At 33.4% G+C, this 117007-nt stretch overlaps 15 protein-coding genes across 34 annotated transcripts; 8 read left to right on the forward strand and 7 right to left on the reverse strand.

Annotated features, from left to right (window-relative positions):
• Positions 1-203: 203 nt before the first annotated feature.
• On the forward strand, positions 204-8290 carry LOC111311866 (P-loop containing nucleoside triphosphate hydrolases superfamily protein). Of its 2 annotated transcripts, none has more exons than XM_022911658.2 (12): positions 204-411; positions 511-628; positions 727-857; positions 942-1033; positions 1230-1326; positions 1496-1576; positions 1651-1883; positions 6313-6507; positions 6587-6677; positions 7152-7274; positions 7565-7715; positions 7836-8290. In XM_022911658.2, exons 1-12 carry the CDS (start codon positions 331-333, stop codon positions 8042-8044), a joined length of 1602 nt encoding a protein of 533 aa, XP_022767393.2. In that variant the 5' UTR covers positions 204-330; the 3' UTR covers positions 8045-8290. The 2 variants fall into 2 exon arrangements, with proteins under 2 accessions (XP_022767393.2, XP_022767394.2); XM_022911659.2 differs by having other exon boundaries at positions 6635-6677.
• A 1761-nt stretch (positions 8291-10051) lies between these two features.
• LOC111311867 (elongation factor 1-alpha-like) lies at positions 10052-12679 on the forward strand. Its single transcript, XM_022911660.2, has 3 exons — positions 10052-10149; positions 10917-11398; positions 11518-12679. The coding sequence occupies exons 2-3, from the start codon at positions 10937-10939 to the stop codon at positions 12397-12399; spliced, it is 1344 nt and encodes a 447-aa protein (XP_022767395.1). The 5' UTR covers positions 10052-10149; positions 10917-10936; the 3' UTR covers positions 12400-12679.
• A 1419-nt stretch (positions 12680-14098) lies between these two features.
• Positions 14099-16573, forward strand: LOC111311868 (beta-1,4-xylosyltransferase IRX9-like). Its single transcript, XM_022911661.2, has 3 exons — positions 14099-14907; positions 15204-15453; positions 16158-16573. Exons 1-3 carry the CDS (start codon positions 14234-14236, stop codon positions 16329-16331), a joined length of 1098 nt encoding a protein of 365 aa, XP_022767396.1. The 5' UTR covers positions 14099-14233; the 3' UTR covers positions 16332-16573.
• Positions 16574-18578: 2005 nt separating this feature from the next.
• Positions 18579-23143, forward strand: LOC111311869 (protein IQ-DOMAIN 2-like). The gene is made up of 6 exons (XM_022911662.2): positions 18579-19161; positions 19611-19714; positions 19801-20121; positions 20758-20979; positions 21399-21518; positions 22050-23143. The coding sequence occupies exons 2-6, from the start codon at positions 19640-19642 to the stop codon at positions 22647-22649; spliced, it is 1338 nt and encodes a 445-aa protein (XP_022767397.2). The 5' UTR covers positions 18579-19161; positions 19611-19639; the 3' UTR covers positions 22650-23143.
• Positions 23144-25398: 2255 nt separating this feature from the next.
• LOC111311871 (mitochondrial import inner membrane translocase subunit TIM14-2) lies at positions 25399-26785 on the forward strand. The gene is made up of 3 exons (XM_022911665.2): positions 25399-25555; positions 25675-25853; positions 26421-26785. Exons 1-3 carry the CDS (start codon positions 25517-25519, stop codon positions 26578-26580), a joined length of 378 nt encoding a protein of 125 aa, XP_022767400.2. The 5' UTR covers positions 25399-25516; the 3' UTR covers positions 26581-26785.
• Positions 26786-27681: 896 nt separating this feature from the next.
• LOC111311870 (uncharacterized) lies at positions 27682-31665 on the reverse strand. Its single transcript, XM_022911664.2, has 8 exons — positions 31468-31665; positions 31330-31396; positions 30607-31102; positions 30216-30404; positions 29901-30140; positions 29453-29670; positions 28807-29061; positions 27682-28189 (listed from the first exon to the last, which is right to left on the reverse strand). The coding sequence occupies exons 3-8, from the start codon at positions 31022-31024 to the stop codon at positions 27932-27934; spliced, it is 1578 nt and encodes a 525-aa protein (XP_022767399.2). The 5' UTR covers positions 31025-31102; positions 31330-31396; positions 31468-31665; the 3' UTR covers positions 27682-27931.
• Positions 31666-33982: 2317 nt separating this feature from the next.
• On the forward strand, positions 33983-38277 carry LOC111311872 (ribonuclease MRP protein subunit POP4). 3 transcript variants are annotated; one of them, XM_022911666.2, is made up of 9 exons: positions 33983-34155; positions 34418-34637; positions 34726-34761; positions 34849-34925; positions 35001-35266; positions 35778-35846; positions 35974-36032; positions 36665-36766; positions 37592-37984. In XM_022911666.2, the coding sequence occupies exons 2-9, from the start codon at positions 34427-34429 to the stop codon at positions 37687-37689; spliced, it is 918 nt and encodes a 305-aa protein (XP_022767401.2). In that variant the 5' UTR covers positions 33983-34155; positions 34418-34426; the 3' UTR covers positions 37690-37984. The 3 variants fall into 3 exon arrangements, with proteins under 3 accessions (XP_022767401.2, XP_089617010.1, XP_022767402.2); XM_089760884.1 differs by lacking the exon at positions 37592-37984 and adding an exon at positions 38138-38277 and having other exon boundaries at positions 33987-34324; XM_022911667.2 differs by having other exon boundaries at positions 33987-34324.
• Positions 38278-42854: 4577 nt separating this feature from the next.
• Positions 42855-47868, forward strand: LOC111311046 (interactor of constitutive active ROPs 2, chloroplastic-like). Of its 5 annotated transcripts, none has more exons than XM_089760917.1 (5): positions 42871-43085; positions 44164-44232; positions 44536-44658; positions 45584-45764; positions 45990-47868. In XM_089760917.1, the coding sequence occupies exons 3-5, from the start codon at positions 44639-44641 to the stop codon at positions 47646-47648; spliced, it is 1860 nt and encodes a 619-aa protein (XP_089617043.1). In that variant the 5' UTR covers positions 42871-43085; positions 44164-44232; positions 44536-44638; the 3' UTR covers positions 47649-47868. The 5 variants fall into 5 exon arrangements, with proteins under 5 accessions (XP_089617017.1, XP_089617043.1, XP_089617037.1 ...); XM_089760911.1 differs by having other exon boundaries at positions 42938-43085; positions 44153-44232; XM_089760891.1 differs by lacking the exon at positions 44164-44232 and having other exon boundaries at positions 42855-43085.
• A 623-nt stretch (positions 47869-48491) lies between these two features.
• On the forward strand, positions 48492-49907 carry LOC111311047 (small ribosomal subunit protein uS12). The gene is made up of 4 exons (XM_022910426.2): positions 48492-48586; positions 49124-49279; positions 49373-49499; positions 49597-49907. Exons 1-4 carry the CDS (start codon positions 48582-48584, stop codon positions 49735-49737), a joined length of 429 nt encoding a protein of 142 aa, XP_022766161.1. The 5' UTR covers positions 48492-48581; the 3' UTR covers positions 49738-49907.
• Positions 49908-50377: 470 nt separating this feature from the next.
• LOC111311874 (uncharacterized) lies at positions 50378-55344 on the reverse strand. 3 transcript variants are annotated; one of them, XR_016342225.1, is made up of 9 exons: positions 55329-55344; positions 54258-54449; positions 53899-54165; positions 53421-53452; positions 53234-53329; positions 52796-52955; positions 52067-52689; positions 50875-51815; positions 50378-50702 (listed from the first exon to the last, which is right to left on the reverse strand). XR_016342225.1 is itself a non-coding variant. In XM_022911672.2 (8 exons), exons 1-8 carry the CDS (start codon positions 55068-55070, stop codon positions 51246-51248), a joined length of 2064 nt encoding a protein of 687 aa, XP_022767407.2. In that variant the 5' UTR covers positions 55071-55289; the 3' UTR covers positions 50736-51245. The 3 variants fall into 3 exon arrangements, 1 of the variants encoding a protein (XP_022767407.2); XR_016342222.1 differs by lacking the exon at positions 55329-55344 and adding an exon at positions 54947-55289; XM_022911672.2 differs by lacking the exons at positions 50378-50702; positions 55329-55344 and adding an exon at positions 54947-55289 and having other exon boundaries at positions 50736-51815.
• Positions 55345-55904: 560 nt separating this feature from the next.
• On the reverse strand, positions 55905-59266 carry LOC111311873 (PWWP domain-containing protein 5-like). 2 transcript variants are annotated; one of them, XM_022911669.2, is made up of 2 exons: positions 59142-59266; positions 55905-58984 (listed from the first exon to the last, which is right to left on the reverse strand). In XM_022911669.2, the coding sequence occupies exon 2, from the start codon at positions 58973-58975 to the stop codon at positions 56177-56179; it is 2799 nt and encodes a 932-aa protein (XP_022767404.2). In that variant the 5' UTR covers positions 58976-58984; positions 59142-59266; the 3' UTR covers positions 55905-56176. The 2 variants fall into 2 exon arrangements, with proteins under 2 accessions (XP_022767404.2, XP_022767403.2); XM_022911668.2 differs by having other exon boundaries at positions 55905-58990.
• A 529-nt stretch (positions 59267-59795) lies between these two features.
• On the reverse strand, positions 59796-62639 carry HCF152 (Tetratricopeptide repeat (TPR)-like superfamily protein). Its single transcript, XM_022911683.2, has one exon. The coding sequence runs from the start codon at positions 62204-62206 to the stop codon at positions 59942-59944; it is 2265 nt and encodes a 754-aa protein (XP_022767418.2). The 5' UTR covers positions 62207-62639; the 3' UTR covers positions 59796-59941.
• A 73-nt stretch (positions 62640-62712) lies between these two features.
• Positions 62713-71315, reverse strand: LOC111311875 (E3 ubiquitin-protein ligase UPL4-like). Of its 7 annotated transcripts, none has more exons than XM_089760968.1 (19): positions 71247-71315; positions 69916-70623; positions 69715-69825; positions 69513-69629; positions 69248-69406; positions 68987-69148; positions 68564-68716; positions 68358-68479; positions 67733-68259; positions 67119-67303; positions 66884-66979; positions 65467-66711; positions 65154-65384; positions 64952-65056; positions 63832-63912; positions 63675-63743; positions 63440-63568; positions 63265-63348; positions 62713-63161 (listed from the first exon to the last, which is right to left on the reverse strand). In XM_089760968.1, exons 2-19 carry the CDS (start codon positions 70555-70557, stop codon positions 63096-63098), a joined length of 4284 nt encoding a protein of 1427 aa, XP_089617094.1. In that variant the 5' UTR covers positions 70558-70623; positions 71247-71315; the 3' UTR covers positions 62713-63095. The 7 variants fall into 7 exon arrangements, with proteins under 7 accessions (XP_089617094.1, XP_089617089.1, XP_089617072.1 ...); XM_089760963.1 differs by having other exon boundaries at positions 71150-71315; XM_089760946.1 differs by having other exon boundaries at positions 67119-68259.
• Positions 71316-72315: 1000 nt separating this feature from the next.
• LOC111311877 (nuclear transcription factor Y subunit B-8-like) lies at positions 72316-78085 on the reverse strand. Its single transcript, XM_089760971.1, has 6 exons — positions 77946-78085; positions 77600-77830; positions 77336-77465; positions 76608-76682; positions 76407-76457; positions 72316-72726 (listed from the first exon to the last, which is right to left on the reverse strand). Exons 2-6 carry the CDS (start codon positions 77818-77820, stop codon positions 72685-72687), a joined length of 519 nt encoding a protein of 172 aa, XP_089617097.1. The 5' UTR covers positions 77821-77830; positions 77946-78085; the 3' UTR covers positions 72316-72684.
• A 1846-nt stretch (positions 78086-79931) lies between these two features.
• Positions 79932-88370, reverse strand: LOC111311878 (putative LRR receptor-like serine/threonine-protein kinase At1g67720). 4 transcript variants are annotated; one of them, XM_089760991.1, is made up of 15 exons: positions 88214-88370; positions 86764-86908; positions 85562-86067; positions 85236-85368; positions 85051-85122; positions 84818-84886; positions 84671-84742; positions 84410-84478; positions 83543-83697; positions 83210-83457; positions 81874-82000; positions 81736-81804; positions 81450-81636; positions 80933-81068; positions 79932-80588 (listed from the first exon to the last, which is right to left on the reverse strand). In XM_089760991.1, exons 1-15 carry the CDS (start codon positions 88290-88292, stop codon positions 80253-80255), a joined length of 2403 nt encoding a protein of 800 aa, XP_089617117.1. In that variant the 5' UTR covers positions 88293-88370; the 3' UTR covers positions 79932-80252. The 4 variants fall into 4 exon arrangements, with proteins under 4 accessions (XP_089617117.1, XP_022767421.1, XP_022767423.2 ...); XM_022911686.2 differs by having other exon boundaries at positions 86377-86908; XM_022911688.2 differs by having other exon boundaries at positions 88046-88310.
• Between the last annotated feature and the right edge of the window lie 28637 nt (positions 88371-117007).

Below are 117007 nucleotides of genomic sequence, written 5' to 3' on the forward strand. Positions count from 1 at the left end.
AAACTAGTTGAGAAGTTATCTGTTTATTTCATTATAAAAATAAAATTTTTTATTTTCTTAATTTTTTAATTTAACAGTTAATAAATGGTGTGTCCTTAACTCATAAGTTGCCCAATATGGAGGGGTAACAACGCAATTTCACACAAATGCAGGGTAAGTAACTGACGATCTTTTGAAACCTCAGGGATTTTTTTTTTAAATTTGGCCGCAAAAATACTGTAGAGAAAGGAAGAACCGAGACTCGAATCAACCCCTCACTTCTGCATCGTCGCCGGAACCCTTTCATCTTTTTTCCCGGTTCAAATTTGAAAGAGCTTCCCATTTTCGATAATGGAAAAAGGCGCTTCTTTCTTGTTCGCGGGCACTAAATTCAACAAAAAAAAGTTCGCCAGCGAGATTGCCCGGTTTAAGGTCCGATTTTCTTCACTTTTCTCTGTTTTTTTTTCCCCATAATTTTATTGCGGAGTTCAGTATTTATTCATATTTTTATTTTTTTGAAATTTCGTTTAGGAGAAAAAAGATACTGAAAATAAAGTGGATTATTTGAACATGTTCGAGAGTGTAAATCCCGAACCGGAGGAAGTTACCGTTTCTACCAAGAAAAGAAAGCGTAAACAAGCAGTTTCAGGTATTTCTTTTTTCTTTTAATTTTTTAAAAATTTATTTAGCTATTATTATGCTAAATCCTCATGAGAAACTTTTTTTTTTGGTTAATTTGTTGGAAAGTGGAAGCGGTGGAGGGATTTAATGTCTTTACGAGTTCAAAAAAAGCACCCGTAGTGAACGAAGAGAATAAGAAAGATGAGGAAGAAGATAAGCTTTCCAAAGAAAAGAAGAAAGCAAACCGAAAAATGGAGGTTTGTTTCTTAAAATTCATGCATAAATGGCTATTTTTAAGTGCCATCTTTGTTATAATTTTCCTAATTCCTTGATGAGTTTAGGCGGATTCGATACTGCGGAAAAAGTATAATATTCATGTCTCTGGGAATAATGTTGCATCTCCACTGAAGAGTTTCGCGGAGTTAAGCTCAGTGTATGTGCTTTGCCTATTTACATTTTGTACTTTAGCTGACATTAACTCTGCCTTTGGTTGCTATGAGTTAAGCTTTTCTTAAATTTACGCTTTGTTGTTATTCATTAGTTGGATGATGTTAGCACTATTATGATTCTGAGCAAAATATGTGTTTGAGTTTAATTTTGGAATGAGAAATTATTTGGTTTCTCTACAGATATGGATGTGATTCTTATTTGTTGCTCAATTTTGCTGAACTTGGATTTAAAGAGCCAACACCAATTCAACGGCAGGCTATTCCAGTTCTTCTATCTGTAATGTCTTTTATTTAGCTGCTGCTGGCTTCTTTTCTACTTCATTTTTTATTGATAATTGGTTATTCAGTGAAAAGATCAGTATTTGGCTGCTTTGGCCTGATATACTTTTGCTAAATTCTCTTATGGACTGAAAATTGAAATGATGTTTCACCATCATTTGTGTAAGGGACGGGAGTGCTTTGCTTGTGCTCCGACTGGATCTGGAAAAACCTTGGCTTTTGTATCTCCTATGCTTATGAAACTTAAGGTATCTTTTGAATACGTTTTAATCATTTTTGGGAAAATTTCCTAGTTTTCTTATTAACTTTCTGCATCTATCAGCATGCATCGACTGATGGTGTCAGAGCTGTTATATTGTGTCCTACACGTGAGTTAGCTGCTCAGACAACCAGAGAATGCAAAAAACTTGCAAAAGGAAATAAATTTCATATCAAGTTGTTGACTAAAAAGCTCATAAGAAGTGCTGATTTATCAAAGCTGCCATGTGATATACTTATATCCACGCCACTTCGCTTGAGTTCAGCTATCAAGAAAAGAAAACTTGATTTGAGCAGGTTTGGGCTTATAAATAGTGTTTTCTGGATGCAATTACAAGCACATTTTAGATTGTAGAGAGACCAATAAATATGTAGATAAGTAGAAGCTAAAAGCTCTTTCGACATTACTAATTATTTGATTATTTCTACTTTGTTATTGTGGAAACTGAATGTATATTGAAAAACTGCTTATCTACAATTATACAAGAATCTTATGTTTATATACAACTAACTAGGGGTTAAACTAGGAAACTAAATCTTCCTTAATTCTAGGGATACAAATACTTAATTTTAGAGATACAAATATAAATATACAGATTACAAGATTATAACCAGCTGTAAATAAGTGTTTTCCCACACTCCCCCTCAAGCTGGTGAATAGGTGTTTTCCATTCCCAGCTTGGAAATAATTTCTTGAAATGTTGCACTGCTGAGACCTTTAGTCAACACATCTGCAAGTTGACCCTTGGTTGATACATAAGGTGTACAAATCAACCCACTGTCTAGTTTCTCCTTTATGAAATGCCGGTCTACTTCAATGTGTTTTGTTCTGTCATGTTGCACAGGATTGTGTGCAATGCTTATTGCAGACTTGTTATCACAGTAGAGTCTCATTGGTCCATCCCACTTGATCTTCAAGTCTTCTAGGATAATCTTTAACCATAGTAGTTCACAAATTCCTTGAGCCATTGCTCTGAACTCTGCTTCAACACTTGATCTTGCCACCACATTCTGTTTTTTACTCCTCCAAGTCACAAGATTACCACCTAAGAAAGTGCAGTAGCCTGAGGTAGATCTTCTATCAGTTACTGAACCTGCATAATCAGCATCTGTATATGCTTCTAGAACTAACCCCGAATCTTTTTTGAATAAGATACCTCTCCCAGGATTGGCCTTCAAATAGTGCAATATACGGTAGACAGCCTGTAGGGGCACTTCTTTAGGACTATGCATAAATTGACTTACCACACTCACAGCATATGCTATATCAGGTCTAGTATGTGAGAGATAAATGAGTCTTCCAACTAATCTTTGGTACATCTCTCTATTTACAGCAGCATCTTCATTAGTTTCTCCAATTTTATGATTAGGATTTATAGGGGTATTTGCAGGTTTACATGCAAGCTTTCCAGTTTCCTTCAGAAGATCCATCACATATTTCTGTTGTGAGATAAAAATACCATGCCGTGAGTGAGCTACTTCAATTCTTAGGAAGTACTTCAATCTCCCTAGCTCTTTTATCTCAAATTCTCTAGCCAAACACTGTTTTAGAGATTCTCTCTCTTTTTCATTATCTCCAGTTACAATTATATCATCAACATACACTAATAGAACTGTGACTCTCCCTGAATCAGAGTGCTTGATAAACAATGTGTGATCTCCTTGACTCTGTTTATATCCCATTGCTAGCATCACTTTGGCAAATCTCCCGAACCAAGCTCTAGGAGACTGTTTAAGGTCATATAAAGCCTTTTTTATTGCTTCTAGATGACCTCCAAATCCCGGTGGAACCTTCATATATATTTCTTCTTCCAAATCACCATGTAAAAAAGCATTCTTTACATCAAATTGTTGAAGCTGCCAATTGTAATTTGCAGCTAATGATAACAAAATCCTAACTGTATTCATCTTGGCAACTGGAGCAAAGGTTTCCTGGTAATCCACTCCATAGGTCTGAGTGTAGCCCTTAGCCACTAACCTGGCTTTATACTTTTCAACAGTACCATCTGCCTTGTATTTTACAGTGAAAACCCATTTACACCCCACTGGATTTTTTCCTTTAGGCAACTCTACCAGTTCCCATGTCTGATTTTTCTCTGAAGCCTCCATTTCTATTTTCATGGCTTGCCTCCATTTCTCACTGGATAATGCCTCGGATAATGTAGTTGGAACAGAAATAGTGTTTAGGCTCACAAGAAAATTTTTGTGAGATGGTGAGAATTTTTCAAATGACACAAAATTAGATATTGGGTATAGTGGATGCTTGGTACATTCTCTGGTTCCTTTCCTAATGGCAATAGGCAAATCATAATCACTAGTTATAGTTTTAGGAGATTCATGCTCATTTTGAGAAATAGAGTAAAAAACTGTAGTTACCTTATTTTCAGAGTTAGGATCAGGTTCTTGGACTGGCACTGGTTCAAGATCTGGAACTTTCCTTCTTGAGTACACCTGTAATTCCTTCATAGAATCAAGAACAATATTATCCTTTGTCACATCTTCCGTATTTGGAATCGGTTCAGACTCAAATTCAATGTTTGACTTGGGCTCAGCAGAAACAGGTTTCGACTCATAAGAATTAAAGGGTGTAAATGTTGAAGAAGGGGGCAAATCAAGCAAAAAGAAGTCTTTATCCTTATCTTCCATGAATGAAGTCTCCCCCTGAAGATAAGGTTGAGTAAAAAATGGTTTATTTTCTTCAAAAGTGACATCTGCAGACATAAAATTTTTTTGGTAGGAGGATGATAGCACTTATATCCTTTTTGAGTTGAAGAATACCCCACAAAAATACACTTAATCGCTCTTGGATCCAACTTTCCCCTGTTATGACTGTGAACATGAACAAATGATGTACAACCAAATATCCTAGGTGTGAGATTGTTTGTGGTATTGAGGTTGGGATAAAATTGTGAGAGTAGTTCCATAGGAGTTTTAAATCTCAAAACTCTTGAAGGTAACCTATTTATAATGTGTGTGGCAGTGAGAACAGCTTCCCCCCAATAAGATTTAGGTACATTTGCTTGAAAAAGAAAGGCTCTGGTTGTGGCTAATAAATGGCTGTTTTTTCTCTCTGCCACTCCATTCTGCTGTGGAGTATTAACACAAGATGACTCATGGATAATCCCTTCTTTTTGGAAATAGGTGGATAGACTCTGGTTGAAGTAGTCTTTTGCATTATCAGACCTAAATCTCTTGATTCTTACTCCAAATTGATTTTGGATCATGTTTTGGAAGTTTAAAAACACACTATTCATATCTGATTTGGATTTAAGTAAAAAAATCCAAGAGACTCTAGTACAATCATCTATGAATGAAACAAACCATCTCGCACCAGAAATATTAAGAATTGTAGAGGGACCCCAAATGTCACTATGAATCAAGTAAAAAGGAGTAGAACTTCTTTTGTTACTGATTGGAAAAGACACACGTCTATGTTTTGTAAATTCGCAAATATCACAATGAAAATCTTCAACATTTAATTCTTTGAACAAAGAAGGAAACATGTTTCTCAAGGTTCCAAAAGAAGGATGTCCAAGACGAAAATGATAAAGCCAGATTTTGTCTTTATTGGAAGATTTTTCAGAAAGAAATGACAAAGGTAAATTATTTTTGATACTACTTGTGTTATTTGATGTCTCAAGATAGTATAGTCCGTCCTTCTCCTTAGCAAGTCCAATCATCTTCCCCGAACTTTGGTCTTGAAATTCACAATAAGAGGGATAAAAAGTTTCTTTGCAATTCATATCTCTGGTAAGCTTTTGTATAGATATCAGATTAGTAGACAATCCAGGAACATGAAGAATATTTTTTAGAACAAACGAGGGATTAACTTGAACATCTCCTAATCCTGCCACTGTGGTAAATGAACCATCAGCAACAACAATTTTCTTATTATTAGGACACAGGTTATATGTACTAAAATTTTGTGGGGAATGTGTCATGTGGTTTGTGGCTCCTGAGTCAATGACCCAAGAACTCGTAATAGGCTTAGCCGAGACATTTAATCCATGAGAACCGAAAGCTTTACCTGAACTAGAAACTTTACCCAAAGAACATACCATAGTAGGCTTTTCAAGGATTTTCAATAAGTTTCTCAGCTTTTCAATCTCTTTCCTGTTGAACTCTCCTTGTTTCTGAGACATCTGTAGTACTCCAGTGATTTTTTCAGTTAACATTTCCTCAAATTGGGTGATAGTGATATCTTTCTTTGAAAGGGTTTGGCAATGAAGGCCTAAACAGGATTCGGCAATGAAGGCCTAAAAAAGTCGGCAATGAAGGCTGAAAATTTTTCTTCCCAAGAAGAGCCTAAAGCTCTGATACCATGTGAAAACTGAATGTATATTGAAAAACTGCTTATCTACAATTATACAAGAATCTTAGGTTTATATACAACTAACTAGGGGTTAAACTAGGAAACTAAATCTTCCTTAATTCTAGGGATACAAATACTTAATTCTAGAGATACAAATATAAATATACAGATTACAAGATTACAACCAGCTGTAAATAAGTGTTTTCCCACAGTTACAACTAATTATTTGAATGTTTTAGTGCATATGATTTTAGGAAAACTATGATGAACATTTTCTTGTGATCATAATGGATAGAAAAATCTGAGGTTTCAGGTCTAATAATTGGTCTTGTTAAAATGGAACAACGCAGCTCATAGTTGAACAGTAATTTGGATCTAAACTGCTTTCTTGATACAAGATTTATCCTTCTGTAGGGTTGAATATCTTGTCCTGGATGAGTCTGACAAACTGTTTGAGCTTGGCTTGATAAAGCAGATCGATTCTGTGGTCAAAGCATGCTCTAATCCTTCAATTATACGCTCATTATTTAGTGCTACTTTACCTGATTCTGTTGAGGAGCTTGCACGCACCCTAATGCATGATGCTGTTCGAGTTATTATTGGCAGAAAGTAAGTATGAGATTATTACCTTTCAATGATAAAGATGACTTCTCTTTGACATGCATCTACTTTTTGATATTTTATGCAGGAATACTGCTTCTGAATCTATTAATCAAAAGTTAGTTTTTGCTGGCAGTGAAGAAGGGAAACTCCTTGCACTTCGTCAAAGTTTTGTAGAGGTATGCTGCTTCTATCTATGGATGTTAAGAAAGCTCATTTTCCTTACAATTATAGGAGTTGTTTGAGAAAGAGAACACATTGTAGCAGTCTGAAGTTAGATTATATATCACATAGATAATCCACCTTATTTACCCTTAGAAATTGTGTTTGGTTTCGTTGTTCATAAATGTAGTAATACCACTTATTTTATTTAGGATTAATATCATGAATGTCTTCTAAACTATATTTAAATGTTCAATATGGTACCTGAATTTAAAAAATCTCTAATGTAATACTTGAAGATTTTACTGTAATTTAAGGGCCATTCATGTCGTTTAACCCCCTTATTTATTGCATTTGCAATAGTTTGGTTGAAGCTGTTGAGGATATGGTCATGAAAAACCATATTCTTTTCATGTTATCTATGCAAGTGTTTTTCAGGTGGAGTATGTTTTAACCATCTTGTGTTTGTCTTATAACCTGCTTGGCTGTAGAGGCTGAATCCACCAGTTTTAATCTTTGTACAAAGCAAAGAACGGGCAAAGGAACTGTATGAAGAGCTGAAATTTGATAATATTAGAGTTAGTGTTATCCATGCTGATTTATCCGAAGCACAGGTAAGGGTTATTTCCATGCTTATTAATTAAGCTGGATCCTTTTATGCTTTCCACCTCCACCAACAAAAGAATTCTATGTACAATGAAAAATGTTTCACCTTTGCACAATAACCTTCAGCTTAGAGCACCTAAGTGAGTGTGTGGAAGAGATAGTTGGCTTTCTAGGGCAAGGCGCACTTTGACTTTGTAGTGCTTAGTTAAGAAATATGACACATGTTATGATTTTTTTTTCTTTTTCTTTTTCATCCATGGTTATTTACTTTATCCTGATATCTTATAATTGAATGCAGCGTGAAAATGTTGTTGATGACTTCCGAGCTGGCAAAACGTGGGTTTTGATCGCCACTGATGTCATTGCCCGTGGTATGGACTTCAAGGCTGTCAACTGTGTGATTAATTATGATTTTCCAGATTCTGCAGCCGCATACATTCACCGAATTGGTATGTCAACAATTTGCTTCAGCTCCTTATCGTAGACCTAGATTTCTCAAATATATGGAACTCCCTTGTCCGTATTTTCTGTGTGGTTACTGAAACAAAGTTTATGGATCTCCCAAATAGGACGGTCAGGCAGAGCAGGGAGGACTGGCGAAGCTATTACTTTCTACACAGAAGATGATGTTCCATATTTGCGTAACATAGCCAATGTGATGGCAGCGTCAGGCTGTGAGGTACCATCCTGGATCATGAATTTGCGTAAGCTAAGGTGGAAGAAGCATCGACCAAAAAGAGAGTCAATCTTAACTAAACCGAATGATGCGAAAGACTAAAAAATTGCAAGGAGCTGAGTATCGGCACCAGAAATAGTTTTTTTTTTATTTTCTTTGGTAGAGTTCGTTATTTTCATAATTTTCTTGTCTAATTAGATTTTTATCCTTAAAACTCTTCAAATTTTGATGAAACAGGAAATTGGTTGTTGTAGTTTTTGGCTCCAATACTTGGTTCCATGAATGTAGCATTGGTCTGTTCAGAATTGGTAGTTATCAAGGTGGATAAATCAGTCGGTTAAGAGTTTATATTTTTTCTAATATATATTTGAAGTTGTAGGAATTGATCTTTGAACATAGGGTACAACTTTGTTTTGACATGTGATGTTTATTTCTTGGAGCTATTTGGACAACTCTAATTATGGCTTCAAGGGCTTGACATTATCTTGAGCCTTAACGGTAAAACACTCTTAGTTTGAGACATTTTGAACATGATTATTATCTTTAATATATCCTAAAAATCAAATACAATCAGTCAAACAGGTTAGCAAACAGGTTTTTTACCAAAAATTTCAGGTTTAAGAGAGCAATAGAACCCAACCAGTTAAAATCTGCCGATCTGGAATGGAAAACTGAAAATCATGTAAAGAGGGGAGGGTAAAATTGGCAGCTTAAATATTTTAATAACTTGTTTTATTTACAATTAAGAAAATTACTCTTTACACTCAATGACTTTTCACGTCTCAAATTCAAAATCTAAAAAGTATTTTTTTTTGTTTATTACATTTTTAAATACATTTTTTATTTTTTTAAACATCTATTTCCCTTTTTGTTCTCAATTTTCGATTCAACTTAAACTCTCATCTTTTAACCTGAAAATTCATCTCAAAATCTTTAATCTAAACTTAAAATCACAAGTTTTGAAATTAATTAAATCATCAAAATCTTCGATTTAGAGATAAATTATTTTTAATTTTGTTTGATTTTGATTAAATATTGATTAAATTAAAATATAATATTTAAGTTATTTTTTGCCTTGAATTATTGATTCTAAATTTACATTTTCAACAACTTATGAAAACTTCGGAATATTTATTTTTGAAAATGTAAATCTTGAAATTTGTAAATCTCAGTTTCAAACCTCAAATCCTCCGCTCTTCATCTCATCGTTTTTTTTTTTTTTTTTAATAATTTGAGTATCTATTTTTGTAATATATGATATTAAATAATATTGTAATTTTTATGGTTTAGAGTTATAGATAAAATTGTACGAAATGAAAGAGAAGAACACAAGAAGTAGAAGAAGAAAAGGGAAGGAACTTAGTCAAAATTAAATAGTGAAGGACTCATGGTAACTTGAATGGTTAATTATGTAATTTCATATGAGTATTTGGTAAAAATTTTTTTTACCATTTTGAAGTTAAAAGATATAAAATTAAAAATAAATAATTTTTTTTATTTTTTATTTAATTTTATAAGATTTTTGTTAAAATATTTGAGTGCGTTCAAAATTTTTGAAAATAAATTTTTAAAATTTTTTAAAAGTTTATGAATATATATATTTAAAAACTTTTAAAAACTTTAAAAAATTTGAAGTTTTCAAAAAGAGGTGAAAGAAAACATTTAATAACTTATGTTAATCTATTTTAAAATTTTTTTAAAACTTTTCTAAAATGAATTTTCAAAATGAAGTCTAAAAACCAAAAAAAAATAAATAATGAGTATTTACATAATTTTATTAAAAATTAAAATTATAAAAATTGAGATACAAATAGCAGTGCTCTAAAAAAAATTAGATAAAGAGAGAAATTTGGGGTGTACATATAACAGCTCCTTTGCAAAAGGTTAAAGGGTATTATAGGGTTTTCGAACACAAATAAAGTCAACTTAAGGCCTCTAGTCCGACGTGGAAGGAAGGAGAAAATATCGAAAAAACTTAAACGACAAATGTTAGATGTCGAACGTGACCCGTTGGATTAAAGACAATCAACGGCTAAGAAATAAACCCTAGTTAAACCAAAGCTAAGAGGGTGGCTACTTAAGCTAAAGCAAGCAACTGCTCTAGCTCTTGCCCGCTTGCTTTTTACGCTCTCTTCTGCTCTCTTCAGCTGCGACGAGGAGAGCTTCCGATCAAGCGAATCTCAAAGAGTCCCGTTTTTAGCTTACAGGTGCAAATCCTTTTCGTAATTATTATTTTTTGAATTTTATGTCTTTGATTTGAAGTAAAATCAATCTGATCTGATTGGTTGGTAGCTGAAATATTCGTTTTGTTTTTTATGCTATTTCGTTATGGTATATATAAAATTTTTTTTATTTTCCTCCGTTTGATTTTTTTTAATTGATTCTATTCTGATTTTTTTTCCGGGTTAATTCTTTTCTATGTAGTTTCGGATTTGATTCTTTTTCCTTTTGATCGATGTGTTATTAGATTTTATGCATCTAGGTTCGTTTAAAAATTTTATGATTTAAGTTTCTAAATTTATTTTCTGAGAAAATAATTCCTGTGTTAACCTGTCTATCGAACCAAATGCTGCCTAAGGGAAAGTTCTTAACGAAAATAATCAAAATGGTCAACGATCTTTTTTTCTTAGGCTTATTTGTTTTAAATGGAAAGCTTTGACTGGTTTCATGGGAAAGGATATGTTAAGATATAGTGGCTGTAGTTCAGTGGAAAGAACTCCATATCTGTGGAGGACCTGGGCTCGAATCCCAGCGGCCACTCTTTATTATTTTTGCATTTTAACTTGGATCGACCTTTTCTAATATAAGTTGAATTATTCTTTATAAAACTGTTTTTTAAATCGGATGTCAGATTTGTTATTTTTTTTCCTTAATTATGGATTTGAATGTGGTTAGGCAATTGAAATATTTTTAGTTTGATTTTGAATAGTTGTATATGATTTGTTTTGCAAATATGTTTCTTGTTAATTTTCAGCTTCTCTCCCAAGTTTTATAATGGGTAAGGAGAAGGTTCACATAAACATTGTGGTCATTGGCCATGTCGACTCTGGTAAGTCGACCACTACCGGTCATTTGATCTACAAGCTTGGTGGTATTGACAAGCGTGTGATTGAGAGGTTCGAGAAGGAGGCTGCTGAGATGAACAAAAGGTCATTCAAGTATGCCTGGGTGCTTGACAAGCTAAAGGCTGAGCGTGAACGTGGTATTACCATTGATATTGCCCTGTGGAAGTTTGAGACCACCAAATACTATTGCACTGTCATTGATGCACCTGGACACCGTGACTTTATCAAGAACATGATTACTGGTACCTCACAGGCTGACTGCGCTGTTCTCATTATTGACTCAACCACTGGTGGTTTCGAGGCTGGTATCTCTAAGGATGGTCAGACACGTGAGCATGCTTTGCTTGCATTTACCCTTGGTGTCAGGCAGATGATTTGCTGCTGCAACAAGGTGAGGTTTAGAACTTCTTGTTTATTATCATATTGTATTGATTTTCCTTTTTCAATAATTGTGGTGATTAAAACTTGATTTTGTGACTGGAGCTGATTTTCAATTATCATTTGATTTAGATGGATGCTACAACCCCAAAGTACTCCAAGGCAAGGTATGATGAAATTGTTAAGGAGGTCTCTTCTTATCTTAAGAAAGTTGGTTACAACCCTGAGAAGATCCCTTTTGTTCCTATCTCTGGTTTTGAGGGTGATAACATGATTGAGAGGTCTACCAACCTGGACTGGTACAAGGGTCCCACTCTCCTTGAGGCTCTTGACCAGGTCAGCGAGCCCAAGAGGCCCTCAGACAAGCCACTTCGCCTCCCACTTCAGGATGTCTACAAGATTGGTGGCATTGGAACTGTCCCTGTTGGTCGTGTTGAGACTGGTGTCCTTAAGCCTGGTATGGTCGTGACATTTGGTCCCTCTGGTCTGACCACTGAAGTTAAGTCTGTTGAGATGCACCATGAAGCCCTCCAGGAGGCTCTCCCTGGTGACAATGTTGGGTTCAATGTTAAGAACGTAGCTGTTAAGGATCTTAAGCGTGGTTTTGTTGCTTCAAACTCTAAGGATGATCCTGCCAAGGAGGCTGCCAACTTCACCGCACAGGTCATCATCATGAACCACCCTGGCCAGATTGGAAATGGATATGCCCCAGTCCTTGACTGCCACACTTCCCACATTGCAGTCAAATTTGCTGAGCTGTTGACCAAGATTGACAGACGATCTGGCAGGGAGCTTGAGAAGGGGCCTAAGTTCTTGAAGAATGGTGATGCAGGGATGGTGAAGATGGTTCCCACCAAGCCCATGGTTGTGGAGACTTTCTCTGCGTATCCACCTCTTGGACGTTTTGCTGTCAGGGACATGCGCCAGACTGTGGCTGTTGGTGTCATCAAGAGTGTTGAGAAGAAGGACCCATCCGGTGCCAAGGTCACCAAGTCTGCTGTCAAGAAGAAATGAGATTTGCATTTGAGAGATAATTATCACAGCTAGGACGGTTTGTCTTAATTTGGGTCATATTTTTATTTAGTATATTTATATGGCAGTTTTGTGGACCAATTTAGTGTGCTTTCATCTGTGTTTTGTTTTTCTTGAAGACTTTTATATCGAGTTGTCGAGGTCTGCCTGCAAATTGTACTGTTTACTTGTTCTTTCTTTTTTTTCTTTTTTTTTATATAAATTGTAGTTGAATGCCTTTAAACAATTCTATTTTGATATTATTAATGTTTAGTTTTGTCTCCTTCTAAAGTATTCTACGAGGATGGCTGGCCTGGGAGGGTTACTTTGATGTGAAGAAAGTTGCTATCGTCTAATATATCAAAATTAGGTATTTCATAATTTTCCCAAATCGAAGGTTGGTCCTGGAGAATAATAAGCCGTGTAGAAGTTTCAACTTTCGACTCTTAGTTCCTAACGAATCCCATACCTTCAAAATCGAAATTGGCTTCTGATCCCGGATGTCCAGATTGTTGCTATACCCATCACTGTAAACTACACACGTCGTCAAGAGTGAGGAAAGACTGAAATATTTCAAGGTCAGGTTACCGGCTTTGCTGTTGTGTTAAATCCTTGTTTCGGGATGTTGTGGTTGCTGCTCTCTGAAAGTGTGCTCAAGAATCAAGATAGATAATGAATCATACATTCGGTTTGCTTTGTGATTGATGCCTCACTGGTCAATGTGGGTGGTTCTTACTGGTTCGTAAATGCCTTTTTGAGTGACATTCCATGATTAAAATCATGAATTCATTACTCAGCATCATTTTGTCCGTATCTCAAGTTCCTTCTAAAGTTAGAAAAACGTGGCAAAAATTAATTGGTGGACAAGAAATGATTAGACGCACTTTCTGCTTAGCCAAAAAAAAAAAAAAAAACTGTCAACAATCAATAATTACCATTTGGAATACGCATTCTTAGCTTGCAGGTTAATCCTCTTTCTTCATTTCTCGTCGTTGTTTTTCTTTTCCTACTTCAGTGGAGGAAATATTGGTCCAATCTAAATGTGAAATTTGAAACTTGTATGGAATTTGTGACTGCAACCTCAAGCTCTTGTCCCAATCAAGATTGATACTTATCACAATCTCAAGTGCCAATTCCGTATTGCTAACATATTGTTTCTTGGAATAAATACATCATAATTCATTTCTAAGGATCTGGAATTCCCTCAAGTGTTTCTCACTCTCATATATATTTCAAAAAACACGATAAAAAAAAAGATTCAAGAAAATAAGTTTTTGAGAAACCATGCCACCATAATTGAGCCTGCAGAACATTCTGCATCTACCTGTTTATGGGAACTTTGGTTTTCTCAGCCACAAAATAAATAAAAACAAGGAAACTTGGTCAACTCCAGTTATTACAAAAATGAATCCTCACAGCAGGGAAAATATGGTATAAATTGTTTTGCAAAAATCTTTAGTTGACGGGTTCCATCTCAACAACTATTCGGTGCAGATAGCAACTCAAGCCCTCGTATATGTGGTGTTTCTTTGACTTCAAGGGACAATCAAGTGAAGCAATGCCTCACCAATTGAACAAACCCCAAATGAACACAATATATATTGAGTTTGTCACTACCAATCACAAACCATCAGCTCCTTCCTTTCATTAAAAAAAAAAAAAGAAAAGAAAATACCATTCCTATAACTTTCAAAACATTCAAATATAAAATGAAACCTGATTAATCATAGCCTTCTGATTCTCCCCTCTACTCTATGATAACAACAATAATTTCAACTGATTCAGTGGAGGCGACCAAAATTTTCCATTTCCATTGATCGTTGATAAGTTTGGCAAGATGGGGTCTGTGGAGAGATCAAAGAAGAAAGTTCAGTTATGGAAGAAAGCTATTGTTCACTTCTCTTTATGTTTTGTCATGGGGTTTTTCACAGGCTTTGCTCCAACAGGTAAGGATTCGATTTTTTCTAGCCCTGTTGCTACAAAGAATAAATTACAGATTTCGCCGCAACCTGTTCAAACGTTGAACCAAGCAACAACAGCAGTACATAGCAGTAATGTTAACAGAAGTTTGAGAGCGGAAACTCCAGCTCCAGTTTCAGCAAAGTCCAAGGAAATAGACAGTCCAAAACAATTGGATTTTCATCAAGTCGAGTTACCATCTAGAAGACTCATAATTATTGTTACACCAACAAGCACAAAAGATAAGTTTCAAGGGGTGTTCTTGAGGAGGCTAGCAAGTACTATAAGGCTGGTTCCTCAACCATTGTTATGGATTGTCGTGGAAGGGCAATCAGATTCGAATGAGCTATCCGAAATACTTAGAAAAACAGGTACCATGTATCGGCATTTGGTGTTGAAGGAGAATTTTACAGACCCTGAAGCAGAGCTGAATCATCAAAGAAATGTTGCATTGAAGCACGTTGAGCATCACAAGCTGAGCGGGATTGTTCATTTCGCCGGACTTTCCAATGTTTATGATCTTGATTTCTTCAAAGAGCTTAGACAAATTGAGTATGTACCTTCACCTAATTCTTTCTCATATAATATTTCTTATGATATAAGTTTCCAACTACCTGTATAATTATGCCTTTGTAGGGTATATAAGAATTTAAAACAGAAACTAGGGCATGAGAATATAATATGCTAGACGGTGGGTGGAAGTTTCAAAGCTCATTTTTTTTCAAAGGCAATGGAGATTAATTTAACAAATGAAAGTAGAGCATATGTACTTTTAAAGATACTAGGAAAAGATGTGCAGACAAGAGTGAAAAATATTTAATTTATTTACATTTTTTGGCAATGTGCAGGGTGTTTGGGACTTGGCCAATGGCCTTACTGTCAGCAAACAAGAGGAAAGTTGTGATTGAAGGACCAGTTTGCGATTCCTCTCAAGTTATAGGATGGCATCTAAGGAAGATGAACAACCAGACAGATGGGGAAACAGATGCAGCAGAACCAAAACCTCTTATTCATATATCAAGTTTTGCATTCAACAGTTCAATCCTTTGGGACCCTGAGAGATGGGGTCGCCCTACATCTGGTCAAGGCACTTCACAGGTGAGCAAATATTCTCTGAATCAAGCTTTAGATACTGAAAAGTGATACCCTTTATTATACATTATAAAATCATTTTCCTGTTATTGTTGCATTTCATTACAACAATAAAGCTCTCATTTTGAGATACTGTTCTATCACCTGCTTAGGATTTACCAAGTAACAACTGGTTGACATGAGACTAGGATTTAAGATTTAAATCATACAGAGTGATTCAAGTAACCAAAATTAGAATATAAAGCTAATAATCAATATTTCATGAAAGAAGCTTGGTCCCATAAAAATTATGCTCTAAAAAGAATGCTTTAGCTGTTTTCACCAGAAAAATAAATGGTTAGTAGAGATTAGATCAACTTTTATTTATTTATTAAAATAAAAAAAAAAGTAGCATACTTCATACTTTGATAGATATTAGGTGAAGGGTTAATTTATAAGATATTGCTATTGATTTTCTCAGTCACCCCACTCTAAAATTAAGTAAAATAATAACAACAACAATAATAAAATAAAGTGTACTTAGAAAATTTTATATGATTAAAAAATGGGGTTAGATAGGGCGAGAATGTGGGTTCTGACATCTTCTAGTGCTTAACACTTGGTGTTTGCTTCTGCCATCAACTTTAAGAAATTTTTTTTTATTATTGAGGAGGCTTTTGTTTTTGGTTTTTTTCTTTTTTTTTTCTAATTTTTTCATTTTTTCCTTTCAGAATTCACTCAAATTTGTGAAACAAGTTGTTCTAGAAGATGAGACCAAGGTAAGGGGTATCCCACCAGAAGAGTGCTCCAAAATCATGCTTTGGCGTCTTCGTTTTCCTATTGGAGTGGTGCCAACAAATCTTGTCAAAACAACCTCATTGTTGGATGTTATTACTCAAAGATAAAAGGAGGAACAAATATGATGCAGATTGCAGAGAGAAGATTTCAATTGGAGCAGAAAGAATGATCATATTAAGAGCATAATTTTCAAAATTTTCGCATTTATCATGTAATTTTTTTAATTGTTACACATTTTTCAATTTTTTGTGGTTCTCTGTAATTAGTGTCAACAACATTTGGACCATCTTTTTCTTGCCAGTTGCAATTCAAATATAAAAAAAAAAAAAAATCCGAAATGTTTAATTTTTGAAAATCTAAAAAAACAGCAAATAATCCTTTCCAAGAAACAAATATCACCAACAGAAAAGTCAGACTCCCATAGTCCCACCTGATGATGATTAAGCTATAAAAACAGCAAAGAAATAATTGAAAGATGTTGAAATTAAGCTACAATAATATAAAGTAAAGACAAACCTCCAACCTAGAAAGTGGTTATACCATATCGGTTGATTAGAAAGCAATCAAAGAAATTTATTTCAGTTTGTTCATACAATTCTAATATTTACAATTTTTTTATTCATTTATTGCAACCTCCTATATTAAAAAAAAAAAATCAAAGAACATTTTGAAGAAATTAATACTTCATGGTAGTTCTCAAACTGTTCACTATTTTTTTTTCCTTTTACTTCAATGCCTGCATTATCTAGCAAAATTTTCAAGCATTGGTTGAATCGAAACTGCCTGGACCTCTGATCACCATTGATGATCAATTATGGGCCACAGGGGACAATGACTTGTAAACTGTCTTTCTCCATTACCTGCAGCCTGAATTTTGTAACACGCATTTCCCACAACTTTCAACAGTTGGCCTATCTTTGTCTCGGGGCTGATTTGTGGACCTTTCACCAACCTTTCCTTAAACATATTTGAATGAATGGACAACTTTGAACTACAGATTGTTTTTATTCAGACTACAATCAGTCAAATTCAAGGAAATTGGACCCAATGCCCTTATAAATCTCTCTATTTCATTAACATAAATAAGGACATAAATTTTCTTTTTTTCTTATTAGGAAAACGTTGTTTGCAATTTGCATGTAGCACAGTTACATGAAGCATGCATACATATGATTCCTAACAAAGCATCTCAACAAATGATTTTTGACAGTTTCAATTTTGAAATTTCATACTATTTGAAAATTGCAACTTGAAATGAATGGTCAAGCATGTATCATTTTATTTATTTGATGCTGAAAATTCATTATATATATATATATATATATCATTTTCAATGATTTGTTAAGTCGATCTTATATTCAAATTAAAATTTTTTTCCTTTACTAATTTTACATTAAATGCTTAACAATTTTTAATAAATTAAATGAAGGAAAATGTTTATTAGTGGCATAATGTGATATTTATAAAAAAAATACAATTAATGAGTTATTTTTTAATTTAGTGAAATTTTTGTATTAAATGTATAATTTTTTAAGTAGTAATTTAATTATTTTAATCAATGTTTATAAACACTCATTAACCGAACCCTTAAACAAAATATTTTTTTTACCGTTGGTTAAATGATTAAGTTATTTTTTTATTTTGAATGAATAATCCTCTAAATATAATGTACTTTTTTTAATCCTAATTAGCTCAAGAGACTAAGCAATTCACCAAATTGAAATTTTTAATAAACTTAAAATAATAATTAACAAAATGTTAAACAAGATTATCAGGTTGCATGCTGATTGTCGGCTCCAATTATTCGAGTTCACCATGTCAACACCAAAGGAAATGATTAAATTGCAACGTGTAATCCACGTCTGATATTGGCAGTAGCAGGCTCCTTGACGTGACAAGCTGTAGGGTTGTTACTAACAAATCTGGTCCTACAATTTAATACTAATTGCTACAATTATCTTTACTGAAATTAAAACATGGACCTATCAATAATAGTGCTTTAGCCGAAAACAAAATAATTAGGATATGAACATTAGTGTTTTGGAGTTGGATACTTGGGTTATGCCTTAAAATCCATGGGCTATATTCCACTTGTCATGCAATTTTTCTTTTGAAAAAAAAAAAGTTTAGTTGAGTAAACTTTCTTCATCTAAAGATGTTCTAAAAATGTCCATTTCAAAATAGTTTGCAGGTTTTAAAGAAAAATCTATAAATATTTTATTAAAAAATTTGTTGTTATCGTGTTTAAATTTAAATTTTATAAATAAAATATTTGATTTTTACTAATTCGGATAGATTTTCATTTGTAATGTTATTAGTATTATATATTATTTTTTTATTTGGGAAAAGGGGTTGGGGAGATTCAATCTCTACTTTTTGAGTATGAAGCAAGGGGGAAAAACTATAAATTAGTTGAAATCGGCTTGCTTTAGGCAATGATTAGGTTAATAACCTGCCACTTGATTTGAGTACATAGTAGCGTAAGTGTATAGCATGATCTACTGAACTGAAGTTTTACAGTTGAGTTTCAGCGTTCACTGATCTACTCAACTCAAGTGCCTCTAAAATTTGAAAACGACAGAACAAGAGAGTAGTGCTTTTTCAAACTGCATAAGTTACCAAAAATTGGGAAAGAAAAACATGGTTAGATAGATTTTTTTTCAACCAATTGGAGAAGGAGGAGGCAATCTGTTAAATTAAGAAGGGCCCAGTTTGCCGAACCCAAGAAGTGGGTTTACTACTAGCAAAAAACCAGCTGTTTCTGTTCTTCTCAAGATCTGTTGTTCTTCCTCCTCTTCTTCTCTTTATCTCAAGGAGGCAGCTACAGAAAATGTGACCCTTTCAAGTTTCTGATCTTTTTCTGTTTGTCTTGTGAATAGAAAAGAGAGGAAAGAGGATCCCTTCAAGTTATTTGAGATCTGGGCATTACAATCTCAGGTACTTTTGCTACTTTTGTTTCATGGACCCCGATTTAAAGATGCATTTTTAGATTCTTTTTGTTTGAATTTTTTGTTGCTTGGTATTACAAATTGTCTTTCAAAATCTGGGTAGTTTCCTTTGTCCTTTGCTTGCTCGGGGAGAAAATCTAGGAAAGGAAGAAAATTTGAAACTTTTATAGCTAAAGTTGTTATTGAACAGTTTTCCTGGAGTAGAAAAACATTGACTGCAATTTGCTTTAGTCATTTTTGAATTGAAAATGAAAAAAAAAAGTTAAAAGCTTGTTTAGATTGTGCTAACAGGTATACATGATAGATCATGGATTTATTTAACAAAAAAACTTTTTCCTTTCAATAAGGCTCTTCTTTGTTTAAAACTCCTACTTTCCTTCCTAATTTGCACTTATAATATTTAACGGTTTTTTTTTTTTTTTTTTTTGTCTCTTAAAGGATCATACCAATTTCCAAGGAAAGATAAGATGGGAAAGAAAGGAAAATGGTTGTCTTCTCTAAAGAAAGCCTTCAGCCCTGAGTCCAAGGAAAAGAAAAACCAGGTTTGGAGAAGTCCCATTCAGTTAAAAATCATGTTTAGTTTATAGTTAGCTCAGTTTTTAATATTCTTGATTTCTATGTTTTTCAGAAATCAGAAGAGCAGTTTTTGCAGAATCAGGTGCATTTAGGTCCCAGTGATTCTGATGCAGCCACTTTAGCAACTGTCAAGTTGTCCCGTCCTACTCAGCCAGGAAAGGTGAAATTAATTGAAGCCGAGGCTGAACAGAGCAAACAGAATTACCCTGTGACAGTTGCCACTGCTGCTGATGATGTTGTTGCTTCTACTGCTCCAACTCAGGCTGCTGTAGAGGTCGTTCGACATCAGCTTAATATGGATGCTAGGTTTACTGGAAAATCTAAGGAGGAAGTGGCAGCTATCAAAATTCAAACAGCTTTCCGAGTTTACCTGGTATGTGCTGCAATTTTTATTTTACTTTTTCCTTCTGAGGCTGTTTCTTAATCATTTCTAATTTAGAAATTCAATCTGATATGTTTATCAATCAAGTCCAGTCAATTTTTGGTTAGTCCTACCGCTACACATCCTGCAGGAAACATTCCAAGGATATCTTTATGAAACTTTTTCTTGATAATGGCTTGAATTTCTTATCAGCTTTTTATGCTAGAAGAGGTATGTGTAAGTTTCTTATCAATTATAATGTTGAAGAGACTTTCATGAAACCAAAGCTCCAGAGAATGGGACTCCTATACTAGTATATGTCAGTAGCTACTGAAAAATATTCATCTATTTATGACAGTTGCAGATTATTGGCTGCTAAGTATGCTGTTTCTTTGTAAAGTTTAGAGAAGAAAAAAAAGATAGTATTATGATTAAAGGGAAGACAAAAATTTTACTTCTTTTGACTTAGAAGACTTGTTGATTCCCGTGATACTTTGTTACTTTATGGTGTGTGTTCCCAGGTCAAATTAAATGATCTTTTCATGTTTGAAACGCACACCCCAACCACCTCTCCCTATCATAAATGATTTTTCAGCCACAACAGAAATTTATTGAATGGATTCGCTGATCATGATTTCTTCTTTTCAGGCAAAAAGGGCATTGCGTGCTTTAAGAGGACTGGTAAGGCTGAAATCATTGATGGAAGGGCCTGTGGTCAAACGGCAAGCAGCGAATACCCTTCGGTGCATGCAAACTCTTTCTCGTGTGCAGTGTCAGATTCGTACTAGGAGAATCAGGATGACAGAAGAAAACCAGGCTCGTCAGAGGCAACTCTTGCAGAAACATGCAAAAGAGCTTGTGAACTTGCAGGTAAATCCATTTTTCCTCTGATATATCAGGGTAATTGAATTGCTTGAATTGGTAGCAGAGTTAGTAGTCAAGGCTTATATCCTGGAAAATGTGATGTAGAAGTTGGACTGCTGCGAAGTGGGTTCGAATTGTTTCTCCAAGCTCTGGTTTTTGAGACCTATATCCTATAATTAGAACCATCTTTATATTACAAACAAATATGATAATTGATTTGGCAATTATATACAGCATACATGGGATTTTGGAGTGATTTCTGTCACAGCAGTCAAGCTAACGACTGTGTATATATTTTCATTAAACCACTTAGTTTCTCATCAGAAAAGTGCCCTTACCATTTTCAATCAGTGGAAAACCATTCTATCATGGATTTTCCATAGGGGATCCCTCTTCCTGACAATAGATTTTGAATGTTTTAACAGATGGGGGAAGACTGGGATGACAGCCTGCAGTCGAAGGAACAAATCGAGGCAAGCTTACTGAGCAAGCATGAAGCTGCTATGAGAAGAGAAAGGGCCATGGCCTATTCATTTACTCATCAGGTGACCTGGTCTTTTAATTTTATATATGCTGTTGGAATACATGAAGAGCATCAAACATTTTATCTTTCTTCTGTGAGTTTATGTGTGCAAGTGAGAGATTTAATAACATCGTCAAGTGACATGAACGGATGTAGCATAACTAAATTACTTCAGAGAAAGTTACTCGTAATTTAGTTCCTCATCTGCCAGGTCAACTTCTGTATAAATTAGCTAAGAGTAAATTCGAAATGCTAACAGATTGAAATACAATAACTCCATCATTAGATGAATGATCTCATCAAAGGGAAATGGGTATGAAGATCAAATATCCTGTTTCCAATTACGAAAGAGAGTCTGTTTCTGCTAAACTATAAATGCTGGGTCACGTGACAAAAGTTTAACCCTTTCCCATCTTTTTACCTAGCTCATCCAAATGCTTAAACACTGAGTCTTTTTGAAAGTAGGAGTACCTCCAGGCAACTAGTCCTTTGGCATTCAAGTATTTTAAGTCAGAACAAACTTCTGTGTCTGACATCTACACAACTTTTGCAGCAAACCTGGAAGAATGCTTCAAGATCTATGAATCCATTATTCATGGATCTGAACAATCCCTCCTGGGGTTGGAGTTGGTTGGAAAGATGGATGGCAGCCCGGCCATGGGGAGGCCGTCACACGACCGAAAAAGAACAAAACAATGACCAGTCATCCTTAAGGAGTGCACGCAGCAACTTTGGAGGAGAAATCAACAAAGCTTATGCTCGCTACCAGCTCAACTTGGATAAACAATCCCCAAAGGCCAGCCAAAAGCCAAACCAAACTTTAAGTCTCCTATCCCCTTCTACTCCTAAGCCAGCTTCCACAACTGCCCGAAAACTGACGTTAGCAAGCCCTAGGGGCAGTGTGGTTGGTCCAGACAATGACACAAGAAGCATAGTCAGTGTCCAGTCAGAACGAAACCGGAGACACAGCATTGCAGGCTCCTCAGTGCGTGACGATGAGAGCCTAATAAGTGCTCCCTCACTTCCAAGTTACATGGTACCAACTGAGTCCGCAAGAGCAGAGACCAGGTTGCAAAGCCCCTTGGGACTAGAAGCAAATGGAACACCTGAAAAGGCACCCATTGCGTCTGCCAAAAAACGGCTTTCTTATTGACCTTCACCAGCCAGGCCAAGGCGGCACTCTGGTCCTCCAAAAGTTGACAGCAGCCTCACTAATGCAGAAGTTGCTGTGGTGAATGGTGGGGGCAGTTAGTTATTTCTAATCACAAAAAACATGAAGGAAAGCAAGCATTATATGGCTGTGAAGAAGTCCAAAGGAGCAAAAACAAGAGGCAAAATAGGAATCATATGGTCATTTGATTTCTGAATCTTCTACTTACACGGTCAAAGTTTTAATTCATTGTCCAGAGTGTTGTTATTGTGATAGAATTGGTTGCTCGGATCAGCTGTCATCTAAAAATTCCTTCTCAATTCATAAATCCTTGTTTATTTATTTATTTATGTTTATGCTTTCATATGACAGACGGAATGATATTTGTGATTGACAGCAAATTATGTCCAATTTCAGTTCATTGAAAATTTCTTGTGCTGTTTGTAATGTTTTGTATAATAAATACACACACTTCCTTGTTCTTTTTTATTTTGGCATTTGGTATTGCACTGTTTAATTGCATTTTCTTTTCAATTTTATGAGCTTTGTTTGGTGATGGATGTTCAATCACTGATCAAATTTGATTGAGTAAATTACACTGTGGTCTCCAAATTTTGGGATATATAATATTTTGGTTTTTAAACTTCAAAATTAACTTTTAATTTTATTGTTTAATATAACAATAAATTGCTTCTTTTTAATATCAGAAACGTTATTCTTAAATGTCAACCATGTGATATCATATGTCAAGCACATAATCAGTAACATAAAAATTTATAAAATTATTATAAGTTTTAAAAGTAATTTTTAAATAAAATTTTTTGAAATTTTGAAATCAATTTTTTTTTCTCCGCCTTCTCTCTTGGACTATTCTGTTCTTACACTGTGCTTGCTCTACCCAAAAAAAAAAAAAAAGAAAAATCCGATAATCACATCTAGTTCTTAACTATCACACTAAAAAATTTTCTTCCTAGGGCATTTTGTTCAGAAAAATCGAGAAATTTTTTTTTCAAAATTTTATCGGTGGGTATTTAATTTCAACGTTTGGTTCAAGATAATTCAATTACAAAAAAAATGATAAATTCTCAACGGTACTTAAAGTCTCGGAATCATAAATTCACTTCTTCTTATAATATTGTAAGATTTTGGAGAGAAAGTAACATTATTTCTAAATTTGACCTGAATAAAAATTTGTAAAATAGCCGTTATCTTTTTTAAAAACATATCTGGAAGTGATTGCGGCTCAATTAGATATTTTTTATGCTAACTTTTTTGTGTGATTGCAATTAATGGCATTTGATATGAAAAAAAGCCTTAAATAAACTTAAATAAAAAATTATGAAATAGTTGTTACCTTTTTTAAAAGCATGTCTGAAAGTAATTGTAACTCAGTTTTAGATTTTGCTGTTAAATTTTTTTTATAATTGCAATTAATGGTATTTGATATGAAAAAACACCTTAAATAATTCTCTTCAAAGAACATTAAAATGCTTTAAATAATTCCGTTCAACTCAATTGTAGGTTTTTCTGTTAATTTTTTTCTATGATTGCAATTAATGGCATTCGACATAAAAAAAAACACCTTAAATAAATGAAAAAACATTTTAAATAATCTCTTCAACAAACATTAAAATGCCTTAAATAATCCCCTTAAAAAAACTACTAAGCTTTAATCAACTGAGTTATTTCAATTTTTTTTATATTTTATTTTTTAAATCTTATAAGTAATGAAATAGTCAAAAACGTATTAAATAATACCTTTAAAAAAATAATGCACTTAAAAAAATTGAGGCGTTTTTAAATAATCACCTGTTTTTAAATAATCACCTGATACATTTTAAAAATAATTATTTAAGATATTTTTGGATCAAAAACACCTCAAATAATCATCTTATATTTTTTAAACAGCATTATCTAATGTATTTTTTAATAAAAAATACATTAAATAATTCTTTGATACATTTTAAAAGGAATTATTTGAGACGATTTAGTTCAAAAATATCTTAAATAATCTCCTTTAAAAAAATATTGGAGATTATTTAAGACTCCATTTATATTTTTTAAATGACATTTATTTAAAGTGTTTTTGGACTAAAGATGTTTTAAATAATTTTTTTTTAAAAAATAAAAGAAATTATTTAAGGCGTTTTTAATCAGAAATATCTTAAATAATCATAAAGATTTTTCATTAATGATATTTCATAAATTAAAATAGTAATCAAATAAAATATTTATCTTCTTTTACTGCTAAAGATATTATTTGTAGTTCAGCTATTTATTATTAATAAAAACTAATAAAAAATTACTATAATATATCAAAAAAATTATGATAACTATTCAAGAATTAATATATGCAAAATTTACTAATCAAATGAGTGAATTTAAATACAAAATATCTTGAAAATAAAAAAAATTTGAGTATCACATTTTTTTATAAATCATATTTTTTTTAAAATTTAAGATTTTACGAACTAAACGTTACTTAATATATTCAATTAAACATTTAAAATATGATTTTATTTATTTAATTAAGCTCATATTTTTAACTAGTTTTTATAATTTTCATATAAAATAAAAAAGTAATTAAATAAAAATAATATTTTAAATATTCAATTAATTAGAATCAAAATAAGAATCTATTAAAAAATTTTGAAAGAGTGTAAGGGTTTTTTATATTTAGCCATTTTTCTAAAAGTTTATCAATTATCGCCAACCAAAGCAAAAAATAAATATCCTAAATAAGAAATATTTTCCTTGAGAAATACGAAAAGACAAAGGCAGGTAAGAAAGGCAGTGGGTAAATAAAGCCCTATAAATAGTAAATCGGATCCTTCTAAACCCTAAGAGTGCAACAATCATATTCACCTAGAATGCAACAATCCAGAGACGTTTCGGACGGTTTCGAGATGGTTGGTCTCTTAACATAATTTTTCTCTTTAACAATCATATTTACCCATGTCCAAAATTATAGAGATTTGTATACAAATGGTTTTTTTTTTTTTTTTTAATTTTCGGGTTTTGATTTTAGGTTTCTCCTTTGATAGCCGGACTCTCAGTGGCAGCTGCTGCTTATGCGGGGAGATACAGTCTTCGGGCTTGGCAGGCGTTTAAGGCAAGACCACCAACGCTTAGAACACGAAGATTTTATGAAGGCGGATTTCAACCTAATATGACGAGGAGAGAAGCCGCTCTGATTTTGGGAGTAAGGTAAATATCTATATATTTTTTTTCTCTTACAGATAAATTTTTTTTTCTTGTTTCATAAATCGTTTCATTAGTTTTTATGAATTGGATTTGTTTAACTTTGTGATTATTCGTCAAAGGAATGAATTTTATGTGGGATAATGCAAGGATAGAGAAAAGTAGTATATTAATATTTGATTGATGTTAGTTTTAATGGATGATCTATATTCAGGTCCAAGCTTATTCTTTTGAGACTTAATCATCCAATGAACAAAGGCTGTTTGGTTTTGGCTTGTGTGCGCTTAGACCCTTTGTCTAAAACTGGATATTTTGCTTATGATTAGTTTGGCTATTGGTTATTGCAGTCTCTTGTTATTTAAATATATTTTCTTTAGGTTTTTTTGTGGTCATCGCATTTCATGTAAATTCTCTGTCTGGCTATTGGTTATTACACTCTCTTGTTATTTAAATATATTTTTTTTTAATATTTTTTGTGGTCATCGCACTTCATGTAAACAATCTCATTTACATCATGTTCTTTTTATGAGCTATGCATGAAATTTTTTCTTTTTATATTTTGTTTTAAATCAGAGAAAGTACTCCAGCAGAAAAGATTAAGGAAGCACACAGGAGGGTGATGGTTGCAAACCATCCAGATGCCGGTGGAAGCCATTATCTTGCATCGAAAATTAATGAAGCAAAAGATATGATGCTAAGAAGAACCAAGGGTGGTAGTAGTTCTGCTTTTTGAAGGAGTTGAGTTTTACAATTGTTAACTACAAGAGTATCATCTCTTACCTACATTGTCCATTACTGGCGAAAATATATCATGCCAATACCCTAGAGCAAAATAAAGAGAGCATAGATGTATGTTCAAATCATTTTTTTATCCAATAGTTGTAGACTATATGGAGAAACTATTAAGTTTTATATGAATTGTCAAAATACGTTTTTGATTTGGATGCTCCAAGAAAAATTAAGATTTGTTGATTGTAATGGTTACACTTAGTCTCAAGTTCCAACTTTTTAAATGTGAAATAAAATTATCCTAATTTTTTTTCAGAAACAAGATGTTTCATTAACTCAAATTTAATTTAACATAAAATCTCGTATAAATAAGACACACTTAATTTCTTAATGTGAAAAGTTTGCCCAAGGCCGCGAACCCTATTTCCATTTGAAAGGCAACTAAATGTATCGTCAAATTATCTACTTATATAGCATGTCAAAGGGTGCCAATCTTTTTTTATACCTTGCTTTAATTTCATTTTTGCCAGCGATTGGTAAGATTATCGTAAGATAAGGTCAAGATCATGTTTGATGAGGGAGCAAACCGATAGAACTACCAGCAGGAGAAAGAGCTCTCAATCTAGGTTTGATGAGTCCAAACGGATATCAATCTTTCTTGTTAGTTCTTTTGAACTGCCAAAGCTGGCCTTCTATTTAGTTTAAATTTCATCAGTTTCAACTGGCGTCGCCCCCTTGGAGGAAATGACAGATCTGATGCACAGCACATGCAATTCAAACCACCAAACTTGACACTGCGTTGAACATTCAAGCATAGGCCAAAGTCAGGTGAGCATGCCAGTGGAACCACGGTTGTGCACGCGCAGACACCTGCCAACACAGGAAGCCCTGTCTCTAGGGATTGTTCTGAAACATGCCAGTACAAGAAGAAAACCTTTGTCACCCCGGTTTACCATAAAAATTTCTTTTGGCCTTAGCTTAGAAGTAATAAGACCAAGAACCCTGCTTTTAAGCGAAGTTTTATCAGAGCATAACCAAATTTTCTGGTAAGAAAAAGCTGTCCGGACATTGATTACCAACTCTTAAAGCATAAAAATTTGGGAAATGCCAAAAGAATTGTTTATGGTTAATACTGATAGATTCTAGTTTGTAAGGTAAATCAATAAGCTCAGTGCCACCTTGCCTTGTAATATCTCACCTTTACAACACGTTTCTTCTAGCCTTACCTCTAAAGTACTTGTACCAGAAAATTTTGAGACACCCTAAGTGCTCCTATGAGATAGAAGGGGCGGACTGTGGTATTTACACAAAAATTGGGATAATAGCAGGAAAAAGTGTAAATATATGGTGGTGTATCAATTTTTGGTAGAATCAGTAGCTAATGATTGCTCTTCCATATCCACTTCAGAGGGGATTTCACCTTTATCCATTCCTTGGTCAAGAGGACCTTGAGGGCTTCCAAACAGAGTAGAGAATATCTGCCGATGGCATTCATCACAGAAAAAGAAATACGAAAAATGACCTTCATTTGGGAGCTTATGAATAATGGCCCCTGGTAGAACCCTGCTTATATGATCCATCATTGCCGAAGGAACAGCTTGGTCATCCATCCCCTGTACAGAAATTGATCAATAAACAGATATAAAACCAATAAGAACTTATATTAAGTTTGTCTCTTGTTGCCTCAGCAGTCTAAATATCAGTAACACTTTTGATAATATAGTTCAACCTTGAAATACGTGCATAAGTCACTGGCAGGGTCAGTCTAAAAATTAGTGACCAATTGACATAGAAACATTTGGAGAGACTCTTAGGCTTTGCTTGTTATGGAATGGGTTAAGGACTAAAATTTATTAATCTAATGATGAGCTTTCATAAGTACTTTTCCACTTTATAGCATAACCATTGGATTAACAATTTTTGCCTCCCATCCTACGGAGCAAAGCATTAATATTGGATAAGTCACATATCCAAAGCTGACCAGCAAAATACCTAAGGATCATGATATATGTCAATTTGCAGTTTGGCACTACAATCTCTTCAGTACACAACAAAAGAGGAACATATCCTCGTACTTAAATGCCTATATGATAATGTCAACAGATGCTTTATTAGATTAAAAAGCAGGCCAAATTGAGGTGATAGATGGAAAAGACCTTCCTAGTTATATGGGAATAGAGTCTCAGATTTATTCTATGCAAGGAAACCAAAAAGGAAAAAGTATGCAAACCTGCCATATATGTATGGGTCCCAGAAATCCTGCCAATTCACATTCTGCCTGACTGTATAGGGACCTCAGCCAAGGGAAAATTCCACTTGTGTAGCACTTCCTCTGCACCTGAAGATCTGCCAAACAAAAACCCCAGTTTGAAACATGTAGGACAGCTTCCTCGATAAATGGTTTTGTATTTCCCTGACGGATTGACTCCTCCACATCTCTATGCCAGAAGTCTTCAAATGTTCGTCCTTCAGTCAGAATCTCATCCTGCAGACATCAAAATTATGATATGCAAATCCTTAAAACATATCAAAGACTGGTTTTCAACACTACGCATTAACATAACAGTAGATTTTAATCACATTGTGCTTCCAAACCAGGAACAAACTCCACAGGGTAAAAAAGTTCAAACAATAGGGGGCATCATTTCATGCATTAATCCCTGTTCTATTTCTTAGTAAATGACCACAAGCACTTCAATATATTTGCAACCAGAAGAGACTATTGATGTCATGAAACCCCAATAAAGGTGCAAATGTGCTCTTTTAAACACCAAAAAGCCCTTTAAACTGCCTTTGCTCAAAAAAGTCTAAAATGAAAAGTAAGCCATGGAAACAGACAAGATTTGAGAAATAATTAAAGATGAGAGTAGACTCACCTTCCTTCCAAGTGACAGAGACATCTGCTTATCAATTCGGCCATGTTTGCCAGATAGGAAACTCTGGTGGTAAAAAAGGGACAGCAGTTTTGGCAATCTTCGAGCTAAATAATACATTAACTTCCTTTTTGGTAACCACTCACCCCAAATACTTCTCATTTCTTCCTTAGTCATGCTAGATTCATATGGATTGATCATTGGAGCAACCATTGCAGCACCTGCAGATTTAGTCAAGATGCATCACAATGCAACATAAGGTCTTGCAGTATTTATAATTGCCTTTACTAAGAAAATTCCCTTGACCATCATATTGGGAGGGTATGGATAGATTCTTGATACATTCAAGAATCTGTTATGAAACCAATTGCTTTCCAGGGCTTCTAAGTAACATTATGCTCTGTTATGTCAAGTATCAAAATAATGAATTTACTGAGAAACCAGTTCACACCTGCAATTTTGTGAGGAACATATCTGAGTGCAGCCCAAGCATGCATGCTTCCACTTGAGTAGCCCAACACCCAGAACTTATCATTGATGCCAACAGCATCAGCTAGATGTAGCATATCAAATGCGGACGAGTTGAGATTTCTACTGGGATGAGGATCACTCTCTCCAAAACCAGGAAGATCATATGTTACCAAGCGAACACCAAACTCTTCAAGCAATGATGCCTGAACACCCGGAATACCTGTTCAATAAAAATCAGTGCCAAGTCCACCAATTTTGATCAAGAACACCCATATACAACTTTCAATATTTGTACCTGCAAGTCGGGATGAAAGAAAAGAATGTGGAGCAATGAAAGAAAATCTAGCTTTATCAGCTGCAACTCCGACATCGCGATAAGCCAAGTGTCTGCCATCTGGAAGCTGGATTCGACTCGCACTAGGAGGATGAGCACGCACTTTCTTCACTGGCGGTACCAATCTATCATGTGCATTTAAATTCAGAGCTGCAAAATTTTGAACAACACATATTAACCAAAATATCTTCTAAATTATTCGAATTTTCAATCAATTATTTGAATTTTATCCATAACATCATAAAATTGTTTGAATCTAATGCTCCAGATTATCAATAACCAACCACAACAAATCCAACTCAAATAATAATAATAATAATAATAATAATAATAATAATAAACGATTTAGTACCTGAAAGTGCAAGAATGAAAACGAAGAAGATAATAGGCCAAGCATGAATTGGATCACGATCCTCAGGCAAGAACTCATTCAAGAATCTCAATCGACCGGACACCTTAGCCACGGGTCCACCAAGCTTCTGAACTATAAACGAATCTTCAGTAACTACCGTTTGCTGCAAAATATCTCTGCATCCTCTTCCAAGTTCTAGAAGCATCTCGCACCACGATTTCAAAAATCCCGTCACCTGTTCCTTCAAACTCTCCGTAGGTTCCGTTTCATGATCACTCTTGAGAACCGACGCCCCCGCCATCGTCGATTTCGACTCATTGAAGGGCGGTAACGACGAAACACCGATCGTTATCCCCGTATCTTCGACTAAACTCGACAGTTCCTCCCGCCACGTGTTTGCTTGTCTCACTTCCGGCATCTCTCTTTCTCTCAATCAATCATCAAAGCGAGAGAGCCGCTTTGCTTTAACCAGAAGCCTCTCAAGTAATCATGAAACCTTTTTATAATAAAGTTTTAGAATCCAATAAATAATGTCATAATCAAAGGTAAAAACAGAACTGAAACAGAAGCTTTACAAGCGTGACAATGAAGCTTTTCATTTCTTTAATTAAACAAAAATTGGAAAGAAAAAAAAATAAAACCCTAACCAAACCGACCACCATTAAAACAGAATCATAATCCCCTTAAAGAACAAAGTAGAACGTTCAAAAAGCCTTTACTCACTCTTTGGAGACTGGAGAGTATCAATCTTTCACTTTCCGTTGTCTCTGATTATTATCTGACCTAATTTCTGCAAAATTTTTAATGAATTTAACTCGTTAACTAAATCCACAAGAGATATTTTGAAAATTGAATACAGACCGTTTGATTAAGAATTGATGGTGAGGTTGAGTCCACGTTGGCTAGGGCTGTGCCGTGAGTTAACGGCCCGGTGGGAACGGTGCGTGTCGTGCGGCTATATCCGTTATTTTGCACCTGCAATTGCCGGTTGCAGTGTACGGTAGTGACGTGGAGGTCGGTGCATGTGACCTGCTAATGTTCGTTTCTAGTTTCAACTTTTTCATTCAGTGGGGTTCTTTTTAATAATTATAGATAATTGAGGTTGTGATAACGAGTTGTTCTTCAACGAATCTTGACCGTTGATATGGATTTAATTTAATGATGAAATTTGTTGAATCTGATTTGACGGTGATGGGAAAGATGGAAATGTTGCTGAGAGGATGATGGATTTCGTTGGGGTGACGGTCATGATTGTCCACTGAACAGTGAAAAGTGAAGGTGAGAGTAACGATGAAGGAGACAAACTTAGGTGGTAGTTGACGAAAACACTATTAATGTTATGAATTATTTATAAGTTGTAACAAAATATTTAATAAGATTTAAAAAATATTTAACGTGATATTTAAATTATAAATTTATTAATTTAATTAGTATTTAATTTTAAATTATAAATAAATAATTTTTATAAATATTATATTAATTAATATATTTATAATTTAAATATTATATTAAAAAAATTTAAATTTAAATATATATATATAATATTTTACAATTTAATGATTATTTATAATATTAATGCAATTAACATATAAGACCGTAAAATTCTAAATTCCTTGATAACTAACAATTTGCACTTTTTACCTTTTTTTTTTTTTTAACTTTCTTTTAGTGGTCCTTCTATTCACGGTTTCTGATGCTGCTTTAGTTTGTTAGTTTAATCTTGAAAGGATATTTGAATACGGTTCATAATTTATAGTAAATTAATGAATATTTGGTATTATTTGTTTTAATTAAAGATATAATTAAATTAAAGTGAGTTGATATAATGAAAAGTTTAAGTTCTAATTTGTTTGGACATTTTGTTTTTAAAAATTTAATTTGATTTAATTTTAATTTTTAATTTTGAATTTAATTAAAAATAAAAATTAAACTATTTAAATTCATTTAATTATATTTATTTATAAAATTAAAAAAAAATTATACTCGATTTTAAATTTAATTATTTATATTCAAACTCAAATTGATATATAAAATTAAAATCATAATTTTTTAATTAAATAATAAAATATATATTACAACATTAAATTTCAATTAGACTTGCAAGTTAGTTAAGTAAGATAGTAGTATATTTGAATTATGTTTATTCAATAAGTCAAGTTGTTTCAGTTTAACTCTATAATAATTAAATTGAATTAAATTTTATTTGAATTGATTTCGAGTAATTATAAGTATTGATATATCATTTATATATTTAATTTTAATTATGTTAGATTTGAATATTAGATTTATTACCAACGGTAAATTTAGATAAATTTAAGATAATACCTTTGGTTACTAGATATCTGAATTTATTTAAATTTTTTTAATAGATAGTATAGATATCAAAATCAATTATCTATTTACATATGCAAAATATATAAAATTTTATGTTTGTGAAAGGATACGAACTTAGCAAGCAATTTTTATTTATTATTAATTAAGAATGAACATATATATTGAATTGAATTCTTATTTGTTTTATATTTTGATAAAAAATTTTAAGTAATTAAATATTTTAATAAATTTGAATATTAAAAAAATAATATCACAAAAATTTAATGAATTGTTAAATAAATTTAGATCTCACAAAAATTAAACAGATTCAGATACTTATTGACAAATTCAAAATTTTTTTGAAGGTATTCACTTATAATACATATAAAAATTTACCAATAAATTTATTAATTTTATAGATGAAAATGATATTTATGAAAATATTTTAATATGTTGAATGAAGTTTTTTGTTCAAATTTTCTTAATTTTCAAATTGTGAAGGTGTTTATGAGAAAATTTTGAGGTGTTCCGAGAAAATTTTTTCTTCAAAATTTTTTATTTTTCAAAATTTGAGGATTTGTCCCTACAAATACAAATATCTAAAAAATAACATATATTAGCTCTATGCCATTCTTATATTTGAAAATTTATGTATCTATTTTACATTTGTATCATGTTAAATACATGTATAAAAAAATTATATTATTAAATTTGTGTCGATACTCTACATATAAAACATATATATTTTTTTTGTTTTTACTAGTATTTATTAAAATTTAAATCGAATTACTTTTATATTTTATTTTGTATTAAAATTTTATCATATTATCGTATTATATTTAAAATTATTATATCAATTTTAAAAAATGAAAACATATAGATAACATTAATTATTGTAATTTCGTGTCCAACAATTTAATGATTTAAAAAAGTTTTATCCGAAAGTCGATTTTTTTTTTTTTTGGTGAACTGCAAAACTCAATCTTAAACGAAGCTCCTTTTCAAAGAACAGATCAGCCCAAACTTCAAGCCCAATAAACAGAGGCCTTCACTTCATCTGTCCATTCGATCGGAGAAAAGTTGCTCAAGTCAAGTTTTCTCCCCCCACGCCGTATCTCACCGCCTTAAGTGACAGCCGGCAATAATTTGTCAAAAGGTCTTAAGTCTTTTGCCTGAGCGGCTGAGCCTTTTCCTTTTTTCCACTCTTCCCTTCAAATACCCAAAAATCGCTATCAGGTTCGTTTTATTAGTCTATTTTTCCCCATAATCTCACAAGTGACATGTGATTGTTCCTCTTATAAATTGTGGGTTAGATGTTCGATTAATTGCCCCAGAGGCCAGAACTGATTACCAAGCTTTTGGTTTTCTTTCTTTTCTTTTTATTGAAAACTAATTTTGCTTGGAAGTAAGTTTTTGGAATATTACTTTAACCAGTTTAGTTGTTTTTTACTTGGTTTTTCACTAATTCAATCCCTTCTTCTAAATTGGCTTCGACCAGTTTAGTTTCATGGCTACGGCCCCAGGTTCTCAAGATCAAAGAAAACGCACTCTAGAAGCATTGGAGCGAAGGTTTGCCGTCGCTAAAGCCGAGCTTCTTCAACAACAGAAGAAGAACAAAAGGACATGCGTTGAGGAAGTTGGAAAAGAAACTCTTGGCAGTGATCCTTCTCGTCTCAATGCATCCATTGCTTCCTCCTCCAATTCCTCAACAAAGAAAGGTTCTCAAAAATTTCACTTATCTTCCTAGCCTTTTCTTTTTTCACGTTTATTTGACTAATTTATGTTTCCTTTATGTCTTGCATTTAGGAAATTTCTCCTTCTCGGGTCCCTCCACTTCGCAAGGTTGTTATTAATATTGTTGATTGTGAACATTTCATTGTGTTATATATCTTGGTTTTGATATGAGATGAATTATAATTTTATGTATAGATGTTGAAGAAAATGGTCACGCGTATTCCCAGCTCTCGGAACCTATACATGAGAATTTGGTGCCAGCTAATTCCAAGGTAACATTTTTCTATTTAAACGATTGTGCTTAAGACTTCATAGAATGGATGTAATCTTGACATCTTTTGTTGTAGTTATCTAACAAAAAAGGAAGCATGGCTGATAAGATACTGCATGAGCTTCTTCAAAGTGGGGATTCGGCTCAGAAATATATGCAAGGAACTAGAAGTATCAAAATTGACAATTGGATCCTTCTTGATAATTTCGTACAAGGGCAAGTTATGTCTACAGGCTCTCACATCAGGGCTTTGAAGAACCACTCTAAGCGCTCTAAAAGGCACATGTCAATGAAACAGCTTAAGAAATCTGGAGTATTTAAGTTGCATCAAGCTATTCAAAAGTGAGTATTCTAACAGGTATATGGTTGATGCTTTTTTTTTTTTTTTGGTTGTAGGATTATTATATGCTTTTGTGTTGCATTGTTCTTTGCTATGAGGTGTAAGTGTGTAACTCAGGATGTGTCTTTCCATTTACACATCCTTTTTGTTGAATTAATATTTTTAGACTAACTAGTCATTCTCTAAAAAGAATGGGGATATTGGGAACTGTTTATATATATGTGTGTGTGTGTGTGTGAAAATAGATTGTTAGTGACATTGTTTAGCGATGAATGGTTTGTAACTTTTGTTCCAGAATATAGAGAAGAATAGAGATAGAATAGCATATCTACTGTTGAACTTTAAAATAGAAAGAAAATGAGATTGCAACGAAAGGATCTGAGTTTGTAGTTCTTTATGAATGGTATATGTTCTGTCTCCTTCATTCATCTACTTTTTGGAAGAGTGTGGTGTAGTGGTGTTGTTCAATTCTTCCATTTATTTTAAAGTATATGGTCTGTTTTTGATCTACAGGTTTGATGCATTTAAACCAATGCATGAAATGTGGAAAGGCTACATGAATCAACTTCTTAAAATTACTGGGTGAGATATTCTCTTATTTTACTTATGCTAGTTCTTCGGTCATGTGGAGGTGGAGGGTAGTTTTTTTCTGAATATATGCTTCTTAAAATTTTCTTTTTCCAATGCTAAATCCTTTCCTCAATTGCAGGAAAAATCAGTTGGCTCAATGTCTTTTTGATGCAGATCTACATGGTGCTCTCATTCTAGGTTAGGTTATTCTTACTTCCAGAGCAATAATTCATATTATTAGTGCACCTTTATCTGTTTGTGATGATGTAACCTACAACTATGTAAAATCTACCAAGATATATGGCAATTTGATGTGAAAAGTAGGGTATTTGAATGAATAATAAAGTTTCTTTTGAGGGATCTACATTTTTTATATTGTTATGAAAGAACTTATAGAACTTTTCTCGTTGGAAGTAGAATGATTCTGGGGAATACAAAGCTAATTTTTGTCGAGCAACCCCATAGGAGCCATGTAAGTCTTTTTATAAATATCCTTTATCAATTCTTTAATACAACTTGTCCAAATCAACGCTAAAGGGAAATTGCATAGTCATTGAGTCTTTGTTTTTTCTGAGCCTTCAGGCAGATGTTTTAGCATTTTCCCCACTTCTGTTTGTTGAAAGCTTTGCTCTGAAATGGGTTACCAAAGAAAGCTATTTATATGCTATTATCGTTTGGACCATGAGCACACATAGGCTTAAATGATGCAGTAATTACTAATTAGAACTAATTGATTTTATCTGCAAACAGTATGATCATTGTCTTCAATTTTGTTTAATTTATTTATTTAGTTGGTATTTATTGTAATCTTCCTCTCTATTGTCTGATAGTGGCCAAGTGTAAGGTAACTAGTTTCACTGGAGTGAGTGGTATTATGATTCGTGAGACTGCAGAAACATTTGGTATAATTACCCAAGACAATAAATTTCAAGGTAATTCAGCCATCATTTTACAAGCTGTACTATTTCTGATGTTGCTAATTATATCTTCCTTTTGTTGATTACTGATTGTTTTGTTGCACTCACACTCACATGCATATAGTCATATACATGGTGTATGGTAGTATTTCTTTCTGTAAAGAAATGCAAAACTATGAAGCTTTACAGCTTAGAAAATAAATGTCCTTGTAACAAGTACATATGTTTCTCATTTGTTGCCCGTTTTTCATATATATGTGTGTGTGTGTGTATTCACCTACGCTAGTGTAAGTTTTGGAATTTTTTTTATCCTTGGACCAAAATAGCTAAGATTAAAAATATTATTTTGACCAAAATTGGTTATGGATTTAATTTTGATCCAAGGGTAAAAAAAAGTGTAAAACTTGCACTAATGTAAGTAGATCTCTACTATATATATATATATATATATATATATATATATATATATATATATATATATATATATATATGAAGAGAGAGTGAGAGAGAGAGAGAGATTTTGACAGGGTTAATATGTACAGAAGTAAATGATTCTTAAAATGTGTTTTGCTGAAAGGCTCACCACTGAACTTCTAGTTTCTTTTTCACATAAAAATCTTAGTTTAGATAAAGGAAACATAGGGAACATTTGGATTCTCAATATTTTGTGTTTTTTTTAATGCTTGCAGCAACTTTCTAGGGTTGAAGCCACTTTTAAAATTGATATATTAATTTTGTTTAGTGGATTTATGATTCCCAATTTCTTGTCTCTCTACTCTTGTCCCTATAGTTTACAATGAAAATGATCATGATTTAGCCATTCAATTTTATGCTTTGCAGTTGTGCCCAAAAAGTTATCTGTCTTCATATTCCAAGTTGATTGCTGGAAAATTACATTACAAGGGGACAAACTCACTTCAAGAAACTTGGTCTTGTGATATTTATGTTAAACATCCCATTTGAGGTGTTTCTTTTCATTCAAGTTAGATAGGAGAATATCAGAAATTTTTTAGCATTTTTATCTTAAAGAGAATTTATCAAAAGAAGAGAATTGGTGTTCCTTACAGACAGGTTTTCCTATGAATATGGTTAAAGCCATACTTTCATTGTTTTTAAACCTGATGAAGCTTCTAGGATTTTATGGTTATGGAAAAATTTTGAAGCTGTACAGTAAAAAAGGGAAATTTTTGTATTATTCTTTTGTTGCATCAAATGTGATCTATTTTCATATTACTTATTGCTTCTGGATTTAGATCTTTTGAAGCTAGGAAAATCGAAAACTTATGCTTAAGTAATTTCCAGGCAACTGTACACTAGTACCGCATCCTTTCTCCATTGTTTCTGTAGGATAATTGATTTTTCCTTTTCTCTCGTGTTTGTGTTTAGTGTGTCAGTGTGCATGAATGGAAGGTTTTGAGTTGAAAAGCTGACATGCTAAGTAAAGGGCGAATGGAAAGAGGGACTGGTTCAGACTGTAGCTTTTGTGCAATAAGTTTTAACTTTCAAGCGCCTTCCAAAAAAAAATGCTGAAAGGCCATATTCAAAACCCATTTGCATCTTTAAATTGGTTCTATTCATGTTTCATCCTGTTACCTTAAGTGACACTGCAACCATGGAAATGTACACAAGCATGTGTATAAATACAGGCAACTTACAGTAATGAGAGTTTGATCAGAATTTAAGAATAATCCCAATTATTCTCACCATTGAATTTAATAAAAAAAAAAGTCCAAAATCGGGTTTTTTTAAAGCAAAAAAACAGTGATTTAGCATTAAGACTTGCTACATTTTGATACCTTTGAGTCTTTGACATTATATACAATTATAAAGCATGGAAGAACAGCTCTAGCATTCAAAACAATGAGTTCTTCCGATCGTTCGAATTGATCCGTAGACAAACTTACCACAGAATCAAAGCCACCCTCTTCTCCATCCACGAGTCCTTGTCCACGACATCGAGCTACCCTTCCTGCAATCACTCTGCAAACTACAATGGCTTTCCTTGCACAAATCTTATCAACAACACATACAACTTTTCTATGTGCTTGTCGGCTGTTGTTGCTTAACTTGACGGATTCTTCACCTTCTAATAAGCTAGACCCGACCATTCTGCAAATTCCACAGCATTCGCTATGGCAAATGTTTAAGAACTCATCATTTCCTAAAGGGCAAGTGACAATGGCACCATGGAACCTTAGGAGTTCATTGCCATCGACAGCCAATCTCTCAATCCTCTCAGTCTCACAAGCAGAAATGTTTGTAGACTTTGATTTCACCGTCTCCCTATATTCTTCAAACTTGTTAAGAACATCTGCATTATGATTGATCTTCAGTATTTTCTCAATTTGGAGGCCTATTTTATTGTCCCAGCCTGACCTGAAAATGGTTTCCACAACACCAAATGATGGCTCTTCTTCGACAAGGTTTGAGACCAGATAAGGATCTTTGCCACTTCTTGAAGTGGGAAAATTAGGAGGAGGGGATGTTATGTTCATGTTGAAAGAAACTGAACCCCTGGAAAGAGAAGAATTAGCTCGAAACTCATTTTTGTTGGTGGATTTTGATGGTTGTTTCTTTTCACGAGGAGGTTGTTCTCTTTGTGATGAAGTAGTAGTCTTTGATTTGGGTCTAAAACACTTAAAGGTAGCATTGGGATGACACACCAGAGCAGCCAAAGAAGCTGCCATTAGGCATCTTTCAACCATATCCTTTTTCCCTTCTAAGAACACCATTTCTCTTACTACTTTTTACTCTTTGATTTTGTATCTTTTTTTTTTTTTTTGCACCCAAAAAATATGCCAAAACTTTAATGCATTCAATGCAAAATGCAAACTTATGTCAAATTCCTTAACGAGATAAAATCGCTCAAATTTCGCTTGTCAGTTATAGTTTTACCATATCTGATATCCCCAAAATAAAAAACACCAAGAATGTTTCAGCCTTAACTCTATCAAAAAACAAACTCCCCCAAAGTGATAAACTCTCCAAAGTCTTTAGTTGCCTTGCTACATCGGAAAAGTCTTCACTTTTCAACTACCTGGATACTGGCTATTCCGAATATAAACTCGATATTTCTAGCTAGAGAAGCAAAAAACTTCTTTGTTTTTAGGCTACAAAAAAAAATTTTAATGAAAAAAAATACAAAAAATATAAATTATCGTTCTCAAGTCTCAAAGTTATAAAAATTAATATATCATTTAATGTACCAATCTTTTATCATATTAATGAACGGTCCAATTTAAAATTTTCAAACTTAAGTAATTATCATGCTATACAACAGATTAAAAAGAGAGAATAATGTTGCTTTCACAATATTGAATGAATGATTTACATATAGTATGGGCAAGTTTGAATGTTTGAAATGTTTGAATTTTGCTGGTAGAGTTTTGGACTGACAGGCTCCTGGATTATCTGCCAGGAATTTTGCATACCAAATTTGTGTTTGGAAAATGGGAAATTCCTTTGGGTTCTATGTCATTTATGTGATAGCGATGTGTTTCAGAAGAATCATGGCACTATACTGTGGGCCATGTTTGATTAATGTTTTCCCATTGAGGTAAACCTACTATTCCTCCTTTTTCTATCATTTTTTTGCTTCTAAGCAATGAAATCATATCTTAAAACCTCTAGAATTATCAAGTTGAGGCAATTTTTAGATTGAAAACCCATCTGTAACAGCCGGCTGGCCTATATTTTAGCATTCCTTTACAATTAGACTATACATAATATTAAAAAAAAAAAAAAACTACATACATGGTATCCCCCCCTCCAATTTTCTCCTCTAATTAATACTAGAAATAGAATCAAATTAACAAAATTTTTAATAAATATGTGATTTATTGGCAGAGCATTAAATTCTTAATTTCAATAATCAAAATTCAAATTTTAATAGTTTTAAATATAAAAAAATTATTAAATTTCTCACCTTTTATTATATTTTTTGGACCCATTTTGTGGTTAGCAAGTGAGCAATTACTTGCATGAACGATGACGATTTTGGGAGGTAGTTATTGCAATAGACCCTACGCATGCCTTATAAACACTACTGATTATCATATACATAATATTCTAGAGCAATTGCCTTCTCTAGCAGCTTTCCCCCGGAAAATATCAACCATATATGAATTGTTGATTTAAGAGGAAAGAAAACACTACTACATCATTATATTGGTACTAACAAAATGAGAGAAAAAGCACTACACATAATGAGCTTGAAGGGCCCAAGGCCACAACTTAACTTCTATGGAAAGATAAGCCAACATTTTTAATGTCTTTCGGTGTTGTGGACAAAGAGAAAGCATGTGTTGCCATATGCTTATTGGAAGGTTTTACTATAATTGTTGATATTCTGCCACCACTCTGTAAACCAAAATGTCAAATTCAAATCCAAGCAAATAAAATGTGATTAGTGATTGTGATCAAAACAGTTAAAAGTTCCAAATAAAATCAATTCAATCATATAGAATTTGAAGGCAAATCTCTTAAAATATAGTGTTTTCTTCTATATGTTAATAGTCACGTAAAAGTTAACTTCAAAGTGACATTGGTTCTTTGAAACAAGGAAGAGTTAAAAGTAAGTCTGGCTGAAAAGGTAATGCATTTTTTACCCACTTTGCTTGTTACTATTTCATTTTTTCATCATCCATTGGATTAGAAATATTTACCCTTGCGGATTACACCGTTATTTTGTTGATTTTACAATGAAAAGTTCTTTTCAAACACTTTTCAAGGAAGGTTGGCAATGGGGCGTGACTGATTGCTTCCTCTTGTCATTTTTTCCCTTTTTTAATGAAAAAAAAAAAAAACCTACTAAAATTGAGTTGTCATGTTGTTTTTGTTAGTTCCTTTGTTGTCCAAAGGGAATGATCAAGATCACAACCAATAGTTCATTAGTTGTTGCTTTCATTGCAAACAAAGCAAAGGCCTAAACATACGAACACAACTTTCTACCTTTTCATTTGCAGTCTTATCCCTGTATATATCCTCGAACAGAAGAAAGAAAGAATTGGAACCCCACAAAGAATATTATTGTCCATTTTAATGCGGCCGCAAGGGAATTAGGCACACATCCAAGTCATTGATGGAGCACTTGTGATCTTTAAGTTGTCCTCAAAGCCTGGAGACAGTATTTAGGGGACCTATAATCAAGAGTAAGATATTGGCTATGGCTTTTAAAATCCTTCGGCAAACCAACTTGATTTATTGCTCATGTGCCAACTAATAAAATGTTGGTGGGCAGTTTCATTTCACTTTTGACAGGGAATAGCCAAATGAAATAAGCAATGTCTTGGGAAAATGGTCCCCCAAGTGGTGTTATATCTAGGGACCCCATCAAACAAAATGCCCTAAATAACAAGGCCTTGCACATGTGAATGTATGGTTGAAAATTGAAAGCAGGAACCAAGACCCACACTTTTAATTAATTCCATGTTTTACTGTATATATCAGTTGCATTGGCTCATTCTCACCACTGTCAATGCAAAGGAAAGTTCCAAAGGAAATTTTGGGATTTTCCAGGTGAAGGGATAAGTAAATTATTATGATCCAGAATCTTATACAAAGAGCAGACAGTTAAAATCTATATAAGAAAAGAAAATGTACACTTGTACGTGAAAGAGGTACATTTGGTGCGATTGGAAGGATGATTTGGTTTAACATATCATACTTCAAATCTTTATAAGAATTGAATGCATCAAGTCAAGTCATAACTAATACTTGTATTTGATTCACATTTATAGATTCTTTGGAGATGTTCTGTTTGTTGTTTTATGTTGGCAATATTAGGGGAAAAGACAGAATATTAGGGTAAAGACGTCGTTTCTTACGTCTGAAATAAACAGCTTCCTCTCTCATTAAATGCTTTGATTATAATTTACAAGACTTAAAAAGAAAAAAAAAAAGGCAAAAGGCAAAAAGCAAGAGGTAGGGGCAGAAGGCAGATTCAGACCGAGACAAAACTATACCCTTGGGACTTGGGAGAGAGCCTCAGCAACCAATCACAGCAGGTGAGTGAGGAGCGTGAAAGAGCGCGTGAGAAAGGTTTGTGGTTCTTTAATCAATCACATCTCCTGTATAGAAAAACGTCCCAATAAGCCAAACCTTTGCTTACCCTCTCCACTGACATTTAACAAAAACAGTGAAAGAAAAATACATAAAAGAAAGAGCAGCTCTTGGCTTTAGGGAGCTAAGCATTGAGACAGAGACAGAAGCTCAAACAGAAGCTCTAACTTAACCCCATTTGGTGTTTCCAAGCTTGGGTTTTCTCTAGGGTTCTTTGTTTCCAACCCTTTTTTTTTTATTTAACCTCTAAAAGTATTAACCAAAGCCTCCTCAGGTAAAACCGAACTCTTTTTTTTTTTTTTCTTTCTCCGTTCTGTTTGACATTTGTGTTTCAGGTTACGTTTCATTTTTTTAGCAATGTAGTTTTCTTGTAGTGTTGATGCTCTTTTAGTTTTTTCTTAAAAAAATGGTTCTTTGAAATGAAGTTTGAGTTTTTTTAATGCGTTTAAGACATAACAGTGAGTGAGGAGTCGTCAATTTCTTTCTGTGTTTTGCTTACTTTATGTTAGCAATGACGTCTCCTTTTGTGTTTCATTTTTCAAGAAAATCCCATTTTCTTTGTTGATTTTCTTATCGGAAAAGAAAATGTGGCTTCACTTTTTTGGACTCAAAGCTTGTTTAAAGGTAGCTTTCACTTCCTTTTCCCTTTAACAAAAAAGAAGAAGAGTCATGTTTTCATCCGTTCTTTCCCAAATTTTTAGCTGCACAAGTACTTAGAACTTAACTCGGAACTCTGTTTTCAACTCTGTGTTTTAAGCTTACTTTTCATTCATAACTTGCTCTTTATTCGAACAGCTCTCACGGATCTCAGCTTAGGTCACGGAAGATTGAACAATGTTTACCCAGAGTGTAGTTTTCTGTGAAAAAGATAAATCTTTTCTGCTTGAGTGTGATCATTCCTTGAAACCTTGTTTTCTTCAAGTTCATTTGACTCTACTTCCCATATTCCTACATTTGGCATTGTTCATTTAAGTCTGTCTTCCATGTTTTACTAAGTTAACAAGCAATATTTGAAGAAGAACAAGATTTTTGATGGGGTTAAAGAGCTTTAGCCTTAAATTTGCAGTAGAATATGGAAATATAGGAAAAGTAGTTTCTTTTATTGGATTGACTGAGTACACTATTGCACGCGCAGTGGCGCATAATTTCTTTTTTTTTTTTAGTTAAATTAAATGATTTAGTTTTTGGTCCAATCAACAATTTTGAATCATAATTTCAAACCAAGCACAAGCTGCCCTTCATGGGTTATTAACTTCATTCATTTCTTGCTGCTCCCTTGTGGTTTTCATAATGTCTGTTATTTCTTTTTGGGTCATTGGTCTCAATAATGTGGTTTTGTAGCATATTTTCAGTACAGAAGCGAAAAAGGAAGGGGCCACAAAATTAGAGAGAAAAATGGAAAAAAAAAAAGAAAGGAAAAGGTGAAAGATGGTTTTTTTTTTTTGTAATAATATTTATTGTATTCATTTGATGGCAACCTATTTTTTTTTCTCTTCTTTTCTTTCTTTTTAAATTTTGTTATTTGGTTCTGGTAGGTGGTAGTGGAAGTAGTTTCTGTGGAGTTTCTTTGAAGGAATTTTATTGTTTGTTTGTTAGGTCTAGTATGTAATGCTAAGAGATGATGCTCCTTTCATGAACCATTTGCTTCTTCTTTCTCTGCTTTTATATAATGGATTCTCTCTCATGTTGCTTATCAGTCCACGATTTCTCTCAACTATTTGCAGGTTGTGTGGGTCAAGCGGGGTTTTTTGAAGTAGAGGACATATATCCTTCCCTTTTACCACTTCAACTCGAGGGAATATTATAAAAAGAAAAAAAGGAAAAATCATGCAGACGCCAAAAGCAAGGTAAGATCGTTTATAGCATTCTTCTAATCATTCTTTTCCCCCTTAAAATTTCTGCTAGTTATGTTTTCCTAATGCTGATGCTTTGCTAATCTCCAAAGTAGACTATTCACAATTGTAGTTGATGTCTTTGAAGCCTTTATCAGTCTTGTTTCAGGCAGCCTCCTCTTGCTGCCACTGCTGCCCCGTCCCCTCTCTTTCTTGCTTCTTAATTTTTCCGTCAAATTTCAAAGTCTACTTAATCATTCGTAGTTTCAAGTGTTTGGCCGAGTTTGTGGATTGGACATGGTAAAGTTCAGGGAAACTAGGCTTGATGAGTTGATTTTAGTTACCAATCAATGATTGTCTCCTACTTTTGATAGATGTTAAAAATTTATATGTCGTCTTGCATAAGACTGTGCTTCACAAAATGTGTGAAATTTTTCATGTGAACTCCATTATCAAAGTCCATGCCAATAGAGATCTGATGAGTTTTTTCTTTGTTTACCTTTTTTTATATACTATTGGTGTATTTTTATGTACATTATTCTCAAACAGAAGCTGAACTATCATTGTCGCAGTTTCTTGTTAAATTTATCCCCTCTCAAGAAACAAATATGCTGGAAAGTTGGGAGGGAGATTAGAATGATCCTAAACAAGGTGGTTCACAGTTGTTCTACTTGTGCTTGAAAAAATGGTGCAACATCAGCTTCTAGCTGGTGGGTGGCTGCTTAATGTTGAAATTGTTGCTATTCTATCAGGGGTTGACCCACCAGTTGCATTATGATTTAACTATGGCAAGTAGTAAAAGTAGTTACATCCTCTTGAAAGAATCTATTATATGATGCACCATTACGTTGGGCCATAGCTATTAGTCATCAACTAGAAGCTTCATTGATTTCATGATATTTATTTTTATTATTTTTCATTCCATTAACTTTGACAATAGAACAAGCTCCGTAGAAGTGCCTCAGAGAAAATCTCTTGTAACACCTCGAACTGCTCGCCAACTGAAGATACCAGGATCTGATTCAGATACAGTTTCCTCTCCAAATCCTGCAAGTAAGACACCCAAAGACAGAAGTCCGAAGGTTACTGAGCCTAAAGCACTGAGAAGCCCAGCATCTGAGGTATTCTTCATCACTTGTACCAAAACAACAAGTTTTTTTTTTGTGTGCTGAACAGTGTATTTAAATGTGAAAGGTTTAGGATGATGCAACTGCAATGAAAACATTCTGCTCACTGTTTCATTCCGCTCACTGTTTCATTCCATTATCACCGGATATTTTTCTGTTTACGTATCTACTTAGTTAATCCCACTTATATAATGCCCACTCTTGTCATGTGAGCTCTAGAAGAAGCGCCCGAGCAGAGTGACTGAACTGGAAGCACAGCTCACTCAACTCCAAGATGATCTGAAAAAGACAAAGGACCAACTGACTGCATCTGAGTCATGGAAGAGGCGGGCCATGCAAGAGGCTGAGGAGGCCAAGAAACAGCTATCAACAATGTCAGCCAAGCTTGAAGAATCTGAACAGCAGTTGCTGGAAATTTCTGCCACTGAGGATGAACGGGTGCAAGAACTCCGCAAAATCTCGCAAGATAGAGATAGAGCATGGCAGTCTGAACTTGAGGCTGTCCAGAAACAGCATTCAATGGATTCTGCTGCCTTGGCTTCTGCCATGAACGAAATTCAAAAGCTTAAAGTTCAGCTCGAAAAGGCTTATGAATCTGAAGTCGTTCAAATTAAGCATGCTGAATCTGCACATGCTGAGATTCAGAACTTGAGAATTGAACTGACTGAAACTCTCTCCTTAGTTGAAAAACTTAAGTCTGAACTCAACGATTGCCGAGAATCTGAAGCCCAGGCTCTTGAAGTTGTTAGCAAAACCCAAATGCAACTGGAAGCAGCAAATAAAACCATTGAAATGCTGCGTTCTGATGCAACCAAAGAAACAGAAGCTTACAACACATTATCATTGGAGTTGGAGCAGTCAAAAGCTAGAGTTAAGTCACTGGAGGGACTTGTGAGCAAGCTCCAGGTAGAACTGGTTGGTCATAGCAGCAAAATAGTTAAGGATCCCAAGGACGATAAACCACCACAGCAGAATGGAGACAATGAGGACATACAGCAGCTCAAATCGGAGCTTAATTTTGCAAAACTTGAAGTGGGTCAGTTGAGATCAGCATTGGAAGCAGCTGAGGTCAGGTACCAAGAAGAATATATTCAAAGCACATTGCAAATTAGAAGTGCATATGAACAAGTGGAATGCATAAGAACTCAGTCATGCCAGAGGGAGGTGGAACTCGAGGCAGAATTAAAGAGAACCAAAGCTGGTGTTGAAGAATTGAGAGCAGACTTAATGGATAAGGAGACTGAACTGCAGAGTATTTCGGAGGAAAATGAGGGGCTCATTTTGAATATCGAGAAAAACCAGTCCAATGAAAGAGAATCTGAACTTGCAGTAGAATCGAAGAAGTTAGAGGCAGATTTGACAGAATTGAAAGCAAATTTGACAGCGAAGGAAACAGAACTGCAAAGTGTAACCGAGCAAAATGAAATGCTCAATAGGGAAATTAAGAAGAGAGAAATGGAGAGTAATAAAGTTAGTGATGAATCTGTTGCATTGTTAGAAGCAGCAAGGGCTGCAGAGCGAGAGGCTCTGATGAAACTCGGCTATTTAACTGAGGAAGCAGATAAGAGTAGCAGAAGAGCAGCACGTGTGACTCAAGAGCTTGATGCAGCTCAAGCAGCAAATACTGAAATGGAGGCTGAGTTGAGGAGACTAAAGGTGCAGTCAGATCAATGGAGAAAGGCAGCTGAGGCAGCTGCTGCTATGCTTTCTACAGGGAACAATGGGAAACATGAGGAAAGGACTGTATCTCTTGACAGCAACTATAACCCCATAATGGGTTCGCCCAACTCGGAAGACATGGATGATGATTCACCCAAGAAGAAGAATGGCAACATGTTGAAAAAGATAGGTGTGTTATGGAAGAAAGGCCAGAAGTAGATCAAATACATGGCAGGTTGCATATATTCCGGCTCCTAATATTTGATGGTTTGGATATTGTCAGTTTATGGAAAATTTCTCTTTAATTTTGCTCTTACCATGTCTGTTTAGGGGTGATTCCAATTGAGTTTCAGTGTTAAAACTGTTAAAAGGAAACCCCACTTAAGAAGAATATGCGTTTAAAACAGTAACAAGTTTATGAATGTGGCAGATTATCCGTAAACAGATTTGCATTATTTACAATCACAAATTATTACTCATAATATGTTAGGATAGTAATTTCACCTTGATTGATTATAATTTACCAACACAGTTCATTTGAGAGTTCAATTTCAAATGTTTCATGAGGATGCATTTTATGGCTCGATTTCGAGGACTTCATCGGATTTAAAGTGCGTTTTATGGCTGGAATTTTAAATGAACCCGAAGTGATCATCTATCATACTCAAAATTCAAAATCTGTGATGGTGTGATTGCAGTGATATCATGTGAAGATTTCATAACAGTTCTTACAAGCTCTGCCTGTATAAAATTTTTATTACCCTTTTTATCTCAGTTCTTGTTACATATTTTATTTTCTTTACAACAAATAAACAATCCAGCAGTCTTTCTTTTTTTTGGTTGCACTGGTATTAATGGTAATGGCCCATAATTAGCGGGTTGCATTAGGCCCGATTTTAGGACTGTATCTCGAAGAGTTCACCCATAGTTTTTGGACCTATGACAAGAAGCCTCAAGACCCTGTTCAAAACTTTATTATTGGGCCAAACCCCAGCCCACTTAAGAAGTTAATGTAATGTTGTCCTGTATATATGTCCCATCATTTCTAGGGTTAGAGCCTTCAGGGTTTAAACTCAGCGGCTGTCGCTTCTTGTTTTCGCCTCGAATCTCTCAGAACCCTTCTTCCAGTCGAAACAATCTCTCTCAGCCAACATGGGGTGTGTTATGTTGTTTTCAGTTCTAACTCAAATCTAGAGCTTTTCTGTTAAGCGTTTAAGTTGCTCTTGCTAATTCAATGAAAGCAACGGTTTTTCTTGAAAAGTATTGGTTTTTAAATGTGGGGTTTGGATCGTGAAGTTTTTTGTTGATTATGTTCATTGTTTAGAGTGATGAGTAAGATGGGAAAAAGAGAAATTTTTATAGCTTTAAGTGTATTGCTGCCGCTTTTGATTCTATGTATTGTGAAAGTTTTTCCCTTTTTTTTGAATTTTTTTTCTGTTTCAGGCTTTTGTAGCTTTAAGTTTTAAGTATTGAACTGAAATATGATTTGGGTTTATTTGGATTCCGCTTGTGATTGTAAAGAATTATACTTTAACGATGCTTGTTTGAAATTACTGTATAATATTGCTTTCAGCACAAGTGATATTGTCTCCATCTTCAATAATTTATTAGACTATAGAAAAATTATTGTTTCAGGTGTAGAATTGTATTATCTTTGAGGAGTTAATTTATGACATTAAGGGTATTTCTTTCAGGAAGACACGTGGTATGGGAGCTGGACGCAAGCTGAGGACCCACCGCAGGAGGCAGAGGTGGGCTGATAAGGCATACAAAAAGTCCAACCTTGGAAATGAATGGAAGAAGCCGTTTGCTGGTTCTTCCCATGCCAAAGGCATTGTGCTTGAGAAGATGTAAGACTAGATCCACCTTTTTATTTTTTGTGCTCTTTCTTTCATTAACTCTAATTGAATATGTTTACATCATGATGGCTTTGAATCATGCAGAGGTATTGAGGCTAAGCAGCCAAACTCTGCTATCAGAAAGTGTGCTAGAGTTCAATTGATCAAGAATGGAAAGAAGATTGCTGCATTCGTTCCCAATGATGGTTGCTTAAACTACATTGAAGAGAATGTGAGTAGTAAACAATTGAAATCTTATAATATTAATTGTTTAAGCATATTAAGTATCTCTTTGTTACTCATCTTCTGATGATAATATATTGCTGTAGGATGAGGTGTTGATTGCTGGATTTGGACGTAAGGGTCATGCTGTTGGTGATATTCCTGGTGTTAGATTCAAGGTTGTGAAGGTCTCTGGTGTTTCTCTCTTGGCACTCTTCAAAGAGAAGAAGGAGAAGCCTAGATCTTAAGTTTGCAACGTGGAGTTTGTTGCTATGATCTTTTTATAGTTCTACTTAGAACTGAGAGCATTATATTACTGGGTAGCTTTTGTGGACAACTTTTTATCTTCTGGTAATTGTATTGAATTTGTGGTGTCATCTTGATCAAAAGGATTTTGGTTCTTTATTGCTGTTCCAAACTGTTATCTCTTCCTCATGCTATGGCTTTTGATGCACTTACCTTTTAGAACCGGTCACGGATTTCTTGTCATAACATCCTAAAAGAATCGGTTAATGCCCAGTAAAATTGTCAATATACAATGATGATATGGTTTTATTTTAATGTGTCGTGTTTATTCCATGTAAAATATGTCTAAAATATGAAAATTGTTGCATTTTTTAAGGTTTCAGCAAATTAAAATTTTTTTTTTATTATTTTCATGTCATCTTATCGTATTTAGAATTATTAAATTTAGTTTTATCTATCAAATGCATGGAAAAAATAAAATGTATTATGGGAATTGAGACGTGCGTGGTGGTCTTAACCTGTGCTGAGAATTTGCTCTGATTTGCATTTGTCCAATGACAATCAACGGGATCTATGAAAATATTTTCTTGTTGGTAATATACAGTTTTCATTGGGTGAACTAAAAACAAGTAATTTTGCAAAGATTCCAAGAACAAGTACAAGAATTTCCATTACAAGCTTGGTAAAAAATTGCATACACGATTCATGAATGCAGATTTGTTGGGCACAAAATATATAATCATAAATGCAGACTGGGCATAAAATTGTATTATGAATACAGATTTGTTTGTAGTACATTTTCGTGATGGTGGCACCATCTATATTCGTTAGACCAAAACTTTTTCTTGTAAAGCTTGCTCTGATAAACTTGTTTGGACACAAAAGGTATTATGAGCTGAGGCAAATCCAATCTAAGACTTAAAGTTCAGCCCTGGAAATCTATGAGAAGCGTTCCATAAGGCACTACCTACATGAAAAAAAATATCATATTAGAAGTTGGTGGGATTCTAATCCAGGACCCTCGTTGATGGAAAAGAGTACAAATTCTGTTGAGCTACAAGAGTGCATTAAAGAATCTACAACGCTGTTGTATCTAAAATTCCAAATAAGAATAATTGGGAGAGGGACATAACAAGTACCTTAAAAAATCTGAAACTACACTGTTGCACTTAGCTGTTCTCTGGTAAGGTGCTCTCTGGAATCGGTACCATGGTTGTTTTGTCTAACGCCACTGCTAGACCTGATAAAACCTCAAGCGGTGCATTCATGTAGTAAAAAGAATCCTTGACTGAGAAACGTATCTTGAGCCACAAGTAACTTCAGAAGCCATTAGGGATGGAGAGGTGCCAGTGGGATTTGACTGACAAACTGTTCTCAAACTCCTCGTGGCCATGACCAAGATGAGAATCAGTAATGGGTTCTTTCCGAGTGTCTGAATTCATATCCACTTCACAGCGCCACTGTTTCTGACTAAACCAGCAATTTGGTCTTCAACAGGAGCTTCTTACTTCTAGTTGCTGCTGTATGTCTCATTTTCAGCTGCTTCTTTTGATGCATTTGTGTTTTGAACATCAGACTTGGAAGCTAAATTAGCCGTAGTTTCAGGTACTCCATCAAGAGGAACGATCTTGGTATCCTTTATGCGAGCAACATCCATGCCTCCCAGGCGCACTACTTGCTCTGGAAAACCAGGGCCTACAATTTTTCCTGCAGAACCAATGCCCTGAGCCCTTGAGTAACTTTCTCTACCAGTTCTAGGAGAGGATTTATTCTGAAGTTTTGGAGATATGCCAGGATTGCTTTTGCGGTGTCTTGAAGCACTTGGTACCTTTATTGCAGCATTTGGAGATTTTTTAATAGTTAAGGAAGATCTAGATTTTACAGCAGAGGAAGTTTTCTTAACATCAACCTCGGGGCTCTGGATTGCAGTAAGAGTTCTAACAGGTTCAAGCTTTCCATTCTTTACCTTGTTTGAGATTCCACTTGGACTAGTGCTTTTTGCTCCAATTTTAGGCAAGCCACTAGGTACACCAGGATGATACAGCATACTCCCATTTGGAGTGCGTCCTGATGATCGTACCTGCATTCATCACAATTTCACACAGGTTATACTACCTGACCAACAAAGCGAACTAAACCTAAAAAGAATACAAGGAGATGGTCTTGTTCATTTAGATTTCATAATAGAATAGACATAAACATGTTATACACTCTTTTCAGCAGAAGATCAAGATTCTGATGTAAAATTTCTCTCTGCTCATTCTTGAAAACAGTTTAAGCAAAAACCACTTCCCATCTGGTACAGAGCAATTTTAAGAAATAAGAACTAACCCCATCAAAGAAGCCAATTTTTGGTGATGGCATTCGAAGGCCAGAGGGTTTCACCGAAGCAGGATGAAGAAGCCCCCTAGTTGCAGCTGAAACTTTGTTTTCACTTTCATAGAGCGAGCCAGTAACTTCAGCACCATCTTCCTGCGTGCACTGACCAGTAGGATGATTCTGAGAGTCCAAAACTTGGTGGCCATCACAATTTGTAGTAAGTCCCTTGCGGGAGCCAGTGCCAAGGCTAGCTCTTAAAACATTAGACCTTTGATTAGCAGCAGAGATTGATGATGATGGCTTGGTAGAAGACTTCAAAAAAGTTGAGAGCTCTGAACTTCCTGCTAGATTTTTACCTTTCGGTGCAATTTTGGGTCTGCTGCTGATAGTGTAACCAGAGGAAGAAGGTTTAACCATTCTGGAGTCATTTTTTCCTTTAATCAAATTCAAGGAAGATTTATTATTTCTGTCATATGAAACACTGGCACAACTTTCAAGTGAGGAACAAGAAGTTGTCAGCTCCGTTTTGCCAGAGGCTGGGGAGCAGGAAGAAGATTTGGAAGATAGTTTAGGCCTAGGAACAATATTTCTTGGACCACCCAAAGCAGGAGTCTTCAATACTGTAGTCCCTCTATCTACAACCATTAAATTAAATGGAGAGTGAATTAAACAGAAAACATGAGCAAGAAAACTTCCTCTATATTGATGAAGCTACTCTATACAAATAGTAGTTGGAATTACCAGTCACACTTTTTGCATCCTTTTCCATTTTAACATTCTTAGCACCCAAGGAAACCCTTTTGGTTGGTGTTGTTGAGATGGGCCCAACCCTGCTTAATACCTTCGCTGGCTTATGAAGAGATGAAGTTGATTCTCCACTTCTAGCAACAGACTGTACAGTCTGGTGTTTATATAACCAAAAAAAAAATCAGAGTTTGCAGTGATAGTAAATATGGTTGATTATTTAGCAGTTGCAATAATTGCATTTTTACATGGTTATAGCATATTTTCTATGAATCTGTCTAACACTCAAGCCAGGTAATTTAAGCTAAAGGTTTAGATTTGGAAGTTTAAAACTCAGAACACCCTAGATTGTAAGTAAAATAATATTCTCTCTATCTCAACTAGAAAAGGTGATACAACTTGCAGTTCATTTGCTTGAAATAGCACAATACATGCCTGTGAAATTTGTGGACGGACAGGAACCTGCTTCAATGTTCTCCCAGAGTCTTTCACACCAATGTTAGGCTTCTTTGGAGCAGCTTTCTGCCTCATCTGAAATTAAAAAAGAAAAATTGTTATTGGAGAAATACAACAAAGTAATAAGTAATGAAAATTTACAGCAGCGGGCATTTCTTGAATGTACCTTATCTTGAGCAGTAAATTCTACCTTTAAAGCTGGGAATAGAAAGAGAACAGTCACTGTCAGTTTGAGAATATTTGTGCAATGAGCACGCATGCCTAGTATGCTTACTTGAGCCCTAGATCTGATGTAATATTATTTAAAAAAAAAAAAAAACAGAAAAAGCCTCTGCATATGAAAAGGACTCCAGAATAGGGATTTTAGGCAATTGGGCAATTAAAAGAAATGTGGTCTGGACCACGAATAAGAACTAATGTAAACGCATGAATATTCATTTTCGCCTAAGCGCATTTGTTTTAAGTATCATACATCTTCTCGCCTAGGGATAAGTAGAGTATAAGTTCTGCTGACCTAATGATCATATTTCCCTCAAAGGAAACCCTTGAAGTTGTATTTGTGACATCAAACAAATTCAAACAAAAATCATTGGGTGCACCAGCATAAAACAATGAAGAGACAAAGGAAAACAAACTATACTTACATGACACAGTTTGAGTATCTGTTGTTTTCAACTCCTTTTTGCCACTAGAATTTGCAGTGTTGGACGCTTTGTTAGATTTCTGGATTGAAGCTCTTATATCCTCAAATAAATCAGCCTCAAGACTTTCCAATGTCAGAGTTTCACTATCCAACGTTGTTAATGAATCATAAGATTTGTTTACATCCTCTTGAATCCCAGGCAATGTATGAACTTGACCTTTCTTATTGCCTCCCAACATACTAGACAACTCCTCCGGCTCGAGAAAACCTTAAAAAAAAAAAAAAAGAACATAGAACATGTCAAAACCAGAAATTTAGAAACATAACTCGTCGAGTGAAGAAAAATGAAAGAATTTGCACCTGCACTAGTAAAAAAGGCACTATCCCATGCTAAACTTTTGCGTAAATTATACTTTCCATCTTTTCTCTTGTCTTGTTCTGAAGAACCCGGACGTTCCTTTACCTTTCCAGCTTCTTCAAGGGAGCCTAATGAGATTTCTACGTTGTCGGGATCCATGGCGAACCTAACAGTTTTGGTTTGACTTCCCTTCTCTGTACAATACAAAATCCAATTTCTCAGGGAGAAAAAAAAAAGAAAAGTTTTGCAACAAAAAAATAATATTAAGTTTCAAATTTAACATGAAAAAAAGAAATGAGGATCATCATTTTTCATTTGTCAAAAAGCAGCCCCGAACTATCAAATGTTAATGAGAAATTGCTTTCGAAAAACCGAAAGAAACCCATTATTAATCAATGAAACGTGAAAAATTAGCTTAACATCTATGATTTAATTCCATTAATAAATCGGCCAAAAACATTTAACCATAATCTTAAAACATGAATTAAGATTAATGGAAAAATAAAATAAAGTACTTTTCCGATAAACAAAACTTTTTTTTGGCCAATCTCGATGAACAAAACTCAAACAGCTTCAAATTAGAAGATATTGAAATAAAGTAAATCCAATTTTTGAAAAACCAAAAATATTAGAAAATTTTATTATAATCCATGCAAAATCAAGGGGAAATGATATAAAAATAAAGGGAAACCTGAGGACTGAGGGTTTATAGGATCGCAGAGAGGAGAATTGATGAGGCAATCGTCTTCGGACGAAACGTCGATGAGGCTTAGCCCTTTGATAGCGAAATTGTTTTGCTTCTCAGAATCAACCATTTTCGGACATGGTATCAGATCGAGTAAAAATGAGGCTGATTAAAAATTTAATTACTTTATTAATGGAATAGAGATCGAGAATTGAAGGCGAGACGTGTGGGAGGGAAAGAAAGCAAATAGAGAGGAAAAGTGGGTTTTTTTTTTTTTTTTGAATTTGGGAGAAGAGGTGGTTCGAAATTAAATTAATTAAATAAAGCGAAGAAAGGGAAAATTTAAAACAAAGAAAGTTAGGGAGCGTTTGATGTATATAGTACTTACACCGAGGTACAGGTACGAATTCGTTGAGACGTTGTGGGACCGGTATAGATGTGTGCGGTGATCAGGTGATCTGGACGTTGGATTTTCCCCTTTTTTTTTGGAAATATTATTTACAATTCGTTACACGGTCTAATCAGTTTTCGGGGGTCATCCAACGGTTGTCAAGATTTTGATATTGATGTGAAAGAATGAAATGGATGGCACAGATCCTTTGTTTTAGGCGTCTCAATCAGTTTTTGTTTTACCTAGAGGAAGTGTAGCTAAAAAACCCATATTTTGAGGTTTTATGGTTTCCCCTGATGTTACGAAGACTCATTTGTTTATGGGTTCACCTGATCTACTAGAGTACTTGTTGGGGGCCAGAGACTAGAGGGAATGAAAACGAAGCATCGATTACAAAGCCAATGAGGTTTCAAAGTAGGCATTGCCGATGAATCCAGATGCTGGGTAGATGCAGATCATGATGGGAATCAAGAAACTTGAGGAGCCAAGATCATCCTCCATCTGAGCTGTTGCAGTTAGAAGCTTTTCAGGATAAAAATTTTCTATACAACCACTTTATACTTAAAACCCAGATAGAGAAAATTGCACAAAAACTAAATTAACTGAATGTAAAAAAGTTCACTGCAGCAAATCAAAATGTGCGAGATGGTTATCGTATAAATTAACCCGCTTGCAGTAAGAATTTGATAGCTACGTCAACTGCTCGATCCCCTACCATTTTCAACTAATACAACCTACCACGATAACTGTATATAATCTCATAAACAAAAGCATTTAGAAGTTCAAACCGTGAGCTGCGAATGCTTGACCTCTCTTCCACATCAACTTGACTAGAATATAAGGCCTCAAGTAGCATTTTCATCTCCACATGTTTCATCCATTCTGCTTCGCTTCCTTGCAACTGGAGAAGCTTTAGTTGGTGCAGAAGCCAGTCGCTTGAGGCGGTAACTAACAAGTGAGGGTCCAAAAATGCTGTATTTTCCAGAACTGCTGAAAGCTGTTTCCGCATCTGCACGTCTTTTAAAAACCACTTTGGCCTGGATACTCTTTTTGAACACTTTTGCCCCCGGCACAACCAAAGGCCCATAACGGCTAAATATCTTGTTCAGGTCTTCCACTGAAGGAACCGAATCTATGTCTGAAAAATTCAGAATCAGAGCAGTTGGAGATAGGTCCTTCGTACAACTTTCATCTGAGTACGCTATCCACTTCTCTGCTTCCATTCCAGGATTCTCATCTGTCACTGTATGTTTCTGCTCAGAATCCATACTGGAACTTGCTTGAACAGTCGATAGCGATTCAACAACGGAAAAACCCTTTTCACTAAGAGTGTTAGGAGAAAACTCTATGGCTAGGTTGTGCTTGTCAACTGCTAATTGCTCTTCAGGAAGGCATTGGATTATCCTGTCAGAACAACACGAGTCTTTGATTGAGGTCAACTCAGACTTTCCAGTAATTTTGAAACCGGTTGATTTCTCCCCTATTATAACATCAGTTGCTTGTTCCAAAGATTGTTCCGACATTTCAGCGCTGTTAAGATCCATAGCAATTGAATTCCTCAGCTCTGTAAAGAAAAAAACTATAGAGGCCAAGAAATTATACCCTTTCAAGGGATCAGTGGCAGCCAAGCAAAGCTGTGAGAGCATCTCATCAGGGGAAGAGAAATCTGTTTGAAAAGCCTTCTTCCCTGGAGGTTTACCAGACGAAGATTTTCCTTTACTTTTATTATTAACTGCAGACCTTTGAGATGTTCCATCACCATGCTTAAATACTGGCGTTGAAACTGTTGAACCATTCAGTTGGCTTGCAACTCTAAGTATGCTAGCTCCAACTCCGAAAGTTTGCTTAGACAGCAGAGACTTATCAACGGACCCTGTTGACACATTACTTTTGTTATGTTTCACTGAGTCATTACGCACAGAGTCAATAACCTTTAGTTTTTTAGCAGGGGACAAAGTAATTAACTTGTCACCAGCTTTGTTATTCAATTTCCTTTTACAATTTTGCAAACTCAAGCGCCTTTCAGCTAAAAAATCGGACAAGCTTTTCTCCTTTTTGCTGGAAACTATAGGGATTTTCTTTTGTTTACAAGAAGAGCCATCTTGACTCTCTGGCTTCTCTTTTTCAAAGGGCACCTGTTTGTCAACTTTGACCCTAGGAACATCATTTCCAATCAGTTTGCCACATTTCTTCACTTCCTCAGAGAGAGAGATTTCTGCATCAGTCTCCAACAATTCGCCAAGATTTTGAAACTCAGGCAGCTGAGAGTAACCCTTCCAACGATGGAATGCCAACAATTGTGCCTGTGAGGTTGTGAATTGCAGTCTATCAACCTCACCATAAGAAGGTAATAAGGCCAATGCTTTTATAGTTTCAACAAGTTCAAAAGGGTCAAAGGAAGCAGCACTTGAAAACCTGTCGCCACCATCTCTTCTGCTAGATTCTTCCCGGATCCCAGCATTAACAATTATCTGAGTTTTAACCTGGGCATATGCTTCCTCAGAAATGCAAGAACAGGCCAGACCGAACTCTACCCGTCTAGAAACCTCATCCAACGCACAATCCACAGCATGGTGAAACTCTTCCATATTGTTCTGCTTTTCCATATGTGAGAAATGACGCCTAAAGGGCTTGACTCGTGATGCTTCATTCCAAGCAAATGTCTGATCACCATAATATGCAATCAAATAACAGTTCTTTTTAAAATACTTGTTCGCCTTTGATGTGGCAGCTGAATGATCAAATATCTGACCTGGCCACCACGGATGACTCCTTACTTTACCCCACACTAAATCAGTGACACAAAATTCTGGTTCTTCTGGTTTTGCATTGACATCAAGTGATAAATCCTCATCTGTGCTTGTACATTGATTCAAGTCTACCACATCATTTAGCATGTTAGACCTATTTTCTACATTCTGAAAAACCAATTCACCTTGGATGGCAGTGGTTTGATTTTTTTCAGTATAGTCTGGTGTGTCAATTTCCATATCAAAACTACCTAATTCACCAGAAGATCCTTCCTTTGAACTCAGGTTCTGGTCCCCACAAGGTAAAGAGTTTTCATGACCTAACACTAAAGAAGACAGCTTCTCATCACCAGAATTAATAGCATTATCAGCAATTGAGCTCAACAGAACACTAGTCCCCTCTATCAATGAGTGCTCATTATGACACACATTAACATTAAGGTCCTCTGCTACCCCACCAGAAGATCTCAAAGACATTTGTTCAGTCTCCAATGGTTTCTTGTCTTCGATAGAAACACTCTCTCCATCTCCACTTCCTCTTGGTCCTCCATCAACCTCAATCATAGAAACCCCACTCGAGCTGAACCTGATGCTCACTTTATCATCCACCTCTTCACCTAAAGACCCAATATCAGCTTCCAAATCAATCCCTTGATTTTTTACACTCCTAATTTTGCTTTCTTTCCCTACCTCCTCAACCCCACCCTCCGGCTCATTATCCTCCCCAAAGTCCCTAACCCCTTCATCAACTATTCGTTCAGTTACAGTTTGAGTTAAACAAGTGCCCGCCCTAGAGGAAGGATCCCCAACATTTATATCATTATCCTCGTTTTCTCGGTCAACCGGAACAGCATCACAGTTCAAGTCGATTTCTTCAGGAACTTTTTTCGACATTAAAGCAACCTAAAACTAAAATAAATGAAAACATCAAAAACTCTAATTAACCAAAAAACCCTAGTAAACCATTAACAGTTCAAAAGAAATACTAATTAAAAAAAAAAAAACAATTTGCAAAGAGATTAACAATCAAACGAAATTAATAAAGAAAAAAGCTGCATACCTTCGTTTACTTGATTTTGGTGCGGTACAGAAATGAGGTTGCCCTAATTCCTGAGATATTTGGGGAAGGGTTTTTGGGAGAGAGAGAGAAATAGAGGGACGGAGGGTCGTGTCTGGCGTTATACCGGAAATGGTTTTTGCGACTGGGGGCCCTTTTGAAAGTATGACGATCTGGATGACACGTGGCGGAGATCACAAGCGTTATGGCTGATTTAATGTTTTCCACGTGTCACTTAATTACGAAGTTAGAGCGTGGCAACGTACTTGGCCTCAATGTCTCAAAAACATTTTTGTCCGTAAGCTTCTTTTATTTGATTTTGTGTTAAAATTTTTTTGATTAATTTATTTTTTAAAAATTTAGTTTTTATTAAAGATAAAAATTAATTCGATAACTAATCAATTAATTAAATTATTTTGATTATCAAACAAAATTAATTCGATAAGAGTAAATTAATTAAATTAATTTGATTAAAATGAATTGTGAGCACTCGAACTTTTAGAATTCCTTATATAGATACATTTGTAGATAACTTCAGTAGTGTAAGTAACCATTTTAAGGAGGCAAAGACATATCAGGTATGAACTCTGAAGCTCAAGACAGACCAGTACCAGCCTATCAAGATCGAGATGCTAAATACCATCATATTAAAACAGGTAGACTCCAATCACAAATTTGTTTAATTCATTACTTACATGAAACACCACTTGACCGATTGTTTTGCATCAGAAATTACATTCATTGAATTAAAAATAGTAAGTATACAGTAATGTTTACGTGGTTTTACAACCTCAGAGGGATAATCATCTGTCTATAGGTTCAAAGTGCCACTCACTCGCATAATAAGAATTAGGCAAACCCAACCAAAACTTGAATGCCTCAGCCGCTCTCTTCCTTTCTCTTCTCCTATCCTGCCTTGCCTGTGAGGCATGCTTGCTAGTAAACATCCTTGAATGCATCTCCACATAGATTTTCTTGTACTTGGTCTTATTTGGTGGTATACCGTTCTCTTCCATGCAAGCTACAATTTCCAAAGCCTTCCTGAAGAAAGCAGCCCTCACGCATATATCAGCCAAAGTATCTAACAGCCCTTCATCTGGTTTCAATGGCGGAGGAGATGGAGAACCAGAATGTGGATTCTCGCCCTCCTTTTTCATCTCGAACCTTTCCTTTATCTCTTTCCAAAGCAAAAGTGCTTCTCCTGGTTTTCTAGCCAATGAAATCCCACTTGCTAGACTACCATAAGTGGCAACATTGGGGTAAAACCCATCTTCTTTCATTCTCTGGATTATTTTCTTCGCTTCTTCAACCAGTCCCAGTCTACAATATCCCTCAACCAACATATTCCAAGCAACTAAGTCAACTTTCACCCGTGGATCTCTAAGCATCTCATCAAAAACCTTGTTAGCTAAGTTTGGTTGACCTGACAAAGCAAAAGCTTTCATCAAAGTAGTGTAACTGATCTTGGTAGGGGCAATTCCTCTCTCCCGCATCTCATTGAAGAATGCAAGAGCCCCTGCACTGTCATCGATCAATATGCATCCATCAATCAATATGTTGTATGAAACCACATCAGGCTTAATCCCTGCATCATCGGCCATCTCCCTTAGTAATTCCTTCGCCTTATCTATTTGCAACTGCTTGCAATAACCCTTAAGAAGAATATTATAAGTAATCTGATTAGCAGGCACACCAACTCTTGTCATTTCAGCTAGCACTTCTCGTGCTCTATCCATCAATCCTGCCTTCACAAAAGCAGAAACAACTGTTGTGTATGCAACATGGTCAGGATGACTAGCCTTATCATCTTGATGCCTCATTGCCTCTAGCGTCCTCACTGTCTCAGTAACCCTACCTGCGTTCATATAACCTTTCATTAAAGTCGTATAAATCCTCGAGTTAGGTGCATACACTTTTGGCAATAACGGTGGTTCACTATTTGGCTCAATTGAATTAGGAAGTAACTTCTCAAATACGATATCATGTCTCTCATTTTGACTCAAATCTTTCCTATCCTCCTCCTCCTCATCCTCTTCATCCTCCTCTTCCTCGGCTTGGTTTAAATCTTCCAAATTCGCATCCCGGAGAATCTTACAAAGATCATTCCTTCTTTCCCTCATAGCTTGAACAATTTTCTCAGCCGTTTTAAGGTCATGAAATCCGACATAAGCGGCAACGAGGGAATGCAAAGTAGTCATACAAAACCGTATTCCTTTCTCAATAATCCTCTCCAACACAAACACAAGCAAATCTTTCCTATCAGCTCTAGCACACAACTTTATCATAACATTATAAGTCAAAACATCAGATTCGCAACCCCATTCAGACATTTCATCAAACAGTTTCAAAAATTTACTTTTGTCCCCCAAATTAGCACAAGCGTTAAGCACAGCATTATAGGCAGCCGTATCAGGTTTGGAGTCAGCAACAATTGAGGGATCCGCGAAACGTCTGACTCGGCGAGTTACAGAGTCAAAAAGGTTTATCGACTCTGAGGGTGACTCAGTAGAGAGCCGCGAAACGACAGCGCTCCATGCTATAACGTGGGGAAGGTAACCGGAGCGAAGCATGGACTTGATGAGGGAAGAGGCGTAAAGGGTATGCCCGGATTTTGCGGAAGCAGAGGCCAGTAGGCCAACGGAGTTGGCATCGAGACGGTGCAGCTGGCGTTCATTGCGGAGGCGCGTGATGATGGAACGAGCGCGTGTGAGGGATTGTGGAGTGGTTTGGTAAGAGAGTTGAGCGACTAAGCGGCTTAGGCAAGTAGGGGTTGGGAGGTGAGGGGATTGGGAGTAATGGGCCCAGGCTTGATCGGTCTTTCTTTGGCGGAGGAGTGAAAGAAGGGTCTGTTCATCGTTACTCTTTTTATTAGTGGGGAGAGATAAATCAGTGGCGGTGGGTTGAGTTTGCTGGTGGGCTGTGAATTGCACGCGAAATGGACGCGTGGGCTTAGAAGAGGTTGCTGAGGTGGTGGTTGAAGGAGGTAGAGGTAGAGGAAGAGGAGAGAGCCAGTGGACAGTGGTGGGAAACGAGGAAGAAGAAGAAGAAGAAGACACACGAATATTCATGGCTTCTGAATTTGAATTCTATGGAGGCGTAGAAAGGAAGAGGAAAGATTTGACGTTGTGGTTAAAGGGAGAAGCGGGGGTACCACGTCGACTGGATTATGTTCACTTGTTTACCACCACAGGCCGTAACATTCACTGGTCGTTATCCCATTTTTATTAATGGATAGTTAAAAGTAGTTTTCTGTTGGCTCTCACTTTCTTTTTTATTTAAAAATGGAGGTTCGCTCATTAGCTGTTGACAATTACGTATTAATAATAGTAATCAAGAATTCATTTGTTTCCCGAGTAAGCTTTACAGCTTATTAATTATATTTTCTTTTTAAATTCCATGAAACTAACACAAGCACTGAAATTTCCTTCTCAAATCACCAGCCAACTATGACCCCAAATTATGTTCAGGTTAAGCATCATACCAAATTCGTGATTTAATCAATCATTCTTTTCTTCCCGTGGAGAATTTGATCACATAATAACTCCATAAAATGGTGAAGTTGAAGTAATACAAATAGAAGGGAAAACAGTATTCGTTGATTGAATAAAAAAGCTAGTTTTATGGCTAAAAGAATAAGAAAGAAACAAATCCTGTAGGCACTTTTGTGCAGTATAAATGAAGAAAGAAACAGCCACCCATGGAAACCTTAGTAAACCTCCCATCTCTCCCTGTACAGCTCCCAACTTGAACTAAAACTACTATTTTTACAAGCCACATTTCCTTTCTTATTTACGAATTTGTCAGCTACTCCTAGAGCCTCCTTTTGTTCCAGCAACTATCAGCTCTTCTTTAAATCATCAAAACCCCACTACCATCACTATTCACCAGCCAATTCATGTACACCATGCACCTACCTAATAATTACAAATTCACAGATATTATATACCTGCAGAAAAGCTATGAAAGGTGGAATGAGCCTTGCCCTTCTGTTATCGCATACAACAGCTTCTCTTTCATCCTCTCCTGCAAAAAAATTACCACCCGATATTTCTTTCAATTTATCTTTTTTTTTTTAAGGAATATAATACTATAAGATAATATTATATGAAGCTTCTTGAAGGATTACTTTTGAAGAATATGGCGGTAGCTTCAGGTAATTGGCACAAGTCATAACACTGGGCAGCTCTGTATCAGCACAATTGCTACTATGCTGAAGGAAACATTAAAATTTAAAGAAATAAATACATGATAAGACAAAAGAAATGCAAACGGGTAAACTAAGGCGTATGGATCATACAGACCTTGCGAACAATTGTCAATTTTGGATTTAGAGATGCCAAACCTCCTGGAGGTAGCCGGGGTGCGCCAGTCACAAATTGCAGAAATGCTCGCCGTTGTGCATAATCAAACTCTTGTATAATTTCCAGTAGCTGAAATTCCGAGTGACTCAGTGAAAAGATTTAGCAGATGAGAAAAGCTGATAGCATAAGAAAAAGAGGGAAGTGGCAAAGAAAAGAAAATGCAAGTAATACTAACATTAATGATGGGTGGACTGCTAGCTGTATATCCATGATCAAACTTGATATGTTCCAGAACTTCGTTGAACTGTTAGAAAAAACAACATTAAAACTCAGTAAAGGTAATCCATCTCTCCCCCAAATAGACTCATTAATCAAGTGGTAGATATACATACAGCCCAGAAATCACATTCTCCACAGAGTAAACGCTCTAGTTCCTCCTCAGTAAAAATACAAAGATGCTTAATTGCAAAAACCTGCAACAAAAGCAAGAATCAGACATGTTAAGAAGGAAACCATTGCCCTAAGTATTTCATTTTTTTTTTTTGAAAAAAAAAGATATCCAAATAGGACCTATGCAGGGAAAATTGAAGTGACAGATTGACAGACCTATGGTTAAAATTAGACTGATAAGACACAATCAACTATAGAAGCTACTCAATCTCATAGCCCTTTCTATCTCTTCCCCTATCACATCAACTATCAACATATCCATAAAAGCTAAGCAGTTAAAACTTTTTTATATCATCTGGAATACAGCGGAAAGAAGCAACCACAATGCACTAATATGGTGAATTATAATTGTGTTTCTAAAATTTTCTTGCGATGTGAGTCATTTGGGTCTGTGGGAAAGCAAATTGCTTCATTAAACTCTACGTGCAAAGGAAGCATAAATCAGTTATTTAATAGGGGGCATCAAATTAAAAGAGTCATTTCTATAACAGCCACGAAAACCATATTTCTAGTTAACATCAGTCTTAAAAGTCGAGTAATTACTAATTTATTATTAATATATTGAAAACAGCTTATCTAAATCTCAGTTGGCTTATCTGGCTCCCATATAACTATGCCAAGAGGAGCAACATTTAGGCTTTGCTCGGTAGGATGGAAAGGAATGAAGATGAAAAACTTTTTAATCAAATGGTTAAAGTAAAATCTATTCACCCAGCAGAGAGACTTCAGACTAGTGAACATATAGATGAAGAGAAAAATATCATATATCACAGAAACAACTTGCCCCTGGCAAAGCATTAACCTAACCAACTTGTGTAAGAATCTCTCATAGCAAATAAAGATCACACTAAAGAGTAATATAATCCTTTCTGAATTAAAAATAACAGGACTGGCTACACAACTCGTTCAAACATTATTTCCTTCAAGTTTACAACACATCAAGTAGAACAAATTGAATGTCTACATGGTCAGTTTTAGTCAAGTAGAACACACTAGGATTGAAGACATCACCATTTTGCTAACTTCTTTTTAAAAAATCATGCAGTGTATGATGGTACATACCTGGTTAAATCCAGACTTGAAAGCTTCAACTTGTCTGACAATTCCACTATGTATGGTAGCATCCACAACATGCTCAATATAATCCTCCAAATTAGCCAAATTTACCTGGGAACAATGCATAAATAACATGAATCAAGTTTGAATTAATTCAATCAATGGCTCTCAGGAAAAATGAATGTAATCGTACTTGAGAAATTCTCACCATTTTGTGATTACAGTCAGAAGAAATAACATAATCAGGATAACCAGGAAGGGTAAAGTCCAGAAAAAGGTCCTCAATCATGGTATTTCGAAAGCACAAATCCAGTTTCAATGTTGGGTTTTCAACACAAGTGGATTCCAGATGAATTTTCCGATTAACAATAGCCTGAAACTCCAGTAGTGTCCTACCAAGCTCAGGGTCGAATGATAGGATGTCATACAAACTAAGGTCCTACAAAACCAAAAGGATGCATATCTTAATTTCTAGAGTGTAATGTTAAATCATGATTACAATTTACAGGTCAGAAGAATACCTGCCCCAAAATTAATTTGTAGAAGGCTTTGGAGAAGGGAATATCTAGGACTCTTCCATCTTGAATAGCCCTTGCAACAATTTGACCCAAAAGAACAAACTTTTTTAATACTTCAGAGAACTGTACCCCATTATATGAATCTGATGTAGGTGACAGTGGACGAGGGAAAAGCCCGAAAGGATTTCTTAGAATTCCAGAATCTGCAACAGGCAAGGTTTTTGAAGTGATAAATAAACTATGGTCCTCTCTCCACATGCCAAGGCCAGATTTCTGAAATTCATGACTAACAAGAGTATAGAATTCTAAAGTTGGACCAAGACCAGTGCCAACTTCTTCATTATATTCCACTTCAACAAGCCCCTTATGACGAGCATGTAGGTCCATCATTCTGGTAGCAGAATCCAGAACTCGATCACGCCAAACTAAAAATTTCTTACGAGGCAAACCACCTGCAATAGGCTGCCTGTCATTTGAAGCACCTGAATTACGTGACATGGCAGGAAGTTGAACTCTTCGTGGACCAAAAGCTGCCAATCGGAAGTACTTACATCTTGCGTCAAAGCTAAACAAAAAGGGACATGAAGCAATTAACTCATTACACCATGAAGGCATACCACCGGTGGACAAAGTAAAAGTATCCCGCATCTGCTGTTCTAGCTTTTCAGTCAACCTACTGCTTACAAACTCATTTTGAGGAACTGAATGAACCGTTACCTTCAAATTATCCAAGTTATCAATCCTACCTTCAGCAAATGCACGTGTCCGCTCACAAGACATTAGATGAAATGAACATTTGTTGATGGCTTCCAAACTTTTGAGCAGAAACAGTATATCGTAAGTGGGACTTGACTTGTCTAAATCAGAAGCAAGTTTGCAAGCGAACATGCTGGAAAAAAATGCCATATACTGCTTATAGGCAATAATTTTATGTAATATTGAGGACTTCCATTCTAGATATGTATGCTCTTGAAGATCGTCTTGCTTAGATTCCACAGCCTTTTTGTATGTTATTGTGTATACTTGACTCCATAATTTTGCCCATTGAATAAATTCATTCTCTGAATTTAATAGCTGTTGAAGAATTACTTGATATAGAGTCAAAGTTCGGCGTAGTTGATGTCCTTCTAGATAAAGCAATAGTCTAGGTGAGGAATCTTCAATGTCATTGTTACTAGATGCCGAACAGAGAGTTTTCATTTCTGTAGTTGACCCAGTAGGAAACTGTCGTTCCTGCACAGCAGAGCCCTGTAAAATAATGCAATTTGCAGTCAGTCAGAATAAAGTACCTATTTTAAATCAAAGCAACCCTTACAATAAGGGAAAAAAAACACTGGATATAGACAACTGAAACAGTAGTTTAAGCAGGCTTATATGATACATACAAGACATAAACCAAAAATAAACTAATAATACATACAATATCAATTTCATCCAATGACATTGTTTCACCAGAATTTGCTTCTCTGAAATGCACTTGTTCAGAGGCAAACTGTGACAAGTTAGCCTCATCTTCCTGCAGGAAAGCATAGCTGCAAGTATTGAGTAAAGCTCAGAACTCATCAAATATAACATAATAAATAAAGAAATGCAAGAAAAAAAATCATGCTACTAAAGAATTCATCTCATTAAGGTCAACAAACCACAGGAGTCACCTGCGTCCCTGGCAAATCAGTGGACATGCTGTCTATAAAACCTGAACTCTCGCCTTGACTAGAGTTTGCATTTGGTGGTAAAAGAATAGGTGGACTTTCCATCTGTTCCAATGCTTCAGCATCTGATTCCCCATTTTCTGTTCTTTTAGTGAAAATTTTGGGCCAAAGATATCCTTCAATGGCATCTGACGAAGAAAATGGGTCAACAGTCAAAACATCTTCAGGGAAATCAGAAAGGCAGGTCTCCCCCTCCCCTCTCACAAAACGAACCCTAAAACATGGATACATAACGCAACGTCCATTTGGGACAGTAGCAAATGAATTTCTCTGCTTGAATCCGTAGCTTGGAATAACAGGGAAATTTTCCAAGGATGACAATGCACTTTGTAATTTTTGTATTAATACTGACAGAGGCAAGTCCTCAACAGGGATATCTGAATAAGACAAAAACAACTTTGCAAACACCTCACATCTCTTTCCCAGAACAAGCAAATGATCATATATACCATTAAATTCCACATTATCTCTCAAGTACAGACCATTAGATAGGTAATGCATAAGTGATTTTACGATTCCACTTTCAATAAATTCAAAAGTGGAAACAGGCTCTCTACCATTAAGCTTCAGCATAATTTGATTCAATATACTGTAGAACTTCTCTTCATGTTGAACAGGAGTATCATCAACAACAGGCATGTTTATCAAATTACTCAAAGCAGCAGAGAAGGTTCTGAGATTTTGAAGAATATCAGTCATTCCTTTCTCAGATTCAAGTAATTCTGCAGCAAAGTAATTGCTTTTAATATATTTTGCAAGATTGCAAACAGTATCCTTGTCAAGCTTGCAAGGTGGAACTGAGGAAGATGACATTGTATCAAATGCATAACACAAGCATCGCTGGACCTCCCTTGCGGAAGATTTTCGGCTTGAATCAAATGACGGTTGGATGCCACTGAACACTGGAAGCATAGCTTGCGAGCATTTTTCGGGCATTAGCAATGCATCGATGGCAAAAAAAACACCCTCCTTTATGAATGAGTTCAAATAAACTTCAGCAAGCTTTTGGAGGATCATCTCAGCAATCTGTAGGGCTAACATCAGCAAATGGTGATCCTTTCGAGTAAACACTCCAGCCAGGAAACTGCCATATATAGATTCCATGAAAATATATTCAAGATCTGTCAGCTTATCTTTTATGTATTTAAAAGAAAAGAACAAGAAAAAAAGATCCCTATTCACCTTGGAATGTTGGCAGTCTTAAACAATTCAACAAGTATGTCAGATTTGCTCAGAAAAACTAACTTGCTAATAACAGATAGGCAGCCATAGCAAACACATATGTTTGCACCAGAATTAACCACCTGTGCGATTGGTAAAGCATGTATTATAACGCTATTGAAAGGACAAAATACAGTGATTTCAACTGTACATATCAGGGAGCTAACCTGGACCAGCGTGGGAAGTATATCCATTCCAAATTTTTGCAGAAGATCAGGGTGATCAGCTAAAAATGATTGCTTATCCAACACTACCTGATTAACTTGATCTCCAGCTGAGGTGGGAAGCAGCTCATTGAGCAGCTTCAGAACTTCATGTACCTGCCAGAGACAATAGCAATAGTGAGCAGTGCCTTTTCTTCTGATAAAAGAACACCTGCTGTTGACTTAAATAGAGTCATTAAAACTTGAACGTATAACTTGAGAGCTAGACAACCAATAATAACAGTATTATGGTTGGAGATGAACTTGGTGCCCATCCATGGTAGTTACCATTATCCACTACAAGGATAGGGTCAGAATAAACGCTCAAGCCATTACCAACTAAAATGGAACAGCCTTCAGAGAAATTGTCCAGTCTAAGATGCAAACCTGATTGCAATTTCCATCAACCAAGTGTGGAGAAGACATTCGATGCGAGAGGTCATAAGTAGATAACACATCCTTCAGCGTACTGGTTATATTTAGCTCATACAGACTCCTAAAAGCTACAAATGAACCAGAAGAAAGTTTGACAAGTAATCCTATCAAGCCCTGCCAACCAACATGGAATGATCAAATTACCATATAACGAGAAGTGAAGAATGATGAATATATCTAACGTCTGAACCATGATCAAGGAAATTTGCATACATTGTAAATTGGCTGGGATACAGTAGTTCGGCTATTCAAGTTCACAAGGCGTGTGACTTGATTAATCAGCTCATGCTTACAAAGTTCCTCTAGCAGTTCAGAAGACTGACACATTCTCTCAGATATTTTGATCAAGCAAGTAGCCACACTTTCAACAAGCTGGAAATTTTGAACAACGTAGAAATTCTTATGTCAACAAAATATATGAGAAATAAACATATTGAAGGAGTCATCCAAACGAGGAAAACTACAAACGGTTAAAAACCTGTTGATCCTCATGCTGAAGTAAATCACATAATTTGGGAACAGCTTCAACAAAAGGTGCAGGGCACTCCGATGGAAGTTTCTTACAAATGTTCACCACAGTGGAAAGTGCAACTCTCTAATTGGCAAACTTAGAATCAAAATTCAACAAAACAACATATATCCTAATTCTCAAAGTAAGAACTCAATGCACATTGAATTACCTGCACGCTAACTGAGAAAAAGTCAACAAAATTCAGAACAGCCATAATTGCACCAGCCTGTAGACAAGCAAGCGGTTGATCACGAGATATTTTCTCCAATGCTTGCAAACACTGCATAACAAAAAACAAACATTTCTTAGCATAATGAATTCAGTTACTTCAATCACACTATAATCTAACAAACAAACTTAAAAACTTTACCTGCTCGGCTACATCCACATATTCAATAGCCAACAATCTTTCACAAAGAGCAGGAACCGCATCGTGCCTAACAAGGAAACCAGATGATCTAGGAAACACATCACATAAATAAGTTATGCCCCTAATTGCCAACAGCATTATATTAGCATTACTCTCATTCTTGGCAAGCTTTACAAGTATTGGTGATAAAGAATCCGCCATCAAACTCGAGAGAGAATCCTCGTTACAAAAGGATAACACTTCACAAAGTTCTGTCAACGCAGCCAATTGACCAGAACCTCCATCTCCTTCTTCGTTCAAATTTGACAAGATATTATTCAATTTTCCATGATCACTCGATGATCTTCTTCTCTGATAATCTCTTAAAATGTGATGCCGTGGTTGTTGGTCGGCCTCCTCGGAATCGCATGATCCGTATGCTGAATCTTCTTCCTTCTCGTGTTCACCGTCTGATCGGCTCGAGGCCGAGGCGGAGGAGGAAGTGCCTATGTCAGCACCGGGAGTGGAATTAGGTGAATTGAGGTGAGTTTGGATTGAGGAAGAGTTGGAGGAACTTGGTCGAAACTCTAATGAACTACAAGCTCGCTTATCTGCTGGTAATTCGTCGGCCGTTTCCGTTCGTTTCTGTCCTCGATTTTCCATTTGATTTTTTTTTTTCTTTCTTTGGCCTTTAACTGAAGAATTTTTCAATAAATATTTCACTCAAACCTGTGATATTAAAAATAAAAACAATAAATTAATCGCATTAAACAGAGTGTAAATTCATACCGAAGAACATATGCGAAGTGCCGTAGAAAATTAATGTTGTACAGTAATAAAAATGTTTATGAAAAAATAAAAAAACATGAGCACAAATAAAGAACAAAACTTAATAATCATCATCAAAATTTAATAATCAAAAAGTTCAGTTTATTGAAATTAAAAAGGAATTTTTTTAAAAAAATAAAAATAAAAAACACAGTGTTTAAAAGACAGAGAAAAATTAAAACAAGCAAAAAAATTTAGGGTTGGTTTAAGAAATAACCGATTCATCAATCATCTAAACCAAATGATCATCACTCCTTAAAACAGCTAGCAAAAATGTTAAAAAAAAAAAAAGAAATAGAAAACAAAATGGAAATTAAAGAAAAAAAAAAAGAGGAAAAACAAAAAGCAATAAGCTGAAAGTATCAAAGGAAAATAAAACAAATCACATTAAAAAAATTTTCCATGTTTTTTTCTTCAATTAATGTACCTAAAGAGAAGAATTTTTGATCAATCGGTCTTTCAAGAGAATCGAAGACCTACAGAATTTTCGAAACTAACGGATTTACTTATAGAAGGAAGACGACCTTTTCTTCCTTCTTTTTCTTTTATTTTCTTTCTTTTTTCTTCTTGTTGCTGATCCTATATTTTCCTTCTGTAGATTAAATAAAGAAAGAGTTTTTATGCGATTGTGATGAGGATGGAAATCGGGGGCATTTTCTGTAATTTATGGAAGCACTTAAAAGAGAGAGAGACAGGGGGGAATTGAATCCAATTGATATTGTAAATAAGCCTGTATTACAATTCTACTGGCTCTGGTCAATATCTTGTGAGACTGAGCCGTATTAAAAATCGTACACCTTCAAAAGTTCTAGCTGTACTGATTATGATCGTTGGTTGTGACTTTGTGACAGATACGAAAGTTTCGGCCTACGATAATTAGATTTCGCCTTTGTACAGTCTTTGAAGTCAACACCGCCTCTTAATTAAAAAATCATGGATTCTTAGCTCGGCCCAATTCTAAATGGGTCTCTAGATATATTTGTTAAAAATAAAAGCATCAATTCAAGAATTAATTACAAAAAGGAAATTAAAAGAAAAGGGAGACGACGGGGTATTTGCATTTTTTTTATAACTTTGGATGATTGATTCGCTTAAGAAAGAATAAAAAAAGAATGATACTCTCGGTTTTTGAATGCACCGGAGGCCAAGAAAAGCAAAGCACATTGGTTGGGACACGCAAAAGCCGACAACATTGGTGCCTTGGCAAGCCAGGAAAGCTTCTTGCCAAGGCAACAATTAGATACAACGATCTTCTCCGTCCTATTAACCCTACTCTTTTGAATTCCCCATATCAGACTCCACCCTATTAATAGTAATAAACTTCTTAAATGGAAAAAGTAGAACCCCAACCATATCAAGCAAAGCATGAAATGTACATGTCATTTGTCACATGATTACACTGTATTGGCTTTTTTTCTTTTTTCTTTTTTTGGTAGAATTTACTCTGACTTTTCTATCCCTTCAATTCAAAGGTGACTGAAAGGTGACTGAGGAAACTGGAAATCAAACATTCCCATAACATGCAATTACCTAAGAGCGGGTCAATCATCAAACCAATAAAAAAATAATAATAAGAATAAGAATAAAATTAACTGACAGTTGAAATCAACAATCAAATAAATAATCTTGTCCATTGGACCTTACATTGTTCAGAGTCACATAAAAATAGGATGATCAGAAGCATATGAAGTTTCCTAAACAATGTCATACCAGAATATTATGTTGTCCTCCCCAAGAGCTCAAATTTACAATCCTCCCAAGATTTACACAATTCTTTGAAAAGTGAATCTATTTCAAAGAACAACTGACATACAAACATTACTAGAAAATAACAGCTTACAGGATAAGAGGATGCCAACCATCCCAAATGTCACCGTCATTTTGTTACTATTTGTTGCAGCATTGAACCATGATATTTAATGGGATTTGGATGATGGAATTGGCTGAAGAAGGATGAATCTCTTACTCGGTGCCTTGCATCGGAACCATCGGATGGGCCTGTGACTACATAAGTTCAAATATATTAGAACCAACCAAACAAATCTTTTTTCTTCTAATTAAAAGATCATCAAGCAACAGCATTAAGGCAGAAATGTAACGATTGAAGAAATATGCATCATCGCAACATTGAATCTTCACCGGTAGTTAGGGAAAAAAAAAAAAAAAGAGGAAAATGGAGAAAAAGACAAACAAAGAACCAAATATTAGCGAAAGCCTTACAAGTCTATGCATAAGCATGTGTATCAATGACGCCACATACCAAAAAATTCGTAAGGATGAAACAAATTATTCATTTTTTTAAGGAAAAAAAAAAGAGAAATGAATTTCTTAGAGTTTTAAAATGCTTGGCATTGTAACTAATTAGTAGCAAAAAAAAAAAAAATTCCCTGTATCACAAGGTAGATTAACCAGCTCACATCCTCACTTCATTTCCTTTGAGGTATGATAGGCCAGTACGTGCTTCCCAAGTAACAAGCCAGATTTCCTACTAACTTTCTTTTCAAGGTGACTATCACTAAAGAACCAGAGTTACCTTTCAAGTACAAGTAATGTTTAACCATAACTATCCAAGCAACTCTTAAGCGTTAAAAAAAAAAAGACAGGACATATTTTCTTCTTTATCCTGTTTGGATAGATCACTAATCCTGAGATTAGAATTAACGATAAAAAAGATAGTATGGTCCTGTTGATATGAACTTAGCCAGAGTTAAAAAGAGCACCATACTAAAGATGCCGGCAACAGCAGTGGCACCATAAGATAGCAATGGACAAATGGCTTGGTATAAGCAATGGCAACAGGATTAAGCACAATGATCCCATCTAGAAGTAAAAGAATTGGTGGTAACAGCATGGTGATAGTGACAAAAAAGTATAGAGAATTGGGATAATATCAATGGCACGTCATGCAGTATTGAGGGGAATACAAAGCACTTATGTATTCATGTCACATTCAACCAATCAAATAGCAATAACACTGTCATGGATGGTGCACATATCTCACTGTACGAAGGACTTAATACATATGGTGCTTCAAAGATTGATATTGATAAGTATCTTCCACTCAAGATGTTATTCAGTAAACCAACCAAGACCTTAGACTAAAACCAATGTAAATCACACCACATACACAATTTGATCACTAGGACTTAAGCAATAATAGTGCAGGATAAAACTACATTTGCTAATTGCTTCACTGTGAGAGAGTACAAGTAATACTCCAGAAGAGCCAACAGCAACAATGAAATCCATAGATGTATACAAGAAGCAATTGAGAACATTTGCAAGACTCAAATGCCAAATATGTGAAGGTATCAGCTTAAGCTCTGTATAAAATGTGAACTTTTAAGGTATGCTATCATATTGACATGTTACAAAGTAATTATTAAAGCAACTAATCCATAAATAAATTTTTAAAAAATTGAAATGGGGCATTATGATGGTTCTATCACTTCTTTAAGATGACTTAGGTTCCATAAAAATAAATAAATAACATGAGTTAGGCAAATATAACCAATAAAGAAATGCAGTACAGATAGTCACATAGCTAGTAAACTATCTGTGAAGATCCTTTGTGTGGCTTCATTCACAAACTCCATGGGTTAAGTATGAGCCTATTTCTACTATTCCTATGATGGTTCAGTGATGGGTTTTATCCCTTTCTTAAGATTAGGTTTCTATCCTATATCCTCTAGCACTAAACTCCTTTGTCTTAGTAGATATTAACTTTTATAATCTGTGGACATTCAGATAACATACTATGTAAGTCCTTCATTATCTACACAGGTGATACACCTTTCATATAGGATGATCTTATAAAGCAGCTATTTTATCCATTTCTTAAGATTAGGTTTCTACAGGGATTTATACTGCGAACGCGGTCACACTTTCAAACACATTGCGTTTATTGCGGTTGCAAACGTAACGAATAAAATAATAGTAATTGTGCTCATTGCAGTCGTGAATTTTTTTCTATTTTACACAACTTATCATAAAATGAACTAAATAATTATTATAATCATAATAACATTTATATATTATACTTAAAGTAATTTGTCACATTTTAATTCTTTCATTTATATGTTAAAATAAAATTTTTAGTTACAACTCATAAATTAATAAGTATATCTAACATGTTTGTTAATATATTCATGAATTTTATGGACATGAATGTTATAAATACATATTTAATCTTATTAGCAAGAATGATGATGAACATTAAAATTTTCTTTTATAAGATATGATTATTGGGGTAAGGGATTAAAATATAATTTCTTGAACATTGGTACTTGTATTTTACCATTAAATCAAATACACAAGTGTAACATTTTAAATAAACTTACAAAAAATATTCATTTGTAAACCAAATTCTCAGTAAATTCCAAACCCATTTTCTTCTCTTCTCACCAATAGTAGAGCAAGGTCTTTAGCCCATGCAAATCCCCATCCCATTTTCCTCTGTTTCTCATTCCTCCTCTGTCTATATTTTTCTTCCCCATCTTGCAACAGAGTCACCAAACACAACCAACCACCCTCATGTCTTGCTCAGATCCTCACTGCCTCTTCTTCAAGAGATTTTAAACTGCCATGTCTCATTTATCTATCCCTCTCAACAGTCAAATTTGGAGAAGATAACACAAAGCACAGCCTAAAGTCGACGGGTATGAAGGCTATCTGAGAGCTCTTTCTTCAAACCATCCGCAACTCAAATTTTAAAAAATGGGTATTTGTTTTTTTTACCATAAATTAATTTCCTTTTTTTAGTTTGATTGAGGCTTAAATTTGTTGGATTTCAACTTAATTGTTTGAAGCTAGGGTGGGTTTTCTTCTCTAGTTTGATTTTGTTTATTGTGTGATTTGATTTGGAAAATATGAAAAGCGGCTTTAACATCCCATTATGCCGCTATTTGCAGCTGCAAAGCCCCGCTGTGAGTGTGATTGCTGTTCACAACCCCATTGCGGGTAAATAGCAATGGTGGTGGGTGCCGCTACCCTCCACCACCACTAAATAGCGGCCGCTACACCATAATGCTGGCACTATTTGAAACCCTGGGTTTCTATCCTATATCATGTAGCACTAAACTCATTTCTCTTAGTAGGTATTAACTTATATACTCTGGACATTCAGATTACATACTATGTAAGTCCTTCATTATCTCTACACATGCAACACACCTTTCATATAAGATGATCTTACTAAGCACCTAAGTGTTCATACGATTTGATATGTTATAGTCAAGGAAGCAACTACTGCCAGATTATGCTGCCAATTAAAAGATTTAGCATAATTTAGACCAGTACTTATTCCAATAGGTAAATACACAATATCACTAGCAGTGTTTAGAATACTTGTTCCTTTAAATATACTTAACAGCATCTAGACAGATCCTTCACATCAATGTTTTGAAGCATCAATGGATAAACTCATTTTGTTGTGTCATTTATTGTCAGGATATGCGACAATCATTTACAAATAAAAAATGTTTTCCAGTTGTACCTTGAAAGGCTAAGTTATGATTGTTGACAACCATAAGCAGCCATATAAGATACTAAAGCCAAACAAAAAGATGCAGGACAACCACAATTAAAGCACCTTACGAAGACATAAATATATGTAAGGATTCATTAGTGTGCTTATGTGTTGATATGTTCCATGACACACACACACACAGGAAGAGAGAGATTACTTGAGAATTCCCATAATTAACACCTCGTGAGAATGACCCCTGATGAGCAAGCTGCAAGAATTATTTACCAGAAAGATGAATAAGATGGCATAGTTGGTGTAGGCAGAACTTTGTTTAAGAACAAAAAGGCACAAAAAAAGTGCAATTCATGAGGAACAAAACTAAAATGAATGTAGCAGTAATAAAAAACTCATGCTTCACCTGGGCATTTGGGCTTGGTTGGACATCTTTCCTAGCAGATATATCTCCTCCTTTAGCTAAGCCCTTGGTATCACCCTATCAAACAACATAGTTGGAAAGCCACAGCCACATCAGAGAGGTAGCTTGGAGGAGAGAGGTGTAAGGCAATAAAATATTTAATAAAGTAGCAACACCATTTGAAGAAGAAAGTATTAACTCACCTCCATCTGTAATGATCCAATTGACCATGAAAACAACCAGGAAAAAAAATCAGTTCGCTACAACTTACAAAGAAGTTAGTGATTAAAGCAGATGATAGAAGTCAGAGAATAAACAATTATTTAAAATCAGAGCAATCACAAGAAAAAGGAACAAAACTTAGAAATCCCACATATTTCACCATCCATAAGCCAAATTTCTTTCCCAGTATTTTCAGATGGACTATTATCATATACACCAGCATTTAAGTCTTGAAAGAAACTCAATGACAAGATGTAATATGTATATGATTGTCACATGCTCATTAAACTACATACAAGGAAATCAGTATTAAATTATTCATTTAACACAATTAGTTAAATAGGCAAGTGGCAAACCCATTTGTGAAGTTATTGAACTCTGCCTCCAACATATAGGATAATAATCAGTTTCATTTTCTTTAGATGAAAGGGTCACAAAATTTAAGATCCAAAATAACTATACGGAAGAAAAACGAATGAATTAACCAATAACAGTTTTGAGATAACCACCTCCCTATATCTGGTAAGGTAAGTCTTTAGTGGATCGATGTAATCTTCAAACCCTAAAGTTGCCATAGCCCAGAGCAGATCATCCCCGTTAATTGTCTTCCTCTTCTCCTTCTGGCACTTGTCGCTGGCTCTGTACATCAATTCATAACCAATTTTCCAATTACAAATAAATTTCTTATGATTAAACTAATAAACTCAGCTAAAATAATTACTAAAAGACTAAATTAACCGAAAATTTTTTTTAAAAAAAGTAGAGAATCGTACTCGCTAGTGATGAAGCTGATGAACTCCGAGAGGCACTCTTGTACGGTCTCTTTAGCATCTTTAGCGATCTTGCCGTTGGCAGGAAGAGCCTTCTTCATGATACGGCTAATGTTAGCGATAGGAAGATACCTGTCCTGTTCTCGCACATTGGACCTCGGGCTCTGCTCGCCGCTCTCGTGACTTCCGCCGCCGGGACTCGCAGGAGCCGGTGCCTCCGCCATAGCGAAAACCCTAGCTCCAACAAATTACCGAAAATCATAATAAATAATTAAATCTCTTATTTCTAAACAGTAACCCTAAGAAGAGGAAAATAGGAGAGAAAGAGGGAAGGAAAAGGGAAACTTACCTCGGTGGGAAAAATGAAATGATAAAAAGAAAAAGAAAAAGGCGGGAGAGAGGGAGATTGGATTAGGAGAGGAAGAAAGAGAGGGGATCGGACGCTGGAGAAGAAAGGAAAAAGGAGACACTCAGATGCGAGAATGCGGTTTATCAACACCGTTGGTTAGGTTTTCCATTTTATTTATTTATTTTTAATATATTTATTATGGTTCCTTTAGGTTTTTTTTTTTTTTTTTTTTTTTTTTTTTGGGTTGGGGGTGGGGTTTAATTTTTATATTTCGGGATTTTCCGTGGTTTCTGTTTCTGGAAGAGTTCGCGATCTCCCATTTGACCAGCTGTTCGGTGATTTTGCACTCCGTCAAATGGCTCAAAACCAACGCCGTCGTTTCGGGTTTTCTTTTCACAGATTTTAATTTTATATACAGCAAAGTAGATACTGACACAAAAACTAAAATAAAATTACGGGTATTATGTTTTTTATTTATTTTCAGAAAAACACATATTACATCTTCTTCTATCTATCATTTTAGTCACATTGATAGATTATTCGACTTCGAGGTAATGATTATCAATATTATATGATTAGAGAAACTGTAACCGAATAATTTGATTGAATCAAATAAAATTTTAATAATCTCAAAAGCACCTCATTGAGTAATTTGTTATACATTATCTCTTTTATTGAAATAATTGAACACTTATTTAAAAATATAATATAAGTTTCACAAAAGTGATAATTACATGGGTCAAATTTTTTTTTATATTTAAAGTTATCAAAAGTTATATTATAATCATTAAAACTAAAATTTTAATGTTTTATTAATAAATCACATAATTGTTACTAATTATTTCAAATTTAAATTATTAATTTTTTTAATCAAATTGAAGTGAACCAAATTCATATTCCAACAAATTAAGGCTACGTTTGTTTCATTAAAAATGATTTTTAAAAAATAATTTTTGAATTGAAAAAGATTTTTTATTTAATGAAAAATATTTTTTGTTGTTTGATTGTTTTATGAAAATTTTATTTTTTTTCGAATAATATTAATATTACTATTAAAATATTAAATTTTATTTATTATTAAATATTTATTATTAATATTTAAAAATAATTATATTTTATTAATAATATTTAATATTAAAAATATTATGTTAATATAAAAAATTTAAAATAAAACTATTTATTATTATTTATATTATTTATTAATAGATTATAATATTATTTATTAATATAATATTATTTATAAGTAAAATTATATTTAAAAATATTAATAACCAATTCTATTCATAAACATCTCTTTTCTAAAAAAATATTTTTTTTATTTTTAAATTCGTAAGATAATTTTTAAAAGAATAATTTTATTTTTTATTGACTAATAAATTATTTTTATTCTTCAACCAATTTTCTATAAAATAAATATTTAAAAATACAAAATTATTTTTTAAAATTATTTTTTCCGAAACGAAACCTAAATGAATTTTCCATATTCAAATTAATTTTACCCTCCCAAGTTCCATTAACCGATTGAAATAGAAGGTAGGAAATGGTTACTAATCATGGCGTACGGTGATGTGATGGTGTGCCAAACATGGTGGGCCGTCAAACACATGGTAAACTTCTTAACCGAAGTATCTTTCATTTTTTTTTTTTTTTGGTAAGGAAGTATCTTTCTTTGTTTCATACCAGTTGCAAGTTTCAACATGTCTTTGCCTTTCCAACAAGAGATGGCTACTTCCGAGCTAGTCCACACTTATAATCACAAATTTGCCACCATTTTATGGGTGGCTTGGCCCCCTTCATCCCCAATGTTTCAATCAAATCAGATGCAACTTGCTTACCAAATCCTCAATTGTACATTTCACCATGCAATATGAAAAGAAATCATACATGTCCCATGCAAGCTAAGCATGGAGAAAACCATGTCAAAATTGCATGGATAGTGATCTATCAAACCTAAAATCAATCCAGTAATAGATGAAAAACCATCTCTTCCACATGAAGTAGTTGGATACTTCAATTTAATCGATTTGATATCATTTAGAATGGTTTTTTTCCCTTGTAAAGAACATAGATTTCATCATGCAAAATGAAGTTGTACTATGAAACAACCTCAAAATTTACAAGCTGAAAAACTTGGCCCTATTCTTTGAGATCATCTGTTCTTTTTATCTTTCCTCCATTTCGGGGTGGGTTGCCGGAGTAGTTTCCTGAAACCTAAAGCATGGTTGAAGATTCCAGCAATTTAACAAAGAATAGGAAAACAGATGGGGACAGAAGGGATTGTCTCTTTGTACATGAATAAACAAAAGACTATCGTGCTGCTGGCCGTGCAATGGAGTCATCTAAGGACAGGTAATTATCAGTTCCAGCCAAATCCAAGGAAACAGGGGTAAAGGAAGAATTGGCAGAGTTCCTAGACATATCATCAGAGTTACCTTCTCTCACTACCATCCCTTCCTTTTCGATTAAGATAGCATCTTGGATCTCCTTGAGAACTTCCGATATCGATGGCCTCATATGTCCATGGGGTTGCACACAATTCAAAGCTTTCTCTGCTATCTTCCACATTGATTGTATGTCATAATCATTGCATAGGGAAGGATCAATGATTCCTTGAATATCCCCACTCTCAATATGCATCTTTGCCTACAATATATTTATCGAAGAAATCAACAAATGAAAGCATTTAGCAAATAGCAAGTGCAAAATCATTTGCTACCATACCAGAGTTTGCAACTAAGGTCCTTGCCGATTATCTCAATTTATTTTCCAAACAATGAGCAGCAGGAAAGTACATTGAGAAATCTAGCAGGTGACGCAGAACGAAATAAAAGTAACATTTTGGACAATTTCATTGTTATTATTTACTAATATTAATAACTGTTTAAATTTGAATTAGTTGAGCAGAACAAGTTATTTAGAACTTTATATTCATATGTATTTGAAAGAAAAGTTTCCTCCTGCCTTTTTGTGTAACCACATGAACTTACCCATTGCACTATGTTACGGCAATTAACACCAAAGCTTTCATTAGATATGGCTTCCTGACCAGACATCAGTTCTAGAAGAATAACACCAAAGCTATAGACATCACTTTTATCTGTTAATTGCTGGGAGATATAATACCTGTACACCAAAAGAAAAGAAATTATAAACTCAAAGCGATCAAGAATTTCACACTGCATTGCAGAAAACTAATTTTCCCCCAATAACAGTTGATTTGGAATGAGAGGATGGCCGCAAACAGAGATTACTATGGCAAAAGGAATTTGAAGGATACACAAGGATAGACTTGAATAATCTTTAAACATGATAATAATAATCATCACAAATAGAAATTCCTCTTCTTCCTTGTTTCTCTGTCTGTAAACACATAATTTTGTCTTCGAAAAACAATTCAATCATTTGAGGACCACAGCAGCAGCAACAATAGCAAAATCAGTGCAAAGAGTCATTTAACTTGATTTTAAGCAAAGAAGAAAGGTTTTAGTAGAAGTAAGGCCTTACTCGGGGTCCAGATAACCCACAGTTCCCCGAACTATGCTTGACACATGTGAAGCTCCATCTACTGCAAGCTTTGAAAGCCCAAAATCCGAAACCTTTGCCCTCATGCGCTTGTCAAGAAGAATATTGCTAGTTTTTAAATCCCTATGGATAATGGCTGGAACACAGCCCGTGTGAAGGTATTCAATCCCTGAATAAAAAGAATACAAAAATCAAACCTCCAGTCACTTGAACGAAGCAAGAAACCTCAACACAGAAAAATCACAAGTTTATCCCTGAGCTTAAATACCTTTTGCCGCATCTTCAGCAATCTCAAGGCGTTTTATCCAACTGATACCACGTTCCCGCGTTAAAGGGCCTACCATAATTCACACAAGGGTGAGCACTCAATTTATATTGCTTTTAACCTAAAAACATTTGAACTTACCATACAGATGTTCTCTGAGAGTTCCATTGTGCATGAACTCATAAACAAGCATACTTCTCCCATCTTCTTGACAATACCCATGAAACTGTACCAGGTTCCTATGATGTATCCTTGAAAGAAGACTCACCTACCCCACAAGTCAAAAATTCACATGAGTTTAGCTTCAAATGGCTAATTATAAATATGACAATCAATGCAACCTAAAAAACTTAAAAGCCTCAGAACCCTCTGTCTAAAACGAAAAAGGTCAAGTTAAAGTAAATCCTTTATTTTAAGAAAAGAATGCCAACTGAAAGCAAACTTGCATGCTACCAATTCCATCATCGTTTATCAGTAAAATTCTAGCAACAGATTCCAAGCATAATTTGTTTTGAAAATTTAACCAGTCAGCTCATATAGAACCAGTACATTAGTCGAGGAAATGCTCAAGCAGTGGTGGATCCAGGATTTTTTCTGAGAGTGTCCACTTATAATATATATAAAAAAACTGTCAAATGGAAAAAAGTGTCCATGGGGAAATTGTGGAGGAGTACAAGGAAATTTTTCTTTCAAATTTTCTTATTTTTCAATCTTTTGGGTGTTCATGAGAATTTGGGAGGTGTCTGGGAAAAAATTTCCCATCAAATTTTCTTATTTTTCAATTTTTGGGGGTGTCCATGGACATCCTAGCTCATAAGGTGGATCTGCCGATGTGCACAGAGTTTTATATAAATAATTTATGAACAGAAAATATTACAAGTTCTGTCCTTAGGCTGTTTTGGGTGCTGCACTTAGTCAAGAACTCTCTAGTTATTAACTTAATTCCAAGCAGCCATATTTTCATGGCAGTAAGGAGATTTTCTTCCCTTTGTCCTAATTTATGATGAACTGGAACAATAAATTTCGAAAGTCCAATGAAGCATGGAAGGTAGCCTAGCAAACTAGTGATAGAATCACTTCCAATCTGACTGTTAGTACCAACTTGCCCAGGCTTCAAGGCCTAAAACCTGATGCAATGGTCTTTACCTAATAGCCCTTAAAATGAATGAAATTCCCTCTATAACTTCTGAGAAATAAACACTAACACTCCCAAAATTAGAAGCTTATACGTGAAAAACCTCCAAATGAATAAACTTAGCTCTTATTCCTTCAAGTTCAATGGTCAAACAACTCTCATGCCACCATTTTGAATTTGATCTTTATCACAAGGCAAAGATAAAACAATTGTCAGCAAAGTTGCTTTAATAAAAGGACTCATGACCACAGCAGGCCAGAAGCAAAACTCCATAATTATGAACAAGGATTTGAAAACAAAAAAAAAATGCTGTGTCAGATTACAGAAGCAGGTTACGCTTACCTCATTTGCAAATTCCTTCTTTCCTTGGAAGGAATTACTAGTGAGAACTTTTACTGCAATTTCCTTCCCATCTTTCATTTTCCCATAGTATACAACTCCAAAGCCTCCAGAACCAATTTTCTTCTCAAAATTCTTCGTAGCATCTTCAATCTCAGGTAATGTAAAGCAATGAGCAGCTTCAGCTGGAGCATTACTCAAGGAAGAAGCAATTCTTTGGCTTTGAATAGGCAAAGAATGATGAAATTGTTCTGACATAAATTAAAGAAATTAAGCATGTAAAACAAGCTGAGATATGCAATAGATTAGCCAAACTTTAGAAACCTAGTCTCATACCTTGTTCATGTTTTTTCTTCCCCTTGCGCAAAATAAGGCAAGACAAAATTGTAGCTATGAGCAGAACAACAGCTCCAACTGATGAACCAACAATAATAATAGTAAGGTGTCTCCCTCTTTCACCCCCCTCGTGAAGGTTAATGTTTCCAGCATAGCTGTGGGAATTAAGCAGCTGTAAGTATATTGCACAAAATTAACAAAGGAGCATATATTAGAATGGAAGGAGAAAATGAAGAAAATGCTATAAAGGGAAGCCAAAATATAGAAATATTTATGTCTACCAACTAGCAGATGGAACATATTTGCAGTTTGCGTAAGATTCCTCGACTGGCTATTATCAGGTAACTTTTCTTATTCATTAAAAGATTAGTTGACCTTCTATAATCATTACAAGGGAAGAAAACCAAAAAATAAAAGCAAAGACCTACGGCAGCTTATAAAGAAGTTTGAATAATAATACCTATCTTGGGATTTAGAAGTTTAAAATCATGTTGATTCACACACTATTATGATAATCTGAATCTGTTCAAATAATGGTCCACTACCCTTTTTCACTTTCCAAAGCACCACCAGTTGGTGATGTCTCACACTTCTCCAACGCCTGTTTCGAATGATACACCATTTCCAAAAGAGTATCTATCTTGCAACAGAATTAGCAATGCTGCTTCCCGTGTGTGTATATATGTTGTATGTGTATATTTGTTTTTAAGAGAAGAGAGGTGCTTTTTGCCAAAATTAAACAAAGAAGCTCCATAGCATTAACTTAATATGTGTAGGTTGCATAAATCTAAGATGTAAAGATGATACTTACACCAATTATTAAGCAAGTGCTAATGCATTTCAATTATACATTTTAATGATACTCACTTGAAAGCCAAGTCTTTGCTCAGAAGGCCTGATGGTACTCTTCCAGATAACATATTATTCTGCACATACCTGCATCCATAAGAGCATCAATTACATAAATCTCTTCCTAGAAAGTAACATGAAAAAACCAACATATTACTAGAACAATAGAAAATGAATCCATCCAATATTAACTAGAACAGCCTAATGCACAAAATACATCTTAGAATTTCACTTCTAAATCAGACAAATAAAACTAACAGACAAGTTTGAATTACTTACAGTTCCCTCAAGTTTGGTAGGTTCATTAAAGACGAAGGTAGCTCACCCGTCAAGTGATTGTTTTCAAGATGACTATATCAGACAAAAATCTTACTTAGCAAATACTTTTAAAATATCACAATTAAGAGAAGAACAATCAGTGTTTACATGATCTTTAGGTCCACACATCCAGTAAAATCTGGTATCGGCCCAGTCAGGGAATTCCCATCAAGCCATCTGTAACCAAAAGATAAGAAATTAGTTTGTTTAAGGGGGTAAAAGCGGGACAGTCAACTAACTGAAGTTTAAAAAACAAAAAATAACAAGAACAAGAAAAAGAAACAAAGGATGAAAAGATGTGCCAACAGCTAGCAAAGGTAAGAATGCAGTTTGAAGCTTACAACTCAACCAAGCCACTCAACTTTGTCAAATCTGAGGGGATATTCCCTGTCAAATTCTTGCTGGATAAAAGGCTGCCAAGCACCACACAAATAAAAGAAGTCATAATGTGGCAGAATTTGTTTCAGATATTACTATCAACAATTTAACAGAAGCAGACAAGAATCTCAGGTGGCATAATCTTTACATCGAAACTATCTTTGGCTGTCTATCAGAGTTACACTGCACCCATGACCATGGAACCGGCAAGCATGGGTCACCACCTTCCTGTGCCCAGTCAGCTGATGAGTAGAGTGTGACCACATTAGCAATAACTGCTCCTGCAACACATGCAACCCTAATTTCAGATCACTGTGATTATAACTCTCAAAACTCATCAAAATGAGACAGCAAAGAGTAAGCTTGGGTCATATGCCTAGCAGCAATAATTTACAAGAAAATTCAAGTCAGAATCCCAAGAATCAGACCAAAGAGTTCAATAATCTATATTTGCTGAAGGAAGTGTAATCTTACCATCCACAGAACCATCATTTTTCTCCAGATACTTGTTTATCTCCATAGCATTCAAAAGTGGACCCCTGGAAGAATCGGATGTCCTCCCAAATCTAAATGATAATACAAAGGGAAGGGATATGTTAGGATATCCTGGTTCATAAACATGATATTTTCCTTGGGCATTTTCCTGAATATTAACAATAGCTTTGCTCAAATCAGGCTGGCCTGGTAGCACTAGCCTAAATTTTCTGGATTCATCTGGAGCCAAATCTTCAATTTCTGCAAGGTATGTGAATGCCCAGCCATAACCAGGAAAACCATCCAAGTTCAAGCGATAAGTTAGTGATCCATTTGTACCAACTACAGCAGTCTGCATCACTTTTTCAGGCGGCCTTTCATTGCTGCTAATGTCAATTGACTTGTTGGTTGATACTTTCTTAGTGCCAGCAGCAACATCAACAAGGTAATTTGCTTTCTTCACAGAATCTGATTCCCATATTCTATCAAATGGATCATCAGGATACCTGAAAGATAATTGTACTTTTATATCATCTTCTGTAGCACAAAATCAATATGGAACGTCAACAGTTCTCATAATTCTTATCAACGCACACTTCCTAAAACTTTCAAAGCCCCAATTTGAAACACAATGTAAAAAGCATCTTCAAGGTATCAGAATATTAGTAACCTAATTTGTTATCCATTCAATCATTTATTACATTGTTGTCGCTTTTATTATTGTTGCAGTTATCAATTTTCTCTCTGTTACTTTAAATATTGATTGTTGATGGGTCATTATCTAATAGCAATCTTAACAATGTGCCCAGGCATACCTAACTGGAGCTTCACTGTCTGCACCAAAGTTGATTCTGGCAGAGACACTGAGATAAAAACTTTCTTCATATGCAGTGTAATAAATTGAACCGTTGAACTGTCGGAGCTCTAAGGTAGATATGAATGGCTGCCCAGTTGTAGCATTGGATAAACAGACACTAATAGTAGGGCTAGTAGCCAGAAATATAAGCTCTGCTTTCTCTATGGTACCAGCATTCGATATAACAATTGTAGACCAATGAGTAGCCCCAAGGGAAATGTCAAATTTTGGATAAACATTGTTGTTGTCAAAATTACCATACAAGAAAGTTGCCCTTACAAGGTACCGAGTCCTGCTTACAACATTAAGCTTGTAACAGTACTTCTTGGAATCAGCAGGAAAATACCTGAGTGTTGTGTACTGCTTCCTTGTCTCATTTGAAACAGATATGCTAGCTGTTTCTCCGTAATTAAGAAAATCATCAGAAGTCCACTGGAGGCCAAGTTCATCAGTGAAATTTGTATTACCCCCACAGTCCAAACTCACAAAACCTGTTTCATGTGTTTAGACTTGTTAGCAATCACACCAAAACTCCATTGGGCTTCGCCTAACAAATGCTTGACATCATGCATCATGGTGAAAAGCTAAGGCAAATGATGGTGAAAAAGAAAAGGTCCTTAAAGGATTTCAAGTTAAAAAAATTAAAATTACACTTTACAAGTGAATCACATATTTTTCTAACACTCATCCACTTGTTACTTGTAATAACTCATAAATAGGCCAATAAAACTTTGTAATGTGCACGCATATCCAGAACCCAGATATTCACACGGATGCAGGATTCTTTGTGGTATACAAATGTTTCGCGCTTAATGCACTCGGTTTATGCTAATGTGATTTAAGAAAACAATATATCATAAGATCCTGAAGAGAAATTTTCAAACTGTATGAACTTTTCCTGGTTGAGTCACACTATTTTTCTATCCTTAGTTGCATGCATGTCTCCCCAGTTTATGGCAGTATGCTTTAAACAACTCAGACAGCAAACAAGGCATGAAAACATGTAAACCATAATTTCGAAATGAAGTATGAAGGTCACCAAACAAATTATATATTGGTTGAACTGTTTAAATTGGTCTACCAGTTGCTAAGTTTTGCTATTTTCAGTTTCTTTTACCCTGATTTATTAAATCGGGTGATCAGCTATGGCTGCAAGACTCTAACTGTAAGGGAAGCAAGTTAATAGGTTAGGATTCTCATTCTATCAGCAAGGGAAGCAGTCAAGGCCTTGGTTCTATTATCCTCTTCTCTTCATCAGCTTTTCACATATTCAAGACCAAAAGGATCTTCTGTTCTATTAAAAAAATGATCTTCAGCTTTTGTCCATCATTAAGTTGTAGAAGTGGGCAATATTTTCTCAACATAGCATCTAAAATAATTCCAAAATAAATAGTTTCCTCTTTCTCAATTTTTGCGGAGGGACATGTTGTTAGCTACATTAAATGAAGTCTAAGAGACTATCAAAAACAAAAGCTGTAGATCTCTATAGTAACCTTAGAAAAAAAAAATTAAAACAGAAAACAAAGATATCATTCATATTATAGTCCAAAGCTGAAATAGAGTGATCCCCAGATTGATACATATTTCCAAAGGAAAAAAAAGTATTAATAAGGTAAAAACGACTTAACATGTAAGAGTATATGAGATATGCCATAAATTTGATGCCTTTAAACCCCATATCTCAAGAAAAGCATAAATTTCAAAATAAAAAATGACGAAAGTTACAAACATAGAACAAAAAGAACTCCGTTGTTTATAACAACTTCGACAAATATATATAGAGAAGATGGAAATACCTTGCACCTGGGCAGAGGAGGAGTCTAAAAGAAGAAGTAGAGAGAATGAAAGCAGTAAAAAGAGAAGTCTTTTCTCCATATGTAGGGTGAAGGCAACAAATGATAAAATGAGAGACCATGAAAAAAGAAATGGTGGCAAAAGAAAGAAACAACAGCTAAGAAAAAGAAAGTTCTTTGTGACAGTGTACAGATATAAAGCAGAAGTCACTAGGAAAATTATATTACTAAAATTTAAAAAAGAAAAACAAAATGACCCAGAAAAGAAAAAATGAAAATCTGATTGTAATTCTCTTTAAATACAGAAATTTTCAATTTTCACGAGTACCCGTTTATGCTCCAAAGTCAGGCAAAAAGAGAAGAGTGAGGAAAGTTGAATCATTTGGAGAGAGAGTTAGTGGAGTCTATTAGGAAAGATGAGTTTTTTTTTTTTTACTCTAATCAATTCCAAGCATGAAACTTTTTTTTATTTTACTGCTTTATTTTTTCTTGTTTTTGATATCATTTTGGAAAGGGAGAGAGTGACTGGTGAGGAAAATGTGGGTTCCAATGAAAGCGAGATTCTTTGGAAGACTTTGATCAAATCACACCAACGGTCAAAGTTAAAAAAAGTAAGGAGGAGGAATGGAGGAGATTTTGTTCACCTTCAGCACTACAGTTGAAGGTTGGGTGAGGGTCCCACTGTTGATTTATGTCCACTTCACGTCACATCAAGAATCAAACATTAACAATGTATATCTCGTTTGTAATTTTTTTTTTACATGTAAGTGTGTAACCATAAGCATATGATGTATGATCCCATAACAAACATTCTGGTTCCTAAAATTCCTGATTGTTCTCACGCGCCATTTAAGTGCATGTGCTAATTTCCAGGTGTTGACTCCATTATGACCTGTAAATTTTAAAGGGTTGTTTATATATTTTGTTCGATCAAAATCTATAATCTATAACTATATATAAAAATATCTTATCAAGGAAATGACAATTTTACCTCTTTAATTTTTCCTTAATTGCTTGATATGTGCTTAAAAAGACGGTATTGCCCTCCTATTTAATTGATAAAAATACCCGTCTTTTGAATATAAATTATTATAATTTCCTCATTTCTTAAATGACAACAAAACTTCTTTAATAAATATCAAATTACTATAATATCTTTTATTTTTAAATGACAAAAAAAACTTATAAATATAAAATCACTATAATATCATTATGTCATAATTATAAAAATACTCTCATACCGTATTAAGTTAAAATTACCATAATATCCCTTTAATTATAATTATAAAAATTATTTATTACTATGATTGATCAAAATTACTATAATATTTTTTATCCTAATTACAAAAATGTTATTTCATCAAAATTGATCAAAATAATTATAATATCATTTACCATAATTATAAAATATATCCTTATAATTAGTTCATAAAAAGTTGACATATGTCATTTTGTTTGAAATTTTATAACTATATAATGAAAATAAACCCATTTAGAAATGATAATTATGGCCTTCTAAGTATTTGCATATTGCTTGATACGTGTAAAAATTTAATGTAGTGCCCCTCTTTATATAATCAACCAAAATTTCATTGAAAATTATCATAATACATTTTTAATTTCTTGACAATTGAATGCATGTGTACAAATTTATTACAATACCCCTTTTATAATTAACTATAATTATTATAATATTTCTCTTATTATAATTATTGAAATACCTCATATCACAATTGGTCAAAGTTACTATAATGCCCCTCTAACCATAATTACAAAATTACCCTTCACTTATTATTGATCAAAATTACTATAATGTCTTTCTTTCTATAATAAAATTATTGGTTTTTTCTTTAAAAAAATTAAGTTAAATAGGTGATGATATTAGTGGCCTTTGATTTCATTGGCAAATGTGTTTGAATTTGATAATTGATTAATATTTATAATAAATAAATATTATATCAATCAGTTGGATTGTCATTTATGTATTATTAAATTTGAATTTAATTTACACACATTTTTAAAGTAGTCTCCCTTATTTAAAATAGAAACTAACATCTATCCAATTGTAATTAAGTTATACAATTAGAGCATTATTTTTTATTTTTTTAAAATATTATATTTTTAAAAATAAAAAACCAACAAAATACTAAAAAATAATTTTTTATTTATTATTAATTTAAAATTTTATAATTTCATCGAAACAAAAAATTTTACAACCCAAGTGTGATTGCGTAATTTTTGTAGTTTACTATATTTCAATCATTACTATATATGTAACTTTCTTTATATTACGATTTTTCTTACTAAAAAAAATTCACAAATCCTTACAAACTGCATTGTAAAAGTGATAGGCACATGCTAATTGAATCAATATCTTTTATAAATGAAATTTAATTCTAAACATAACAAAATAAATTGTAAATGTTATAATTTGAAATTAAAATTTAGATATTCAAAGGCAAAGCTAAGGGCGATGGCAAGCGCTATGACCTCCCAAAATTTTGGATAATAATATAATATAATTTTAAAATTTTATCCTCTCTCAATGTATTTCATATGTTGATTGTAATAATATATAAATTCAAAAATTTATAATTAGATTTAACAAAAGAAATAGCTATTAATTTTTTTTATCTAAGTATGATTTGGCTACCTAAGGAATCTATATTTTTTATCTAAGTATGACTTGGCTACCTAAAGAATCTATCATTTTAAAGAGCTCATAAACTTGACTAAAGATCCCTAAAAGAATAGGTTTGAGTCTACAAAATAAAACAAGATTCAGAAGTTCGGTTACATATGAAAAATATTATAGCACTCTCACATACCTATCTAAATGATGGTACAATTTTATTTTAAATTTATCTTAAGTTATTGATTATAATAGTTTTAAAATTTAATGTTCAAATATTAGAAATAATTTTTAAGATTCTTCATCAATCTGATAAAATTTTTAAAAATATTTTCTCACCTCAATAGTATTTAAGAGTCCCATTTGTTTTCTTAAAGAGGTTCAGTCGAAAAAATATTTAATTATTTTTGTTTTTATTTTGATTTTTTATTTTTATTAAAAATATATCTAATTATTTCACAACTTGGGTCAAATTAGAAATATCTTCTTATTTCTTTTAATTTTTAAAATTTTCACCATTTTGTCCTATTTAGAAATTATTTTTATTTCTCTTTGTTTTTTTTTATTTTTTTATCTTTGGAAAGAAAATAATTTGATAATTGTTTTTTATTAAAATTTCATTTAAATTATTCCACCAATTGGGATAAATTTAAAGAAATTTCTCACATAGAGATACCTTAAAAATTTATCATTTGAAATTTTTAAGATTCTCATCTTTAGATAATTGTCAAATATTTTCAACAAAAATTTTTATTTGGAAAAGAATATAATTACTTTTATTAAAATTTTATCTAAATTATTCTACCATTTTGGACAAATTTAAAAAAATTTATCACCTAGAGATTTCTTATAAATTTAACATTTGAAATTTATAAGAATCTCATCTTTGGGTAATTAGTATTTAATTTCAAAAACTTTTATTAAAATTTTATTTTTTAAAAATTTCTTTCTATTTGTTTGAAAATAAATATTAATTATTATTATTGAAGTTTTCTCTAAATTATTCCACCATTTGAGACAAATTTAAAAAAAAAATTTCACATAAGAATTTTATAAAAAATTTTCTTTTAAAATTTTTAAAAATTCTATCATTGGACAATTAATATTTATCCTAAAAAATATATTTTTATTTTTGTTTTATACTTTTTTATTTTTCCCTAAAATTTAATCATACATAATAATAAATAAAAAACTTATACATATAGCTAAATAAATAAAAATAAAAATAAAATAATATAATATAATATAAAAAATAAATTAGCTCAGTTTGTTGACTAAATCTGTTCGGCTAGAGACAGAAAAGACAACTCCAAAGATGCGACTTTATAGCTTGGCTCATGGCTTCGCTCGGCTGGAGTTAAAAGCTGAATGAGGGTCAAACGTGGGTCAAAAGCAAGTCAGTGCTACGGGTTTGGTCGTCTGAATGGAAACGCACAGATTTTGATGGTTTTATTAAGGCCAAAATAACGTCATTTTTGTGAGGATATAAATTGCTAATTCCAAGCTTTTTCTTCAAATTTCATATTCTGTTTCTCTTTCTTATCCCCCTTTTTCTCTCCCTCTCTTCCTAGAATCGGATAAACTCTGGTTGAATTTTTACATTTTGAAAAATCTCGTTAGAATTTGGGTTGGTTCACCAGAAGTTTGTAGAAAAATTTAACTTCGCTGGAATCTTCAATCGGATTCTGAGAAACCTGTTAAAAAATTTAACCAGCATTGAAAAATTCACCAAAAAAATCAATTAGCACTGAAAAATTCATCGAAAACTAAAAAATTTTTAAAAAATTTTTCAGAAATTTTCTAAAAAAATTTTTAGAAAAATCTTTTTTTTAACCCAAAAAAATTTTGAAAAATTCTTTTGACTACTTTAGTGTATCTTTCTAACTTTCTCTCTGTGTTTTTGTTTCTGCCTTTGATCTCTGTTTCTTCGTATGTGATTCAAGACTATATTTATAGAAAATAATCAATAGAATTTCTGATTAGCCATGAGTCCACCATTGATTGGATTTTCATATTATCAAAAGCCTTAAGATTTATTCTACTTAAAATTAAAACCGACATAAATTCTACAACCACCAATTCATGACAAAAATTTATTATTTTTATTTTTATTATTTTATTATTATCCTATTATCTTAACACCAAAAAGATTAACGATAAATCAATAAAAAATAAAAAAACAAATAATAATCAATAAAAAGATAAACCAGAAAATAATTAAATAATTAAATAAATAATAAATAAATAAAATATAAAATAATGAATAATTGAGCTTGAAAATTTAGACAAGGTTGAATCAAACTCAAATAAGCTTAGGTCTGACCAATTAAGATATCTACATTGATCAATATATAAAACATGTAAAACTGGTTTCTTGTACATTATTTTATTTTTTTTATCACCCCATTAGCTAGTGTTCACTTGTTTATTCAACCTAATTTATAAATTCCACTCAAGTTTAAGGCCTAGTTTATTGTTTAAAAAGATAGTAAAAATTTAAGTCAGTTATTTATTATTATGTCTTTATGCCTTAACTCATCTCGTTACACTTGACAAGAATCCTTGATTATTTTTTCTTTTGCATTTTTCACACAATCTTAACTGGAACATCCCAAGCCATTAACAGTAATTGCTGATAAAAGCCACTTAATAAGCCTGGCTTAATATATCTTGTCAACAACGTCTTTTTACTTTAATAAAATAGGTTTATTCAACCACATCTCTTTGTTTTTGTAAAATAAATTTTTTCATCCTGATTGATATTAAATTGTTGAAGCACTCTTTTGAGAAGGCAAATAGATAACGATAATCAGATCATATTTTTCTTAAATCTTCAGATCATATTACTTTGTAATTATATGAATTTTTATTTTAAATTATTATGTTGTTTATTTTTTTATTAGTTTACATTAATTTGTTAAATTATTTTAATTTAATATGTACCTTATTTTTTTATATGTTTGCATTAATCGATCATATTATTTTAATTCAATATTTTATTTTTTTATTTGTTTATATTGATCTATTAGATTATTTTAATTTAATTTGATGACTTTAGTACGATGAAATAACGAATAATATAATTCAAATAAGAATTTTATTTTTATAACTTATTCATGTTTAATAGTAAAATTATTTATTAGTTTAAAAAAAAATTAAAATCATTATTATTTACTATTCAAGTACCCTTCATTCTAATGTTGGATTCACTCTATATTTTAAAAGTAATTATATAAACCAATGAAATTAAATCATAGACTCTAATTGTATCATTATTAAAGAATAAAAGTGAAATATTTTAATAAAAAAATTCTAATACTCTCTTTTTTTTTATTTAGTGATAAGGGATTTTTAAATTTCTAAATACATTTACTTTTTAGGTCCATTCAAACAGGTTTATTTACCTTAAATTTAATGAGTTAATAATTTTTTTTTTTTTACAATTTTCTAATGATTCGAACTTAAGGAAAAAAGAGAGACAGATACTCTTTTTACCATTTGAACCAATCATAATTACAATTTAATCCAAATAATAATTTACTTTTTTATTATACATCTAATTCAATCTATTTCCAAAATATCACTACAAGTTAGGATCAATTATCCATTGAGATTGGATTTATTTACATATATAGCAAGTTTTATTCAAATCAAAGTGTTTTTTTTTTTGTTATACAAATACTTTTTCTTATCATATGAAAAATTAAAAAATTTCAATCTTGCTTTTTTTTTTTTTTATGGAAAATGAAATACATTTAAATTGATCTAAAAGATTACTTATGTTATTAAACTTGACAAGAGAATAAAGTTAACAATATAATTTTTTTTCCTCAAAATGCTAATTATATTGTTCCACTTTATTTGGAAATCTTCAAGCATTCAATACTAAAAAAATAAGAGATAAAATAAATAATTAATTATAGATAAACCACTGTTTTGATAGACAAATAGTATAACATCATTTTTACTTTTTTTTTTTGTTCATTATATGCCATTCGAAAATAAAAGTAAAACATATATGATGGAGCCCTTGAATGGGCAAGAGATGAGACACACTTGTCACAAAGCTAATCTTCAATGTTGAAAAACCAAGAAAAAACAAATTTGTACCACGTTCACATTACATCATTACATTGTATGAACGTAGAATAGAAGCCTCAACGACCATCGAGCCCTCTTATTTCACGCGCACTTGCAAGTTGGCATCGGTGTTGTTAATTGATTGATTTATATTATATTTTTAAAATATAGTATTTAATAAATTTAAACATTTATAATATTTTTTTTATCTTGAATTATGGTTTTATTTATAAAAATTTTATTATTATTTGATATTAAAAATTTACACTAAAATAAGGATTGAAATATCAAGTAATGTCATCATTATGAAGATGAATGATAACCATACTTATCTAATTTAAAGCTATTTCACAAGGAAAATCATTGCATGAGATGATTATATAATATTTCCTATGCTTTATTCATTGCCAATATCATTAAAAGTTAGAAACTATATTAAATTGTTACCTAATTTCGTTTTGCTGTTCTAAGAATCTCTCTGAGAGAGGTTGCATGGGCTTTGAAAGGTGTTAAACAAAGAAATGGTCGCTGCCAGAACATATACTTGGAAGCAGGTAATTAAAGGGTTAAAGAATTTGATTCCAACTAACACAATTAAGCTGTCTTTATTTATTTTAAGTTGAAAAAAATTGAGGAAATAATTAATTCAATTGAAAATGTTCAATAATTTCAAGGGTGAAGATATAAAGAAAATAATTGGTTTGTTTTTGAAATTGTAGGACTTTTTTTTTAGAATAAAATGTCAAACAATTATTTTGATATTTAAGTATTCTAATTAATAGGTAGACAAATATTTAGAGTATATTTGTCCATATATGGAAAACTCAAGCGAATTGACCTAAGTGCGGAAGAAGTATAATATGAAACGAAAGGAAAAGAAAACAAGCCACTTTCCATTTTCCAATGACCCATAGTAACCTACTAATGCCTTGTTGGGAGTGGTAGCGGCCTTCGTATTTAAAATTGACCAAACGCCAATTTGTCATTGTCTAAGCTCTAGGCTCTAGGCTCTAGGCTCTAGGCTCTAGCCATTGCCATTCCCATTACCATTATAGAATAGTTGCTAGCATTGGTATTTTTCTTTCCTTCTTTTGGTAAAACAATGGGTGCGTGGTTTTCTTGCCGAGTTAGCCTCCAAGGATGCATATTATGTCAACTTTTTTTCACTTATGGAACAAGCAAGGATGTTCTTACTTTCATTCTTGTAGTTGCGATTTAAATTTTAAAATATTTTATTTTATTTTAATTTGCTTGTTCACTCAAAGATTCAATGTCATTTTTTCATGAATCAATGAGATAGAGGAGCAACGACATCTATCCAAATAAAGCCTCATTGCTTAAATTTGTGAAAAAATCTCTAGCATTATTAATATTATTTAAAATTGGATTCTTTTCCATATTCCATTAGCTATGCATTGCTACTAACTCATGGCTTTTGGGTCTTGGCGTAGACGTTGAACGAAGGCAAAAATATAGTTGGAGAAAAAGGAAGCCCAAACGCAATGGGTGTTCCATTTGAAACCCCCTTTTTCAGACTTTGAGCAGAGATCCGTCATTCTTTTATGGGGTTGGTTGTTTAAGGCGCCTGCCTTTTATCGAAGGCAGCTTTGTCCTAATTTTTTTGAAAAGATACCTCACCTGCTCGCCCTTTTTTAATGCCTCCACTTTCTCTTTATTCGTTGGAGTTTGGACTGGAATCGAATGCTACAGCTCGGTCCTTGGTCTATTTTATTTTATAAAATAATGCTTATTTTTCCTTTTCGGTCTCTCCTAAATTGAAAATGAACTATTCTTAATGCCCAAGTTTATGAAGGGACAAACCGGTCAACCTGTACTATTGGAGTTATTCAAACAAAAAATAAAATTTTTTTTTATATAAGTACGAATTATAATACAATAATCTTTATATATGATAAGTATTTAACATGAATTATCAAATTTACACTTAATTGACTGGGGTCTCCTTTAGCAAATCGGCTCAAGGACTTCGCAGATATTTCTTCTGCTTGTCTTAAAGTTGGGCTCCGCTTGAGCCCAGAATGTTGTCTAGGTCCAAAACCTGCTGGGGCAGAACTTATGGGCCTTCTCAATTGCGAGGAGACAGTCACGGCCAACGGGTAACGCCAACGACCAGACAATGTCTACATCTTTTTAAACTAAACCCGATTCGTTTGGGATAAGATATTTTTATTTTAAAATAAATGTTTTAAAATTTTATTTTAATAAAAAATATTTATTTAACACATTTGAGAATTTGAATTTTTTTAAATAAAACTATAATGTTGAATTATTAAAAAAAACTATGATGTTATATTTCTTAAATGATTATTTTAATTATTTAATTCATGTAAATTATGTTTTAATCTTTCCCTTTTACAAATTAATAAATTTATAAATTTAATTTAAACTAATAATTAAAAATTATATAAATAAAAAAATATTAAATGAGTTAGCAAATATATAAATTATTATTGTTTAGCCAAAATTGATTAGGCTCAAGACTCGTACAATTAATCAGATCCAATAGGGCTGATACATTAACTCCACCGGAGTCAAAATTCTCTCTTTCTACATTGAGAGCATCTCTCTCTAAGTTATAGCATTTTCTGAGTTTTCTCAGTCCAGGTTGTTAGGGTTGGGTGTTTCCACCCTAACTGTCATGCGTTTATTCTTGCATGTTGGTTTTTTAAACAATTTTCTTGATTTTTGTTCTCTTGTTTTTTGTGTTTTGATTCTTTGAGCTAATAGCAGTGGATCATAGGGACTGAGTCAGGTGAATGAATTAGGGTCTTTTATTAGGGTTTGCATGTTTTGTTTGTTTAGCATTCTTAGTAAAGTCTAGGTAAAGCGGACACTGTTATCACTGGGATTGAGGAACCACAGGCCCTAATCCAAAATCTAGTTCTTGATTAAAGTTTAGGTTTAGCTTGTGAGGAGGAGAACGGAGGATTTGGAGATCAAACTGGACGCGCAAGGGGAGGAGATTAAGAACGCTACAAGATTCACGTTGTTAGGGAAGATTATAGCGAACTGGGTGTTGAATCATAAATGGGTCGTACGGGTTTTGAAGAGTGTGGTCTAAAAAGAAGGTAGGAGAGGTGAAAGAAATTGGGACAAATATTTATACAATAACTTTTATGTTGGAAAAGAAGCTGATACAAACATTGGAAGAAGGGTCGTAGACGGTGATAGGGCATTGTTTCAATTTCTAGAACTAGGAGGAAGAGAAAACAGTGGAAGAAGCGTGTTTCTCTAAGGTCAAGTATTGGATTCAAATTCATAATGTACCATTAGAAATGCAAACCACAGGAAATGTAAGGAAGATTAGGGAAGTATTGGGAAGTAAAAGAGTCTCCAACGGAAATGGGAGTAGGTAGGTGTTTTTTTAAGAGTCAAAGTTGAGGTTAACATGGAGAAACCGTTGAAGCTTAGGTTTTGGGTGTCGAAAGGAGGAAAGGAACAGATATGAGTAAGGTTAAAGTAGGGATGTTAATAGGTAGGGTATGGGTAGAGTAGAGCATTCCTCGTTCCCATCCTCGAATTTTCATATTATATCTATCTATGTACTCATACCTAATGCGTATTTTAAATTTATCTCTATTCCCATATTCACAAGTATGTAATAGATATAGGTAATCTCCATACCCATAATTTTTTTGAAAAAAACTAAAAACTATTTTTTTTAGCTTTTTAAAATTTTTATCTTGTATATTATGTATTTTTTATAAATATATATTTTTAATAAAAACATATTAATTTTAATTAATCTAAAATAATAACTTATATAATTTAATAAAAAATCTATATATTAAATATGTATAAATATATATGTAAGGTACGGGTACAAGCACGGGACGGGTGTTATATTACCCATCCTCATTTTTGTACCCAATAAAAATTTAAAATCATACATTTTCCCATAATATAATACCTATCTCTATCCTCATTCGGGTAAAAAATTGAGTTTTCTATTGGGTATAGGTAAAATTGACATCTTTAGGTTAAAGTATGAATGGTTATTTGATTTTTGTTTTAGATATAAAAAATTAAGGCATGCAAGGAGGATGTGCGAGAAGGATGAGGCAGATGGAGGAAACAATGGATGACGAGAAAGATATGGTCCATGGATGAAGGTTTACACTAGTAAGAGGGGGAATGAAAATAAGGGAAAAAATTGGAAGGAAGATGGAATGTGAAGGTGATCCTCGGGGAAATGTAAAGATGACAGCATGTGAAGAGTTAGGAAGCATGGCATAGGAAAGGTACAGGTTATGGACGAGAAAAATGAAAGATAGTTAAAAAATTAGTTACAGAAGAATAAGTCAACTTATAGACAAAAAGAGAAGGAAAACGAGATGAACTGAAGGTTTAATTAGAAAAGAATATGGATGAAAGAGAAGCAGAGGAGTAAAGGTGAATTGCATCTAGAAGAATTAGAGTAATCATCTAATTTTAGTCTTATGATGGTTACGAGTAAAAAAAAAATCAAAAGAAAAATGATGATGTAGAATATGAGAATCAATGTTTCATACAAAGGATAGAGGCATAAAGAATACAAATGGAGAATGGATCAGAAAAATTGGAAAGAAAAATTGTAATAATTGAAAGGAGTTAGGGAGGTCAGAAGGGAATGAAACGAGTTAGGATAAAGAACATATGGTAGTGAAAATTGAGGATATGTTAAAGTTGAAGCATGAAAGGTGGCCAAAATGAAAAAATGTAACTGAGCACATAGTGAAATTCCCATCCGAGAAAAAATGAGCTGAACATAGGGATAAGGGGAGAGTGGAAGTAAGGGATTTAAATGGTCAGTTGGAATAGATGGCCTTGGCAAAGGAATTTAAAAAACTTTGAATCAAGATAAGGATGAATGAGTGGGAGGGAAAGTAATGCAGGTACCAAAAAAAGAGATGGATAAAAAAAAAGGGTAGAGGTTGGCTTATAATAGTTATGTAAGGTAAATGTTAGATAAACAGAGGGAAATTCAAATTAAAAATGTGAGGGAAAGCATAAGAGGAGGGATACGAGATACAAAAATGGTAAGAAGAAGGTTTAAAAGCAAAAAAAATAAAATTAAGGAGATATGTGAAAAAAGGTAAGTTGGTGGAAATGGACGTGAAAGAGTGAAAATTATGAATGATTGTTAGAAGTAAACGAGATGGAAACTGTAGGGTTAGGTGGCTATCCTATAACAACCACTAGGGGGCCATGATACTAATATCTTGAAACTATCAAGAGGTGAGGTCACCCTTGACAGTTCAAGCTCTTTATGAGCTAAAAAAAAGTATTATCCATAAATTATGTTTTTAATGAATGTAGACACCCAATTGGGTCCGGCCCAGATCAATTGGGCCTGGCCCAAATGGGTAAGCCCAATTTAACTTTATCTTGTATTTTTTTTTCTTCTTCTTTTGTATTTTATGTATTGTATTATTTATTATTATTATTATGTATTAATATATGTATATATTTATTTATTTATTTTTTGTTAATATTTATGTGTATTTTATTATTTATGTATTATTACTAATATGTATATATATATATATATCTTTTTTATCCTTTTTATTTTATTTATTTTTGTATTTTTACTTATTTGATTATATATCTGATATTTTTTTTATTATTATTTTTATCTTATAATATCTTTTGATTTATCTTTTCTAATTATCTAGTATTTTTTATTTATTTTTTATTTTAATTTTGGAGGGCTAAGATTCAAGGCTGAAGAATCCCACTGTGGAGGGGAACTCAATCAGAAGAGTCCAATTAGATTCAAAGACTGAATCCCCGTCCAAGGAGGAATTGGGATTGATCAGGAACTCCTGATCAACCCCTATAAAAGGGACCCTGGAACAGATGCTGAGGACACAGAAAACAGTAAGCAAAGCTACTGATTTGAGAGAAAAGGAGGCGTATAGGAAGCTAGAAAAAGTTTAGGAGTGTTCTGGGAGTGAGAAAAATTTTTTAGAAATTTTTGGTGAAAATTTTTTCTGGAAATTTCTGGGAAATTTCCATATTCCGGCGAAGTTTGAATTTTCCGGCAAAAATTTCGGCCAACCTTGAAGTTTCCGGCGACCTGCCCAGTTTCCGGCGAAGAATCCCAAAAATCGGTGATATTCCGGCCAACTTCCGGCGAAATTTCCAGATTCCGGTGACATTTTCCAGAATCCGGCATCGATGTTCTTCAGTTTCTAGAGAGAAGGGAGAGAAAAAGGAAGAAGAGAGAGAGAGGGGAAGGAGCGTTCTGCCGAAAAACTGAGGAATGTGCCTTTTATACCCTCCCAAAACGACGTCATTTTGGCTTTAAGTTAACCAGGAGATCCGCGCGTTTTGCCGAACCCGACCCGACCCGGGCGTCGACCCGCTTTCCGAGCCGAGCCGAGCCAAGCCGCTCCCCCGAGCCGTTTTCCCTTCCTTGAGCCGAGCCGCGATCCGAGCCGCTCCAGGTTTTTTTTTTTTTTCTCTTTGAATTTTTTTATTTTATTTATTTCTTTGTTTATTTTAATTTTTATTTATTAGATCAGGTTTATGTAATATTCTTTTTATTTATTTTTTATTATTTTATTTTCTTTAAATAAAAATAAAAAATTCCAAAAAAAATATTTTTAGGGAAAAGTTGAAAGTATCAATTTTCCTTAGAAATAAAATTTCAAAAAAATATTTTTAGGGAAAAGTTGAAAGTATCAATTTTCCTTAGAAATAAATTTCCAAAAAATATTTTTGGGGAAAAGTTGAAAGTATCAATTTTCCTCAGAAATAAATTGAAAAAAAAATATTTTTAGGGAAAAGTTGAAAGTATCAATTTTCCTTAAGAATAAATTTCCAAAAAATATTTTTAGGGAAAAGTTGAAAGTATCAATTTTCCTTAAAAGAAAAATAAATTTCCAAAAAAAAATATTTTTGGGGAAAAGTTGAAAGTATCAATTTTCCTTGAAAATCAAAAGTTCCAAAAAATATTTTTGGGAAAAAGTTGAAAGTATCAATTTTTCTTAGAAATAAATTTTCAAAAAAAAGGGTTTTTGAGGAAAAGTTGAAAGTATCAATTTTCCCTACAAAAAAAAAATCATTCTTTCCTTCCTTTCTATCTTAATTTTGATTTTTCTTTTAAATAATTCGACGACGGAGCCTCTGCAAGTGAAACAGTAGTTTTTCTTGCCTACTCTTGAGGTGAGGGAATTTTCTCAATTTTCTGCTAAAAGTATTAGAGTCAATTGAGAATAATTTCCAACAACTAATTACTTGGTAAAATTTTAAGGCTTTTGGATAACACAAATTTAAGCTGGTACCATCTTTTGATGGGCGTTGTGAGGGTGCTATAACCTTCCTCACACGTAACCGAACTCCGGAACCCTGTTCTGGTTAGCAGACCTGAACATATTCTTTTAGGGACCCTTAAGCTTAGGTGTCCCCTGAAAGGACAGATTCTTTAGGTGACCAATCACACCTAGATAAAAAAGATTGGTGGCGACTCCCTAAAGTCAATGTCTAGCGATAGATCCCCGGATCTAGACGTTACGACAATGAAAACTAAGAATAGAGAGGAGAAGTTGAAAAGATTAAGAAGAAAACTAAAGTTTGATAATGGGTGTTATATAGAAGAAAAAAAGCTGAATGATGGATTGGCATTATGGTGGAAAGAGACGGTATAAATAAACATACATAAAAGTTGTAAGAATTTGATAGACTCGAAGGTGGTGTTGAAAGCTGTAAGAGTGGATTATAGAGTTTTTTGGGTGTATAGACCAATAGATTTTGAGAAGAGGCAAGAAATATGAAGGTTTATTCAAAAGAAAACAATAAAAAGATGAAGGTTGTGGATGTGTATAAGTGATTTTAATGATATTTTATATGTGCATAAAAAGGATTTGAGAATGTAAAGGTTGAAAGAAAAATAAAAAAGTTTAGGCAAATGATAGAAAAAAGTAATCTGATTGACCTGAGATATCAATGGTAGAAGTTTACCTGGATTAATAACCAAGATAATAAAGCCATCAAGGAAAGACTGGATATAGCATTGGTGAATGCAAAAATGGATTGAAAAGTTTCCTAAAACCCAAATGTTTAATCTGTCTATGGTAGGGTTTTATCACTTTTTAGCATAGTAAACACCAATTACTGTAATAAGAAAGTGCTTAGAATGTTTAAGTGTGAAGTGGTGTGGATTGAGAATGAAGAGATTAGGCAAGTAATAAAAGAATGGTGAGAAGCTCGATTCCAAGAATCTCAAGCTTTTTAGCTAGTATAAATATTAAAGAAATGTAAAAGAACATCGATTAAATGGAGTAGGAAAGTATTTCCTAATAATAGAAAGATGATAGATGAGATGATGAAAGAAATTATAAAGATTCAAAAAAAAGATATAATAATGGATAAATGTAAAATGATGAATAATATCATTAAATGTTCGAAGAAAGTTTGAAAAGAGGAAAAATATTGGTTCTAAAGATCGAGAGCATAGTGGCTACAATATGGGGATCAAAATATAAAATTTTTCCATCAAACTACATTGCTAATGAGCTAGTATAATAAGATCCTATCTATGAAAAAAGAAAATGAAAAGTACATAAATGATGAAAGAGTGATAATGAGAAAGTTTGTGGAGTTTTACAGTGAGCTATTCTCATCTAATAAGGGTAGAACGTATGATGATGTCCTTGAAAATGTTCTTATAATAGTTACAAGGGTTATGAATGAGGCTTTGATTGATGTGGTGAGATAGGAAGAAGTGGTGAATACGATATTTCAGTTAAGTGGAATGAAGGCATCAAGGCTTAATGGATTCAATGGTATTTTCTTCCAAAAATATTGGGATATAGTGAAAGCTAAGGTGGTGAAATTTATCAAAATTTTCTTTGAATAAGGGCATATACTAAAAGAGATTAATAAAACTAATATAGTACTGTTGACAGATCGAAGGTTGGCTATGTCCATAAACTTCATATGCTCGAATATCGTGGGTGCTTGTATATGTTAAATGCATTAAAAGGCTAGGGAATACACCTTATTAATAGCAGTTGCTTCTGAGAGAGTTAATAGTGTCTAAAGTCTTAAAAGTGATATCAGAGCCAAAGTTACAAGTTTGAGTCCCAGTCATATTACTAGAGAAGAGATTATTGACAGATCAAAGGTTTGTCATATCCATCAACTCCATGTGCTCGAATGCCATAGGCACTTATGTATGTTAAATGCATTATAAGGCTATGGTATATGCTTTCCTAACAACAATTACTTTTGGGAGAGTTGGTAGCGCCTTAGGTTTTAAAAGACATTGTTAGCCTTAAATTAATAAAAGTTTTTGAATTGATAAAACAAAAATTTGCCTAACTTGAATCAAATTTATTTTATCTCAAATTGAACATTTTTTCAACCTTCTATCTTGTCAAAAATTATTTTTGAACTAAAGCAAAACATGTTTTGAAAACAAAAATAAACTTTTGGATAATTTGGGATAAAAGGGCTCGATTTCCTAAAGGGAATGATTGATCCCTTCACATGACCTGATCGATCCCTTGGCTAATGAGATTGATCCATTTTTCTTCAAGTAGCTTATCTCATACAATTTTTTCAAGAATCAATCGATCTCTCCTTGTAGGGATCGATTAGCTAGATTTTTTAAGTGAATCGATAGATCACCCCTTCAAAGAAATCAATCCATTTTTTATCCAGAAGTAAAATAGGTTTTAAAGTTTACAAAAGTGATCGATCCCCTTACATAAGGGATCGATCAAGTCCCTTACCTGATTGATCAAACTCTGATGATATGCAAAATTGGTTTGATTTTCAACTGACTTAATCAATTCCCTATATGAGATGATCAATCCCCTGGTACCAAAAAAGCCCTAACAACTACTATTTTATCTAAAAATTTACAAGTTTCAAGCATTAAATGCAAGCAACGACTATCTTCTTTTTTCAACATATAAATAAAGGTTTCCCACTATATTTAAAGAGTATGAAAAGCCAAGAAAATTTATTGCTTCTATCTACCATCTTCTCCAAGCATTAAAGAGCATTTTAGTGTGAGAAAAGTCTAAAAATTTTTGTTGTATCAAATTTTCTCTTGCCATTCTTAGTAATCTTATTTTGTACTTCAAATTATCAAACATCCAATCTTATAGGGGTTTTTTAAGTTTGTAAAACACTCAAAAGCTTGTATTGTGAGGTTATGAGCTTAAAGGGAATGATAACCTTTAAGAAATTGTGATGTTGATTGTATAGAGCTTTGAAGAGCTAAGTTGTAACATTTAACACATAGTAAATTGAACTCTTTAGCAAGTGAGGCTAAGAAAGAGGACATAGGTGCTTAAAGGAAGGGCTAGACTTTTATAAATTTCAGTGTTTGATTTTATGTCTCTATCTTTTGCTTTTAAGATTATTAGTATACTCATATTTGTTATGTTTATTTACTTAGAAAAATTGATTTGTAAAATTTGTGCTTATTGGACATTGAATCTTGAAAATTTTATTATCTACCGATTCACCCTCATTCTTATTTTATTTTAAGCCTTTGAGCTAACAATTGGTATTAGAGTCGGTATTTTTTTTTTAGGTTTAACAACAACATAAAAGTAATCTTAAAAATGGCTCAAAGAAGTATGGTGATTAATGTGGAGCAACCATTCTCAAGCTACAACAAATATGATAGGCAACAAGAAATGTGTTTTATGACAAATGAAACAATTATTACATCTCTTGGAGGTGAATGCCATTTTATTATAAGACCTTCTTTTTTTGTTGTTGACAACTACTCATATTAGAAAACTAGAATAAGATTGTTTATTCAAGTAAATGACTAGAAAGTTTAGAGGGTTATTGTAAATAGTCCTCAAATTCTAATAAAAATAATAGATGATAAAAAGGTGATCAAGCAAAAAGGTGAATAAGATGCCAATGATATCAAGATGGCTTAACTTAATGTCAAATCAATGCATACACTTTTTGGTGCATTGGGGCCTTGTGAGTGCAATAGAGTTTATTTGTGTGAAAATGCAAAAGAAATTTAGGACAAGTTGGTCATCATTCATGAAGGCACTAATCAAGTAAAATAGACTAAAATTGACATGCTTACTCATGATTATGAGTTATTCAAGATAAAATTAAAATAAAATATTAGTGAAATGTGAAACCGTTTTACTGACATCACTAATGGTTTGGAAGCTCTTAAGAAGTCTTACTCAAATGTGGAGATGGTGAAGAAAATCCTAAATAGTTTACCAAAGAGTTAAGAAGCTAAGGTGATAGCCATCGACAAATCTAAAGATCCTCACATACTCTCATTGGATGAACTCATGAGTTTTTTCTTTAACTATGAGATGAAGCTAAAAAAAAGACAAGAATAAATCAAAAAATGTAGTACTGCTTTCAAATTATCCTCTCAAGAAGATAAAAAATTTTTTTGAATAAGATAAGGTTGATGAGGATGAAGAAATGGCCATGTTTGTAAAAAAGTTCAAGAAGTTTATGAAGATGAACAAGTTCTCAAATAGAATAAGACCATGAACAAAAATGATCAAAGAAAAATCATACAGAAGAGAAAAAGATCAAATTGTTTACTATGAATGCAACAAATCAAGTCATATCAAATTTGATTGTTCTTTGTGGAAGAAGCAAAACACAATGAATCCAAAGAAGAAAGTAATTATTACAACATGAAGTGATAGTGACTTTTCCAATGATAAATCAAATAAGAAGAAAGTAGCCAACCTATGTCTTATAGCTCTTGATGAGCCCAAGGTAATTTTTAATTCAAATGATTAAGTTCATAGAGTTACAAGATGCTTTTAATAGATTAGCTATAGAATTTAAAAGCATGAACATAAAGTATAGGAAAATAATTTTTAAGTTGAAAGTAGAAAATGAGCTCTTGACTCAAGTAAAGAATGACTTAAAAAAGGAAATTAACCTTTTAAAATTAAATATTGATGATTTGACTAAAAAAAAAATTTGCATAACTCATTCTTTAGATTTTATATGAGGTTATCAAAAACTCAATGACATGCTTGAAACACAAAAAATATTCTTTAATAAAGATAGATTAGGCTATAATGGTGGTGACAAATAGACTATTTGAAGAATTTTTTTATTAAACCAAATGATTCATCTAGCACATGTACATATTATCATAAATTGGGCCATTTTATACAATATTGTTCCTTGAAGAAAGTCACTCATAAAGATAAACTCATTATGAGTATATGAATTTTAAAAAAAGTTAGCACATCTCAAAATCAGATTACTAAGATAAAATGGATTTCAATAGGTACAAAAATTTAGAGTACTAACACTCAAAAACCCAAAAAAATTTGGGTACTCGAAATAAAAATTTAATTATGTTCTTATAGGTGGATAGGCATTGCTACAAGGCAAATTCAAGCAAGAGTAATCCATGGTACCTTGATAGTGGATGCTCAAAGCATATGACCAGAGACAAGGTTCAATTCAAGGACTTAAAGGCTAAAAGTAAAGGGGATCTTACATCTGGAGATAACTCCAAAAGCCAAATTGAAAGAACTGGCTCAATTGATAATAATTCTTCTACTACTATTAAAAAAATTTTACTTGTGAAAAGACTCAAGCATAATCTACTTAGCATTAGTCAATTGTGTAATAAATGACTTAAGGTTGTATTTGAATTCATGTGTTGTCAAGTGATTGATATTAAGACTAACAAACTAGTTTTTATTGCATATCATTAAGAAAATGTTTATGCGGTGTATTTGGATGATTTGTTTTCTAAAAATATTTGTTTTATGGCTCAAAAGAGAATAAAAATTGGATTTGGCATATAAAACTTGGACATGCAAGTATGCATGTAATTTCAAAACTCTCTCAAAATGATTTGGTTGTTGGTTTACCAAAATTAAAATATGAAAATGAAAAGGTTTGTGATGCATGTGCTTAAGGAAAACATAAAAAAATCTCTTTCAAACCTAAAAATTATATTTCAACTACTAGTCCTTTTCAACTACTTCATATTGATCTTTTTGGTCTTATTAAAACAATGAACCTTGGTAAAAAATAATATGGGTTTGTTATTGTTGATGATTTTACTAGATATACATGGGTTCTCTTCTTGCATTCAAAGAATAAAGCTTTGAAAAAATTCATCACTTTTAGTAAACAAATACAAAATGAAAAAAAGATATTCAATTCCTAATTTTAGAAGTGATCATAGAAAAGAATTTGAAAACCTTGGCTTTAATGTACTTTGTAGTGAAAATGGTATTAGCCATAATTTTTTTACTTTTAGAGCTACTCAATAAAATGGGGTCATAGAAAGAAAAATATAACTTTAGAAGAAATTACTTATGTTAAGCTAATCTTAAAGAAAACTCCCTATGAAATTTTTAAAGGAAAAATGCCTAACATAAGTTATTTTCATCTTTTTGGTTACAAATGTTTTGTTTTGAACAATAGAAAAGATAATTTTGAAAAATTTGATGCAAAAAATGATGTAAGCATTTTCTTAGAATATTCATTAAAGTCAAAAGCTTATAGAATCTTTAGTAAAATAACATTAGTTGTTGAAGAGTCTATACATATTATATTTGTTAAATCAAATTCACCTCCAAGAAAAGTGTCTTATGATAATAATGGTGTTGGTATACTTTAAAAAAAATATCAATGATGTATTATATGACATTGAGGAGAACATTCAAAAGAAGGATTATGAGTTTCTAGAATAATCACAACAAATAGAACAAGAATCAAATCATCATAGAAAAAAAAGGTATATTTAAGATAGTGAGATTATTGATGATCCAACTCAATAGGTAAGAACTAGATCTTCTTACAATGTGTGTAATTATATTGTTTTTCTCTCTCACATTGAACATAAGAATATAGATGAAGCTTTAGGAGATGATAATTGGATAATTGGATATTGAACCAATTTAAAAAAAAACTAAGTGTGAAATCTTGTACCTATACCTAGAGATCATCCTATTATAGGCACCAAATGGGATTTTAGAAATAAAATGGATGAGCATGACAATGTTATTAGAAATAAAGCAAGGTTAGTGGCTTAAAGGTATAGTTAAGAATAAAGAATTGATTATGATGAAACCTATGCCCTGGTTACAAGGTTAGAAGCCATTAGGATATTGCTTGCATTTGTATGTTTTAAAATTTTAAGTTCTTTCAAATGGATGTCAATAGTACATATCTAAATGGTTTTATAACTGAAAAGATGTATGTAGAGCAACCTTTCAATTTTGAAAATCTTTAATTTTTAAATCATGTTTATAAATTGACAAAAGCTTTATATGGTTTAAAACAAACTCCTAGAGCTTGCTATGAAAGATTGTCAAAGTTTCTAATTAAAAATGATTTCAATAAAGAGAAAGTTGATATTTATACTTTTTATAAAGGTTATACCAATTGGAAAGAAAAGGGGAAAAGATAGACTGGTGTGGCTAGTAGCAAGAAATGGCAAATATTCTGTGAAAATTGGATATTATGTATGCAAGGAAAGTGAGGAAGAAAGTGGTGTGAAAAAAAACTCATCATCTCATCAAGTGGATAAATAGATGTGGTGCTTATTATGGATATTGAAAAATACCACATAAACTTCAAATTTTTTTATGGAGAGTATGCTCTAATGTAATAGCAACAAGGAGAACTTATGGAAAAAAGAGAATTTGTAGGGAACCAATATGTGTTGTATGTGGCAAGGAGGAAAAAATAGTAAAACATGTACTTTTACTGTGAATGGGTGAGGGAAGTGTGATTTGCATTAGGGTTGGGGTAAAAAATGGATAAAGAAAGAATTACAAATTTTGACTACTGGCTAAGAGAAGTCTTGATTAAGAGAGTTACAAATAAGAAAGACAAGTGTTATTTGAAGGTTACAATACCTTTTATATGTTGGTATATTTGGAAGTGGAGATATGAAGCAAATAGAAAAATAAAAAAAAACCTAATGTAGTGACAACAATAAGAATAACACAACATGCAATGTTTGAATTTATGAAGTTCCAAAATGTAAGTGGAAGGAATAAGTTAAGTGAGCAAAGTCTATAAAAGATGTTAAATTGGAAAAGCTTGGAATCGATGGGTTAAAATAAACTATGATAGAGCGTTTAAAAACAAACCCTAGGAAGCTCGAATTGGTATTAGGGTGAGAGATCATAAAGGAAAGTTGAGAGGAAGGACCGATAAAGGAATTTGTGTGAAGTCTAATATAGAAGCTAAAGTTGTAGTTGTGAGATAAGGAGTGTGGCTAGCTCAGAAACAAAATTTCTCAAAAGTTGTGCTAGAAATGGATTCTTGGGTTCTATACAAGCACCTATGCTTAACTAATACAGAATAAGAATAAAGAATTAACCCAATGGTGAATGATATTATTATAGGTATTAGAGGATTGAAGGAAGTTAAGATTGCATGTGTTGATGAAGAGCTAATAGTGCTGTTGATTAGATAGCAATCCAATCTAGAAAGAAGATGTGCTTAAACAACTACGTGAATACACCCTCATCTTTTCTAGTGTTCATATTGAACAATAATGGATTACCAGCCCTATCGATTTGATTCGATGTGCACAAAGAGAAGCATGAAGGTTTTATAAAATCTCAGTAGCTGTCTTTATATTGTGGAAAATGTAAAGAAAAGTGTATTGGAATTATTTTAATGAATACAAAATTTGAATGGGCCAAAAAAAAGGGTTGATGCATTTATATATATATATATATATATATTTTACCAAAATTACTCATTTTTAACCTTTTAAATAACCTACCTTAACCTTATGTGTAAAATCTTTTTTCTCTTAGTCTTCATCTTCCATCTCTTTCAGCTTCCACTAGACCATTCTTTGCCCTTTTAAAAAAAAAAATCCCATTGTGTTTGGAACTAACTAAAAGCTGAAGATTTTCTTGACCAGCATTGCATGCTTATGAATAAAGAAGCAGTATAAGTAATATTTTTAAATACTACTAGATATAGCAATTCGTGTCATTATGTCATATAAATTATTATATTCGTGTAATGTTTTACATGAAATTTATGTGTTACAGTTTGTATCGACATGAAAACATAAAATATAATTTTTTGATTTTATTAAACTTATTTATGGTTTTTTTTTTAAATTTTAAATTATGTTATTTTTGTATCTTTTATTTGTATCATTTTCGTATTATGTCACTATGTTGTGTTTTAAATTGTTAGGTTAAATACTATACAATTTTGTCGAAATCTAATATGCTAATTGAAAAAATCCATCGTAATAAGTAGATAGAGAAACTTCTCAAAGAAGTTCAATTTAATTAAAACTATCATAAAATTTTAATAATTGACAAAAAATATATTTATTTAAAAATGATAAAATTTAAATTTATAAAAAAATTATATTTGCTATTTTATATTTAATTTAATTAAGGTTTTATATGATATTATTTTTCTCTATGATGAAAATAGTAAATGTAACTTTTTTATTAATTTTAAAAGTTATAATTTTTAATAATAACTTTTTCATAACATTTATTTACAAATAATTTTAATAAAATTTTTTTTTTGTAATTTCACTTTTAACACTCTTGAAAATGCATTTTCGATAAGTGTTATAACTTCTCGGAAATGCATTTGTAGAAAGTGTAATGCCTTTTTGGAAATAAATTTATGAAAGTTATAAAATTTATGAGAAGGATATTTTAATAATTTCACTTACAAAAATTTTTAAAAAAAGTAGGGTGTATAAAGAAAAAAAAGGGTGCATTTAAATTTTTCCATTTTTTAATAGTCAATTATAAAGTCAAGGCATAATAATCATTTAAAATATTAGATAGAACTAGATAAAAATTATAGTTAAGGGTAAAGTGGATATTTTATAAAGTTTGATAGATGTATCATGGGTTTTTATAATAAAAATGATGAATAAAGATATAATAGTAATTTAGCAATATGAAACAGGTGTCACATAGAAAACCCTTAGAGGGCGTTTTGTTCAAGAAACTCCATAAATTTTTTCCTGAAATCTTGGTATTTGATTCCAATATTTAGTTCAAGGTAATTTTTTTCTAGGAGAAAGTGACGTGTTCCTAACAGTATCTAAAATTTTGAAATCAAAAACCCAAATCTATTTGTAGTATTTTAGGATTTCATGGGAAAAAGTTGCATTATTTTCAAAATTGACATGAATAAAAAATGTATGAAATAGTCGTTACCATTTTAAAAAGCATGTTTGAAAGTGACTGCAAGTCAGTTATAGGTTTCTGTTGTTAAATTTTTTTTTATATTGCAATTAATGGTGTTTGGTATGAAAAAAGCCTTAAATAAACCATTATTCAAATAAATATTAGGTTGAAGAAACGCCTTAAATAATAATCATTTAAGGTATTTTTGAAGAAAAAACACCTTAAATGGTCCCTTAAAAACATGAACAGGATTATTTAAGGCATTTTTGGCTAGAAACGCCTTAAATAATTGACTAGGATTAAATAATTCCTTTTTAAAAAATCTAACAGGATTATTTAAAGCATTTTTCAACTAGAAACACCTTAAATAATCTCCTTAAAAGAATAAAAGAAGATTATTTAAGATATTTTTATTGAAAAACACCTTAAAAAAAATTTCCTTCCAAGTTCCGAATGAATGGAAAAAAAAAAAACTCCGTCTTAAAAAAGTTTTCCAACCAAAAACCAAATAAATGCAAAAAAAAAAAAAAAACTTTTTAAAGGCGTTTTTGTCAAAAAAATGTCTTAAAAAAGTATTCCCTTCCAAGTTCCAAATGTTTCATGCAAAAAAAATTTGGATGAACAAAGGTGGCTATGATTGGGACCAGACCAGGTTTTAAAATTGATATATACATCAAGGAGATTATGATAATTATTTAAGAATTAAAATACATGAATTTTCTCTAATCAAATGAGTAAAACTGAACACGGAATGCCTTTAAAATAGAAGAAAACCCTAAGCATCACACTTTATCGAGAATCACAATTTCCTCAAAAATCTAATATTTCACGAACCAAGCGCCCCCTTAAAAGGCGTTTGGTTCACAAATTCTTAGATTCCATAAAAGAAAGTGATTTCAAGGGAAAATAATATTGAAAGGTAATATGTGATTCTTAAGTTTTGTTAACCTAAGAAATGTAAGATTAATTGTTATGTTTGGTTTATAAGAATATAAGATTACCTAATAAAATCTTTTATTACTTTGTCTCTAATAACACATGACATTTATAATACATAATTTTCATTGAAATTAAAGAATTTAAAAAATATATTTTCTTCATATTTTCAACAAACATAATTTTACAATTCTAATTATTATCCTTACGTTGATTGTTCTTACGTAGAGAAAATATGTGAATCAATCTTCGGATTAAAGTCAACGTAAAAATTGGAAGGGGGTGGTAAACCCCTTTTCTAGGGGTTCAGGGGTGAAGCTCCCGAAATAAATTCTATAAGTCATAATAATAGTAAGTGTATTTTAAATTTTATATGTAATAATATTGAGTAAATATATTGGAAGTTTTATTTTATTTTATTTTTTTATATTAGCAACATCCACTATTTTTTTATCTTAAAAACGTAATCTTTGTTAAAATATCAAATTTTTAAAAATAAAATTTCAACATCTATTATATTTGTTATACTTAAAATGTAGTCTTGATTAATTTATTTTCAAGATCTACTATATTTTTTATGTTTAAAATGCGATCTTTGTTAAAATTTTAAATTTTCAAAAATAAAATTTTAACATCCACTATTTTTTATTTTAAAAATATGATTTTTGTTAAAATTTTATGATTTTGAAAATAAAGTTTTAACGTCTTTATATTTCTTATCTTAAAAGCATGGTCTTTGTTAAAATTTCATAATTTCAAAAATAAAATTTTCACATCTACTATATTTTTTATTTTAAAAACATGAATTTTGTTAAAATTTTAAAATTTTGAAAATAAAATTTTAATATCCACTACATTTTTTATTTTAAAAAATATCTTTACTAAAATTTTAGAATTTCGAAAATAAAATTTTAATATCACCATGTTTTTTTATCTTGAAAATGAAGTACTTATTGAAATTATAAATAACAAAAATCATTTAAGAGACTAAAAAGGATAATATAGTTTGAAAGTGCAATTAATTCAGGATAAATGGGGTAAAAAATTTACTTTCCTTTAATCGAAAAAAAATTTAGAAAAATAAGTCTTTAGTCTCTCTATTTTCTTTTTTTTTATACGTTTGAAATTTTAAAAACCACATTTTCTAAACCAAAATTAAAAAAATAAAATTATAAAAGATAAAATTTCAATAAAAAATCTTATTTTTTTCCCAAATTAATATTTACTCTTAGAGGATATTTTTAATCTAATGTAATATCGATGTCAAAATAGCATTTTAAATTAACTAAGGATAACTATTAGTAAGCGTGGGAAGCGTACGCTTCTGATGTGAAGTGCTTGTAGCCTGTAGGCACGATCATGGTTGTTCAACATAAAAGAAATGAAATTAAATCAATTTGTTAAACGCAATGTAGATCTAGGCTTCATTCCTCGAATTAAGGCTGAGACTGGGCATGATTTTTAGGCTTGAATTTGTGGGTCGGGCCATGCATTGGCCAGCACGATGTCATGCCTAAGTCCGGCTTTAGTTCATGGGGTGGTCCACTCGGAACTCATGGCTGTGTAGAAATGGATTTGAATTCCCAAAAGAAAATCATGAAAAGCGTTGAAGTCGTGCACAACACTGTTATGCACTCCTGTCAATGTCATTTCAGTGCACCCTTCCCATGGTGTCCCTAACTCCTCCTCAGTCCTCAGCATGCCAATTGCCAATGTTAATTCCTCTTTTTCCGTCTTTCTTTTTGAAGACCGATCGATAAATCACAAAATATTGGTTTTGCAGTGCCAAAACAGTACGATTGAAAAGGGCCAAAGGCTATAGACTTTTCCACTAAAGTCCAGAGTCAGAAATATATTTGATACTTGTAGTCGCCCTTTAAAATATTAAAGCAGATAAAAATGTTTTCAAAAAAGAAAACTAACATATGCACAGTTGAAAGCAGAATGCAAAGGGACCCTTGACAAGGATCTTTATTTTGGAGTCCATCCAAACCCAGTCCACTGTCCCAATGGAGCCAGTTAAGAGTCGTAGTGGTAGGGGCCTACTTCTAGTCTATATCCTAGTACATATGCCCCTTGGAAATGGCCAAGCCAGATATTTTCTTGAAAAAAAAAATATAATAAATAGAAATGCTGCTTGAACTTGCATGGCTGTTACCTGTACGTTATAGGCTTACGCCACTGAATCCTACTGTTCCTGTGATGAGAGTGCATGTTCATGCACGTAATAGTAAAAAAATGGTTTGTACTACTATTAACCTCTTAAGTGAGTGAGGTACTTGTATTTTTTCTGTTAACCTTTGAAGTGAAACTTACCCCCCCTAACCCCCTTGAATCTTTATGACGGTACTTGATCAATGTAGCTGCATATCATTCTTATATGGTTCAATTGTTCAAAACCTCAAATTGTTGTACTTTCAATTTTCAGAAGAAAAAAAAAATCATGGGGCTTATCAATGTATACTGTTCTAGTACATAGGGAATAAGCTGATGGTATGGACTCCATTGTATAGAATACAAGTTTGCTCTCGGGGAAGAAGACAAATTTTCTTGATATAAATACTTTAGCTTCTTTTTTCTTTCAAGTCTATAGGCTTTTTTGTTTATCAATTATCGTTCGGAGAATGAAGGATAATTAAATAATGGGTACAACCTAGGACTTGTTTTTGCTCAAAATATATTTATATTCACATATAAAGACAGTATCATACAGAACCCACAACCATATTTGCAACACAAAAGATTTAGTCCTCCCTACGTAGCACTATCAAAGTCATTCTTCTCGTTTCCTTCAACAGGTGGAAACCCTATAGGCAGGCTATAGCTAATGATATTTTCCGCCGCCGAGTTCCAAACTTAAAAGAAGAAGGCAACTTTCTCAATATATATCAGCAAAACCCCAGCCCCAAAAACCAGGAATTTCCATGCTTCAAAGTTTTTATGTACAGTGGGGAGTAATACTGTGGCCTAGTACATTATGCCCTATACCAATTATTATACTGTATAAAATTAATTATTGGTCCTTTTAATGGCACTGCAAATGAGTGACGCAAACAGAAACAAAGTTTGCAAAGAGTTAGGCAGAAAAGGCTGTGTTGTTGCTTGTTGCTGCCAAAACAGGGCCGATCACGTGGGTCATGGACGGTGAAAGTTGTAAAATATCTCCCCTCTCGTATATAGAGTGCTAGATAATGCCTTCATCCTATATGTACCGAAACAAAAGGGCATTGGCCCAGAGAGAAACGGAAATCCTGGAGATGCATGGAAATTTCCAAATAAAATATGTATACTATATACATTAACAAATACAGGCAACTCCCATCTACTAGGGAGGTTTTCACTTTTCAGGACGGACCTCGGAATGAAATGAAATGGACCAAGCAATCTATAGTTTTCACAAGCAATAATACTCCATTGCCCCTAGAAAACTAAATGACAAGTGAGAGCTGGGATGCTGAATATGGTGGGTCATTGTTACAGCAGCTTGTTCCCTATTCGCCTATTCGAAATATGAAAACTATCAGAAAGCATCTGATGTAAAAAGATAAAGAGTGGGAAGATGATAATGTACGTAGATATTGATGAATGAATGTTTACTTCAAATTGGTATTGTCATAATTGTCAGTGAAGCATAAGGGACAGGTTCATTGGTTTCATGTTCTTCAGCTGTACTACTCTTTAACACTAAAAACATGCTACTTATGCCATTTCTATCTTTAACTTTTGTGCCAATTGACTTGAATCGATATCTATCACCGCGATGTATTACACCGTATGTATGGCTTTCCCTTTGGGGAGGGAAGGGTGAAGTGAGGGACAAATCCTCAAGACAAATGCCCTCCTCTCTAGAAATAAAAGGAACCAAAGTACTGTAATTACGCAAAAGAGTTTGGTGCCCTACAAAAACCAACGGTTAATAGAGATATCCCATAACCGGGAATCTTTGAACCTGGACTAGAGCCATGGCTAAGGCCTAAAAAAAGTCAGGGACCCAACAACAATGACAAAGAAGGAAGA

Source organism: Durio zibethinus, chromosome 1 (genome assembly GCF_047325235.1).
Source record: "Durio zibethinus cultivar Kanyao isolate XHJ-2024 chromosome 1, ASM4732523v1, whole genome shotgun sequence".
In the NCBI taxonomy this organism is placed as follows: Eukaryota; Viridiplantae; Streptophyta; class Magnoliopsida; order Malvales; family Malvaceae; genus Durio; species Durio zibethinus.

Coding starts and splice junctions, on each gene's coding strand:
- LOC111311871 (XM_022911665.2), top strand. CDS start 25,517: ATGCAACAATCCAGAGACGTTTCGGACGGTTTCGAGATG. Junction 25,556..25,674: donor TTTCGGACGGTTTCGAGATG/GTTGGTCTCTTA, acceptor TTTTGATTTTAG/GTTTCTCCTTTGATAGCCGG. Junction 25,854..26,420: donor GCTCTGATTTTGGGAGTAAG/GTAAATATCTAT, acceptor GTTTTAAATCAG/AGAAAGTACTCCAGCAGAAA.
- LOC111311046 (XM_089760886.1), top strand. CDS start 45,537: ATGATATTTATTTTTATTATTTTTCATTCCATTAACTTTGACAATAGA. Junction 45,765..45,989: donor TGAGAAGCCCAGCATCTGAG/GTATTCTTCATC, acceptor TGTGAGCTCTAG/AAGAAGCGCCCGAGCAGAGT.
- HCF152 (XM_022911683.2), bottom strand. CDS start 62,206: ATGAATATTCGTGTGTCTTCTTCTTCTTCTTCTTCCTCGTTTCCCACC.
- LOC111311875 (XM_089760946.1), bottom strand. CDS start 70,557: ATGGAAAATCGAGGACAGAAACGAACGGAAACGGCCGACGAATTACCA. Junction 68,260..68,357: donor AAGACTGCCAACATTCCAAG/GTGAATAGGGAT, acceptor TATATATGGCAG/TTTCCTGGCTGGAGTGTTTA. Junction 63,913..64,951: donor TCAAGTCTGGATTTAACCAG/GTATGTACCATC, acceptor CTTTTGTTGCAG/GTTTTTGCAATTAAGCATCT.
- LOC111311874 (XM_022911672.2), bottom strand. CDS start 55,070: ATGGTTGATTCTGAGAAGCAAAACAATTTCGCTATCAAAGGGCTAAGC. Junction 52,956..53,233: donor TCCGTCCACAAATTTCACAG/GCATGTATTGTG, acceptor TATAAACACCAG/ACTGTACAGTCTGTTGCTAG. Junction 52,690..52,795: donor GGATGCAAAAAGTGTGACTG/GTAATTCCAACT, acceptor TAATGGTTGTAG/ATAGAGGGACTACAGTATTG.
- LOC111311867 (XM_022911660.2), top strand. CDS start 10,937: ATGGGTAAGGAGAAGGTTCACATAAACATTGTGGTCATTGGCCATGTC. Junction 11,399..11,517: donor TGATTTGCTGCTGCAACAAG/GTGAGGTTTAGA, acceptor CATTTGATTTAG/ATGGATGCTACAACCCCAAA.
- LOC111311868 (XM_022911661.2), top strand. CDS start 14,234: ATGGGGTCTGTGGAGAGATCAAAGAAGAAAGTTCAGTTATGGAAGAAA. Junction 14,908..15,203: donor AAAGAGCTTAGACAAATTGA/GTATGTACCTTC, acceptor GGCAATGTGCAG/GGTGTTTGGGACTTGGCCAA. Junction 15,454..16,157: donor CTGGTCAAGGCACTTCACAG/GTGAGCAAATAT, acceptor TTTTCCTTTCAG/AATTCACTCAAATTTGTGAA.
- LOC111311872 (XM_022911666.2), top strand. CDS start 34,427: ATGGCTACGGCCCCAGGTTCTCAAGATCAAAGAAAACGCACTCTAGAA. Junction 36,033..36,664: donor ACATGGTGCTCTCATTCTAG/GTTAGGTTATTC, acceptor ATTGTCTGATAG/TGGCCAAGTGTAAGGTAACT. Junction 36,767..37,591: donor CCAAGACAATAAATTTCAAG/GTAATTCAGCCA, acceptor TATGCTTTGCAG/TTGTGCCCAAAAAGTTATCT.
- LOC111311873 (XM_022911669.2), bottom strand. CDS start 58,975: ATGTCGAAAAAAGTTCCTGAAGAAATCGACTTGAACTGTGATGCTGTT.
- LOC111311866 (XM_022911658.2), top strand. CDS start 331: ATGGAAAAAGGCGCTTCTTTCTTGTTCGCGGGCACTAAATTCAACAAA. Junction 1,577..1,650: donor CTATGCTTATGAAACTTAAG/GTATCTTTTGAA, acceptor TGCATCTATCAG/CATGCATCGACTGATGGTGT. Junction 1,884..6,312: donor AGAAAACTTGATTTGAGCAG/GTTTGGGCTTAT, acceptor ATCCTTCTGTAG/GGTTGAATATCTTGTCCTGG.
- LOC111311047 (XM_022910426.2), top strand. Junction 49,280..49,372: donor GGCATTGTGCTTGAGAAGAT/GTAAGACTAGAT, acceptor TGAATCATGCAG/AGGTATTGAGGCTAAGCAGC. Junction 49,500..49,596: donor TAAACTACATTGAAGAGAAT/GTGAGTAGTAAA, acceptor ATATTGCTGTAG/GATGAGGTGTTGATTGCTGG.
- LOC111311878 (XM_022911685.2), bottom strand. CDS start 88,292: ATGGAGAAAAGACTTCTCTTTTTACTGCTTTCATTCTCTCTACTTCTT. Junction 85,369..85,561: donor AAATGATGGTTCTGTGGATG/GTAAGATTACAC, acceptor CATGTGTTGCAG/GAGCAGTTATTGCTAATGTG. Junction 85,123..85,235: donor CAGCCAAAGATAGTTTCGAT/GTAAAGATTATG, acceptor GGTGCTTGGCAG/CCTTTTATCCAGCAAGAATT.
- LOC111311870 (XM_022911664.2), bottom strand. CDS start 31,024: ATGCCGGAAGTGAGACAAGCAAACACGTGGCGGGAGGAACTGTCGAGT. Junction 30,141..30,215: donor TCTTTCATCCCGACTTGCAG/GTACAAATATTG, acceptor TTTATTGAACAG/GTATTCCGGGTGTTCAGGCA. Junction 28,190..28,806: donor GACCCATACATATATGGCAG/GTTTGCATACTT, acceptor ATTTCTGTACAG/GGGATGGATGACCAAGCTGT.
- LOC111311877 (XM_089760971.1), bottom strand. CDS start 77,820: ATGGCGGAGGCACCGGCTCCTGCGAGTCCCGGCGGCGGAAGTCACGAG. Junction 77,466..77,599: donor ATCAGCTTCATCACTAGCGA/GTACGATTCTCT, acceptor ATTGATGTACAG/AGCCAGCGACAAGTGCCAGA. Junction 76,458..76,607: donor AACCAAGCCCAAATGCCCAG/GTGAAGCATGAG, acceptor TAATTCTTGCAG/CTTGCTCATCAGGGGTCATT.
- LOC111311869 (XM_022911662.2), top strand. CDS start 19,640: ATGGGAAAGAAAGGAAAATGGTTGTCTTCTCTAAAGAAAGCCTTCAGC. Junction 19,715..19,800: donor CCAAGGAAAAGAAAAACCAG/GTTTGGAGAAGT, acceptor TATGTTTTTCAG/AAATCAGAAGAGCAGTTTTT. Junction 20,122..20,757: donor CAGCTTTCCGAGTTTACCTG/GTATGTGCTGCA, acceptor TCTTCTTTTCAG/GCAAAAAGGGCATTGCGTGC.